Source organism: Miniopterus natalensis, chromosome 3, assembly GCF_054644295.1.
Source record: "Miniopterus natalensis isolate mMinNat1 chromosome 3, mMinNat1.hap1, whole genome shotgun sequence".
Classification (NCBI taxonomy): Eukaryota; Metazoa; Chordata; class Mammalia; order Chiroptera; family Miniopteridae; genus Miniopterus; species Miniopterus natalensis.
In genome coordinates this window covers 32,846,138-32,959,642 of record NC_142083.1, presented here as the reverse complement: position 1 = coordinate 32,959,642, position 113,505 = coordinate 32,846,138, and the positions used below count along the sequence as shown (strand labels likewise).

The window sequence follows — 113,505 nt, the reverse complement described above, 5'->3', positions numbered from 1 at the left end:
TGGGAAGAGGTGAGAAAGAGATAAAAACTTTTATGGATTTTTCCAGAGACACAGAAGCAACAGATTGAGGAGTCTCAGGGAAGGAGGGGGTGGGGGAGGGGGGAGGGGAGAGATTAACCTAACAATTTATATGCATAACCCATGGGCACAGACAATAGTGTGTGTGTGTGGGGGGGGGATCAATGGGGGAGGGGGAGACACCTGTAATGCTTTCAACTATAAAGATAAATTTTAAAAAAACAAACACACACAACTTTATGGATTGTGAACCAAGAGGTGACTTTGAGTAGAGACAGGAAGGGAAGGCTTCAGGTGTGAAGGTATGCAGAGGGGTGTGGGCTATATTTACAAGGAAAGGTATCGGTGCCTCTGTTTAGTTTTGTTTTGCTTTCCAAACACATGAGATCTGCAAAGAATTAACTCTATATTTTACAGTAAATTTTGACAGTACAGAATAATTCAAAAGTAATTTCAGCCCGGCCAAGTGTCACTCAGCGGTTGAGCATTGCCCTAGGATGCAGGAGATCATGGTTCAGTTCCCGGTCAGGGCACATGCCCGGGCTGTGGACTCGATCCCCGTCAGGGGCATGCAGGAGGCAGCTGATCAATGACTCTCATCATTGATGTTTCTCTCTCTCTCCCTCTCCCTTCCTCTCTCTGAAATCAATAAAGATATATATATATTTAAAAGTAATTTCGGGTAAGGAAGGATCTGTAAGAGGCCCCATGTGATTATATTCTGAAGACAGCAAGAGAGCACTGGAATGCAGATCTGCAGGGAGAAACCGGTGCTTCTGATGTTGGGTGCATGTATAGTTATGATTTTGTCTCCTTGATGAATTGGCCCATTTGTCATTATATAAGGACCTTCTGTTTCTTGTTACCATTTTCAGGTTACAGTTTATTTTGTCTCATCTAAGTATAGTTACCCCTGATTTCTTTTGGATTCCACTTACATAAAATAGATTTTTCTATCCCTTCACTTTGAGCCTAGGTGTGTTCCTAAAGCTTAAGTGAGCCTCTTCTAGGCAGCATATGGTTGGATCTCCTAACCCTAACCCATTAAGTCCAATTACATTTATGATAATTATTGCTAGGTAAGGACTTACTAATGCCATTTTATTGTTTTCTGGACGTTTTGTGGTTCCCTAGTTCCTTCTTCCTATCTCGCTGCCTTCCCTTCTCTTTATATTTGTTAAAACTACTATAGTTTTTGCTTTGTGATTACCATGGGGCTTACATAAAACATTTTATTTTATATTATTTTATATTATTTTTAAAAATATATCTTTTTTGATTTCAGAAAGAGGGAGAGGGAGAGATAGGGAAACATTAATGATGAGAGAGTCACTGACCGGCTGCCTCCTGCACGCCCCCTACTGGGGATTGAACCTGAAACCCAGGCATGTGCCCTGACCAGGAATTGAACAGTGATCTCCTGGATCATAGTTCGATGCTCAACCGCTGAGCCACACTGGCCAGGCACATAAAACATTTTATAGATATAAGTTTATTTTACACTGACAACAGTTTAACTTCAATTGCATAAAATCTCTACCCTTTTACTCCCCCTTTATGATTTTGAATCACAATTTACCTCTTTTTATATATTGCATAGCCATTAACAAATTGTAGCTATAGCTATTTTTAATACTTTTGTCCTCTGACTAGAATTAAGTAGTTAACATGCCATCATATTACAGTATTAGAGTATTCTCAACCCAACTATATATTTACCTTTACCACTGTGCTGTATATTTTCATGTTACTAATTAGCATAATTTCATTTCAATTTGAAAAACTACTTAAGTATTTCTTGTAAGGCAGATTTAGTGGTGATGAATTCCCTCAGCTTTGGTGTGTGTTGGAAATTTTTTCTCTCTTCATTTCTGAGGGACAGTGTTGCTGGGTAAAGTATTCTTGGATGGCAGTTTCTTTCTTTCAGCATTTTGAATACATCATCAAACACTCTCCTGACCTATAAGGGCTCTGCTGAGAAATCTGTTGATTGCCATATGGGGGTTCCCTTATAGGAAAGGTTGATTTTTTCTCTTGCTTTCAAATTTTTTTTTGTCTTTGATTTTAGACAGTTTTATTATAATGTGTCTTGGAAAAAATTATTGTATTGGAAATGTGGAGTGACCTCTGAGCTTCATAAACTTGGATGTCCAAATCGCTCCCAAGGTTTGGGCAGCTCTCAGCTATTATTTTTGCAAATAAGCTTTCTACCCTTTTTTTCCTCTCTTCTTCTGGGACTCTAATGATATGTACATCATTTCTTGTGTTGGTACCCCGTAAGTCCATTGGCTTTCTTCATTCCTTTACATTTGTTCTGTTTGCTGCTCTGATTGGGTAATTTCAACTGATCTGTCTTCTAGCTCATTCATTCTGTCTTCTGATTGGCCAAGACTGTTGTGGAAACTCTCTACTGAATTCTTTAGTTTAGTCATTTACTCATCTCCATAATTTGGTTGGTTCTATTATATTCTTTTTTTGAACTTCCCATTTTGTTCTCGTGTTGTTTTCTTCATACTAAATTTTTCTTTTCTGTGTTTTCTTGTAGCTCTCTGAGCATCTTGAGAACAATTATTTTGAATTCTGTCAGGCAATTCCTGTATCTCCATTTCTTTGGGGCCAGTTACTGGAGGTGTACTTTGGTGGCATAATATTTTCCTGATTCTTCATAATCCTTGTGGCCTTGCACAGTTGCCTTTGCACTTGAAGCAGCAGTGACCTCTTCTAGACTTTGTGGACTGACTTGGGTAAGAGAAGGCGTTCACCTGTGGGTGGGGGCATGGTGGAGCATGCTGTCACCAAAGGCCTAGCTGTGCAGGGCACCAAGTGCAGGGGTGTGTGACAGGATTTGGGTCAGGGAGACTCAGGTACATAGCTAGAGGGGCTAGCCTCAGGTGAACACAGTGGTGTAGGGCAGTGAATGCAGACAGGCCACAAGCAGCTGGTGTCTCTCGTGTCTGTAGTCTTCCCCTGGGCATGCACACTGTAGTGGAGGCTGCTGTTGGATGTTGGGTCAGTGGCATGGAAGTGCAAAGCTGGAGAGGCTAGCTCCAAGCAAGCACACGGTAGTGGGGGTCAGCCACAGGGATCTATGCTTGTGTCCTGCACTTAAACAGCATAGAATCCTGAGCTGACTGCCAGGGTAGTTCCCAGGCTCTGCCAGGGGCTGGGTGGGGGCAGGGGAGGTAGGGATATGAAGAGGAGAGTGTCTCAGGTGGCAATGTCAGTGAATGCAAATACCTGTGAGGAGAAACCTAACAAAATCTGCAGGTGTGCCCAGGAAATGTACTGGCTGCTAGTTACTTCAGTGGCAAAATATGCTGAGCTTTTCTGCAGAGCAGGTCACTGTGAACCACAATTGCTCCTACTGTGTGGCGGCTAGGAGCTCCTGCTTTTCTTCCTTGTTCCTAGCCGTCTCAGCTCTGCCCTTTTAGGTGGAGAAAAACCAAAGGGGGACCTTCACACTGTGCCCCATTAAGTTGGGGAAGCTTGTCCCTCTTCCTTTTCTGACAAGACAAACTCTTTCTAGCTGGGAAATACCAGAAGGTGCAGAGAGACCTTCTGGCTTGGGGGATGGGACAATGCAGACGAAATGAAGCAGTCTTACTTCTCCTCTTACGCCATTATTCTCAGGTCTTTTATTCCACTGCATTGCCAAAATTTCATTTAGTGGACTTCAGAGCTCTCTCAGAGCTGTTTTTGTTCACGGATAGCTAATTGCTGATCTTTAGGGGTGGGGTGGGGGTAGGGGTTTGGGATCTCCTACATCACCACTTTGGCCTACAATACCTGCTTTCAAATTTCTCTACCAGTTGCTGGTGGCCAAACATTTGCTATCATACTTGATAATGACTAATCCAAGATCACTTTTTTCCTCTTGAAATGTAGGACAACATAATTACAAAAGTTTAAGTAACAGGACAAGAACTTTCCATTAGCTATCACTTCAGTCTTTACATTTACGTACCTTTCCTTATATACATATATATGTGTGTGTGTGTGTGTGTGTGTATATATATATATATACATGTTTTTATTGATTTTTGAGAGGGAGAGGAATAGAGAGAAACATCAATGATGAGAGAGTCATTAATCGGCTGCCTCCTGCACGCTCCCTACTGGGGATCAAGCGCACAACCTGGGCATGTGCCCTGACTGGGAATCGAACCAGTGATCTCCTGGTTCATGGGTTGATGCTCAACTGCTGAGCCATGCCAGCTGGGCTATATACACTTCTACAGTAATAATGGGTACATATAATTTTATAAATTGCCTCTTCCACTTGACGTTATGTATATCTATGTTGTCTTCCTGTTTTCCTATGTTCTCTTATCTTCCTAATTATCATTTAAATAATTTATACAACAGGCATTTATGCAGCAGTAATTTAATTATTCTCATAGTGTTACATATTTGGGTTGCCACCATTTTTTTGCTTTTACATACAAAAGCAAATGACCACCAAAATAACTTTGTAAGGATCAGTGACATCAGGAATCCCATTTTTGTCTGGTTACAACAAATTCTAAAGTCAATATTCTAATTTGTTTCCTCTTTTGTAGTTAGCAGTTTAGAGCAAACTAGACAATACAAGCTTTTAAAAATTATCTATAATTAAATAACATTCAGATTATTTTCTAGATTTTCAGTGTGATGAAAAAATTAAAATTTTTTTTGTTACTGACCAAAATAAAAGATGTCCAGGAATTTTTTAAAAAATATGTTTTTATTGATTTCAGAGAGAGGAAGGGAGAGGGAGGGAGGAAGAAACATCAATGATGAGTCATTGACCAGCTGCCTCCTGCACACCCCCTGCTGGGGAGCAAGCCCCAAACGCCCGGCATGTGCCCTGACGGAATCGCTCTGAGATCTCCTGGATGTTAGGTCAATGCTCAATTACTGAGCCACGCCAGCTGGGCAAGGCCCAGGAATTATTTAAGTTCAAATAAATGAACATTTGCTTTTTCCTAATGTAGTAATCTAGTGGAATCCTTCCCTTTTAAAAAATATTTCAGTACAAACTGGCTTTTGTCAATATATAATGAATGCTCAATAAATGAAATTCTTTGCTTATTAGTAGTATCTCTAAAGCTGTATCACAAATAATGATATTTTAAAATGGAAGATCATGTATAGCTATATACCATTTTCTTAACACAGTAGCAAGAAAGTTTTCAAAAATACTGAGGTAGAAGAGCTGACTTTCTATACCCTGACATCTGTACAGTTGCCTGAAGTATCAACAAATAATACTTGAAAAACTCAACCAGTTAAGTCCAATTTATTTTTAAACTATGAATACAGTGATTATAGTAGTGATGCTTTTGCTTTTGTTCCTAAAGATAACAAACATGCTGTTGGGTTGTGAAGAAACTGAAGATATAGAGCAGATGGGGTTTTGGGCAAAGAACAGGCAAGTCTGACTGTCGGCAGCAGGAGCTGGCTAATGCGCTAGCATACGGTGCTGATAATACCTCAATCAGTTAAAGAAGTGCTACCAGGATTTGCCAGTCAGAAGACAACTTAACTACTTTTTCTTAATCCAAGAGTAGGCTCATTATAACCTCATGTGGGCCCAAGCAGCCAATTTAGGATTCACTTCTGACAGTTGGCTGATTCCAGTTTTTCAATGAATGTATGTTCATGCCTGGGAATATTGCTAATGTGAAATGTTACTATTTATATGATACTATGTCACCATCTGAACAGCACATGCATAATTTATTCATCATTCACAAATATTTATTGAACTCAAATGTTGAGTGCTTTTAATTTGTACATAACAAATCTTTTGTTTTCAAAGCTGGTTATGCTGCAAGTCAGCAAGGGGCTTCTCACTTTCATTTTACACTCTCTCCCTCAGAGTAAAAACCAAAACAATCTTTACAATGGCCTAACAGACCCTGTACAAACTTCCTTTGTATGTCTGACCTCTTGGCTTGTTTTTTCTGACTCTCCTCTTGTGTGGATGAAATGTAAAAGTCCAAGGGAAACAAATGGTCCTTTCTACTGTGTTGAGACTCTCCTGCAAGCCCAGTACATCAGAGTGCATATAAAAGATTCTTCCGTCAAGGAGTTCCCAATACTTTTGGAAATGAGACTAAATAACACACATATCAATATGAGAATCAGTAAATTGTTACTAAATTATGTGATATAAATTTTAAATATCAAAGAATTGGAACATTCAGCCTTCAAAACAGGCATAATGAAGACTAGCTAGCTCCTGGCATCATCACCATCATAACCATGATAAACCGAAGGCCCTCAAATCTCTCTCACCAGTTTCTCCTGAGTACCATGTCAGCATTTCTAAATGCCTCAAATTAAGCAAGGGCAAGACATTTATTATTCCTGACTTCAATTAGTGGCATGGCCACCTATCCTCTAAAACCAGCCAGTATTTGGAAGTCTCCCGCGAGTCCTCCTGACTGCCTCCTCACCCATCTGTATCTTATTAACCTGGCATTCCCAGTACCGTGGCTGCTGCCAATGTTAGCTCTATTCTGGATTTTACAAAAACCTTCTAAACATGTCACTAACTCTAAGTTGTACATTGTTGTTGTTGTTTTATCCCAGCCACACAGAGTGATCTTTCTAAAGTTCAAGTTAAATCACTTGCATCACTCTTGTCCTCAGAATAAAATCCTTTGCATGACACCAACAGTCTTGTTACACATCTTTTCCAGAGACTCTGGATGCTCTCAGTCTGACAGAGGGAGTGGGGTGCTCTTCCTATCACCAAATCTAGCAAGTCCCACTAGGACCAATATTAACCGCGGGGTCTGAACAAAGGGAGTGGAGTGGGGCCTGGGGAAGGGACTTTAGAAATGTGGTTCTAGACACAAAGCCACGGCTGGGGTTTTAGGCTCTCAGATAGGGTCCACTCCAGCTCTGAGTTAGAGGGGACATGAGGAGTAGAGGTAAAAACTGAGCTATGGCTAGTTGTTTTAGTTTTCTATTCCTGTGACTAGAAACTTAGCAGTTAAAAACAACACATTATCTCACAGTTTCTGTCGGTCAGAAGTCCATCCATGGCTTGGCCGGAAACTCTACTCAGGGTCCTTCCTACATGTTGCAGTCAATACAGCTGGGCTGGGTGCTCATCTGGAGCTTGGAGCCCTCCTCCAAGCTCATTCAGGTTAGCAGAATTCAGTTCCTTGCAGTTGTAGAACCAAGGCCCTCGGCTCCTAGAGGTGGCCCGTCTCTGCTGGCAGTTCACGACGTGGCTGCTTCAAGGTCAACAGAAGAGCATCTCTCTTAAGTCCTTCTCTTAGAGGTGTGGTATCTGCCTGTCTCAGTCTCTTCTCTAAACATATCCCTTTGATCCTGTAGATCTTTCATTTTATTCTCTCTCTCTCTCTGATATTAGCTATAAAAATACATTATAAAAGGAGAATTTTTATTTTTTGATAACTTATTGGTTAACTGTCATCCATTAATTATTTACTACATACTCTTACTATCCTTATTTCACAAATTGGGAAATGAGGCCTAGAAATGTTAAAGACCTTCCCTAAATTCATTCAAACAGTATTAGCTAAATGGTAGATCTGCAATTCAAGACAGCTGGGGAGGGGACAATTAGGTAGCCTATGTCCTGCTCACAGGGACCCTGCATGAAGAGCAGCAGCAGGAGTTGGATCTTCTTTGTAGAAGTGGGTATGTGGGTGATGTCAACCTGGGGTTTCCTCTGAAATATGACCAAATCTCACTGGTGCCTGCCATTCAAAAAGGTCTACAGGACAGAGACAATGAGATCACATCTAGTGTGAGGCTCTTGTTAAAATGGAGAGCCTATGAATGCCACACTTTGGAAAGAGGGATTATGAAGGACAAACTGAATGTGTTTTTCCTATGACCTAGATGGAGGAAAAGGGCATGTATCAAATATCACATCTGTGGAGTGCAGGAGTTAGAAGGAATAGCAACTTGATTAGGCTCCAGATGATTCAGAAAGATCCTAGTAAGTATAAATGGTAAACCCCAGCTTACAGTGTGAAATTCAATAGTAATAAATATAAGGTTCTGCCTTTGGACTTGACTTTTTTTTTAATTGTGGTAAAAACACATAAGTTTAGTTTATTTTTCTTTAGTTTGTTTTCTGGACAAGGAAATTCATTGGGAAGAAAAGCACATTTAAAAAAAGATCCTTCTAGCCCTGGCCAATGTGGCTCAGTGGGTTGGAGTGTCGTCGTGTACACCTAAAGGCTAAAGGCTGAGGGTTTGATTCCCAGTCAGAGCACATACCTGGGCTGCACTTCACTCCCGGTCGGGGCATGTTTGGGAGGCAACCGATCGATGTTTCTCTCCCACATCAATGTTTCTCTCTCTTCCTTCCCCAATCTTAAAAAAGAAAAAAAAATCCTTCTAAAGCCTTTCTTTGGAGGAACAAAATTGTTTTGATTAGATTTAAAGGAAGGTCAGGTCAGGAAAAATATTTCTAGACTTAAAATTTTTCATGCAAAATAAAACTAGCTTTATTGAGTCCCAAGGGTGGGGCTGGGGAGGGGAGCATAATTTTAAGGCTTGGCTTTCTTCCTTTATCATCCTTCATGAGCTTCTCATACTTGATCCTAAAATTAAATTGAGGACCAAATGCAAGGCTTAGGTGGGCCACATGAAATCCAATGGGAGATCAAAACTTTCCCTAGGTGCCCAGCTGGCATGGCTCTTTGGTTAGCATCAACCTAGGATCCAGGAGATAGCGATTCAATTCCCGGTCAGGGTGCAGGCCCAGGTTTCGGGCTTGATCCCCAGTCGGGGGCGTGCGGGAGGCAGCCGATCAAGGACTCTCTCATCATCGATGTTTCTCTTTCTCTGAAATCAACAGATATATTTTAAAAAAACAAAAACTTTCCCTAGGTATTTGAAAAGGTACTTATAACAGTAAGATCATTTTTTTCAGCCTCTTTCCTAACAACCCTATGGAAAGGTTCAGGAGCAGCTTAAGTGTTCTCGAACATAAAACCTGAGGAGATTCTACTAAGCTGTTTTCCCTAAGTAAGCTCTCAGTTTAGAATAGTTTTCTCAGATGCTTGGATGTTATTAGGACTGTACATTTTTAGAGACTGTAAATTTTATTTTGTAAATTCATAAACAGACTGCGTAATTCTAATAAAGAAACCTGCCAACCTTTTTTGAACTTGCTCATTAGAAACAAGGAAAATACCTAAGGTTTGAACAGACTGCTTATATAATCTAGATTACCTTTTAAAAGAAAAGTGGTATTTTTTTCCTTTGTACGTCATCAATTAGGTGTTGATGAAACATAATTTTAATTCTGATTTCAATGTCTCTTTCATAAGAGATCTATTTACATTAAACCAAAATGATAGGTAATAAGAATTTCAAGAGAATGAAAAAAAACACCTCTTCTTAATTTAAGGTTTTCCCTCCAAGCCCAGAAACAGGTTTTCTCAGGGGTCAAAGAAAATTGTATATCTTTCTCTTTATGACATTTCTTCTCATCCTGAATTTCATAAAATCACACAACTTTAAATGGTATTAGTTAATTACCTAGTCACTGTTACTTAAAACAATCTAGTTATAGAAAAAAATTTGGAATGTTTTATAAAGGCTGATAAAAATATTACATAGCCGCTAGTGGGATTTTTTTTAACAGCAAATTAATGCTTAAAACTTTAGTTCTATTTATGGCAATGTTTGTGTTCAAAAATTTAAGTATATAAACATTTCAATCCAAAGATATCAGAAAAAAATTACAAAATAAATATGTAAGAAATTTTAGAATTGCATGGGTTCAGATAAACTAATGACTCTTTAATGAATGAGAAAAAAACTTTACTTTATGGAGACAATTCTGTACTAAGTTACCCTTAACATAGAATTTTTAATGGTTTAAAATTTTACGGTGGTCTATTTTAAACACTAAATATAAGAGTTTTGATAGTTTGCTACATGATACTTATTAAAATAAAGTCTGTTAAGGGTATTGGCCTTGACTGCAAATTACTCAACTTTTATAAAAACTAAAAATATCCTTTCTATACCCTGAAAAAAAGTATATTTTTAAATCTACCTTTATGGATTTCAGAGAGGAAGGAAGAGGGAGAGAGAGACACAGCATCAATCAGCTGCCTCCTGCACACCCCATACTGGGGATCGAGCCCAAACCCGGCATGTGCCCTGACCAGGAATCGAACTGAGACCTCCCGGATCCCAGGTTGATGCTCAACCACTGAGCCACGCCCGGCCAGGCTCAAAAGATTTGAATTATTACTCGTTTATTTATTTAAAGTTTGAAACTTTATCATTACCACAATAAAAATTCTAATGAAGAGTTCTTGTTATTTAATTTTAATTTTCCAGTATTTTAGAAGAAAACTGTGGCTTAAGTGCAAAATGTTTTTGCTATTAGTTTCTTTACATTATATCATGTATCATGGTAATAAACATTTCTTACTCAACTTTGTGTTACAAGAACATTAAACAATGTTTAAAAATTAGAGTAGAAAAAAATACTACTGCATATAATATCTATTGCACTTGTAATATTTCAATATAAAAGCAGACAATTAAGTTTAGATCACTGATGAATCAATTGTTCTTTGTGGCTTATTTCCTTTTCCAAAATTATGGCCTGTGCATCTAATTTGAGGTAAAGTAGTTGAAAATGTAATAATTATATTTTATGTATTCCTATTAAAAGCAGAATATGACTGTGAAAAATCGAAACCAATAAAAACAATGTGAATTATGTCAAAATATTTTAAAATAAACTATGAATAAAGGGAACACTGAGGCTTGTCTTAAAGAAGCTGTCATTCTTTTTAAGATTACAACACACATACAATAAATGAATTTTATCAAAATACAGCACATTTCTTCTACCATATCCATAAAAATCAATTCCTATGTAAATAGTACTGAAAATCAACTAAAATGAGTTAAAATTTACAAAGAGTTGTTAAAGGGTTTCAATCAATATTATTAAAACTATACAGTACAATAATCAATTGATAATATCTTGAGAGAAGTGCAATATTTGAGTTCACATCTTTTTAAAAGTACTACCTATTTACTCTATGAAGAAAGGAATGAGTCTAACTCACTTTTGCAAAAATGTTGACTGCTGTTTTTGCTAGTCCTATAAAAGTCTTAACTAAAACAAGATTGAAGAACAAAGGATAACAGATTAAAAATTCCAAAATTATATTTCTTAGTGATTAAAAATGAATTGCAGTAAGTGAGTATTGCTCTAATGAAAGGCTCTAGACCAGCCTCAACTAGAAACAGTTATTGGTCTTCTATGGCACTTTTTTATGGTCCAAATAACCATGCATTTATTCTTACCATTGCATGTTACTCAAATTTTATTTGATTACATAGACAGAATAAAAACAAAATTTTGTTTGGATAAACAAAATTAATAAACCTCTACCCAATATTTCTTAACACTAATGAGAACAAAGGCAGTTGGTGGTAAAACACTATTACACTGATACACTTAGAAACCCTTTAAAGACTCTGAAGTGTCAAGTTCACATTTAATGTTACCTGTAGGAACAGCCCTTTATTTGAACACCTTTACACACTGGTAGGCCCAAGGACCCATCCTTTTGCTCTACAACTCCCCACAGCAATTCTCTATCACTGTGCCAGTTTCACAAACTTGCTTTGGTTTCCTAGCTCCATGCGTACTGTTTCCTTTTACTTTACCAAGGCAATGTGAGGCCAAACAAAATCCAGAGGCTTTCCCAAACCTTCCTACGTTTTGTGTCATAGCAACACAATCTTAAAACTGGCCATTTCAGTTTCATTTGCTTCTTACAATAAAAATTATAAATTAAGATTAAAATGGAGAAGTAATTATAAAACAAATAGCAAGTATCACCATTTGCAAAAAAAAAAATCAAGGGATTTCCATATCACAGAAAAAGCATGGACATACATCTACAGTAGAGTTAAAAACTTCCTGTGACTAAAAAATTAGAAATCGAATCACCAATAGCAAATTTACAGTTAATGGCTATGACAAAAACAAATCCTGTAGAGCTCATAAAATGCAATTATCGTCTTTTTTATTTTTTAAAAAGACATTACATTTTTATTGCATTATTCTATTAATAAAAACACAGGAACAGATAACTGCTTTTTCATTCTTTGCTTCGATTTTTATGGGAACTAACTCAATCAGGCCTTGGAAAGCGAACCCACCAGCACCACCTTCGCCTGCTCACTCTTCGACTCAATATGCACATAGCAAAAGCCAACACTTCAAATCTCTTGCCCACGTTAAAAAAAAAAAATAGTAGTTTCAGCAGAAAAACATTAATATCAGTTGAATAAAAATAAGGGCATAAAAGCTGAGACAGACAGCTCTGCCATCCGTCTCGGGGCTACAATCAAGGCTAACAAGAGCCTTGCACAGAGTTCAGTCGTGTGTATGAAATCCAAAAATAAACCTACAATCTATACAAAAACAACATGTTTGTTTTTGTAACCTTTGATTGCTGTTTTTAAAAAACCTAACAAGAATTTTTATATGGTTTGAATTCAACGTTCTTCCCTACATACTGTACAGTGGTTCTTTCCCTCGAGCCACAAGTTCCATCATTTCATTAATGTACAAATCTGAACATAACTTTCTGAGTTCTTCTTTATATAGAAAAATAGTCAAAATATTAATTTCCCCTGCAAGTATCTTCCAATAAATCTTGCTGTCTTCCCCCCTTTTTGTTGTCCACAGTTCTTATGAGGAAACCTCTCGTAAGATGATGAGTTCTACTGTGTTCTGGAAAGTTTTTAGCAAGGACACTGCTTGTCCATGTTCAATATTGATAAAACTGTAGCCATTAGCCTAGAAGAAAGAAGAAAAATATTTTAAGAAAAAACATTTCGTAGTAATTTATTTGCATTGGTGCATTTAAATTTCTGCCAAGTGGTAAAACCTCACAGAAAACAAGAATGATTTTGGCAATTGAAAACAACATCTAGACTCCTGGGCCCTAAAAGAGAATCTCTGAAGCTGGGACCCAGGAACCTATATTTTCAGATGATTCCTCTGTAGCAGCCAACGCCAGGAAGTACTTGTCAAAGACACAGTGCTGTCAGACATGGTGCTGTGTGTATGCACTACCGTGTAACTGAAGTCATCAAGGTGCAGGGGTAACAGATCAGGAACAGTACACCTCTTATAATTTAGGCTAAAATATTTGAAGTCTTACTACATCAGACACACAGTTCTAAGTGCTTCTGTAAATTAACTGCTTCAAAACTCTCGTAACACAAAGAAGACTCTTTCATCACCGTATTTTAGAGAAGTTAACATTCCTAAACTTAAAAAAAAAATGCTAAAATATATCAAACATGTATTAAAAAATATCAGTATGATTTTCCAGAGTACAAGGTAGAAATTATTTAAATTATGAAAACACTAGAGAGTAGCCTATAAGAAATACCACTTTTTTCATCCACAAATATTTAAAGATAAACTTCATAAAATGCTTATTTTCAAATATGGCATTTAATACTTTCTTGATGAGGAGGCAGATTAATCACAAAATGAAAAATAAAGAAAATAATAAAAAGATGTATTTTAGTTACCTGAATAATTTTATCCCCTGGTTGCAATAATTTTGATGCTGGTCCTTCAGGCTGTACCCTTGTTACAAATATGCCCTTTAGTAATAACAACAAAAAATTACTTAATGGGAAACAGTATACATAAATAACAGAGTACCAAGAAGCACGCTTTCCTTCTCAACATGCAAATATTTTAATCGTCATACAGGTTTTCTCCTTGTCTTCTCTGAAAACATTGTGACAACTAACCCTATCATTTTTGCCTCTGGTAATTCTGACGTTAGCAAACTGATTTGTGTTAAAGTAATTAAGTTACTTGTATACATGTACAGAAAAATAATAACAAAGTTAAAAATCACTTCACAATATGAGGCACATTTGAAATTTTTGGTGTAAATTTTATTCCTCCAACGATTAAACTGATCACATTTCAAAACAAAAAGCTGAACACAGAAAAAAAATCAAAAGGTGATGTCTATCTAGATTTATATAAATATCTGTTAGATTTTTAACTTAGGTATAAGAGGTATTAAATTAGTGAGTAAAACTTTATGGTTATTTCAAAGGATATATAAACATAACTCACATCATCGTCAGGTCTGAATGGGTTTCCTCTTCCACCAACACCTCCTGATATGCTAAATCCAAGTTCTGGATCCTTTTCAATTCTCACTCGAATCTGAGATTTGAAAATAAATCTTTATTACTATCACAGAACAAGTTGCAACACAATAACATCCATAGTTAAATATTGGTAAATTAAGTTCAAACAAACATAACTATGTAAGGATTCATCTAAAACAAATACTTGGGAAGATGAAATGAAACTAGGACATGGAATATTATGTTAATGAGTTAGTGAGTTAACAGCACAGCTAGGATTTAAAGCAAAGCTCATAACTTAATCTATCGCTGTTTTATAATAGGCAACCAACTAATGTTGACCCTATTGTATTTTTTTAGACATTGTGGATTTTAAAGACATACAGCATAAACATAAAACATGTACTTCATTATTAGTTTCTATTTGTGAAACATCTACATTCCATGGTATCTCTGTCTACTGGGGGTTTCATAGATCCAAAATGAATAAAGCATTTGTTCTCTACCTAAGTTTCTAATAATATCATTTTATCAATAAACTATCAAAATATATGACTAGCAACTTTTTAAAAAAGTACTTTGTAAGATTTAATTCTCAAAGTAGCTTAGAGAGTATAGTCAAGTTTCAAAAGCTGAGTGTCAAATAACAATAGCAAACCACACATGCCAATTCAAGTTTAATGGTCTGCTATTCATATTCCTGAAGAAGGTCTGATTACCAGAGTATCATCAACGAGTTTGGGAAAAAGAACCACCTTAGGAAAAAAAAATCATGTCTAAAATACTACATCCTTTGTCAATTAATGAGAAGGGGGTGTCATAAAGTAAAAATAAACCACAAAGTTTAACACCTTCTAACACCTTCTTAACAGAAAATCAAACCTTGAAACGCAAAATGGAAAAAAAAACACCTATGTTAAAATTCTATATGCGTTTATTGCTAATAATAAATAGCCTATAAAATACATTAAGACTTTGTCTCACATTTCAAACATTCTTGAATCTTCTTACCTCTCGCCTTGCCAGCTCATGGCCTTGTCTAGGAGAACAATGGGGCTGTGTATGTGGAGGCTGGTGGGCCACTTTCAGCATCAAGTAATCAATTAGCTGTTCTCTAGAGGGATGCCTTGCCACAGGTGCCTGAGGAAGGGGGTGATGGATTTGACTATAATTTGCCTGAGGCCTGAGAGGCTGGCCCATCTGTCCATTACTCAAAGGCATCTAAGAAAAACATGAAGTGTCTTAAAATGACCAATAATGATGTCTTATTACAAATACTTGGATTTTCTTCTTGGAGCATTTCAAAAGCACTAGAGTTTAACATTCTAAATCACACAGAGTCATGCCACTTACACTATCTTTTCTAATTTTACACTTTTAAAAGATAAAAGCCATTAATATTTTAATTCTAAACTTGGCTGAGGGCTTGATGATAGACTGACCCTTCAAAGGTTTCCAATGAAAGTAAATAATATCTACATCTAAAATTATTTGCTTTTCTGTCTGATACAAATGCACCTATTCTCATATAACCAAATGTTAAAATGGTAAACAGTATGCTGAAAAATTTAATGAGAAGCCCATTAAAAGGGTATCTTTTCTTAACTATATTTAACCTCTCACATTCACACAAAAGATGCATTTGCTGTTTTTCTTTAAAACAAAAGTAATTTTTGGTAGAATATTTTCCTAATCCAACAATATCTTCTCTACCTTTATTCCTTTCTTTCCAGGATTAACAAGCCAGTTCAGCTAGAACGCTGGTTTACTGCTTATGTGTGTATCAGCAATTTTTACATTCTCTAAATATTAATTCCATTGAATATTAACCACAAAAATTAAGTTTGACTTTCTATTTTACTTTTTACAAGCCAAACAAAAAACTTGAAATTATTTTGTTGTTTTTAAAGAATTATCCTTATACTAATGCCTCTCATTTTGGGGGGATTGAATCTGAACTTCAGACTTAAAATCACCTTTGTAGAAATGTGGCCAATAGCTTATTTTGTTATTGAGGAATATATCTGGTAAATAAGGTTACTTTTGTATTCTAAATATTCGCATATGAAGAGATTTTTGATTGGAAGAGGAAATAAATATGTTTAAGCTACTCAATCATTTAAAACATCACTGTTGATTATTAATAAAAGGTGACTTCATCTACAAGGAAATCATGGAAAAATTGTAAGGGAAATATTTGAACGCCACTTCCGTAAAATTCTCCAAAAGTAGAAAATTTGGAGATGCTTTGTGAACCTTGCTGAAGGATACAAATAAGTTTGTCTTTGGTGAAGAAAATTTCTACTTTTTAAAATAGTCCTCTTTTTTCACTGTGTTATACTTGAGAGCTAGTTAATTCTGAAGCATGGAAACATATGTGGGTGTTTTATGACATGACATTTGCACACAGATGTTATTACTCCCTGAAAAATCTTTTACTGGGTATTCACCACTCGATCACTATATATTTGAAGCAATTAATCTGCCCAGGAGTACACAAGTGCTTGTGTTGTTATTTTATGACTTACACACAACTCTGCAGACAGAACTTGCTTTTCTCCATGTTTACATCATTTTTTTCCTATGTGCAGATTCAATACTTTTCTCATGGGGAGAATTCTCCAGACAATAATTACTTCTGACCCATTCTTAAGACTCCCTGACACCTACATACTTGTTAGTACCTGACATTCAGTGTTAAACATACCCATGTAATATATTAAGCTATGATACACAGATGGCTCAGACAATAAAAAGCATAAAACAAACTCAGTAATGTACACCATAAAGTGGATGTTAAAAAAAAGAAATTGGATAACAGGGCTCAACTAAAAGTAAAACAAAAAAATGATGAATACATACATATGAGTTTACATGTTACGTGGCTGGGTTCCTCCTCTCAAGAACAATGTAAAAGTTTATATGACATATAACTATGTTTCATAGTTATATCTGGTTATACTAAGATATGGAATTAGTTAAGAGAAAGAACAACAGAAGAGAGTACTAAAGAAAAGAATTATCTGTCATTGGTGACAGAAAAGTAAACTCTCTAAATGAGTGACCCCTTTAGCTACAAAAGTAGTAAGAATACAACCATTATATATTTTACCATATACAAAAAAGTCTTTCTAATTATATTTTTACTCTTAAATGCCTTTAGTAACAGTAAAACATCCTCAAATGAAGAATTTAAGATAGTTTCATGTTTAGCTCTCCAAGTAGGTTTACTGAGAATGCCAAAATCCTTTTGACTCAAATGATCCCTCAAATCAAATTCTTCTGATAAAATAAGTAGGTGGCACTATACGAATGCAAAAAAAAAAAGATTCTCCAGTGTGGAAAAAAACAGTGGAATAAACTGAAAAATAGCAGAATGTAATTCTATTTCTCAATTAATTTAAAAATAAATCCCTACTAAGCAAAGGGGGAAAGTTCTCAAACAAGTATTTTCAGTGTTAAAGCATCTATGATATTTCTAGTTCAAAAGCCACAAAACATAATAAGCTCACAGATAGCACTTCACTTATTTCCTGAGCACCTACTTTCAGGCTGTCTGGAGGAACATCTTTGTGACTAAGTGTAGCTGACGAGTAGCTGTGCTGTCCTGAAATGAACATACCATCTTGACAAGGATCTCCTGGACATGATGTCTGGGGATGCTTCAAATTAGGGGGAAATAAAAAGTAAACAATGATCTTTCAGATGTGCAACCAAAATGATGATGACATTTGAGAGATGAGGAAAAAAAGGCTATACAAAGATGAAGAACCAAATAAAACATTACCTTCACAACCGCCATAATCTTAGTAGCTTCATGACTGGTATTAACTAACTTATCATAGTAATCATTTCTCAATACATACACATATCAAATCATCATGATGGACACCTTGGACTAATACAGTGTTATGTCAATTTATATATGAATAAAACTGGGGGGAAATAGCACTTTTAGCAGTCTTCTAAAGTTAATGACAAAACGTTTGTTCTTGTAATGTGTGAAAAGTATGTACAGATACATACTGTTAAGCTGTTTCTTTATAATGCTTTTAGTTTTATTTACAATAATACCTAGCTTTGAATACCTTGAGCTAACATTCTTAATCCAATTTAAGAGTCCCAAATTTTAAGAGCAATTAAAATTGTTGAGAGCGATAAAACGTTTCTTAGTAAAAAAATTAACTGACGTTCTTTTAACAGCACGTATCACAGAGGATTTTCTTTTAAATGATGAGCAGTACCAATAAACACACAGTCATAGAAGACTTACTTTAGCTTAACTCTATCATACTAATATTAGCTCCATATTTTCAAAAGCACTGGTCTGGTGAAATGCTTTTAAAATGAACTAACCAGAATTCCTATTTTTGTATGTTAAATAATATGCTTATACTATATTTTCAAAAGCACTGGTTTGGTGAAATACTTTTAAAATGAACTAACCAGAATTTCTATTTTGTTATGTTAAATAATATGCTTATATTATAGGTGATCTCACTGATAGTTTTAGATTAAAAAAAGACTCAATTTCATTATCTCTGAACATTTCTTATGAATATGCTGGGATGCAAGATAGCTAAAAATTTCATTTTAATTTAGTTCTAAACACACTTAGCTACATTTTAGAAAACTACAAAGATTGTGTTTAATCGCACCATTGTTACTTTCAAAACAGTACATGGCTAGCAACGTAAGTAAATTACATCAGCATGTTGAAAAATAATCCGAAATCTACTTCATTATGATATGTCACAGGGTACATATAAACCTAAGGGCTTATAATGTAATCTTAGAAACTGTGTCTGCAACAGATCTATTACATACAGTTAGTTGCTAGTTCAAACCATGGCTTAGCATTTTTAGATGTGGTTTGGTCAAATTTTGTGTATATTCAACGAAAACTTTATTTTCCTTCTCTGTTTTTCAGATGTGCTTTCAGAATGCAAAAAAATCAACTTAGTTCATAGCCTGAAGTTTAAACTCATGCCCAAATGTGCAACTACGTTTATCTAATCTTTAAAAGAACAAGTATATTATGAATGAGAAAGTAAAATGCAACAGATTCAAAGGCTCTGAATTTAAGAAGAACAAGCGAAAAGTATTACTGTGTAAGAATTTACAGAACAATTGTTCCAGATGGCTCTACGATTACCCCCGAAGTAATAAAAGCCCCTGGTCTTCACTCTGTGGCTTCAGTTGGAATCGTGCCAAAAATGCAGAGATAATAGCCACCACCCTTCTCTCTCTCCGTTTCAATCTGATCAGTTACAAAATGATAGCTGCCACCACAACACAACAATAGAAACCAAGTGGTGGCAGGTGACAGAAGGCAGAGCAAGATGGGTGATAAACAGCCAGAGCAAAGCAAACCCCGGAGACTGCTCCTAACCTAGGAAACAACAGAGCAAAGCAAGGAGAGTGTATTAAGAGGGTAGGGGGTAGGGGTGGGGAGAGCGGGTGCTCAGGAAAAAGCAAAGGACCCAGAAGTAAGCAGAGTCAATATGCAAATAAAATAGGAGGGAATAAAGTAAGGTTATAAGGGGAAAGAGGTATTTTCAGGAAGGAAGGGCAGCGGCTATGCTACTACATCATCAAGTTGTTATGAGGAGAAAACCTTACAGCAGAGACATGCCAGAGCTGCTCTGTTCTTTCTCCCTCTCTGCCGTTACACTCTATCCTGAACTTTCACTGAAAGAATAAATCTTTCGTCCTCACCACTAATGACTTTGGCCAAAATGTGGGTCAATAAAGAATTTGGGTTTTCCTTTTTCATTGTTATTACAATTTCTCCAGCCTCACATTTAATCATATTTAGTGAATTATGATTAAACTTAGTTCCACTTAGTTCTTAGTGCTTTTTATTGGCCAATACTCAATCACTAAGGTGAAAATTACTTTTCGCCACAACTCCTCTGTGGATTACACATGGCACAGCTTAAAACCTTGAGTTTAGGGAGAGCAAGCTAATTTTAAGTGAAAGAGAGAAAGTACTGCAAAAAATAATTTTTATAAACCTCTCAGTTATTTCTGTTGCTTACCCCTTTTTACATAAAAAAGAGTTGACTATATCCTCAGTTATGACCACAAAAACTTAAGAGATAAAGACTAAATCAGCTTTGCAGAGTTTTAGCACTAAGCCATGGTGGAACTGGGAGATAACAAGATACCTAACCCACAGTAAATTTTATTTTCTAGAAACATTAAAATGTGGGGTTTATTTCTCGTCTATGCACTAAAAGCACTGGTCTACTACAGGTACTCACTCGAAATATGTGCCCACCAGAACCTCTTCCGTCTGCAATACTCAAGGCAAGACTGCCTTGGCTGCCATGCAGATCCCTAGAGCTGCCATAGTGAAAGTTGCTTACAGCAGTAAAATTGGAATTAAAGGACCTTGACAGCAAGCTCTGAATAAAGAGGGGATAGATTTGACAGATTAATGGAGCATGCAAAATTCAAAAGACATGTTACGTACACAGATGCACTTATAAGTAAGCCCAATACCACACAGAAATTTCATGCAACATGAAATTTTCAGTACCACTGAAACTGGCACTTATATTTACCATATAGTTACATGAAAACATACATATACACACAAATTACATATAATCCAACCATTCAAGTTTAAATACCAAAGAAAGTACATACAGATGTTTTTGTGCTATTATTTTCTTTACTTCTAACATATCTTATTAGAAGTTCATCAGAAAATAGGAATTGATGTCATACCCAGATGTATCTGTACATATACAGTTAAACATGGGACACAAACTAATTCCTCTATAAAGACAAATTTTACCAACAACCAGCTATTTCTAAGTCAAAATGGATTTCTAGAGAGTCTGCTTCATTTTATAGAAATTGTCTTATTATTGAATAAATGCAGAGTTTAAATACATAATATAACACAAAATATATATGGCAAAACAAACCAGGCTCTTGGCCATTGCAATTTCTAAAAATTATCTTCCACATTTAGAAAAATGTCTTACATTAGGGAAAAGTTTAACATAAACATAGAGTTTTAGGACATAATACTTAAAAGGCTCCCACTACTCTATAATTAGGATAAACACAAAAACTAAAAAGAGCACATATAAAAACTTTCTCCCATTCAAATAAACAGATATGAAAGATTATTATATTTTAGGAGTTAGTGCTTTTTGCTGCTTAAACCTGAAGAACCACTGATAGAATTCGTCCAAACACTGAGTTTATATAAATGTTGGATCACTAATCCTAGAGCTGCTGAAAAATGTAGCTCAGTAAATGCACTGCCTAATTACCCCTGCTGCTTTACTCCCAGAGTTGCTAACTGCTGTTCTCTCACGTACATGCTTTCAGTCATGTCCCTGAATATCCAGGGGGTGATGGTCAAATGGAGAGAAACCACATTTTGAGCATGGTTTGTAATTAAGAAATATGGAAATGCCATAACAAGTATTTCTATGTTACTGTTAGGGAATATATAGCTTCTCCAGATTATGAAGTTGATGTCTACTATTAAGAAACAATATGACATTCCAGAATGAAATGGATCTATAAAATTGCAAAGTATACTTTTAGTTATTTTGTGCATTTTAAGGTAACGACTAAAGAAAAAGCTAAACTTAATAGCTAGGCCTGCACTTTTCCAAACCATTTACAGATAAATAAGGATTTGGCAGAGGCAATTTAGAGGTTCCATAAATATGATTAGAATGTAAAAATAAAGAAATTATACACAATTACATACACACATTTTGTTTTAAACTGTTGACTTGAGTGGACTGACTGACCCTGTTTAAGGATATGCAGATCTGAAACAAAGCCTATTCTGTCATCTTTGAACATATATGACATTTTGTAAATATTTCACTGAATAAGAAGGCTTGTGCGCAGAACAGGTCTGGTTTTAATCCAGGCTTGTGCTCAGGCATCCATATAAAACTGCACTCCATCACATCAAAATACTGAGCAAAGCTCAATTAAGTGCTGAGCAAATGTCCTGCTGATTACCTGCAAACAGCTGCATAATAGCAAGTGAACATGAAAATGATCATGTTGTGTTAATCTTTAATCATATCTAGTTGAATGCTACTTATTTGAGTTTTTTAAATATAATAATATTAGCAAATGCTGACATTAGTAATAATTCAACTTTGAAATAAAGAATTTTATTCATTTTCAATGTTGTTAAGCTTTATTTGTAATAAGTCTTGAGATTTTTGAGGTGAAATCTATTTTATATGTTTGGATTCCAGGTACTTTGTTGGGGTGGGAGGGGTGTTACTACCACAAGGTTACAAAACCAAGTAAGGGTAAATAACTTATCTATTTCTGTATTATTAATAAACTCCTAGCAGGGCAAAGTAGCAACTTTTGATTTGGGGACCTATCCCTAGGGGTAGGAAAGGCACTGTGAAATCCCCTGAAGAAACTTCTCAAATGTCCACTATGCCATCAGAATTATGTTTGGGGGAGGAAGGGGGGATTACAGAGGAGCAAACAGAGATGTTTCATTGCCCTCCACCCTTGTCAATCAATGCTTTCAGGTTTGGAGTCTAAATCACGTTACCCTGTGCATTTCCTAGTTTCAATGGACAAATTCTCATTTCTTTCCTTTTTTTTTTTTTAAATATATCTTTATTGATTTCAGAGAGAGGAAGGGAGAGGGAGAGAGAGAAATAGAAACATCAGTGATGAGAGAGTCATTGATCAGCTGCAGCCCACAACCTGGGCATGTGTCCTGACTGGGAATCGAACCCCGATCGCCTGGATCCTAGGTCGACGCTTAATCACTGAGCCACACCCGGCCGGGCCAAATTCTCATTTCTAAATTACCAGTGGGCACAACTGAGACACTACTCTCATGTACTCTCCAAGCAACTGTATTGCAAATTTCCATAAAAAGCAGAGAGGCCCAATGAACAATGAGGTGGCTGCTACTTGCTTCCATCTACTAAAGTCCAGGCACATCTCTGTCAGACCGGAAAATAATGGAAGAATAGCCACCTGAGATATCAACTAATATTAACAATAATATAATATAGTATAGTATAATAAACTTGTCTCTTCCTCCAAATCTGATGTTCCTCCTCTATGTCCAGTAGTAGTTAAGGGCATTCCCAACAACCTGGTATTCAAGGCACCAAACTCAAGCTTCATCTCCTGATTCAACGACTGATCACAGGAATATTCCAATCAGAAGTAAATTCTTATACAGTCTATTTCAGAACTGCCTCTTAAATTCATTCCTTTGTCTCAATTCCACTGATACATTCTCATTTATTTTCTGGACCACCAGATAGCCTCATAACTCAATCAATTTAACTATATAGCCTCATCCACCTCAAATCCAGTTCCATACTATCACCAGAAGTTTATTTATAAAACAGCTATATTATTCCTCTGCTTAAGAAATTTCCAAATTCCTTAGAAAAAGCACACAAGTTCAAAAAGCCTCAATAGTATGTACAAAGTTATAGCTGAAACCAAATAACTAGATGAGAATGAATTTGCCTAACATTTATAGATGGCTCAGTTACTTAAAGTTGGGAACATAGCATTGCATAGAGCTAACAATTACAGGCAGAGGTTCAATGTGCACTGATATAAGGTACTAACTATATTTTAGGAATTTATTTCTGAAAAATTCAACTTAAGGAATTTTTTAAAATGACTAATTGAGGTTGTATATTTTTAGAAGCTTTATCCTGTATTTAGTAAACAGAGGTAAGATCATTCTTGGGTAAAATCCACTGAGAGGTATAAAGCAAAATCTTAAAAAAAGAATATGCCTTGTACACCTGGGCCACAGAACTATGGCACTAATATATCAGTTTTGCAGGATATTCTGAAAATTTTAATTCCTTTCAAAAAAACAAATATCTACATACTATAGTTGAGCCAGACAAGTGAGTTTAAATAGGTCAGAAATATAGTTTGGAAAAGAGTAAATGCCATGCTGGAAGCTATCTGTGTCAGTGACAGTGTTAGTCATATAACTGGGAAAAAATCTTAGATGAAATAGTTACATTTACAGTACATTTGTTTTCTGTTAACTATTATAAACTGCTTACTTGTATTCATATTTACATAATCAACATTAATAGATGATAAGAGGTAAGAAAATGCTAAACAGAGGTACAGATGTATATATATGTATTATTCATAGCATGTGCAGCCCAATCTAAAAGAAACACACATAAATATATAAAATTAAGGTGAGCCCATTAGAAAATACTGGGGAGCAAGAGAAGGGAATGAAGCCTATACTACCATCTCAACTGTTTTGAATCTGACCAAGTCTGAACTTGGAACTCTACTGTCAGTACCAAGGAAAAACTAGAAGTATACAGAATATCCCCCCAAAATTTATACACACTTTAACAGCTGATAGCTCAATTTTGAAAATGAAATGTATTTTTAATAAACACTGCCTTTATAATTATTCAAAGTGTGTGTATACATTTTTTGGGGACACCCTATATATTCAATAATTCAGTGTATCTTGTTTCACCTTGTTCAAAAAAGAATGCCAAAATTTTTAAGGAAAATCAGTAAATTCATAAGGAGAATGAAAAATTCAAGCTTAATTACCTTTTCTAACTTTTTGGCCTCGATGTGTCGTAGTACTTGTTCTCGCCAATCATGAGGAACTTTACTTTTCCCTGGAGGATCTAGTAAAGAATGCTCAGAGCCAACCCTTGCATTAGGTCTTTTTGAAGGACTAGTCCGTGAATAACTGAAATCACTAACTGACATAGTTCTCTCTGGTATTTCACTAACAGAGGGCCGGGCGCTCTGAGGCCTAGATGTGTTTGGACCATCAATGCTGTATGTTCGCGCAGAAAGAGGTCTCTGTGACCCTGACATCACTGGGGCAGTTCTTCCCACTGAATGTAAGTCCCTGTATGATAAATAATCTCCTTCAGGGATTTGGGCCCGCCTTGTGGGACCTGGCTCACCAAGATTTACAGAGGCTGTGGAGGACACGCTACTTTGTCGTTGAATTGTATTTCGAGTTGCTCCAGGAATGAGCCGGTCATTTGGTGAGATGGCCCACATTTCCCCATGTCTTCCTGGGCCAAGTCTTGGATGTAAATGGTATCCAGTATTAGCACGAACATTGTTATGGTTAGAGAAATTCATATTGCCAGAATGTTTCGCATAACTGTGATTTTCTGTGCTCTCTGATCGAGAAAGGCGCTGAGAAGGAAAACTGATGTGATCCACTTGGGGATTTTGTTTGGAGTGCCACAAAGTGTCCTTGACTGCAGCGCCGCTGCTGTACTGGATATTATATTGTGGAGGACCATATATTTGAGGTGTAGATTGTGGGCCACTTGTTGTGGGACCTCTTATATTTGGCTCTTCAGGATTATGATTTGAATCAAACTTAAAAATTGTCTTTGTACCTGATATTAAATCGGAAGATGAAGAACAACCAGTAAACACCTGCAATGGTTGATCATACAAAAGTGTAGCAGACTTGCTCCTGACTATATTTTTTCCATCAATAGAAGATGTGACTTTAACTGTTGCACCTGGCTGCTGAAGTCCATTATCACTAAGAATGTCATAGATTTTTAGCTCTCCAGTCTCCATATTAGTTATGCTATGAGATTTCACAACAGGCCCAACTGGCCCACTTCTCTGAGGGGAGAGATCTTCAGTGCTCTTGGAAATACCCATATCAACGGAAGAATCAGTGTGATGTGGTTCAGTGCCCCTAGGAGATGGTGGAGTTTCCTCAGAATGTCCATTTACCTTACTTGTGCATTCCAGATTAGGATACTTGTTTCCATTTTCCAAGTGCTCAGCTTGTCCTTTAGCATTAACGCTTATAAAGTCTGTTCCAAGTACTATATCCTGTGTCTTTGATCTTTCCATTCTCTCTGGTTGAAATGTCTCATTAGTTATAAGTTTATTAAGATTCATATTGATACGGTCTAATTTGTGAGATTCATCAGATGTGGCTGTTGAGTCAATACCTTTCTCAATAAAAACTAATCGTTCTTCAATATTCAGATCATATTCAGGTAAGTTGAAATCTTTTTTATCATGAACCTTGAATTTCTCCTCTGTTGAATGGTTTAAAATATCTCCATTTTGTAAAAGGCTGTTAAAATTTTCATCTTCTTGCCTAAAACAAAAATAATTTTATCAAAAACATCATGAAGCTGTTTTCTTACTAAGGGGAGATTTATATTAACTGGAGACAAGTAAAACTGTATTCAAATTTATAATCGATTAATTTTCATCAATACTATAAATCAGTCACAATATGAGCTAAATAAAGAAAAAATGGACTTATTATGTATCCTCTTCTGCTGCGTCTTTTCACACATATGCTAAATATGAAATGCTTGAAAGATGGGATGATACATGGAGAAAGAGCCAATAACTTGAATAGTTGAGTACAGTGCACAGAACATTCTTATAAATAATTCTGAAACCCTATATTATTAGCCAGTTATATTAACCAAATTATTAGATCAAATATATAGATAAGGAAATTATATAAAGAACAACAGCTCTACAAAATATGATTAAAGATCAAAACTGAAATTAAATTTAATCACATTAAGTGTCTATATTGGATGTAGGAAATATTTATAAATGTGATATTCCAAAATTACAGAAAATTTTTTATTTCTGCTTGGTGATATGAAAACATATTTGTGTCCTCAAGTTGTATTTCAAAAAACAGTCATGTTATATTTCAACAAATATTCCTTAATATTAATCTTCCCGTTAGGTGACACATACTATTCATAATTAGAAATACAACACAAAGAGGTATAGCTATATCCCTTTCTCGGCCTTCATTTCATTACATAAAAAACATGACTTAGAAAATTCTAAACTACTTCCCAATATCAGTAAAATTTTATTATTCAACAAATTAATCCTTATCTTAACATCTAAAAGGTTTTAAAGATTAATATATTACCATACTGGGTGGGTCTTAGCCTCAAATTCAGAAAAACAGATGTAAATGATTAATCATTACAACTACATTAACAGCTATAAAATTTTTTGAGATACAGAAGTAATTTTCCTTTTCCAACAATATAAATCAATACATACAAAAATTTGACTTAACTATGCTGCCTGAAGCTTAAGAACAATTTAACTCTAAAAAATATTTAGCAATATCCATACAATAAGCTTTGGGCTCAGTAGTAACCAATTTTTTCTATCAAGCACTCTACATGACAGATTAACATGAAAGTAAAATAGTATAGTCTTACTTTGATAACCAAACTTCTTGAGAGCCCAAATAATAAATTTGTTTTAAACTTCAGCTAAATTCCAACATGTAGGCATTAAGTCTTCTTTCAGAGAGTTTGACCTACAAATTTAAGTCTAAGCCAAAGATACGAGACTAATTAAAAGTATTTAAATAAAACCTTTAATGGCATTGCCCCAAAATAATCTTGCATTTCTAATCCTAAAAATACCAGTTTCAACTTGAATTACTCCAATAGGCTGTTTATGTTGTAATATTTAGAATGATTGCAAAACCGTTCAACGTTTTGATGAAGAGAATTAGAATACATTTAAAGTATTTTCAACCCCCCTTAAAAAACTAATTTAAAATGAAAATGCATGAAAGCTAAATAATTAGTAATAAAGTGGGGGGGAACACCATATACTGCCTGAGCCACTTCTATAGTATTAATTTGTGAAATCCTTTATGTTTTAGTCATATATGTTTATTTGCATTTCTACTCTATTCATTGTACAAATAAATTACTCTGTTAAGATATTCACGAACCTTCTTTTGGAGTTAATACCAATGTGAGTTTGTTTCACTGGAGAGCAGAGTGAGGTATCTTGACTACTCTCAGTATTAAGAGAGACTGAATCAGACATCCGAGAGGGAGAAGAGCAGTTGCTGTTATTCTGATTGCTATTGTGTGTAACTTCATCTGATAAAGAATCTATATCCTTTGTATCATCTGGAACAAACAAACAAACAAACAAACTCAAGCCACTGACAGTCACCAAGAATTTTCGTGAAATACTTCCCAGTGATGACAAAGAGCAATTATATTGCCCTGGTTCAATGTATTAGGTAAAGAATTATATAAATAAGAAGATAACCAGAGGCACCTATAAAAATTCAGTCTTAATACACACAAACATTTAAGAATTTAAAAATAGCGATACCTTTACTTTTTAAAAAATATAACCAAAGTTAGGGTTACCTAAAATTTTATTTAGTTTGAACTACTGACAAGATTATATTATACAATGCTTTCTAAGGCCATCAGTTAGTTTTAGTAAATATGTTTTTCCAGTCATTTATAATTTTAAAGTCATAACAATAAAAAATACAGACTACAATTTATAGCCTTAGTAAACTTATCTGGGGAAAAAATTATATCATACATGTATGGAATTGTTATCTATTCTGACAATAAAAATGAGCAATGCAGTCATTCAAAAAACAAATGGGAACCCTGGTACACTGCTGGTGGGAATGCAGGCCAGTGCAGCCACTATGGAAAACAGAATGGTGGTTCCTTAAAAAACTAAAAATGGAACTGCCTTTTGATCCAGTGATCCCACTTCTAGGAATATATCCTAAAAATCCTGAAACACTAATCAGAAAGAATAGATGCACCCCTATTCATAGCAGCGCTATTTACAATAGCCAAGATCTGGAAACAGCCCAAGTGCCCATCAGTAGATGAGTGGATAGAAAGGCTGTGGTGCATTTATACCATGGAATACTAGGCAGCTGTAAAGAAGAATCTCGTACTCTTTGGGACAGTATGGATGGACCTGGAGAATATTATGCTAAGCAAAATAAGCCAGGCAGAGAAAGACAAACATCACATGATCTCACTTATATATGTGGAATCTAAAGAACTTAATAAATTGATGAACAGAATAGATTCACAGACATGGAAGCATGGATCAGACTGACGAATCTCAGAGGGAGGAGGGGGGTGGGTGGCTGGCCTTCGGAGGGAGAGATTAACATAAGAATATATATGCATAGCCCAAGGACACAGACAATGATGTGGTGAGGGTCTGAGGAGGGGGGTGGGGCAGGATGGAAGGGGTCAATGGAGAGAAAAAGAGATATCTGTAATATTTTGAATAAAAAAACCCAAAACCACCAAACAAATCAAGGAATTTCACAAGGTCAGCTCTCTCTTCACATTTATAAATCATTTCAAAAAATTGTATATGAAGCCCTAGCCAGTTTGCCTCAGTGATTAGAGCGTTGGCCCACAGACTGAAGGGCCTTAGGCTCAATTTTGGCCAAGGGCATGTACCTCGGTTGCAGGCTCAATCCCCGGCCCTGGGTGGGGGTGCGTGCAGGAGGAAACCAATTGATGTGTCTCTCTCACATCGATGTTTCTCTCTCTCTCCTTCTCTTCCACTCTCTCTGAAAAAGCAATGGGAAAAATATCCTAGGGTGAGGATTAAAAAATTAAAAAAACTGTATATGAATGATGAACTCTTAATATGTGAGATGGTTTTGTAACAATAATATAAACAGAAATAGACAATACTCATATTCCATTATAGGTAGGCAGTATAAAAAGTATTTTTAAAAGTAGTGATAAAAAAGCTAACATAAGATCTTTAGAACCCTTAAAGGATGTCTTTAACTAACTCAATCTAACCAAATCACAGAAATAGTGTATGTAGACATAGTCATAGCAGATTACATGACTCTGAATTAAGGATATTTTTGCTGTTTCAAATATTTCAGTTAAAGTAGTCTGGCTTGTGTTTACAGTTAAAAACAGTAGCACATGGGGCTCTCTAATTCAACTTTAAGGTACTAGGGTTTCAGATTATAAATTTTAAAACTAATGTTAAACTATATATCACTTAAATTCTTTCCTAGATATATCTCTCTTCTTCCAACTCTGTTTCGTGGGACAATTGTGTTAATTATATGATGTAAAATATTTAGCATATAGCAAGTACTCAACAAATACCACCATTAGTATTATGAAACCCAAGCTATTTGACAACCACCTTGATAGCAAGTTTCATTAATGCCATAAAGGCAAAAGTTGGATAACTATTTGGTGGAGGTAATACAGAGGTGTTCAGGCACTGGTGGGGAGGAGTGAGGAAAGGACAGGGAAGAGACCAACATCCTCCAAGTTCCCTTTTATGGTAAATGGCTGGGAGGAAGGATGGTTTAAAAATAAGCTCTAGGGTAGACAAAATAACAACAAGCATCTACTTTGCATCAGGTATTGGACTAGATCTCAGTACATTGAATAATCTAGTACATTTAATATTTACAGAATCCTTCATTAGCCTCTTTTTATTCAAATTAGGTATGTACTCATGGATGAAATTAGGTAGCTCAAGGACCTCATAGTCTAGGCTTGTCTGCCTATGAAGTCCATGTCCTTGGAAGCAGGCCTGCATGAGGGAAGAAAAATTGTATATCAAGATTTTCCTTTAAAAACAGGACAGAGAAGAAACAGACCTTTCAAAAAGGGATGTTTTAAAAACTGTTACTATAAAGTGTTTTAAAATAACATAATGACATATAATAAAACTTATTCCAAAAAAATTATATATTTTATTCTGCCCAGTTCTAATCTGAATGCTTTCCTTAAAGCTAACCTGCTTTGTTATTACTAAGAGCTACCACTTTTGGCTGGTTAATAGAGGTTTCAATTAACGGTGGTCGCATCTCTGCCATTTTCATCTCTTCGTCAGAAGAAAGCTCTTCAGATTCCTAATTTAAAGAGAAAAGAGTGAAAATATTTATGAAAATAGATTTTGGCTTCCTTAGATGAATAAATATTAAGACATAAGAACTTTAAAGAGAAAAGGATATTTAGAACATGTATGACATCTTTATATAGTAACATGTAGTGACTAAAACTAGTATATGATTTTAAAATGTTAAAGATACAGCAGTAAAACTATGGTGGTTATTAACAATATGGCAAAGTATCTATGGGATAAGTTTGTTGGGGAGGCCTTAATTCAAGTGTATTAATGAGTACTATGTGCCTAGTACTATGTCAGATGCTAGACAAATAAAAATAAATAAAACATACTGTTCAAACATAAAAAATGGATGAAGTACTGATACATGCTACAATACAGATAATCTTGAAGACATTATGCTAAGTGAAAGAAAACAATTACAAAAGACCACAGATTGTATGGTCACATTTACTCGAAACGCCAAAACTAGCCAAATCTATAGAGGCAAATAAAGTAGATTACTAGCTGCCTAGAGCTCAGGAAGATGGAAAGGATGTGGGGTGATGACTAAGAAGTAACTTTATTTTTGGGGTAATGAAAATGCTCTCAATGTGATTGTAGTAAAGGTTGCACAACTTTTAGAATACTAAAGGCCGCTGAATTGTAACTTTTACTTAAATGGCTGAGTTGTATATGTGAGTTATATACCTCAATAAAGCTCTTTTTTAAAGAAAGCTACTGCTAAAAAAAATCCCATTTACTGTTGCAACAAAAAAAAAGATACCTAGGAATAAACTTAATCAAGGAGGTACAGTGAAGGCTTGGGGTAGGGCAGGAGCCGGGGACAGAGGGGCAAAGTGGGAAAAAATGAGGGACATTTGTAATAGTCTCAACAATAAAAATAAATTTAAAAAAAAAATACTCCATAATCAATGGAGTATTTCACACCCACATCATTATTTACAACTTGCTGATCTTATATACGCCAAATAATTCAAGTATACCTATGGAAACCTTTTCATTTTTAAGTTATAGAAATAAAGCAACCGCTATTTTATAGAGCTTGAGTAGACTTGCCAATCTAATTTACACTGTAAATATTTGAGTACAATGGGTAAAAAATTTAAGTTTAAAGTGGTAAATGAGTGGTATCTCTCAATGGTACATGCATTAGCATATTTTCTGCTATCAATATCAAGTCTCTCCTATCTTCAGTTAGCAACGATGAAATATTAAATTCTTATCAGCTGCTATAATCATTCCAGAATAATCATAAAGCCATACCTCAAAAACATCATCATGATTAACATGCTTCAAGTTCCCAGAGGCTTTCGTATTTGTAGTCACTGGTAGATTCCCAGGACTGGTCTCAGCTTCAGGTTCATTTGCCTTCTGCACAGAGTTTCCTATTATATACTTTTCTCTTTCATCAGCTTTGTTTCTTACTGGAGCAGTACTTTCTGAAGTCTAAGTAAAAGAGAAGATAAAAAATTCATATTCCTTATGCTTTGTATCCATTCTTGTGTTAAAATTCAGATGAAAATTTAAAAGGAACTTAACATACTTTCCTATTCTGCATAAATCAAGGAAACTTTAAACATGGAAATGAGAACTCAAATAAAATGCTCATTTTGGGGACAGGAGGTTCCCAAAGGTCCATCAGTCACATCAAACTTTGCAATTTAGCTGAGGATACATTTCATCTTAAACGTTGCAAAGCCGATGTTCATGAATGAGGCACTCAGCTCACCATGCTCAAATTCAGAATGGTTAGACTGTTTTCTGTTCATTGTGAAATGTATAATAACTCTAGTGACATAAAACTTGTTTCTGTGATACAATGTGAGAAAAAAAGTCCATTAAAGGAACACAATTTAGGGATTTGTTTAGGTTTCTGAAAGATCCCAAGGATATGTCTGCCAGTGGTCTGTCAAAGTAACTAAATTTACAATTAGTACTGGGTAGAATGAATCAATATTAATCAATATTACCAGGGAGAAAACAAGTATTTCCATTACAATGAATTTTCTGACATTCCTTATCTTATTCTTTGCTCAGGCAGTAATTTTTTTAAAGATTATGCTGACTCTCCCATGCCCATCTGAACAGTCTGCAACCACACTGAAGTGGTAATAAAAGCAATTAGGGAGTTCACTGATTGTCAGAGCTTTTAGTTCAAGTAGCTGAGATACCACCCTAAATGTGGGAGTACCTTTTAGTGTATACAAAAAGGATTATATCAATTATCATTTAAAAATTTTCAAGAACTTGAAGTAGGTTTTGTTCAGTTCTTTTGAATTGAGTTTTCTAACCTTCACACCCACATCATTATTTACAACTTGCTGATCTTCTTGTGGTTTCAAAACTTTTCCCGAGTCTTCATTAGTCTCTTCGTCTTTTAATCTATGTACGATGGTCTGAACAGTTCTGACCATATTCTTAAGCTCATCGGGGTATGGTGTTGGATACCTCTTTAAATTTCCCTCCTAGAGAAATAAAGCAAGCAACATTTAAAATATGGATAAATATTTCTAATGACACCTCAAAATTTAATCTATAATCCACCTTAATTACACTGGATATCTGGCTCATAGGGACAACTGTGAAAACAGATGACAGGCCTTTGAAAGCATTTTAGATCAATACAAGTATGATTTTATCACTAGTTAAAGATGTCCCAGTTACAGATTTCACTGTTTTAAAAACTTTTTTAAAAAATATATCTTTATTGATTTGAGAGAGAGGGAGAGAGAGAGAGAGTTGAAACATCAATGATGAGAAAGTCATCACTGATAGGCCGCCTCCTGCATGCCCCTGACTGGGGATCAAGCCCGCAACCCTGGCATGTGCCCCATCTGGGAATCGAACCTCGATCTCCTGGATCCTAGGTCGAAGCTCAACCTCTGAGCCACACCCAGCCAGGCTAAAAACTTTTTTAACAGGCATAAATATAGTCCACTTGAAGATATATGGTGTAGATATTACCAACACTGTCACTTGTCTTTGAAACAGATATATGTTTTCCAGCTAGATATTAATCCAGCCATATATAAAATTCCTATATTTATATATTATGTCTTATGTGCAGGGAACTAAACACTTCAAAGGTCAACCTGTCATTTTCTGAATTCAGCTAGTTTATATAAGGGGCAAACAATTACATCCTTAAGAAACTTAGAAATGGGTACTTGCTCCTTCTATCACTGTGACACATTCTCAATCCCATAAAGAAGTAAGAGGTTCACAACAGAGTTCTTTATCCCTAAAATATATGTAAATAAATCATTAAAGAAAGGGAAGGGGGAAAACTAATCTTTTTTTCTCTTATAATTATATACACTATGAAATCTGGTTTTTAATCACATAATTTTATATTGTTCTCAAATTATTTCACATACACCTCATCAGTAAAACTTCAAGTGCCTTGAGAGCAAGGAATGACCACACATTTCTTTGAATCTCCCAAAACAGCACCGTATGGGTAACTCGTGCCCAGTAAGTAACAGCAGACCTGTTTCCAACGCGGAGGGAGCACACACAGACTCACCCTGGGAGGGGCCTCCCTTTCATCCTTGTCTTCATCACATTCAAACGCCACCTGAGCCCGCTGCTTCCTCTGTTCCTCCCACAGTGAAGGATTAAAACTTTCATTATCCGATATGAACATAACTAGGAAAAAAAACCACAGAAACTCAAAAAATCCACTATATTTTGCAGTAATAATGAAAAACTATCACTTGCTCATAATTTTTTTTGAGATACGTTGTTTAGGAAAGAGACTGGTCCACGCCAGCAGTTACAAGTCAACACTAACTGCCACGCTATGACCCTAACACTTCTTCACAGTACTGATTGTACCGGTCACCTCTCTTCTTCCAGGAAGCTTATTCCGCTTGTTTTGTTACTAGATGGCTCCTGAAGAGAAGCTAACAATTAAAACACTATAGACATGTGATTTTGTGCTGTTCCCTATAAAAAGTAATATGGTGATACATAAATTATTTCACCCAAGTTTTTGCATTTAGAAATAATCTTTCTAATTTCAATATTGTTCATTACGTATTAGGGGAGAGGGTATTAAAACAGAAAGAGTGAGATATATTACATGATAGCATGTAATTACATCTTTGTATTAAACATTATATACAGTATAGTTTTACTAAGTAAATAGTGCTTATGAGATATTTTCTATATCAAAATTAAGGAAAATTAATTTAACAAATTCAACATTTACATATTCTGATAATATTAAAGGTAAAGATTTAACAACTGTTACAGTTTTTTGCTTATTAGGCAACTAAAAAAATTTAAGGCTAAAAAAATGAATCCATTTGACTATTACGTATCACTCTACAGAAGTCTGTGCAATACAAAATGAAGTCACAACTTTTCTGCCCATTAAAAGAAAATAACTATACGTAGTCAAAACATAAGGGATTAAAAGTACCTATAATATGCTAATAGAAAAATTGAAATTCCTAGATACCCAAATATGGTCAGTTTGAACACTGACACAAAATAGTATTAGTTCTTACTCTGGGCTTCTTCCCTTCTTTAATCTCACACCCAAACCAAAAATGTCATAAAACCAAATATTAACAATGGTTAATGGCATTTTTGGATTTGGCTTTTTGTTTTCATTCTCCAGTTCAAGGGTTTTTTTCCTTTATTGCTTTGTGTAGTTGCTTAATAGTTAGTGAAGTATTTGCTTTTGTCTGTGGAATATGGTTGAAATTGCTAGGAGTCCCCCTTGGCATGCTTTTCTAGTGTACTTGGAAAGGTGAGCAAAGCTAAGCAGTTTCCAACAAAGCCTATTTCCAGGATTCAAAAGATTCTCCTCCCATCTCAGTCAATAATTTCAATCACCATCCTAGCCCAGAAATCTCTAAGAATTTTAGGTTATGTCAAAACTATTTTACACCACAATTATTTCAGAACCCTAAGGGAAGTAAGTTTTACCATGCCTTTCATTCTTGTCCACTTCTGGTCACCTACACTTCCTACCCCTTGGGGTAAATCTCACATCGTTTGAGATTCAGGGCATCGGGTAACAGCACCACTGTCTCTGCATTTTAGATGCCAGGAGACCTGATCGCCCTGGCTGTACTCACTGAGGATGCTAGTCTTGTCCAGCCCTCCTCTCCACCGAATACCTGCCAATATTCTGAATGAGGACAATGTATGATGACCCCACCTCAACACAACTACTTCATAGTCCTTGATGCCCTCAATTCCAATGTCCATCTGCACTTCAACCCATGTGATTCACAACCACCATGGTACATACTTCAGATCTTGGCTTCTGTGACATTTTCCACCTCTTGACCAATACTTGACAAATCACTCACTCCCATATTACTGCTGGTCAACTCCGAGTTCCTTAACCTCATTTCTTTTTCATCCTGTGAAAACCACTCTAGGTTTTAGTTCCTTCTCTTTTCAGCTTAGATTTCATGATGTTATTTTAACCTTTTGTTGTCACCTTTCTTGCCCTTTTCCTTAAGTCATACCTACCCAACAAAACCCACAGCATGGTATTTCAATCACCCACCTTCTTTGCTGTGCATTGCTGAATTCTACCAGAAAAAAAATGACATAACCTTGTTTAGAACCACTACAAATGTATGGTATTCTCTCCTTTGTTTCCTCTTCAGTGCTACTTAGAAATCTTTGTTTATTCCTAGTCAGTCTTTTCTCCCCCTCCAAATCACTACCATGTCCCTCAAATGCCCTTCCTCCAACCTATACAGGCAATTTTCTCTTTGAGTTCTCAGAGAAGAAAAATTAAATAAACACCCTGAGACTGATGCCCACCCATCAACATCCTGTTTTCCTTGGTTACAAATTTATTTGATACAGACAAATACTTCTCCTTCTTCCTGTTTGAGACTGGCTCCTATAACTAGGCCCCAAGAAAATTATGCCTTCTCTTTCAAATTTATATGTCATTATTACCCTTAGATTGTGAGCTTCTTGAAAGCAAGGATTTTTACCTTTAAATACTTAGATCTAACACACTGCCTGGCACATATGTGGTCGATAAAAACAAAATGAATCAAATGTGAACCAAGTGTCTACTTCTCTCAAAGTGTTATAAAACTCCAACACAAAAACATTCTATTTTCTGACTTACCTATTTCTTAGAGACACTGTGATAAAAAAAACTTTTCTTGGTTGAAAAGAAACTGACCTGCTTGACCATACCAATTTGGTATGTGAATGCAATGTTATAGTGCTGCCCTTACAACACCCACTGTGAAGTATTTTAAGAAACACACAGACTCCAAGAGGACTCAGAACCTTATACAGTATGCCAATCTCAGACTTCCCACTGCGGACTCTCCTGCTCTAACACAGATCTCCAAAACCAAAGTTAGAGGTGGCAAGATCTTATTTTGCTACTTCTATTCATGTCAGAAATAAACTGCTCACCTGAACTATATCTTTTAAGAAGAAACAGTTAAGAAAAGAAAAGAGAAGAGGTGAATGAATCATGAAAATGGAAAACAGTAAGAAGAGCATACCAAGGCATGAGTATACATACCCATGACCAGAACAGCTTAGGGAAGGGGTCAGCAAATCTTTTCTCTAAATGGCCAGATAATAAATTACTAAGCCTTGCAAGCCAAGAGAAAATCTAGGATATTATTCAGGTACTTAAATAATGAGAGACCGAATTTCCACAAGATTTTTGACAAATTTAAAATACACTAATAATTAACACATTTCTACTAATAATAAGACTGAAATTCTTATTGTTGGGATAACATTTTGCATACCTGGAGTTCAATGTTAGTGTTTACTATCATCAAACTGATGCAAATATTCACCTTAAAAACTATTCTTACCTATGAGCTACATAAAAACAGGCATCAGGTCAGATTTGGCCCACTCGGCCATAACCTGTAAACCACTTTTATTGGAACAAAAGGTATTCTGACTTAGGATATTCCAGGTGCATTTAGTATACTGAACTGTGCATTTAATAATTTAATTGATCACCTAAACAAAATACATATTCTGAGTAGTTTTATTCACTGTTTGAATCATGCTTGGTTATTTTAGTGTAAGTAAAAATGAATAAAAAATATTCTGAAGTCTCTATATGATAAAACAAAAGCAGGCAGGCTAAGTACTAACAACATTAATATAATAAAACATCAAAGATTAAACATGTTTTTTGAAGAATCTGGTCCAATGACAAGGGGAAAAATAATTTTGTTTGAGAACCTTCCCTTGGAATAGTATCTATATTGACTGCTTTCTAGTATTTTCAGCTTTATTTTTCTGAAACAATAAAAGCAAAATAAAGATGAATTTTCCAAGTTTGCCTTTTCTATCCTTTAAGGCAGGGCATAGAAAACTACTAAGTCTGCCCCATCCCTCCAAAAAAAGAATGGTTCTAAAATTTTTAAATCGTTGGGGGAGAAACAAACAATAATATTTCATAACACAAAAATTTCATACAATCTAAATTTGCCCATAAATAAAATTTTCTTAGAACACACCTGACTGAGCTCATTTGTTTATAAGCTGTTTGTGACTACTTTTACACTCATATGGCAGCATCCAGTAGCTGCAACAGAAACCTTATGGTCTAACAAGGCCTAAAATATTTATTAAATGGCCCTTTACTAAAGCAGTTTGCCAACATACGCAATAAGACATTGAAGTCTTTACACTAAGAATTCATGCCTTCTCATTCCTCACAAATATTGTAAGTATTAGCATTCTGCCTTCCCACATAAAAGAACAATTATTTGAGTACAGTCTTTAGTTGATAGTAACATTATTTACAGGGTGCCCACTATTTCCTATTATCCAGAAATCATCTTCAGAAGAAAAGTGGAAAATTGAGAGATGTGTTGCAGCAACTAAGGCAAACACACACACAGAACACCTATTGATGTATCCAAACATTTACTATAATTCCTCACACTGCACAAGGAGGGGCATAAGCCAGAGCTGGAATATCTATTTTGAACTTAATTTCTAATGCACATTTGGGTACTTGCATAAAACACAACACTGACCATCTAAAATTAAGTATATTGTATTTTGTTTAGATATATATTTCCAAATTACATTGCTAAATATGGGTTGGGGGCAGATTTAAATACACGGATAAAAAATCTTGCTTATAAACTTATTCTCTAAGCCTTAATAATTACAGACCCTCCAGTGAATGAAGCAATTCACATCTGACATCTCATAAGTCTTACCTGCTAATTCAATTCAAAAGCTAAACAGTTTTTGCTTCGCCAAAATAAATCTCATCAAATATATCTATGAAATAATAACTTATCAAAGCATATCTTTTATTTCTTTTTGCAAAGAGTAAGAAATAATTAGCATAGAGAAGTAATGAGTTTTCTAATTATTTATCACTAGTTATGGAACAAAAGTAAAATGATTTTAACTTTTAATCTATTTATATTTCAAAACTGTGCTAAACCTGCCAAAACAATGTAAGAATAATATAGGCAATCTGATTTTGTCACAGCGCTAATAAGGACTTTATAACCACTGTTTCTCATTTTTTACAAAAACCCTGCAAAACAGATTCTAGATAAGAAAACTGAAGCTCAAGAATTTATTTAACTTGCCTATGGTATATTTTTACAATTAAAACTAATGATTAGGGTTTTTTTTCCAGTTCTCTATGTATTAAGTGTTAATTTATAAATAACCTGGAACCACAGTTTTTCACTGGTTTCAGAAAAATACATAAAAATTATATTTTTAAGTGCCACATATAATAAACATCACACACAGAGTACAACATACATTAGAAACCATTTGCTTCCTAATTTAAAAGGTTTCAATATCATTAATTGTTGAAAAACATTTGTGGCTAACAGTAAAGGACATACTCCCCTTTCTTGGCAAAATGTAATTAAGAACTTAGAAGTAACATTTACACTCAGAATTTTACAGATTAACTTTACCTAGTGTACAGATCCAAATCCAAGGGTAGTAATTCTACAACCAACAACAAAAGTGAACAAAAATTTCCTGGTTTAATAATCCTAATCACATAATACTTAACATGCATTCCCAACATTTATCTAAATGTGATTTAGAATAGAGAGATCCATAACAGATGTACGCTGTTTAATAGCAAGGAGTCATTTAAGGAAGTACATTATATGCATATAACTCTAAATGCCACTATCTATAACCCTGAGATATTGCCTTATTATCCCATATTATCCCATGTTCAGAGAACTTTACTGACCAATCCCCCAAATTCCCTTCAAATCAGTAAAAGTCTTTGAGACTTAAAATTCACTTCATAACTTTGCTGTGATTTATCAGTATTACTATTATTTTTTTAAAAAGAGATTCTTAAATTCCTACCATCCTCAGTCCTTGGCTGCTGAGGGAACATGTAGTTAGTAAGCACCATTTTCTGGGTCTCTGAATCAGTCTCTTTTTGAAGAGGTATCAGGGGTTTGGACTAGGGAAAGAAAAGAAATGTTTAATTTTCAGTAATCCTAAAGCAAATACATATCATCCAGCAATTCCTCTGAATAAGCACTCACCATTTTTTCTATAAAGTATCAATGTGTAGATTACAAAAACAAATTTAAATATATATAATAAAACTTTAAGCACTGATTTAAAACCTCATAAAAATCTAATAAAATTTAGTTTGTACTATAAAGCAAACTCACACTGTATTGCAATTTCCACTGATTATCAATAAAATTTTTAAAGATCTCATATACTAAGTATATCCTCAGTCCAATAATTACTTATCACAGTGATTTAATAAAGCTATAAAATAAGCCTTTCCATTCAATGTATTTTCCTCCTCTACTACTGCTGCTTGAAAAGATGCTTTTGTAGAAATGATTTAGCAGTTTAGTTATCCAGGTTTATTACAGCTGAAAGACAGTACTTAAAAGAAACAAGTTGTAACCTGCTTCTCTCTTCTTCCGTGTCTTCTGTCTCTATTAATGACACAACAAGTTACTCAGTGGTGGAACTGGAAGCCCATTATTTTGGACCTCATTTTTTTTCTTAAAATTATTTCCCTAACTGGTTATCAAGTGTTTTTGATTTACTTAATACTAATATTTATGCCAGCCTACTGACTTAAATCTAAGCCTTGGCCAACTCCAGACAGGCAGGGAATTGCCAGTCCTTCTTGCTCCTGCCACCTTATCAATTTTTTCTTTGGATTTACTCTGTGCAAACCTTGCAGCTAGTGATAATATTACTCACATTCAACCATTTCCTCTATGGACCCTCCTTGTTCCACAGTAAACAAACCGCCCTGCATCTCAAATGTCTTTTTCACTGAAAACTTCCCTTAACCGCCTCAGATAATGGAAATGGTAGCTCTACTCCTTCTCAAAGGCAGGGCTCCTTGAAGCCTTCTCAAATACAGGTTGCTCACTCTCCCACATCTCATAACCCCCAGGTCAGGAGGTGAGCTAGTGCTTACAAATGCTCTGAGATCATTACTCATCTCTCCTCAAGTATGAACACCTGTTCTTTTGAGGAACCTAAACTCTGCCTCCACCATTTTAGCCCCTTTCCTCACATCCAGTGACCTCTAGTAGTATGAACCTATTCCTGACTCTTTTAAGCCAATTTTTTCCACCGTCATTGGTAATTCAACAGACATAAAATATAGATGACACAGCCATACTTTTAGTCCAGTAAACAAATATTTCCTAGAGGAAAGCATGGGGAAAGAAACTAAAACAAAGTCTAGAGCACCATGAGGGGCACCAACATAAAAGGGGCTGGCAGAAGAAAAATTCCTGAAAAGGAAGCTGAGGAGTGGCCAGTCAAAAGGACACCCAGCAGGGTATGGCAACATAGCCACTATGCAGCTCTCGCACTTAACAGCTCCCATACAATTTGCTAATCTGCTCACCAAGGCTGTCACTCCCTTGACGGTTCAACTCTATCACCACCCTTCTTTCCAGTCTTTGCTTCTCTTTTTGTACCTCACCATATTTCATTATAACCGCTTTCCCGACAATTATCAACATCTACTTCCTACAGTGTCTTTCTCTTGCACCTGGCTTGACAAAGCTGCAATCCAGGATCGTTGCAATTACGTGCTTTTTCTACATCACACAACTGAGCGAATAAGTATAACTACAAGTTTGTGGTACTCAACTTCAACACGGCTCTCAAAGTTGCCTTAAAGTCCTTCCTTATTTCCTACATTGCACTCTGAAAAAGGTATTACCTTCTAAAATATTGTTAAAGATAAAAACAGGATTAAAGAATTAAGAGTTCAGAAATGGTTACATTCCAAGAGTTTTACCACGTACATTACTGTGAAAGGACAAACCTAAGACCCAAGTTCCCTTCAAGAAGGTAAGAATCCCTGCCAGAGCTTTTGGTTCTACTAGCTTCCACTTCAGCTATCCAAGCCCTCTCAGAGCCTTAGTCTCATTCTCCGCACAGCCTCTTCCCAACAACCTATGAACATGCTCTCTAATATTGAAGGATCCCTTCTTACCCTAACCCTAGCTACCAATTACTTTGTTTCACTTCTTTTCTTTTTCATCCAACCCTCTTAAAGGTCTAATCAACAATCATATAGCTCTATTCCTTCATTTATTTACTTCTTAAACTAATTCAATCGGGTTATTGATATATATATCTAAATTTATATTAGTTATAACTAATTAGCTATAACTTGCCAAAATATAATGTAGATTTTTTCAGACTTCATTTCCCCCCCTTTTTATTGAATTTATTTGGGGTGTCACAGATTAACAAAATTATACAAGTTTCAGTGCACAATTCTACAACACATCATCTCTACACTGTATTTTGTGTTTACCACCCCAAGTCAGACTTCATGTGAACTGACCTCTCAACAGCATTTATCTTGTTATACAGAGCTCCTTTTAAGCCAGTCGCTTCACCCTTAACTTGAAACCACAATCAGGGAGATTAAAGATGGTTGTAGACTGAGTGGAAGCTACACTGACACACTCCCAGGACCAAACTGGAATTACAACTAAAATATAGAAAAACCATCCTGAATAATCAACTGCAACTGAAGACGAGCTGGAGAGCACCCTCATAACCAAGGAGGAAAAAGTGGAGAACACACAGAGACTGGAAGTACAGAACAAGAGGGCTCCCACAGGCAGCAGCTGTAGGTCCACAGGGATATCTCAGTTGTGGGGGGTTCCCACTGAGGACTCTGGGGCCTAAACCCCAGGCTGGGCTTCCCAGCCAAGAGCACCAGAACTGAGAAAGGTGCCAGTTCATAACATCTGGCTGTGAAAAGCAGCTGGGTTTCTGTCTGTCAGGGAGAGAGGGCTGGAACTGCAGGCACCCTCTTAAAGAGCCAACGCACAAAGTTTCATGTGCAGCCACTCACCTTGGGCTCCAGTAGAGGGAGGGTAGAGTGGACTGGGGTTTTGTGAGGAGAACCTAGGGTTGTGGGCTCTGGAGAGTGAGATGAGAGGGCACCCATCTGGATTCCTGTGCTGAGTCATACCCCCCAGACTGTGGAGAACATCTTTTTCAGGCAGAAAATTTGCTGCTTTTGCCTAGTGTGGGAAGCAATTGCCCCACCCTGTTGGAAAACCTCTAGCCCTACCTAGAGGAGTTTCTGCAGCTGAGACTCATTAAGAGAATCAGATTAATCAGCCTGCAGGAAGAGGCAGACCTCAGAGTGCTTTGAGTGTGCCTATCTTCTTCTGAGCCCGGGCCTTGAAAAGCAGACTTTGGTGTGCATCTTGGTCCTGTCCAATTGGACCCAGCCCCAGCAGAGGAGACCTCAAGCAGAGGGTTGTTGATAGCTAGAAAGTGTACTCAGGGCCAGTCATAAACTGTGTCTGACACCAGCCTGCACCAGAGACCCTCCAAAAAGACTAGGAGTCCTAGCAGATCTACCTAATACATAAAAACAAACCCAGTCAGCCAAAATGGGGAGACAAAAAAACAAGTCCCAAATGAAAGAAGAAGAGAAGTCTCCAGAAAAAGAGCTAAATGAAATGGAGATAAGCAATCTATCAGATATAGAGTTCAGAATACTGATTATAAGGATGCTCAACAGCATGAAAAAAGATATAGAAACTATGAAAAAAAAATTAAGAATGACATAGCAGAAATAAAGAATACATTGGAAGGAATAAACAGCAGATTAGAGGAAGCTGAGGATAGGATCAGCGAATTCGAAGACAGGGAATGAAAAAATCACTCAACCAGAGATCCAGAAAGAAAAAACAATTAAAAAACAGAAGGACAGTTTAAGGGAGCTGTGGGACAACATGAATATAACAATATTCGCATTATAGGAATACCAGAAGAGGTAGAAATTAAGCAAGGGTTAGAGAACCTGTTTGAAGAAATAATGGCAGAAAAACTTCCCTAACCTGGTAAAGAAATAAGACACAATTTAAGGACGCACAGAGAGCCCCAAGCAAGAAGAATCCGAAGAGGCCCATGCCCAGACACATCATAATTAAAATGCCAAGAATTCAAGACAAAGAGAGAATAATAAAGGCAGCAAGAGAAAAGCAATCTGTTACCTACAAAGGAGCTCCCATAAGCCTGTCAGCTGACTTCTCATCAGAAACTACAGCCAAAGGGGAATGGCATGAAGTATTGAAGGTAATGCAAAACAAGGATCTGAAACCAAGACTACTCTATCAAGCAAGACTATCATTCAAGATAGGTGGTGAAATAAAGAGATTCCCAGACACAAAAAGGCTCAAGGAGTTTATCACCACCAAACCAGCATTGCAGGAAACGTTAAAGGAACTGCTGTAATTAGAAGTAGAAATAGAGAGAGAGAAACATAGGCATAAATAATTAAAATGGCAACAGATAAGTACCTATCAATAATAACCTTAAATGTAAATGAATTAAATGCTCCAATAAAAAGACTTAGGGTGGCTGAATGGATAAGAAAACATGACCCAAATATATGAAGGGGTGGAAAAAAATGTTTCCATGCAAATGGAAATGAAAAAAAAAAAAGCTGGGGTAGCAATACTCACATCGGACAAAATAGACTTCACAATGGAGACCATAAAGAGAGACAAGAAAGGTCATTACATAATATTAAAGGGACTGATCCAACAAGAGGATATAACCCTGATAAACATATATGCACCCAATACAGGAGCACCTAAATTTATAAAAAAAACTTCTAGAGAATTTTAAGGGAGAGATTGACAGCAAGACCGTCATACTAGGGGATTTTAACTTCCCACTGATTTTACTGGATAGGTCTTCCACACAAAAAATCAACAAGGAAACAGTGACCCTAAATGACACAATAGATCAGATGGATTTAATTGAATATTAACAGAACATTCCACCTCAAAGCTGCAGAATATACATTCTTCTCAAGTGCACATCAGTAGCTGAGTGGATCAAAAAGCTGTGGTACATTTACACTGTGGAATACTATGTAGCTGTAAAAAAGAAGGATCTCTTATCCTTTGGGGCAGCATGGAGGGAACTGGAGAGTATTATGCTAAGTGAAATAAGCTGTCAGAGAAAGACAAGTATCACATGATCTCACTCATATGTGGAATGTAATAAACAAAATAAACTGATGAATGAAATAGATCCAAAGACATAGAAGCATGAAACAGACTGAGGGATCTCAGAGGGAAGGTGGGGGCAGGGGAGTGGGTGGGGAGAGACTAATCAAAGAACTTGTATGTCTACAAGCACAACCCATGGACACAGACATTGTTATGGGGAAGGTCTGGGGGTGGGGTGGATGGGGGAAAAAAGGGAACATCTGTAATACTTTCAACAATAAAGATAAAAAAAAAAAAAAAGAAACCACTATCACATAGTTTTCCTTCTACCTCTATGGCCACTCTTTCTAAGACTATCTACCTTCCACTTAAATGGTAGTATTCCTCAGGATTCATCCATCCCTAACATTTACAAACATTTTAAATAAAAGTTATGAAACTGCCCACTAGAAAAAAAAGCGGTTAAAATGATGGGATCAATCTTACATCTCCTCTTGTGACACAAATCTTTTTAATAAAGAAATTTTACAAATTAAAAGGAATAAATACATTATGGTACTGGAAAACAGGAAATTACGCCTTTTAAAGCAATTCTGAGAAATCCCTGGAAGTTAGAAATTAAAAGAATGGAGAAACCAACAGCACAAAAATCACAGACTAAAACAAAGTTGCAGGGGTCTTGTGGCCACTAGAACTGTTCTGTACATGCCTAAGGTACTTCAAATTCAGCATACCTAACTGAATCTTAACATTCTCCCATAAACACATTTTTTCCTCTGTGGTTTCCTATCTTGGTTTTATAGTATCAAAATCCACCTAGTCGCTCAAGCAAAACTTTTGAGGATCATTTTTGCTTTTACTCCCCTTCTTCTCACATACATGCACTGTTCAAATGTTGTACTGATATGACTTTTTAAGTTGTGCCTTAAATATACTGGTTCTTCCCTGACGCTGTTATCATTACTTTATTGCAAGCCAGGATTTTCTGTTGCCTTGAGTATGGCAATGCCCTCCAGTCAGTCTCCCCTGCCTTCATGCTTGGCACCATCCCCTGCTAAATCCACCTTCCATAATGCAGCCCAAAAAGACTTTCTAAAATATCACAGCATTTACCTGATCACAGGATTTGCCTGCTCATATGTGACACTGGTTCCCTATCTCCTATAGGAGGGTTTACATGTACCACAGGATCACTTCTTCTTCTTAAACTGAAGAAATATGTGAGTTACTGATCAATGACTATATGCCTCCCTTTCACTATCAAAAGTGTCCTAGCCTAGTATGAAGAATAAATTACATAGCCACCCTAATCACAATAATTTTCAACCGAATCTGAAATTAGCTTCAGAATCTTTAAAACAATCTTTCAGAAGCCACTCAATTTAATCAGAGTTGACACGTAAGAAAAAAAGTCTATTTACCATTCTTGAAATACAATGCAAGTTCCTTTGCATGGCATACGAAATCCTCTATGATCTAGTCAATGCCTACCTCTTTGGCCTCATTTCCTATTCTTCCATCTAATACGTTCTGCTCTAGTCATAAAGAACCACGTGTAAAGTTACTGAATGTACTAGACTGATTCATCAGTAAGTACTCAGGCTCATGATATTCCCTCTAACCAGAACACTCTTCCCCTTTCTTTGTTTAAATCCTGTAACTCTTGACAAGTAATTAGGCACTGCAGGCATCTTTTCCTCTGGGAAACCTGTCTTTACATCCCCAAGTTATGCTCCCTTTCTTTGATCCTGAAATCTAGTCCTACCAAGTCTTTTACCACACTGTATTAAAATGACTTTAGTTTGCCTGGCACAAAGCAGTTGTTCAATAAACGGTTCTTGAATGAGAATGGCCAAATGAATGAGGGAACAAATAACCAATTGTTCTGTTCAAGCCATCAGAGAGACTTGTAAAAAATTACGTTATTGTATGTACTGCTTATAGGTATAATCCCTACACTGTCAATGAAATTTTCAGGAGCACTTTAGTTTTGTAATTCATAATCAAACCACTGTCACATACCTTCTCCCCTACACTTTGTTCTCTTATAGCAAAATGTCTGCATTATACTGTTGGGGAGGTTTTATAGCTATGTCAGATATGTTTTACTATTTATTACTTTACTATTTTGTCAAACTCAGGAAAACACAAGAACCCCATCACCCCATTTAATAATTTGCATTAAAGTAATTAGCAAATGGGGAGCAAGAAGAGAACAATGTAAATATGAAGAAACTGTAATAGATACTAGATAATTTCACTAAAATGAGTCACCTGGCATAATTTGCTGGCATTGATTTATCCACCATAGTGTTATTTTACTAACAGTCTAAGAGTTCCCAAGATTGGGAGCTATGTCTCATTCACACTGTAATAACTGGCATTCTCCAGGGACCAGCAAATGTTTTGTGAATCCAGCTGCAAAATTTCATATTAGTTTCAAATGTAAATATTCAATTAAGAAAGATTAGATGGTTAAGAGTTCCAAATACATAAACTGACACACTTGTGTTCAAGCTCTAATAAAAGCAAAAGTATCATCATTTTAGTATTTCCTTGCCTAATTTGCAGAACAAGTAAATACTACAGTTTGATTCATATATGTGGATTGACATCAACTTAAGGCTTTTAGGGTATTAATAAGAGTTAGGTGGAAAGGGGTCTTCAGTTAAGAAGTTTGGAGAATCCTGAAATGCAGACAAGTTTATTTCTTTACTGTAGTACACAACAGGGTTGGTAATATAATCCAAAAGAGAGACATAATACAGTCCCTAAAGCAAATGTCACTACTAAACCTATAAATACCTCATGAAGCTATTGTATCCAAACCTTGGGAAAATTTAGCTTTACATAAATCATTATAAGGCACTGCTGAAAGTCAAATACTAATGAGAAAGATTGGCAAATAGTATATTCAATCCTGCTACTCTAATGCCCATCAAACTTTATTTTTCTTTAGCTCTGGAACATTACATAGATACTTCCTTGTTGGTCTCTGTCTCCCATGAGAATGTAAACTCAGTAAGAATGTAAGAAGAGTATTTGCTTCACCAATATATCTCCAGTTCCCAGAGCAGTTCATGGCCTACTGTAAGCTTTCAATAAATGTTTGCCAAACAAAGAAAAGCCCAAGGTATAACTCTTAATTCCTTAGAAAAGCTTCCTTATGATATGTAGAAGTGCTTAATTAGAGGTATAATTTAAATTAATTACCAAATTTCTACAGTTATATGCCATAAAGAATCACCAAAAAACCAAAAAGTTAAGGAGTATTGTGTCTGACTTCCTACTCTATGTTTTTTTACAGATTTAGCAGAAATTAAACAAGTCCCACAGCATTTACTGTTTATAAATCTACACATATTTCACAAAAATTATGTCTGTAAATATTGTTTTTATATATAATACATTTTTACATGTGTTCACCAGCATAACTGCTCTCAAATAATCCTATGTAAATCAGAATGCATGACTGTAGAGCACAACTGGAACTTTAGCAATTTACAAAATCAGAATGCCCACCTGATTATCCGAGAGCCACACTGCAGTCAACTGCTGCAGCTTCGTAAAGCTAAAGGGCAAATTCTTTAACCTGTTGGAAAATATACAAACAAAAATTAAACTTTAAAATGAGAAGTGTTAAAATGAGAGTAAATCTAATGGTCTTCTAAACAGTGTTATGTTATTACATATGAAAATAGAATAAAAATAGTCAATTCAGGGAAAAACCCAATACAGGTCCTTAAATAAGATGTAAAACAACACACAGTTCTGTAATCATTAGTTTTTAAGACAGAATTCTTCAACTGAATCAGTGTGGTCGGGGGAACGGATAATCCAATAATCTCAAAAAAGTTATCTAATAAGAAAAAATATTAACTATCCCTACCTCATCAAAAAGACAAGAACACATTTAGTAATGTCTCATAAAAGTGCTTTGGATATTTTATTTGTATTTAGAGACAACGAACCATTGTAGGCAGCACTCATAGTGACAGTTTGTTATAAAAACTGCACTGATCTGTATTTCATCATGAGCCAGCACTTTCATACTCAAAACTATTTTAACATTATAATAAGTAAAAGCAAAGTAATATAAACACTCATTAGAATGCTAAATCTGAATAGAATCCTATTTAAAACAGAATGTCTACTTAAGCCTTCTGTCTTACACTTATCTACTCTTTTATACCCATCGTCCAAGGCAATTTGTTGGAACCTAGGGCTCTAGTTTTAGGGTACAATGTATGGGCCAAAACAAGGATTTAATTATTTTTTTAAGGCAGTGGTTCTTCTTAAATAAAATGGAACAATCAGAATATCCCATCTAGTCAGAAAACTGGGTTTTCATTAAAGCTCTAACTTCTAAGCTATTCTCCTCTACAAAATGGGAATACCTGTTAAACTATTTCATGGGACTGCTTTGAATATTCTGTAAGATACTATGAAAGCAAAATGTAAAAATGCTCTAGAAACACTGTTTAATCATTACAGTAGTTCCCTTTTTTCCACAGAGTGTAAGTTCCATCCCCTCCCCACCTAGTGAATATCTGAAACCAAGGATAGTACCAAACCCTATACGTATGTATGCCCCACCCCAATACATACATAGCTTTCCCTTTAAAGGAAGCACTTATGGCTTCTTTTTGGCATATCTAAATTGCCAGCATCACTATGCTGGTGCTTTGGGGTCATTACTAAATAAAATAAGAGTTACATGAACACAAGCACTGTGATACGGTGAAAGTTGATCTGATAACAACAGGGTTAACTAAGGGATAAACAGGGCATCTAGCGTATATCATGTGGATATGAAGGACAAACAGATGATTCATGCTCAGAGTGAAAGAGCGTGAGATTTCATCAGTACAGCACACAATTTAAAACTTATGAATTGTTTACTTCTGGAATTTTTCCATTAAATATTTCAAACCACAATTGACAGCAGGTAACTGAAACTACAAAAAGCAAAACATAGATAAGGCGGGACTACCTCTGGAAAAAGTTATTGACAATATGTTCTTACCTTAAACATTGTTACTATGTAGTAACCCTAGTGAACTATCTGCTCTACACATTGGCTATGTTGTCCAAGCTATATGATGGGTGTATAATAACACCTTTGCTCAGGAAAGTACAAAGATCAGATTACATTAAAAGCTGCTTTGCTGAATAGCAGTATTAAGGTGAAGATCTGACTTTAGAAATAAAAAAGGTTGCTATAATAGAGAGAATAAAGGCTGCATAGCTAAAGTCAACACAAAATGAATCATGACAAATAACGACATTATGACAATTAATATCGGGTAAAATTAGATTTCAGATAAAAATTCTATTTAAAAATAAATATATATGAAAAGAACATGTATTAGATTTTCTATCATATATAATAAAATTTTAATTTTACCCAATGTTTCTATAAACCAACTAATGAATAATTACAAACCTATTATCGCTTAAATTGATGACTTTTAATTTTTGCATATCACCCATTTCCTCTGGAAGTGTCTCAAGTTTGTTGGAATGGAGAAACAGCACAGTTATATTTTTCCAGCTTCCAATCTGAAAGAGAAACAAAAATATGGGGATCAGAAATTTGGCCTACTGCTAAACAGACATAAATAAAATATTTTCAAAAGCTATAAAAAAGCCCAGCCGGCGTGACTCAACAGTTGAGCATCAACCTATGAACCAGGAGATCGCAGTTTGATTCCTGGTCAGGGCATGTGCCCGGGCTGCAGGCTCGATCCCCAGCAGGAGTTGTGCTGGAGGCAGCCGATCGATGACTCTCTCATCATTGATGTTTCTATCTCTCTCTCCCCCTCTCCCCTCGTCTCTCTGAAATCAATAAACACATATTTAAAAAAAAAAAAAAAAAAAAAAAGCTATGAAAAATACCCCTCTCATTTATAAAAGAAAATTATATTTTCCCTTTTCAATTATTAATTTTCATGTATGAAGAAAAGTATCTAGGGTATCTCTTGTAAACCAATACAGTGGTACCTCGGTTTTCGAATGTAATTCGTTCTGGAAGACCATTCGAGTTCTGAAACGTTCGAAAACCAAGGGATCAACAGCCAACAGCTAGGCCTCAGGATCTTGCCCTCAGTGGGAGCCATGTGGCATGTTCGACTTCCAAGGTGTGTTCGAAAACCAAAGCATTTACTTCTGGGTTTATGGCGTTGGTAAACCGAAATGTTCAACAGAGATGTCTGAAAACCGAGGTACCACTGTATAGCTAATTATTCTTCAAAAGATAACTTAGTTATGCCTGGCCAGTCAATGACTCTCTCATCATTGATGTTTCTCTCTCTCTCTCTCCCCCTCCTTCCTCTCTCTGAAATCAATAGACATTAAAAACACCAAAACTTAGTTACAGAATTATTTCTGAATAAAACCACACTAGGTATCTATAGTAAATAATTAGAAAAATAAGAAAATTCAAAAGAAATTTAAAATACAATACCTCCGGGGGTAACTGTTGTAAGTAATTATGATCTGCAGCAAAGGTTCTTATATTAGTAAGCTGCCCAATAGATGAAGGCAAAGCTTCAATTTCATTGAAGCTACAATCCAGTTCTTCTATTGATACTAACCTTTAATTAAGAAAGAAAACGTTCATTAAAAAAATATTCTTTTAAGAATACAAAACTTAAAAACATAGGAACTTTTGAACTTGACTTTAACCAAACTAGCAAAACACTTATCTCCACTAAGATAAACTTCACCAATAGAAAAATTGATTTTTATTATAAACATATCTAACCTATAACCAATTGCTTATTTAAATGTTTATAAAATCTCCTTTAGATGCTATTTATGCAATTATCTGAAACTATATATGGCACGCTGAACGGAAAGTAAAGTCTTCTAGTTCTATTAATTGACAAAAATCTTACCCTCCAATAGAGTCTGGTAGATACATTAATTGATTTTCATCTATTTTAAGAGTTGTTACATTCTTCAATGAACCTATTGAGGGAAGAAATAATACACAATTTTCTAGCTTGAACTAGAAGCAAGCCAACCAACAGTCAATGTGAGCACAAATATTTGACATTAATCATAATTTTCTTAACCTGGAGACACTGCACAAACCCCCTCACTCTCTATTTCCTTACCCTGTATTTTCATTTTTACCTATATATCACCTCTTAACATTAGTATATATTCATCTATTTAACCTCCACTGAAATGTAAGCGTTATAAGAGTCCATAAACTTCTGTTTACTTTGTTCACCACTGTAGTTCTCCTCCTTAAAACAATGCCATCGCACAGTAGAAACATAATACAAACGTGTGGTATTAATAGATTAAAGAAATGGTAGTAGGAAGGTAGCTTTCACAGGTGTGTAACAAACTATTCTGAGTATTCTATTTATACTAAATACTAAAACAATAAAATGGAGCTTAATTTAAAATTAAACATGCTGAATTATGGAATCTGCAAAATGTAACCTGAGCTAAAACTATATAGTTCAATTGAAAAATATGTAAAAATATTTTTTGGTTTTTACATTTAAACATCACAAAGAAGCCAAGATTCAACTTTTTGGTTCTATAATCAAAATAATTCAATTCCCTTGATGCATCATCAGACAAGCAAATACAGACTCTCATAGAATTTGCTAAACTGGTCTTTTTCATCTGTGAGTTTAAAATGAAGTAAGACTCAAAAAGTTATCAAATTAAGGGCTATAATAAAGAATTAAACCAAGTTTGCATCAATTAACCTTTTTTTAATTAAATTTTATTACAGTAATAAAAATGACATTTCTTTGAACATTCCTGTCAACAAAGGAGTAAACTGTATAACTGATCAAATCAGGAAAAAATTCAAGTAAGATCTGTGACTTCAGCAGTACAGGAAAACTATCTCAACAAGTCAAGTAATGGCAAAAACTTAATTTCTCAGATTTTACATTACTAAAAATTAATTACATGAATTAGAAAGCGATACAAACCAATAGTCTCGGGCAGTTGTTGAAGTGAATTACTTGATAATAGGAGGTCTTGAAGGTTTTCACATGCTGAAACTCCTTCTTCAACCATTTCAATATTATTTTTAGAAACATCCAAATATGTGAGCTGTTTCAAACTACCCATAAACTGTAAGTAAAAAAAGAAAATCCAATGGCTCTATCAATAGTAAGTAACCTGTAAAATGTTTAGGTAATGAACCTAATACCAAGTTATAACTTATAATTAGATGTTTTTATCTGAGAAAAACTCATAAATTTTTAAAAAATATCATTAGTAATGTATTCAGTAATAAAGCTAAGAGCTCCTATTAATTTTAGCCCAGCAGTAACAATGGACATACACTTTTCTTTGGGAACTCAGCTGTTCATCATTGGCTAGGGGTACAGAACCTACAGGGTTCTTATGCTTCAGGTGTGGGAACAAAGAGAATGTCAGTTGTAAGACAGAAACCACAGGGAAAATATCCTACTTGAACAACTCCATGGGCAAACTGAATTAGGTTACAAAGTCAACTGCAACCACTGGGAAGGACGCACCCCATGGTATTAAAAAGAGACTATTTTACCAAAGTTTATTCTGGAAATTTTCTGATTTTAATCAAGCTTGTGTTAAAAGTAAAAAAAATACAATTTTTTATAACTATTTAATACTATTAAGAATTAAATAACCATCCATTTTTTCACTAAGTAAAAGTAATTTGAAAATGTACAATTCATAAAACTGCAAAGGATACAGAGCAGTAAGGAAAGCTGTTTAAAATCTGATATACATACCCCTGGAATAAAAGTCAGTCTATTACCGTCCATCCAAAATTCTTTCAATCCACTTAGTTGCTCAAGTACTTCAGGCTGTTTGGATTGGAAAGAAGGGGTGGTGGTGGGGAATCCAATTATTTACTTGAGTGACTTTATTTGGCAAAAAAAACCCTAGAAATTTCTAGTGATAATTTTTAGTTTAAAACAAAAAAATGAGGAGGAAATAAAGCAGAGCCAAGAGTCAAACCTTTCTACTATATGACAACTACAGGAGCACACAAAGATAGAGAAGCCCTAACAGTAGATTGCATAAAATTCATTTAAAGCTTTTGATTACACAATAGATGTATTTATACAATAAATAAATAAAAATAAGGGCCACTGCTTTCAAGAGTACAATAAAAAGATACTCTCAATCATTACCTATAAAGGCATGAAGGCTGTTAAGAAAAGGAGGGAAGAAAAGAAGAAATAGGGCAACACACATCTTCAATGTCCAATAATAAGGAAAGGTAAGTGAACCAAGGCATAATCACATGATAAAGATATTGTTATTTTATTTTATTATTACTTTTAATCCTCACCCAAGGATATGTTTTTACTGATTTTTAGAGAAAGGGAGACAGAGAAAAACATCAATGTGAGAGCGAAACATCAATCAATTGCCTCCTTTATGCGCCCCGACGGGGGGATCAAACACACAACCTGGGTAATATGCCCTGACAGGGATCAAAGCTGCAACCTTTTAGTGTACAGACAACGTTCCAATCAACAGAGCCACCCAGCCAGGGCTGTATTCTGCTATTTTATACTCCTGGCAATCACATGGTGGAATATTGTTTATAATATGATGCTGAGGACCCAAAAAATCAAGAGTTGCAGTGCACCTTGGTATTAAGGCAAAACTTGACCTTGGACATTCACCCTTGGAGGCTCTTTTGAATTCATCCTTCAAAGACATTTGTCACCCCACAAACCTGTGTCTTATCAATGGCATTGTGATGGCATGGAGTACTAACACCCTAATAACATTAGTAATACGTAAAAGGCATGTCATTCAGATTTACTTTTAAAATATAAGTATCAGTAAGAACTCTAGGTACAATGTGGATTTAAAAAAATTTCCTTTTGTGCCCAGCCGGGAGTGGCTCAGCAGTTGAGCATTGACCTAGGATCCAGGAGATCGGGGTTCGATTCCCGGTCAGGGCACATGCCCGGGTTGCGGGCTGCAGCCGATCAATGATTCTCTCATCATTGATGTTTCTATTTCTCTCTCTCCCTCTCCCTTCCTCTCTCTGAAATCAATAAAGATATATTTTTAAAAAAAAATTTCCTTTTGTGCTCTACCTATTGTAATTCTAATAGTACGTTTTTTATAATGTATATTGTATGTATACCACTGGAAGACCAAAATAAAATAAAAATTAATGATTTTTTAATACTGCTGATTCATAAAATAAACAGTAATTAAAAGTTTTCAAACAGTTAATATGGAGATAGATTAATACATATAAAACAAATATTGAGAGTACAATAAATTTAGGAAGCATAGAATATGTATTTTTTCACAAGCAGTAAAGTCTTCCATAACACACAAAACCAATCATAAGTCACCTTCAATTAAAATTAAAAAATGAGGTCCCAAAACCACCATGCTCCTCCACTGATTTCAGCTGAGAAGCTTACTATAATTAGTGAGCAAATGTTCAATAAAATATCCACAGGGTAATCATGCAGCTCACAGTGCTGAAAAATTCTTGTTCTCAACAAGATCTCATTTGAAATCTATCACAATTAAAATAATTATGCCCTAGCTGGTTTGGCTCAATGGTTAGAACATTGGCCCGCACACTGACGGGTCTAGGGTTCGAGTCAACTCCAGTAGGAGCACATGTGGGAGGCAACCAATTGATGTGTCTCTCTCACATAGATGCTTCTCACCCCCCCCTCCACTCTCTCTGAAAAAGCAATGAATATCCTCAGGTGAGGATTAAAATTAAAATAAAAAAACAAATCTAGCTTATTTTCTGAGTTCTCTTGGAGAAATGACTAAAGCCAAAAAACTGCTTATATACTCCTTTCCTTTTTCACTCAACATCATAGTACACTTTGCATACAAAGCAAAAGCATAATCCAGAGATCTCACTACGAACTCAACAATAACAATTGTTTCACTCAATATTTTCCCTTCGGCTATTAAGTAAAATTATTATAGAGGAATGTTTCAGCATTACTGAATAAATTCCTAAGCAATATCCCTCCCCTGGGAATTATTTTTGACCAGAATTAATACTTCTCCTGATGCATTCTAGTCTGATGAAACTTTGTTTTTCCTTTATAATCTCTCAAACTTTCTACTCCTAATACCTAAAAACTTTTGGTTACCTTTTTCTATGGGTTTCTCATTAATTTTACATTTTATCATCACTCCTGTCGGATGTTTCTATCTGGTTCATTTTTCCTGTTAAGAACTTTTATATCTTGTCTCTCAATAATGTGTGTATATCTTTACTCAATTTCATACTTAAAAATGCAAAGAATATATTAATTTTTACATTTTGTTCTTGATGAAATATAAGACTATGGATAGTGAGATTGGTGAGAACTTACCACTTCTGTGAATTCATTACTTCCCAAATCCAGTCTTTCCAGCTGGGTCAGTCTATTCATGGTTCTGTGCAACAGTGGATTAATAAAGAATTAAGTGTACAAAAATATCAATTACAGGGAAGTTTTCAAGTTAATAGTGTAAAACATTCTTATGTAATGTCTACTGATATATAGGTTTTCACATGTTGACAACATAAAAATAATTTTCTAAGAAGTCATCATTCAGTTATGCCTCACTTAACAACAGGGATACATTCTGAGAAATGTATTGTTGGGTGATTTTGTTGTTGTTTGAACATCATAAGAGTATTCCTAAACAAATCTAGATGGTTCAGCCTACTACATGCGTAGGCTATATAGTATAGCCTATAGCTCCTAGGAAACAGCCTGTACAGTATGCTACTATACTGAACACTGTAGGTGGCTGTAGCACAATGGTACTTGTGTATCTAAACATAGAAAAGTTACAGCAAAAATATAGTATAAAAGATAATGTGTTTATGTGCATGTGCAGTTCCATCACCTGTGGAAATTTAACATATTAGAAATAGTAAGTAAAATAAAACTAACTTAAATATTTCTCTGGCTTTTTAGTGAAAAAATATAAAACACATTATAATAGTAATGTTACTGTGTTACAGACCTAACATTAGAGAAAGCTAATTTTCCCCAACCTTTCTATTTTAAATATGCCATTCTATCAATTCTAATTTAATTCATCTCACAAAACCAATTTTCCTCAAAACTGCTTTAACTTAAGATTTACTGAATGTCTGTTCTCAGGTACTATGAGATACTAGTGTTCTACTTCACTTATTCTTATCTTTGTCCAGAAAACGTATAAGCCAATTCTGGTTTGCTTCATAACAAAGCAAAAGTTGTTTCCAGGATCTTTCTCAGGAAAGATTAGATGCTATGATATTTAACTCCTTTGTACATAATGCTGTTACTGGGTGGACATTTCAGAAAAGTAGAGAACTGTGACAAGATAACAGAAAATTCACATGCAGCAATTAAACACTGTATCAACAAGGGAAAGTTACAAAAGAGGGAACAAAAAGAGAAGCAGTGCATCAGAAAAATTCAGTTACAAATGATATGCTTTTAGGAAGTTGTTTTAAAACTGATTTAGGAAAACATGAATGCCACATATATGCAATAAAAAAGAAGAAATACAGTGTAAAGTCCTAAAGTATCTCCATCTTAACTTGTTGTAGCCAGCTAATACTGGCAACTTTGGTCCTACTCCTACAACTCAAAAATATACCTAAGACACACAATTTCATTTTCAAGTCTTTTCATTTAAGATCCAGCTTCCCACTTCAAGGAGAAAGTAGAAACAATATCCCTCAAATTTCCTCCTGTTTACCTCTAAAATTCTTTTGTGTATTTAACTCATTTTTATCTTCTCTTCTCCTGTCTCAAAGGAAAAATACAGTCTGTTTTTCTGGCACTGTGCCCTCCTCTATTAAGATGGTATTAAGTTTCATTTAACTACATGTCTAAACAGCTTTCCCACTACTCTGTCTTTGATCATGGAAAGGTTCACTCACACAGCCTGAATGCGCATGGCTTTAGAGTTTGTGAAGCCTCAAAGGTTTTAGTTATAAGTCTTAAAAAGAAAGCAGAAAAGGACTACATTTGCAAATTTGAAGTTAAGGAGTTAAAATAAGTGAATTCCTTATGATCAGATAGATCATATTAACTGTAGGCTATTTCAGTAAACAATTTACATTTTGATTATTCAAACCTCTTAGAAAACAGTAAAGTTTTTTCTTGTTTTTTTTTTTTAAACATATCTTTATTGATTTCAGAGAGAGGAAAGGAGGGAGAGAGAGAGAGACAGAAACATCAATGATGAGAGAGTCACTGATCAGCTACCTAGCCCGCAACCCGGGCATGTGCCCTGACTGGGAATCGAACCCCGATCTCCTGGATCCCAGGTCGATGCTCAACAGCTGAGCCACGCCCGGCCGGGTGAAAACAGTAAAGTTTTTAAGTTAAGGAGTCATCAATGCCAAAACCAAATGTAAAATATTTAAACTTTTTTGAATTTTAATATGGATAATAATTCCTACTTTAATTTATGCTCACAACTATCACTATAAACTCCAACCATTCCTGCACTGAACAATTACTAAGCTAATACATAATGTCTTTTGGGAATCAAAACTAGATATGCTCTTTGCCTTCAAAGATTCGTTATTGGGGGGGTTAGAAGTACATGTGCACGTTACATATGCTGGTCAGGTAGGAAGGGAGTGAAATGTATAAAAAAATTGGACTAGTGTGGTAAATGTCATAACAGATATAAACATGATGCCTGAAGTAGAGTACACAGAACAACTAACTCCTAGGGAACTAAAGATACTGCCCTGAAGAGGTGACAATTAACTCTTGACAAATTGTAACAGGAGTCAGCAAAATTTTCTATAAAGGGCCAGATAGTAAATATTTTAGTCTTTGCATGTAATTTGTTACAACTATTCCACTCTACCACTGTAGAGCAAAAGCAGCCATAAACAATATGTAAATGAATGAATGTGGTTCCAGTGAACTTTATTCACAAAAACAGGCAGTGGGCCAGATGTAACCACAGACTATAGTTTGCTAATGCCTAAACTATAAAAAATGAGCAATGCATTCAGGGCGTTTTAAGACATCTCTGCAATAAATGAACACAGACTACACAGTGTATTTTGAGTTTGTAGACTCGTTTTAGTTTTATTTGCTCTTGGACTGCCATCTCTTTTTGATGTTAGTTTACCAGTAGGGGGCCCTCTACCCCACTTTTAATTTACAACAGACTAAAAAACCAGACAAGGTCTCAGAACTATAGTTATCATGAACTTCACATGAAGACCCTTTGGATCTCTCTAGTGAGTACTATGTAAGAGTTGAACTGGGGCCTTTATTTGGGATTCAAGTGGGTTTTACATACTTGTTATTTTGACTTTTGTCACATAAGACTGTGTTCCAGAGACTGTGAAATCACTATTAAATGCCAAATACAGATGCATAGATTTTCATGTTGACCACAACTAATTTAAATATGATGACCAAAAATATCAGTCTTTTAAAATAATTTGCACTTTTGTTTCAGATATTAAAAAGTTAACATTTTTCTAAGGACCTACAAATTAAAAATTCTAAACTAAATTTTAGAAAGCACAGCACCTTTACTTACTTTGGCAACATTTTCAACTGGTTTTCTCTAAGTTCTAATATCTGGAGTTTAGTTAATCTGCAAAACAGAAAAAACAAATCAAGCATATATGACAAAAAGAATTAACAAGTTAATGTCATAGTCTAAAGTTTTGAAGCAATCAGTATTGTGTAATTACAATGCACAGAATACAGTATCAAAAATTATACAGGAATATTCAAAGCACAAAATGAATATCCCTAAATATCAAACCTAGAGTACTTCATGTCTATGAAAATACCTCCCAAAATTATTAGATATTTCTGAATAGTAATTCAACTCTAGAGTTGGGCTTTGAGAGGAAACCATAAGGGAACAACACAAAGAGACACGGAAAAGGAAAAATCCTCTAGCACTGTAACGATGCACTTTCCAATAAATTTATAGAAAAAAATGAGCAGATAAAGTGGTATAGAGTTGCTAACTAATGCTACAAGAGCAATGATATTACAGTATATAAATGGATCACATCATCACTTATACCTTAAACTGCCACAATATTATGTGTGATGTATATTTCAAAAAAATAAAAATAAAAAATAAAAAGTGGTCCAAATGCCAGATACAGAACAGGAATCCAACAAGTATACAAACTTTATACGTGTATGCATGCAGATATACACATATACAAGTATGTATGTATATAAATATATGAAGCATGATAATGCAGCTACCACAAGACAGTCATTGGACTGCAACAATGCCCAGAATTTTTTTCCTTATTGAAATATAATTGACATTATACTAGTTTTAGGTGTACAATATAATGATTTCAACTTTGAATATATTGCAAAATGGTCACCACCTAAGTTTAGTTAATATTTACCACCATACATAGTCACAAATTTTTTCTTGTGATGAGAAATTTTAAGATCTACTCTCTTCGCAATTTTCAGATATACAATACAGTAATTATTAAATATAGAAATCATACTGTATATTACATACCCTGATTTATTTATTTATAACTGAAAGTTTGTACCTTTTTATCACCTTCACCCATTTAACCCCCCATCCCCCACACCTACCCACAATAACCACCAATCGATCTGTTATCTGTATCTGTGAGCTTGGAGGTTTGGGTTTTGTTCTTTTTTTAAGTTTCCACATATAAGTGAAATCATATGATATTTGTCTTTAATTTTAGACAAAAAGATGACTATAATATTAACACGTAGTTGGATAGCAGCTTCTCTAGCAATTAATTTAAAAATTATAATAATCTGATACCTAGTAGTGATGCATCTTTTCATTTAAAAAAATTACTCAGGGACTATAACAAGACCAGAAACGTTCAGATATTGGGGGGAGCGAGGGAGCAAGGTGCTGGAACCCAGAAACACATTCTCTTTTCTCCAGAATTTTGATTCTAGTGGAGAAGACAGATAAATCAATAGATCGTTTTCAAATGTGATAAATGCTAAGAATAAAGCATTACTTATTTCAAATATACAGAAATTACCCACATTTACACTCTATTTTTGCATACTTTAAAAACCAATTCAAGTCTTACATTACTTTTCCTTTAAATTTTCATTGCTTATTCTTTACTTGGAAAAATAAATTCAAAGTCAAAATAATTTCTGAAGAAACTATAAAAATCACAATGCTTGGAAATAATTACAAAAGGAAAGCCTATGAAACTGTAATTAACAGTATTACTAAAGCAACTTATAGTTTTATAAACTTTACAGGAGCTAACAAGAGGTTTTAGAAGAAACTATAACTTACCTGCCAAAATTAGCGGGCAAGAACTCAAGGAAAGCATCATTCAGATATAACTGGGTTAGGTTTAACAGCTGAGAAAATCCATCAGGAAGCCTATATAAAATATACCAGAATTTAAATTAAATTCACATACACAATTTCAGTCTCTTATTAAAATCTCACTAAGAATCTGTCTAATCAACACGTTCTCAACAGATAACAGTCACCTCTCTACTTTTACGAGTGATCTTCAAATTGAAATATGCCTTTTGTAATAACTTACCTGTTTCAATGCTTGTATCTTTATCTCTTTGTTAAAAGATAGTGAGGCAATATTTGTCCCAAAGATAAAATCTACACAAAATTGCCAACTATTAATGAGCCACAACACACAGAATTTAGGACATAATTATGACACCTGCAGGCACTCTTTAAATTCTCCTTAGGTAACATCGATCCAAAGGACTAGATAAGGAATTCTAAACCTTGACAGTGTTGACTATCGGGGCTGGATAATTCTTTGCTGTGAAGAGGCTGTCTTCTGCACTGTTGGATATCTGGCCTCTACCCACTAGCATCCAGTAGAGTGGCACTGCCTACCACCACAAGCTGTGGGAACCAAAAGTGTCTCCAGAATTTACCAAATAAACCTTTAAGGCAAAATCATCCTCGGTTTAGATTATTTTCAGTTTCAACATCCAACCCCAAAATAATCAAATAAAGATTGTAGAATTTTATAAGCATGAAAGAGAAATAATATAAAAAGCTAAGTGACATTTTAAGGCCATATAAGAACCGTAAGTACTGGCCTGTCTTCCCTCTGGCTTACAACAGAAGTCACAGGTCTAGAATCTGAGGCTAGAGCGACACTTTCAGGTGAGGATAAGACATCGCCTTTGCATGTCTGTCCTGGGCTTTATCAAGTACAAAGCTTTCAGTCTCTGACTTTTCTTTCTCCCCTAGGCCACATTCCTCCACCTTCCACAGCAAGTGAACAAATGTTATGTTTAGAGAAACTCATTAAAGCCGTTACCATCATAAAAGAATATATATGACCTCTGGTATTTGGTACAATCAATACCTGGCTTTTCCCTTCTTGACGGTTCAGCTAACTATTTTCCAAAGTCTGAGTGTGCCACACATTTGATTTACAGGCGAAGACGTTCTTACATTGTGCCAGTAACAGTGAGCAAGGAAACCTGGATTCTAGTCTCATTTCTGACAATAACTACCTGTGGAACCTGGAGCAAAACACTTGCATTATCTGACTGGATGTCAAATTTACCTTTTCAAAATAGGAGGTTATAAAGATTTGAGAGATTCCATTTTAATCTAAAACAAATTTTATATACACTTAAGATTAATACTAAATATTCATTAAAATATAGAAAGTAATATTCTATTACTATTTCATAGTAGTAATATTCTACTACTATTCATAGTTTGATAGTAATTCACAAAAGTAACGTAATTCAACAGAGAAGAACTTACTTGGAAATGGGGTTTACACTGGCCTCCACAATTGTTAAAACTTTACAATTTTTTATATTCTCTGGAAATTCCTGTATTCCTAAAAAATGAACAATTAATGATCAAATTAAAAGAACCTATTTCACAAGACAAAATAATGAAATTGGAATAATTAATGTACGCCTTGTAGATTGGAAATTTACCAACTAAGCAAGATCTAGATAAGTTGGTAATGCCCAGGTTAACCAAACAGAACTATGCCACAATAACCTCTTTTCTCCTGCATCTTTTGTTCATTTGCCTCTTTATCACTGCTAATTATCCTGGTTAGTTTTATGTTCCTTTCCTTCTCTTAGCTCTTCTGAAAATTAGTGCCTTCTCTGTGTGATGAAGGGCACAAAATGTAGAACACAGCATTCCGTTTTTCTCACATAAAAAGAGGCATTACTTTTTTATGCTGGGCTGTGGAATGAGCTGGCCCTTTATATATAAAATAACAAAGCTGAAAGCAAAGCTGAAGATAGAGATAGAAAATCTACATCAGATATACCAGTAAATATGCCTAAAGGCAGTTGTAGACCTATACTTTTGTTGAATACCAAAAAAAGTTGTGACAAGTCAAATTACAGTAAAAGTTTTGAAGCAGTTATTTTTATTTCTACAACCTGTCTCAGCAAAAATATAGTAAGAATAATTTGTGAATGAGCAACAATCGGCAGACCAACTTTAAGTAGCACTGTTGTAATCTAGACTAAAGGAATGATAATAACCTTTTAAATATTCTAAAAACTCTGAGTTAGTTAAACTCATTCCTCCAATAACATGATATGATTAGTCAACAAGGTTGATACCAGATCATTTAAAAGCCTCTTTCAATTTCATCACTATATGAGTGTAAGTAAGCAAGTTCAGGGTGATAAAAAATAAATGCAAAATCACCAACTGACAAATATACCAACAACTGTTCAGTAAAAACTCATCCATGGATGCTAAAACTAGCTGGAAAAAGTATACTGAGAAACAGAATATTAGTATAGTATCTAAGTTTCTCCCCAAAAGATACTTATTATAAAAGGAAAAGAGTAACTCTACAGTAAAGAAATCTCACAGGCACCACCTTAAATTGCTTCAAAGTTAGCATCACCAGTTAACATCAACATGTGGCACCTAATCTGAGATGTGTTAAAAAGGGATGCAATATCACTAGAGTCATATTCTTGCCGAAAACACACAACCTGGATTTAATCATAAGCAAACATCAAACAAATCCAAATAAGGAAAATTCTTATTGGCCAGTAATCTTCAAAACTGTCAAGGTCAAAAGACAAAGGAAGACTGAAGAACTACCCAGATAAAAGGAGACCCAAGAGACCTGGCTGTGATGAATATCCAAACCTACTACACACACACACACACACACACACACGCATGCACATGCACACACGCGCGTGCACATGCAGGGGAAATCTGAATAGGACTGACAGACTGTATCAATGTCAATATCCTATACTGTTCTATAATATTGCAAAATGTTACCAGTGGGAGAAACTAGGTAACAAGTATACAGGATCACTCTGTAATGTTTCTTATAACTGCATGTGAATCTATAATTATCTCAATAAAAATTTCAATTAAAAAAATCTGGGCTCAATGATGCCTTAAGGCAAGGTTTTACTATTGTTGTTATTACAAATTCAATTTTCTCTAAGAGTTTTAAGACAATTCATTTTTCTAATTTCAGTTTTAGGAAGATTTACTTTTGTTGGAACTTGTGAAGTTCATCTAAATCTAAAAATCAGAAAATATAAATATTGATGATATCTTATGATATTAACTAATTTTTGTTGGCTGTTACGTTTTCTTAAGTGTGATAACAGTAGTGTTTTCATTCTGAAATACTTACGTATGAAAGGCTGTCTGTGATTGGCTTTAAAATAATCAGAGGTGGCAAAGTAGGAGATACAGATGAAACCACAACATACTGATAAATGTTGAAGCTGGTTGATATGTATACATCAGGTTTATTATATTATCTCTACTTTTGTAAATGTTTGAAATATTCCACTACAAAGGGTCACCAATGTTCAGTCACTAAAATCAGACTCCCAGATAACAGCATTAACAGAAAAGGACTTTATGCACCTATGGTCATCGCAGCATTATTCCAGTGGCCTAGACATGGGAACAAACCTCACTGTAATCTGTTCTCCATACAGATATGACTTGTTAAGATTCCCAATTATAGAATTACCCCTACTTCTTAACAGCATCCCATCGACAGCAAACCCTCATAGTCAAACCCTTTCAAAATCACCAAACAAAAGCCCAAATCCTACAATAAGTTTTTTAACACCCTCTGAGACTCTTGTTCAAACCCCTTGGGTATGGGTTTTTGCCCAATGCATCAAGTAATAAACCAAAATTGTTCAACCACATGTAAATTCCTGGTAATCTCTACTTGGAGGGCATCAATATTGCAATACTCTGTCTGTAGAATGCATGTTAATAGTGGCTACTTACTGTTTCTTCCCTTTAAAGGCTATGCTAATAAACAGTACAGAATTTAATACTGATTCTAGTCAAAACAGTGTAAACCAGAAATGCACACTTAAGTGACTGCATTGGCCAGGGGATGATATGATGTATGATTTGGAGCAGGTATAACACAAGGAGTGGTAGGGGTTATGGTAAGGCACAGTGAGTGCACACCCTGTTAGTCTACATTAACAACACACTTGGTAGTGACCAGTGATCACCAGTCCACATAATTTTTAAGGTCCAGGTCAATTCCCGCGCCAGAAAGATCTAAGGGTGATTTTCAACCTCTTTCAACTCGCGGCATACATAAACTAATTACTAAAATTCTGCAGCACACACAAAAATATATTTTTTTCTGATCTGACAAAAATATGTATAATTTTGATTCATTCACACTGCATGGCTATAGTTGTGTTGGCTGCTGTCATTTTTTATTTGAGGGAAAAGAGGTCAGTACCCAACTAAATAGTCAGCTATTGCACGTTTTAAAAATTCTTGTGGCACACTGAGTGAAAATCACTGATCTAAGCTATTCTTTCTAGTTTCTCTGCCTTATAAGTCCTGTCTTTTTATTCAGTGTGCTCATACAGGAGAATTAATAACTACATAGTCTTCATTTCTTTTAACTCTCCTCCCCACCAGCATTCCCTGTCTACCACTTTGACAGATGTTTCAATCATCACCATTAGTCTTCTCAAGAAGATAGGCCATTTGACAGATAATTTCTTTAACACCAGTTGCTATTTGCAATGGCTTGGAATAACAGCTTGGTAAACTATAGCTTTAAAAAGATAACAATAAACCAAAAAGTTAGAGACAAAAGGGAAGATCAAATTAAGACTCATAATCTAACATTACAGTTTTATCACAGAATGCAAATGATAACACAATGAATTCCTTAAGAAATAATAACAAATATTAATACCTTAACTTTATATACTTCCTATACACAGACTGGTCCAAAATGGGGTTAGCAGTCTCATGAGGCAGGCAGGAAAATGGTAATATTGATAATACAATATATAAACTGAGAATTAGATTACTTCCCCAATATAATGGAAACTATAAACAGAGAAGCAATGATTAGAGTCTAATTCTTATTCCTAAAAAAGTGATTTCATTACTAAACCATACTACCTGGCCAGTTGAAAAGCACTGGAAGAACTATGCAAAAGATTAGAAACTAAGAAAATCTAAAAGCAAACACCTTAAAACAATTGCTTTTAAATAAATTGGGCTTACAGGAATACAAATCCAGTAGGCCACAATGTTTCCCGCCTCCTCCTAGGCAGGGCATACAGCTAGTGAATATGGAAACACTATCTAGCATTATTAAGATATATGAGAATATTATTAGACTGAACTGATATGAACATAAAACGAGAAAACAAAAGAGCTTAGATACAAGATTACATCATCTTATTCAAGATTTAACATCATTAGATGTTATAATAGAGAAAAAATTTAGGGGTAATTCAATTTCCTCACTCAGAACATAAGGTGAAACTCTCATCCATCTCTAAATTAGTAGTCATCTGAATACTAAAAATTTAAATCATCTCAAAATCTGATAAAATAATACTTTCATTTACTTTTTTTCTTTTTCTTTTTTTTTACTATGATAATACTTAGCATACAGTAACATTTGTTATGTGGTGGTTTATTTATATTGGGCTATTCTATTCCATCCCTCACTAATTTTGCATTTTTTCATTTTGCAATTATTTCTTGAACACCTACTATGTGCAAGTATTCTAGAAGCTGGGAAAACATTGATGCACCAGAAAGATATTCTGAGGTAGTAATTCCTTCCTCATGCTTCTAGACCTTTCTTGACATTGCTAGTTCTAGAATGCTCTGTGCTACCACTTCCTGTTGCATATTACTTTTTTTAAAGTTTAAATCTTTTCTCTTTATTTTTTTATTCTTTATTTTTTAAAATTGTAATTGAATTTATTGGAGTGACACTGGTTAATAAAATGATACAGGTTTTAGGGACTTTTTATTAATTAGTGTACATGAATGCTAGTACATGAACTAATAATCACTCACTTAAATATATGGAGTAAACACACAGAAGTATCTGGTGAATGTTGCTTGGACGAAAATAAAAATGAGTCCATAAAATAGTTCTTCCCCATTGTTTACTACAAATACACAGTATTTCAGCTCCCTTTGGTTTTTAAGACTACCCTAGGAACATTTCTCCTAATTCAGTTTTACAAGGAATAAAGGCAATTTCATTACAAATAACTTTATGTATATATATAATGTATATATATTATATATATGTATTTATTTTTATTTTTTTTCCTGCTAATCTCTCCAGAATCATCTATACTGCCACTCTGCCCCAGATAACTGGTGACAAGAAAGACTCTCTCCTTGACCAGTTTTAGTCAGGCTCCTCTGACCACTCTTTTTTTATTCTCATCCTGCCACCCCCTCCTATTTGACAACCACTAGCTTTTTCTCTATATCTATTGGTCTGTTTCTGTTTTTTTTTATGCATTTGTTTTTGGGGTGTTTTTTTTTAGAGTCCACATATATGTGAGATCATATGTTATTTGTCTTTCTGTGTGTGACTTATTTCACTTAGCGTAATACCCTTTAGGTTCATCCATATTGTTGCAAATGGCAAGATGTCATTCTTTTTTATTGCTAAACAACATTCCTCTGTGTGTGTGTGTGTGTGTGTGTGTGTGTGTGTGTGTGTGTGTGTTGGAGAAAAAGTAGGATATCATAAAGTAACTCAATCAAATTTTTAATTTAAAATGCAATATATAATAGGGGGGAAATTTTAATCTGTTTTTATTGATTTCAGAGAGGAAAGGAGAGGGAGAGATAGAAACATCAATTATGAGAGCGAATTATCAATCGGCTGCCTCCTGCACGACCCCACTAGGGATTGAGCCTGCAATTTGGGCATGTGCCAGGAATCAAACCATGGCCTCCAGGTTCATGGGTCAACATTCAACCACTGAGCCACACCACTCGGGCTATAATAGAAATTTTTTAACTGCAAAATTAAATGACTCATTTTAAAAAGATTAAAAATAATTACTTTAATTGTAAATTGACTAAGTGCTCCATTGAAAAAACACAGGGTGACTGAATGGATAAAAAAACAAGGCCCTTACATATGCAACTCCAGATCGAAAGACACACAGGGACTGAAAGTAAAGGGACAGAAAAAGATACTTCATGAAAATGGAAACGCACACACATCCATACAAAAGAAGCTGGACAGCAATATTTGCATCAGACAAATAGACTTAAAAACAAAGGCTTTAACAAGGGACAAAGAAGGACCCAACAATTCCACTTTTGGGTGCTTATCTGAAGAAAACAAAATACTAATTTGAAAAAATACATGCACCCCTATATTCACTGCAGCATTATTTACAACAGCCAAGACATGGAAGAAACCTAGGTGTTCATCGACAGAGGAATAATACTCAACCATGAAAAACAATGAATTCTTGCCATTTCCGACAACATGGATAGACCTAAAGTGTATTATGCTACATGAAGTAACTCAGAGAAAGACAAATACTGCATTATTTCACTTATGTGTAGAATCTAAAAGACTAAACAAAGGAACAAACAAAACTAATGGACTCAATAGATAAGAGAAAAACTGATAGTTGCCAGAGGACTGCATGGTGGGAGTATAAGCAAAAAGGTATTAAGAGGTACAAACTTAAGAGTTATAACTATGTCACGGGGATATAAAGTACAGCACTGGGAATACAGTCAATAATATCACAATAACTATGTACAGGGACAGATAGATAGTGGACTTTTTGTGGTGATCACTTTTTGTAAGGTGTATAAATGTTGTATACCTGACACTAATAAAATATTGTATATGTCAACTACACTTTAATTAAAAACAGCTTTACATTCCAGAATAAAAATTAGACATGAAAACCAAATAAACAAATAAATCATAAGGTTAAAAAAAAATTTTTAATCTGTGGCTTGGAATCCATATATGCAGAGGGCCAACTGCATAATTAACTGTTAATTATGAAAGCAGGTTAATCTGTCCTAATGTGGTTTTCGTAAGTCCTGAAATTTAGGAAAACTGACATGATAGGATTACTGCTGGATACTCACATCATCAAAACAAAAAATAACTTTGGAACCAAGGGCTATGGAATGATTGCTAGGTATTTACTGGTGCTACTGCACTAACTTTTTGAGGCTTGTTTGTAAAGATTTACTCCAATCATTATAAAGAATTGTTTAAATATGACTGAGTATTAAGTGTTTATTGAAGTCTTATCTTTGAGCAGAGCATTTAAAATTTATTCTCATTGTTTTTCTCCTTTTTTTGTAATTATAAAAATATATGCTCATTCTCAAATTTTCAAGTGTCTACTGCTCTCTCACTCCAAGGTAAGCACTTAACATTTTGGAATCTATCTTCCACTTTCTTCAATGTATACCAAACCAAACCAAACCATACACCCCATGAGACAGTGACAGTGTCTTTTTTACGTCTCATCACTAATTATATTTCTAGCTCTCAATAAAGTACTTAGTACAGAGCAGTCTCTCAATGAATTAAATAATTTGTTTATGCTCAATTCATATGTAATGTTGCACAATTTTTTTCTTTAAGTACACTGCAAATATTTCATGTCAGTATTGATGGAACCACATTACTTCCACTCTTATGGATATATGAAACTGTGTAATCAACAATCAGCATTACAGTTGTTACTAGTTTCTCATCATTACAAACAGGGCAACGAATATATATAAATACATAAATTTAAGGATATATGAATATGTACATGTATCACAGCATTTTAATTAAAAGGTCACTGATTTTTTTACACTTATTATCTACCTTGCTTTAGGCTCTCATAGATCACTTATATACATAAATTTTACATATGTGAAAGCTAATACAATAATACATTATAATCTGACTTTTTAATTTTTTATTTGTTAAAATACAATATAAATCTTAATAACATAACATGTTCCCAAGTACAAAATCTTGTGTGGGGGGGAGCTTACCATTCTTGCTGACATCCAGTTCCCTGAGATTAATGAGATTTGCAATAGATGCTGGTAACGTTGTTAAATCATTGTCTGGCAAACTCAGTTTGTGTAGAGATTGACAGTTAAAAAGTTGCTATTAAAACAAGGGAAGAAAGACTTTGATTATTTCTTAAGTTTCCTTAAATATTCCATTTATTAATCTTTATACAAATAAATTGTGTTATTAAAAGTGAATGAGTTATACCTACACAAATACCAGGAAAGACTTCTGTTTTATGCTCTTATGAATCTGAACACAATCACTCTACTCAGAATGATTTACATCCTCACACTTCTACCTTGAACAAAATGCACTTAGTGAGAATAAGTATATGGTAGTATTCTCTGCTGAGGTAGTAAACAATAAGTGGCTGTAAAATACTGTACATTTTGGAGCTCGTATTTCAAGCACCCTTATTCCAAAATGAAAGTTTACATAAATTAAATTCAAATAAGTACAACTGACTTAAAATTATTCAAAATATAGAATTATGGTCGTCTTATTATCTACCTTAAAATGAATATAACAAAACTGGAATTAAACACAAAATTTTAAGTTATTTACACAATTATTCAAGCAGTTAACATGAAGAGACAGAGGTTAAAAATTCTATTTTAAAAATATTTAAATTGTGTTGCATACCCTAAGATAAAATTAAACCAAAAAAAAAAAAAAACGGAAACAGTACACACAAATATACTGGCAGCATTATGGCAACATTGGGAATATCACATTTCTAGGCATAAAAATAACCAAAGGCAATTCTTGACAGTACTAACATACCTTTGGAAGCTCTTCAATCTGATTAGCATCTAAATAGAGCTCCTCCAAAGTTTTTTCAAAAGTGAAAATCTCTTTGGGAACCTGTTCCAAACTGCAATGAGAATAATCGAGAGTAGTGACAGTCTCCTCTTCCCCTCGTAGGCATCGACAGGGTACCAACCGCACAAACAAACTTCGTTTTGTAGTCATTTTTAGACACTGCAATATTCAAATAACAATAAATTCAGTTAAAACACACACAATATAACAATTTTTCAAAACGAATTATTCATTTATCACAATTTATATATTACAGATAAATACCTCCTCCCCTATACCCAATAAAATGCATTTAGCATTGCTGTACTATAAAATTTATATATACTAAATTTCAAATTAAACTCAAGCACTTCTGGCCCTGGCCAGGTAGCTCAATTGGTTAGTGTTGTCCCAATACTGTAAGGTTGGAGTTCGATCCCCTTTCAGAGCACATACAAGAAGCAACCAATGAATGCACAAATAAGTGGAACAACAAATCAATGTGTGCCCCCCCTCGTTCTTCTCTCTAAAAAACAACACAAAAATATTCAGTTTTAACAGTTTCTTTGGGTCTTCATTTCCATATGAAGGCTCACATGTCACTTAAAACTTATATTAAATAAACTTGTATGTTTTTCTCCTGTTAATCTGTCTTTGTTAGTTTAATTTTCAAACCCAGCCAGGGACCCAGAGAGGGTTGAGAAAACTTTTTTCTTCCCCTACACTATGTCAAACATCATATGTTTCTATCTAAAATCTTTGTCTCATGGGAAGGTAATGTACAGGACAGTGACTACAGTTAATAATATGTGTTGCATATTTGAAAGTTGCTAAGAGAATAGATCTTAAAAGTTCTCATTGCAGGAAAAACAGTTTGTAACTGTGTAGTGATAGGTGTTAACTCTCTTGTGATCACTTTGCAATACATACAAATATCAAATCATTATGCTGTACACCTGAAATGAATATAATGTCAATTATACCTGAATAAAAATAATAAAAATCTTGTTAACAAATAAATATCCAGAAAAGTTTACTGAATTCTTATTAACAATCTATGTTTATATGAAGGGGGTTACAGATAAGAATAAGCAGTTTTATTGATCTAACAAAAAGTTAATTGCCAAAGGGGAATTTAGCTTGTCCTTGTATGTTTCTGAGATAAAAAAAGGTTTCAAAAAATAAAGACAATGTTTTGTTCAAGAGATGCTAAGACCGTAATTGATAATGAATTAGGGGGACACCTAAGAATAATGGGAAAGAGTTCTCATCTGTTCTGTTCAATGTCGTTACCACTAGACCATATGGCATTTTAACCTTAAATTCAAGTTAAATCAAATAAAATTTAAAATCTAGTTTCTTGGTTGCACTAACCACACTAAAAATTTAAAAAAAAATTCTCATAGTGCTTTTTTTTTTTTGGAGAGAGTGGAAGGGAAGGGGAGAAACAAAGAAACATGGATGTGAGAGACACATTGACTGGTTGCCTCCTACACATGCCCTGAACGGGGCCCAGGAATCAAGCCTGCAACCGAGACCCTTGATCGGGAATCAAATCTGAGATCCTTTAGTCCATGGGCTGATGCTCTAACCACTGAGAAAACCAGCTAGGGCCACTCACCACATTTTAAATGCTGAATAGCCACATGTGGCCATGGCTACTATACTGAATAAGAGAAAATGCACAACATTTCTATCACTGAAGTTCTATGGAACAACAATGGTGAGATGTCTCAAACTATTATTTTGGTTCATCATATTATAACTACCGTGTTTATATTTATATGATAGTATCCAAGAACTTGAAAGATATGGCTTAAAAATCCATTTTCCAGAAGTCATAATGGGTTAGGGGATATAATTTCTGAGAATAAAGGACATGAAATGCTACTATTAAATATATGTGATTTTTTTAAAAGAGTCTATTTTAGGTATTATCATCTGTGCAGGGCACTAGAGGTATAAGGCAATTCACAGGGCAGAGTAACTGGGTTTTTTATTGCATTTATTGGGGTGACACTGCCTAATAAAATTACACAGGTTTCAGGTACACAAGTCTTCAACACATCATCTGTACACTGTACTGTGTGCTCACCACCCCAGTCAGGTCTCCGTCCACCATTTGTCCTTTCTCAGAGTAATTGCTAATGAAGGTGAAACAACTGCCAAGATTTTTCTGTACTATAAATCATGAATAGATAGAACACGTTGCAGACAGATGTTCAGAAACTGCAGAATGCAGAAGAGACAATGAATTCAGAAAAGGAATTAGATGCCTATCTCTAGGAAGCTACAACAAGAGTTTACAACTCAAATGATAACTTCCTGTGGACACAGGCTATGAAGAGAGCAGTTCAGACCTCAGATTAAACGGTGGGCCTTGAGCAAATACAAAAATGGACCCCAATTTAGCAGGCTAAAAACTGCTGATTGAAAACAAGGGAAACATTACTGAGGGGAGAGGAGGGAACTAACATATGAAAGAGAAATATATGAGTAACAACATCCAAAGAGTTCCTCCCTTACACAATACTATAAGAAAGTAAACCAAAGGAAGAAAGCCTAGCCTGGTCTGAACAGGAAGTGATCAACATGGAGACTACTAATTAGAATTTTCGTGTTTTGATAAGCAAGAGCGACGTTATAAATCAGGCTTAAAACAGTAGATGTAAAAATTTTCTAATCAAGTGAAGAAAGAGGAGCTAGCCAAGAAGAAGCAAAATAAGAAGCCAAAACACTTTCTTTTTTAATTTCTCCCCCCAAAACACTTTCTAACAAAAAAAATTAAAGCCACTTACCACTTGGCTGAATTTATCTCCCTGCTGTTTCTTAATTGAGCCAACATTCTATGGAAACAAACAAACAAACAAAAAACCCGAAAAACAAAATTAACAAAAAATTAGATCTTTATGACTCTAAGAAACATCTCTTCTAATTTCCTATTTATCTCAAAATGTAAATTTAACTTCTCAAAAACTCACCAGTATAAACTAACACACACAAACTTACTAACTTCTAAAGAAATGGATTATTCTTAATTCATTTGTAAACTATTGATGCCCTGTTCTATATCAAATAACAAATATCCTTCTATCTACCATTAAAATCCCATTTATGTGATCTTACTGAGAAATGATCAAGTTTTTCCAAGCAAATAAACTTTAATCACCAATTATATTTAAATTTAGTAGTTTCTGATGGTTTTATGTGGCAGAAACTGTTAATAGCTTATCAGATTCTATTCCTCCTTCCAGAATTTTTCTTCTCTTAGGTTGGCAATAGACCCCACTAAATACCCACTTTTGAACTTTCCAAGAAGACTGCACAGGTGATGGATGGATGACACAGTTAAAATCAGTGACATATACTCAGAAGTCTGCTTTGGGGGTGGAATGAGGGTTGGTTCTACCAAAAAAATGTGCTTTCTGTATCCAGAACTAGGTGTGAATGTGGTATCTACTGCGCAACAATCATCCTAGAACCCTAACTCAACAAGAATGAGGGTTAAAACCCAATCAGTAAGGCTGACAGAGGGGAAACACAGCCAGCTGTGCAGTCTCTAATAGCACTGCTGTTAGAATTACCTGAAGCAATGCTAACTACTACCTAATTCTGGATGTCTTAGTTTGTAAGAAAACGACATCTTCTATTTGCTTAAAGCATTGCTAAATTTTCTATACTTTTAGCCAACATATTCCAAAGTGAGATAACCTGAAACCCAAAACAACAGCATTACTAAAAAGCATATACATCAGAAGAAATATTTCTTAAAAATTCAGTGATATTAATATGTGTTTCAAAGTTTTACAAAGTGACCCTAAATATAACAGGCTATTTGTCTCTATGCTAAATGGTTTAGGACTACTGAGTTTAATCTTCTTCACAAATTCTACATATAGGACATGCCACAAACAAGCAAAGGATAGCCACTAAATACTGTCATTCAACAAACTCCCACATATGCGGTAGTCTGGCAGAATGGAACTGCCAATGCAACTGAAATGGATAAGACTACGGAAGGAGCACGTTGGAGAGAGAGATGAGAAGTTTGTGCTTAGAAACTTCAGTGTGAAACACTGACAGATGTCTCAGTGGGGTCCCGAGTAGGCAGCTGGATATGGGTATTCAGAATGTAGGAAAGAGATGCAAACTGAGGATATACATTTTGAAGTCATCTGCTTAGAGATGACATTTAAAGCAATAAAATTAGATGAAAGCATCAAGGGCATAAAAGTAGATAGAAAAAAGGACAGGTTCAATGATTGAGCCCAGAGACGACATAAAAATGGATAAAAAAGAAGAGATGGAACCATTAAGGACACTGAAAAGCAGCAGTGAGTCAAGTGAAACACTAAAAAGGGTGATATCTTAAGAGCTAACTGAAAAAAAAAGTTTCAAGGAGGAAGACGTCATCAGCTGTGTTAGTAAGAACTTAGAATTACCACTGTATAGCAATGCAAAGGTTATTATCTTGACATCACTTTCTGTGGAGTGCTGGAGACAAAACAGTGCTCGGAGGGGATTCAAGAAATAAGACAGCACAGCACCCCTGACATCACAAACACGACAGCTGAGGCACCTGGCCGTGGAGGGCATTAGGGAGACAGAGCAGCGGTGAGGACAGAATATGAACCGAGTCACAACAGTGGGGCTGTAGGCAGGTGGAAATAATCCAGTTAAAGAAAGAGCCCAATGGTGAAGTTTTATAAAGAGATTCAGGCAACAATTCACTGCCCGTCCTAACAAAATCTCTCACCAGTGAAAAAGCTGCTCGAGGAGGAAAACAGAAGAAACCTGGGGTGTGATGGAAGAACTAGCTGAATAAAATTCATGCCGGGTATTTTTAAAAAGTGCAGATTACCACGCCTTTTAGACGTTCTGATTTAAGATATTAGATATAAAACTCAAGATTCTTTCCCCACCTCATACCCTCTTCTACTTCCCCCACCCCCAAAACTCAAGACTCTTACTTTTTTGCTGTTACTCCTCATCTGAGGATATTTCTGCACTGATTTTTAGAGGGAGGGAGGAACACCGATGTGAGCCACACACATCGACTGGCTGCCTCCCGTGTGCTCCCAGCCAGTTGAAGCTGCAACCCAGGCACATGCCCTTGATGGGGATCTAACCCGAGACTCTTCAGGGTAAGCAGGCCAAGGCTCTAATGACTGAGCAACACCGGCCAGGGCAGCTCAAGATTCTTTATCTAAAACATCGTGAAGGAAAACTGCTCAAGGTAGAAGAAAACTTCAGAATTCTCCATCTCAGTTTAGGAGGAATGACACAATTTGTGGAACAAGAGGGCCTAATTGTTTTTACAGAAAAAAACTCATTCCACAATTGGAAATATGCCTACAAATGCCAACACCTCACATAGAATTGGTTTACTTACCTCTGAAGTCCTAACATTAGGTCATTCTTCAACCAGAGGGAGGAGTCAGAGGGAGAATGAGGAAAGAAGCAGCTCAATATGGCTCATAATCAAACTCAGGGAAGGTGAAAGGATGCAGGGAAGGAGAACCAGAGGTCTGTGTGTAAATTTCTAACATATAATTGGTTCTGTTCAACAACAGGTCAATAAAAGCTGTGCCAGGCAACATTCGTGGCAGTATGTATCACAAACATATTGTACATTCGCAATGATGTTGCTTAATGTGGTAGGAAAATTAAATCTTGGCATTATTTCAAACCAAGAAACATCTTAACTCTTTCCCATAACACACAATCCTGTGGTAGGAATAACTTTCTCATGTGTATTCCCATATTTTTCTTTATTTCCTCATATTCATCTCCATGCCAGAGTAATTCCCAATCTTCAAAGTTTCTGCTAATGACCTTTAATAATTTCTTTTCCTCCTTGAACTCTCTCTTTTTTTTAAAATATATCTTTACTGATTTCAGAGACAGGAAGGGAGGGGGGAGAGAGATAGAAACATCAATGATGTGAGAGTCATTGATCAGCTGCCTCCTGCACACCCCCGACTGGGGACTGAGCCAGCAACCCAGGCATGTCCTGACAGGGAATTGAACCATGATCTCCTTGATCACAGGTCAATGCTCAACTGCTGAGCCACCTCTGGCCAGGCACCTCCTTGAACTCTTTAAACATGATCTGGGTAGCCTTGATGGAACAGAACAGGATGGTGAAATAAACCAAGGAGAATCCTAGTTCTCTAACATACTCTAAGGAACAACTGATTTTGAACACATGCAGCAATATGATATACCAAGTAGGTGTATTTTTCCTCCCGTCTTAAAAAGGACCTCTCCTGAAGACATCTCTCCAGCTACCAAACCATTTCTCTGCTCCTTTTAACAGCAAAATTCCAAACAAGCTGTCTATACAATATACACTGCCTTCAATTATTCCATCAACTGTTCCTAACCCCACTCCAATCACACTTTTACTCCCAATACCTCAACGGAAACTGTTTTTCCTAGGTGATCAAAGACCTACATATTGCCAAATCCAACAGAGAATTCTAAGTTCACATCTCACTTGATCAGCAGCATCATTCCCCACTACTTTACACATTTTCTTAACTTAGCTTCCAAAGCAACACATCCTCCTAATTTTGTTCCTACACCACTGGTCACACCTCAGTCTCTTTTGCTAGTTGCTCCACTTTATGCCAACCCCTTAACACATTATAGTGACAGAGAACACAGATATTGGCCCTCTTCTCTATCTATACTCATCCCTAGATGATATCCAGTTTCAAGTTCTGAATGTGATCAACTCTTTAAATACTAAGTACTCTAATGACACCTGTCTCAGTCTGGGTTCTCTCAAAAGCAAAGGCTGAAATAAGAACTTGAGTGCAGGTATTCTGTCTAGGAGATTATCTGAGGGAGCAGGAAGAGTATGACAGAGACGGAGCGAAAGTCAATATAAGGAATGGTACATTATCAGAATCACCCATAAGAGCAACTGGGGCTCATTTTACTTAAACCTCCTGACAAGTGCACAGATCTCTCAGAATTGTCTGTCTATAGGATGAGAGGTGAGCTGTTGTTACCCATTTGTGCCTGTCTCCCACTGCTTAGGAATTGCCTCTAGGGACATTAACTTTCCTTCGCTACTAGCCCATGGTATTTCCCAGGTCTAGTTAGCCTCCCATAGCAGAGAAATCACTGGGGCTCACTTTCTCTAGGAATATCAGCCTGAAGTGACTGAGCTCTCATGGTACGGCTTCTGCACCTAGAGTTAAAATCAGAGGTGAGCCAACAGGATGTGATGCTAGACACCAGAATGGCTTTCTAGACACCAGAATGACTCTATTTAGTGGAGGAATTTAAAGAAGACAGGAAGTAATGATTAGAAAAGAGGGAGAGTAAAAATGATGAATGAATCCAAAGAGCTGGTTCTGTTTTTGGTGGGAGTAGCCAAATATAAACATTAAGAATAAACAATTTCCCAGCAAGTCTAAAGATACGGAACACACCAGTAGAAATCAGAATGGGAATTTAATAGCACAAATAAAAAGTATTTTTGCATTTAGGACTAGATAGACCTTTATCTATCATACACTGCAAAACAAGAAGATTTTTTTTAAATTACTAAGTTAACATATTTTAAATTTTGATAACTTTCTATAAAAATATAAATTATAAAACTGTCTCAAGAAATAGAAAATCATGAATGAAATTTAAAAGTTTGTCAATAAATTACTTCTCTGAAAGACTAAGCACTTGCAAACTTTCAAGGAATGGAATTTAATCACAAGATTCAGGACTCGTTATGTTCCCAATTCATGTACAAATTCAGCATAACTCATACCAACACCTATCAAAGTTAACATAAATATCTACATACCATTTGTATTCAAGAAAACTTCAAAAAACCCTAAATTATAAAGAAGAAACTCGAATGCAGTAATACTACACATGACTGAGGAAAATAAACTCTAGAAATGCCAAGATGAATGAACATGAGAAAAACCTATTAACAGTACATCACACAAACAATGAAGGGGTGGGGAGGAAGGAATCTTCCTGACACTGCCAAAAGGGAATCTAACATTCTTTTTTTTTTAAATTTTACTTTTGTTTAAATTACACATGTCCCTTTCCCCTCCCCAATGACCCATTCCACCCGTCCCTTTCCCCTCCCCAGTCCCTTTCCCCACCGCTGTCCGTGTCCTTGGGTTGTGCATATATGCATATAAATTCTTTGGTTACTCTCTCCCCTTCCACTCGCCCACCCTCCTCCATCCCTCTGACATTCGTCAGTCTGATTTATGCTTCCATGTCACTGAATCTATTCTGTTCATCAGTTTATTAAGTTCTGGAATTTAATATTCTTGACAAAAATCTCAGTAAACTAGAAACAAGATATTTCCTCAGTTAAAAAAAAAATCAACTGTTAGCATCACGTTCAAGAAAATGAATACTAGAGACATTCCCATTAAAATTAAAGAGTATCAACCCTATCTAGCAAATGAAAAAAAACACACAAACAAAAACCAATCCACAAAATGAGAAAATATTTTTAAATCATGTGTCTGATAAGAGACTTGTATCCAGAATAGATAAAAAACTCTTACAACTCAATAAAAAGACAAATAATAAAACTAATGGGCAAAAGATGTATCTATATTCAAAGATATAATAATGGCTAATAAGCACATGACAAGATGCTTAACATCACTAGTCATTAGGGAAATGTGAATCAAAACCCCAATGAGATAAAATTTTACACCAACTAGCAATGACTATAATGAAAAAGGCAAATAACAAGTGTCAGGGAGGGTGTGGAGAAACTGGAACCCTCATACATTACAGACGGAAACATAAATTGGTAGTCACTTTTGGAAAATAGTTTGGCAGTTCCTCCAAAAAGTTAAACATAATTACCACATGACCCATCAAATTCCACTCCAAGGTATCTAACCAAGAGGACGGAAAACACACGCTTTCAGAAAAACTTGCAACTACTGTTCACAGAAGGATGAGCCAAGGCGAACAAAAAGTAGAAACAATCTGGTATCCATCAGCTAATGATCAGATAAATAAGATACTGTGTATCCGTACAATGCAACGTTAGTCAGCTGTAAAAAGAGAGAAACTACAGCCCTGGCTGAAGTGCGAAGTCATTAGAGCGTCAGCCTGCGTACCAGAGGATTAGGGGTTTGATTCCCAGGCAAGGGCACACAGGTTGCGGGTTCCATTTGCCTCCCCCCAAGCCCCCAGGTAGCAGCAAGTGTTGGAGGCAACAAATCGATGTGTCTCCTCCACACTGATGTTTCCGTCTCTCTCTCCTCTCCCCTCCCGGCTCCTCTCCCCCTACACCCGCACCTTTCCACTCCAACAATCAATGGAAAAAATATCCTCAGTCCTTAGGTGAGGACTTAAAAAAAATTTTTTTAAAGAGATAAACTACAAAGATACACGATATGACACGGATGAACTTTGGAAACATTATACTGTGGTAAAGAAGCCAGACACAAAAGGCCAAATATCATAAAATTCTATTTTTATGAAATGGTCCAAATAGGCAAATTAATGGAAACAGAAAGTAGATTAGTGGTGTCCAGGGTCTAGGGGCAGGGGGAAAAAGGAGTGGCTGCTAATCGGTATGGATTTTTTGGGGAGTGATGTTTTTGGAATTAGACAGTGATTATTGGCTGCAAAGCCTTGTAAATGTACCAAAAATTAACGAACTGTACACCTTAAACTGGTGAATTCTGTTGTATACGAATTATAAGCTCAACTGAAAAATAACTTAAAAAAAAAAAAAAAATACCAGACACCAGTTAATGCCACTATTGTTTTTTATGCAGTGTGTATGCTACCCTAGAAACTGAACCAAAGCTGTTGAAAAGCATGACCTGATTCGAGAATCCTGGACACTGTGCCACAGTGCTTCAAATTCCACCATTACTTATTTATTTTGGATCTTCTCCAAACATCTCTATTAAAATGCAAATTCACCTGGTGAAGACAAGGCTCTAATTTCTTAAGATAAATTTCTTATATGCATGTTTTTTCCTAAGTTTAACAGAAGAGACACTATAGAGAAGGAACCATGAGCAAAGAACAAAAAATAAGGAGAAATTGCAAATCAAAACAGAACAAACAAAAAAATATCACAAGAGAGAATAGTTTGAAATCCTCATTTTTCTATAAAGCTAATGTTTTTGCTTTGGGGTTACCTTAGCCTGGTTCTGATTATAAACATTACAAGCCTTCCAAAGAAAACCAGATCACTCTCAACACTGTTACAGGAAGATTTTAAAAGCTTAATTATTAACACTTTAAGTAAAGCTTAAAAATACGACATGATGAAAGCCTTATCTTAAAAGATTCATGTTTAGTAGGGTTCAGATTAATATTTTAGGTATAATATCTGTAATTCTATTAAACCATCCTAAACATCCCTTGGGCTAAAGACCCATTTACTTTTTAAGTAAAATAGCATCATATATGTAGAGAAAACTAGAAGAAAAAAATTTAATTTTCTTCTAATCAAACATTGCTTTTTCTTCTATCTTTTAACTACATCATTTAGTCATCTATTTATTGACTGCCTCACTACTAAGGGTGCTTTGGGAACATAAAGTATATGTGATTGTCTGACCTCAAAGAGCTTATAAAATATAATACAAGACAGAAATCCATTTTACAAAGTCATATTAAAAGGCAATAGTTAAAATGGCACATGGTTAAAAATCTGCTAGAAAGCAAGAAATAAACATTCTAGAAAGATGCCTGAACACCAGAAAGAAAACTATTACCATCGTTGTTATTAGTAGGACAAAAAAATGTTTGGGCTTTGAAGAAATACCAATTCTTAGTAAGAAATCACTATAGTAGAGAATATACAGTTTAAAATAGGGGTGGGGAACATCCGGCCCGCGGGCCTTTGCAGAATCATTTGGTCTGGCCCTGCTGAGGCAACCAAAAAGGGGACTCGAAATTCAATAAATCTAGTTTTTTCCACAGCTAATTTTTAAGCTGATAATTCTGTATGGCCCGAGAATGATGTAATAAATATCCAAATGGCCCTTGGCAGCAAAAAGGTTCCCCACCCCTGGCTTAAAGCATTAATTATCTTGCTATCATGCATCAATTTTCAACCAGTGTGCCACGAGAATTTTTAAAATATGCAATACCTGACTATTTAGTCCGGAGCAATGGCCTCTTTTCCCTTAGATTGTCAAATAAAAACAAAAAACAGCCAACACAAAAATAGCAGTCTGGTGTAAATGAATCAAAATTATACCTATTTCTTTGGCAGATTGGGGAAAAAACTTATCTTTTGGTGTGCCGCAGAATTTCAGTAAAAGCTCTGTGTGTGCCATGAGATAAAAAAGGTTGAAAATGCTGCTGTAGTGCGAACTTCTATAAACTATTCCATTTAACCAAAGTGGAATTAGAAACTCCTGTTTCATTTGTAGTTATAAGAAGTCACTGTCCTAAAGTCAGAATTTAAATTGAGGTTTAGCAATTGTCTCACTAGTTGATAATACAAAGTAAAAACAAAAATGGACATTTATTGATTGCTACTCTGTCTAGGTACTCTGCTAAACACATGAATAACCTCATTTATTATTCAGAATAACCCTGTAAAGTAGTTCTAGTTTTGTACCCACTCCACAGATGAGGGAAGTGTGTTGCTTAATTAGCTTATACAGATCTCCCTCCACCCATCAAAAAGTTCCCTTTACACCACTTTGCTTTTATACTTGTAGGAAAGCAAAATGGATTTCTGATATGCTCTTCTTTCATTAGAAAACAAAATCCTGAAACTGTCTTCTACCCAGCCAGAAAAAGTTCAAATGAGAACAATGATGGTCAAGGGTACTGAAAATACTATATCCATCCATGTCCATTTTACTCTTAGATCAAGTTAGAGTACCCACCCAAAAATCTATTCTTTGGAAGCATAGTAGCTAGCCTACTTTCATCTATAATCCATCTTCACTGAGTTTCTGTATATTGTTACCCTTCTCTATTACAAAAACAAAAATTATGAAAAAGACCCTGAGCGCCATAGAATACGCGCTGTTAAACTGTTGTCAACAACACTGTCCCTTCATTTACTCAGCAGCTCTTTCATAAGGGAATTCACATTTTGAAATCACTTATAATTTAAATGCTAAAAGATCTTTCATCTCCTCTAAAGAACTTGTGATGTTTATTTAGGGAAATGAGAATCGTGGCTCACAGGGAGCTTCGCCATATCTGATGTTCTATCACAGCAATGACGCTAAATTACTTAAAAGTTACATAGTTCCTCCTTTCTTTGGATCCAATTTTCTAATCCTATTAACGATAGTATTCCCATCCTATTAAAAGTCACCTCAAACCTTAATTTTAAAAAGAAATATCAAAATAATAGTCAAAATGGTCAAATTGAACACACAGGGATCTTATTTAAATAATTCTATCATATGGCAAAAGAATACAAAAACAAGTCAAAAAAAGTTTGCAGTTCAAGATCTAAAAACAAACAAACAAACAAACAAAGCTAGAAAGTTATACAGCGAACTAAGGACATGAGTAAAAAAGCTGAATGGAACACTGGATCCTGACAAAAGAATGTTTCTTCCTTCACCAGATTAAAGGCAGTGCTACTTAGAGACTCCAACGGAACTGAGCAGGACTTCATCTGGTATGTGTTCCTCGCCCTCTCCCCTGAGCCAGAACAGTTCTTAGCACAAGGCAGATGCATAAATGCTGTCTTTATATATAACTTCTAAAGCTAGGAGAACAGAATCTAGGCTCTGTTTCTCCTCCAGAAATCTGCCTCAAATCCTTGCTCCTACATAGGAAAAGTAGACTAGCTAGAAAGATGAGATACCCGTAGTGCAGGAAGAAACTGCTCCGTAAACTGATACACTGAAATCTCTTCACCCCCCACAAGTCAAAGCACTCTACTCTGAAGTGCCCAATACTAGGATATACTGCAATGCTTGGCAGAGACGGTAGGTTAAAAAGTAGATAAAAAGTAAAACAGAATTTTGTCATTTTTAAGGTAAATGAGTAGATCTAAATTAATTTAACAAGTAAAAACTGAGAATCTATGTGTTGAATACTATGCTATGAAAAAATGAATGGAAACACTATAAAATCCCATCAATAATAAATTACAGCAGAGCTACATAAAAGAAAATTATGTAATCACTGAAATGGTGACTTTTTATGCATAAATGGAAATCTGCTCATAATAAAAGGAGAACAAAGCTAGGAACAGTGTTTCTCAAAACAAAAAATATATATCTTATGCACATACACACAAGCTTAAGAAAAGACTGGAAAGAAACACAACAAAATGCCTATACAAATATTCCCAACTGATTTTCAACAAAGATGCAAGCAATTTAACAGAAGAAGAACGCAGCCTTTTCAATAGTGCTGAAGCAACCGGACATCCATAGGCCTTATTTAAAAATTCACTCAATATGGACCACAGATTTAAATGTAAAATCTGGTGGGACTTTCCAGACGCTCAGTGGGAGCACGGCTGCCCAAGCTGCACACAGCAATGGGCTCTTTCCCGCTCCCCCACACCGGCCATGGCCCACTCACTGGTTGTCAAAACTGGTGAAAGAAATCACTTACTATGATGTTTTGGGAGTCAAACCCAAAGAAGAACCGAAAAGGCTTATAAGAACCTGGCCTTGAAGTATCACCCTAATAAGAACGCAAAGGAAGGAGAGAAGTTTAAACAGATTTCTCAAGCTTATGAAGTGTTCTCTGATGCAAAGAAAGGGGGATTATATGACAAAGGAGGAAAACAGGCAATTAAAGAAGGTGGAGCAGGTGGCAGTCTGGGCTCTCCCATGGATATTTCGACATGTTCTTTGGAGGAAGAGGAAGGATGAAGAGAGAACGCAGCATCAGCTCTCAGTAACCTTAGAAGATCTACATAATGGTGCAGTTGAGTACTGTCCCAACTGCCAAGGTACTGGGATGCAAATGAGAATTCATCCAACAGGACCTGGGATGGTTCAGCAATTTCAATCTGTGTGCGTGGAGTGCCAGGGCCATGCAGAACAGATCAGTCCTAAAGACACATGCAAAAGCTACAATGGAAGGAAGATAGTTTGAGAGAAGAAGCTTCTAGAAATTCATATTGATAAAGGCATTAAAGGTGGCCATAAGGTAACACCCCATGATGAAGAAGACCAGGAACCAGGACTGGAGCCAGGAGATATCCTTGTTTTAGATCAGAAGGGCCATGCTGTTTTTATTCTACAAGACCTTTTCCTGTGTATGGACATACAGCTGGTTAAAGCATTGTGTGGCTTCCAAAAGCCAACAGCTACTCTTGACAACCAAACCACAGTCATCACCTCTCATCAGGTCTGATTGTCAAGCATGGCGATATCAAGTGTGTGCTAAATGAAGGCATGCCAGTTTATAAGAGACCAGATGAAAAGAGGCGCCTAATCATTGAATTTCAGGTAAACTTTCCTGAGAATGGCTTTCTCTCTCTTAATAAACTTTCTTTGCTGGAAAAACTCCTACCTTGGCCCAGCCGAGTGTGGCTCAGCAGTTGAGCATCAACCTAGGATCCAGGAGATCGTGGTTCGATTCCTGGTCAGGGCACATGCCTGGGTTGCAGGCTCGATCCCCAGTCGGGAGCATGAAGGAAGCAGCTGATCAATGACAACTCTCTCATCATTGATGTTTCTCTCTCCATCTCCGTTCCTCTCTCTCTTAAATCAATAAAAACATATTTAAAAAACAAACAACACCTGTAATACTCTCAACAATAAAGATAAAATTTAAATAATAATAATAAAATAAAAATAAAAAAATAAAAAAAAAACTCCCACCTGAAAGTAAGTAGAAGAGACTGATGAAATGGCCAGGTAGAACTGGTGGACTTCGATCAAAATCAAGAAAGATGGTGCCCAGCTGGCATGGCTCAGTGGTTGAGCATCATTCTAGGAACCAAGAGGTCAGGGTTCGATTCCCGGTCAGGGCACATGCCCAGGTTGCAGGCTCGATCCTAGGTCGGGGACAACTCTCTCATCACTGATACTTCTATCTCTCTCCCCCCTCCCTTCCTCTCTCTGAAGATATATTGATTTATCTCTGAAAATAAATCAATGTATATTAAAAAAAAAAAAAAAAAGATAGTGCCATTACCATGGAGAAGCATCTGAGGATGATGACCACCATCCTAAAGGTGGTATTCAGTGTCAGACCTCTTTAAGGGGCCAGTGAGTAAAACTCACTGCTGGAACTTTTTAAAATAGGTTTAATCTTTATTGTTGAAAGTTTACAGATGTCCCCTTTTATTCCCCCACTGGGCCCCTCCACCCTGCTCCCGCCCCTTTCCCAAGCCTTCCCCACACTATCATTTGTCCATGGGCTATGCATATAAGCATATAAGTTCTTTGATTAATCTCTTCCAGGCCTCAACCACCCCCCCACCCCCCCCCCCGCAAAAAACTACGTCAGTCTGTTGCATGTTATATGCAGTAGTGAATGAGTGGACTATAATCATAATATGCTCACTACTTTCTATTGTTTTTTGTTTTAATATTCAACTATAGTAGTGTTTTAACAGTTAAATGAAGGATAAACTCAAATATAAAAGCTCTGACTTTGCCCTGCATGTATGATGACTTCAGTGTACAAGGTAAGTTTAATAACTACTTTTAACACCCCCTGCCTTGCCCTGACCAGTGCTGATCAGTGGTTAGAGCGTCAGCCCGCACACCAAAGGTCGCAGGTTCGGTTACTGGTCAAGGACATGTACATGGGTTATAGGTTCCATCCCCGGGCTCAGTCAATTTGTAGAGAGGTGTTAGCCTGTATAGTTGTATTAAGTGGGATTCATTATGATACCTCTGCATTTATTCTATTGCCTCAACTGTTATTTGAAGATAGCATGCCATAAAATTTAGCCTGCAGTATCAGTGACAGAAATGATACTTTTCAAAAGAAGGGGTTTATCATAATAAGCTGCTTCTAGAGGGACTGCACTTATAGAATTGCATTCCCTTCTTCATGCCATCTTTTTTTAAATATATATAATGGTATCAGTCCTTAGTTGTATTTTTTTCCTTCTCTTTGGATCATGGTAAGCCTCAGAGTAGTGACTTCTGGAGCAGGCTAACTTGGAAGTTAGGGACAAGCAAAACATCTTATATTTAAAAACAGCATAATTCATAAAGGAGTGTTAAATTAGACCTCATAAAATGAAAAATTTTGCTCTGTAAGACTTGTTAAAAGAATGAAGGGGGGCTTCCAGTCAAGATGGCAGCATAGGTAAACATAGTACTTGAATCCTCCCACAACCACATCAGAATTACAACTACAGAACCACCATCATTTAGAACCACCTGAAATCTAACTGAACCGAAGTTCTACAACTAAGGATACAGGCAGACACATGGAGACTGGTAGGAGGGGAGGAGACCGGAACAGCCTGGTCCCACATCCACGTGTGGCCGTAAAAATCAGGAGGGATATCTGGGCTCTGGAGAAGCCCCCTGAGAAGCAAGGGGTCTCAACCCCACACCAGCTCTTCCAGTCCACAGTTCCAGTGCCAGGAAGAAAAGACCCCATAATTTCTGGCTGTAAAAACCAGCAGGGATTGTGGCTGAGTGGGACAGAGAGCTGCTGGAGTCCCAGATGCTCCTCTTCAAGGGCCCGTGCGCACATGGACTAACTCAGACTCACTCCCTCTGAGCTCCAGCACTGGGGAGAGGGAGGAGAAGGGGGGGAGAGGAGAAAATGATTAAAAATATGAATAAAATGGCAATAAATACATATCTATCAACAAGTAAATCTAAAAAACAATAAATGAACAAAGAATAGAAACAGACTCATAGATAAAGAGAACGTTTTGACAGTTGCCATATGGGAGGGGGTTGGCAGAATAAGTGAAAAAGGTGAAGGGATTAAGAAGTACAAATTGGTAGTTACAGAACAGTCATGGGGATGTAAAGTGCAGCATAGGGAATAGAGTCAACAATATTGTAATAACTATGCATCATGTTAGATGGGTATGAGATTTATTGGGAAGATCACTTGGTAAGTTATATAAATGTCTAATCACTGGGTTGTACACCTGAAACTAAAATAATATTGTATGTCAACTATAATTGAGAAATAGAAAGTTATTTAAAGTAAAAAATGAATTAAAAGGCAAGCTATAGAATAGGAGAAAATATTTACAAGCTACATATCTGAGAAAAAAAATCAATTAGAAAATGGACAACCAGCCAGGCGTGGCTCAGCAGTTGAGCACTGACCTAGGATCCAGGAGATCGCAGTTCGATTCCCAGTCAGGGCACATGCCTGGGTTTAGGGGCTCAATCTTCAGTCAGGGGTGTGCAGGAGGCAGTCGATTAATGACGACTCTCTCATCACTGATGTTTCTGTCCCTCTCTCTCTCTCTCCCTTCCTCTCTCTGAAATCAATAAATATATTTTTTTAAGAAAAAAAGAAAATGGACAGCAGACATAAAGAGAATACACATATGGTGAACAAGCAGATGGAAGATGTTCAGCATCACTGGCCATTAGGGACATGTAAAGTAAAAATATAAGCTACCACTACGTACCTTAATAATGGCTAAAATAAAGAAATTGTAACAATAACAAATGCTGACAAGGATGTGGAAAAACTGGATCTCTCATCACTGCTTATGAGAATACAAACTGGGATGGCCATTCTGGAAAACACTCTGACAGTTTCCAAAACTAAACTATACAACACAGCAATTATGCTTAGACATTAATCCCAGAAATAAAGAACATATCTTCACACAAAAACCTGTCTATGAATGTTCATAGCAGCTTTATTCATAATACCAAACACTGGAAACTACCTAGATGTCCTTCAAATATGAAATAGTTATATGCATACTGTGGAATACCACTCAGCAAAAAAATGAATGAACTATTACTATAAGCAACAATTTCGAGGAAATCTCCAGAAAAGTAGGCTAACTGAAAAAGCCAATCCCAAAAGTTACTTATATATGATTCCATCTATATAGTTTTAAAAATAAAAAAATGAGGGCGTGGGGAAATATGGGAGGGAGATGGGTATAGTAGTAATAAAAGGGCAACAGGGATTCCCGTAATGATGGAGCTACCCTGTATCCTGACCATCAACTTCACTATCCTGGTTGTGGTAGTACATGTACTATTACAATTCTGCAAGGTGCTGCTTCGAGGGGAAAATGGATAAAAAGTACATGAGATTTCGCTATAGTATTTCTTAAAACTGCATATGAATCTACAATTATCAGAAAATAAAAGGCTTAATTCCAAAGAGAAGTCTATAATGAAACATAAAGTGGGGGAGGAGAGCAGGGTGGGAGCACTTTTACTTTTTTTTCTTTTTAACCCTCACCCAAGGATACTTTTTCCATTGCTTTTCAGAGAGAGTGGAAGGGAGAGACAGAGAGAGTTAGGTTAACCAAAATACCTAAGACAAATTAGAAAACAATGCAAAACAGTTTATATATTTATGTTGTCAATTAAACAGCTAAGCACTTTTTAAAACTTATAAATCCAAACTAAAACTCTTAGAAGAAAACAGAACAAAAAGTCCCTGGCAATTAGTTCCTGGCTATGACACCAAAGGCAGAGGCAACAAAAGAAAAATTAGACAAACTAGATTTCATAAAAATTAAAAAATTTTGTGCATCAAGCCAAAATAGAGTAAAAAGAAAACCCACAGAATGGAAGAAATATTTGCAAACCATCTTTCTGATACGAGATAAATATCTAGAATATAGAAAACTCCTAAACATCAACAACAACAGAGCAACCTGATTCAAACATGGGCAAGGAGTCTGAATAGACGTTTCTCCAAAGATGACATACAAACAAGCACATGAAAGGTGTTTATGGCCAATAAACACATGAAAAGATGTTCAATATCATGCATCATTAAAGTAATGCAAATCAAAATTATGAGATACCACCTCATACCCATTAAGATGGCTACTATCCAAAACAAAACAAAACAGAAAAAGAAAGAACTGCTGGCAAGGATGTGTTGAAATTAGGCCCTTTGTGCACTGTTGGTGGGAACGTAAAATAGCACACACTTTGGAAAACAATATGGCTGGTCCTCAAAAAATTAAATTATCATATGATCCAGCAATTCCATTTCTGGATACATACCCCCCCCCAAACTGAAAGCGGGGTCACAAAGAAATACCTGCACACCCGTGTTTATGGCAGTTTTATTTGCAATACCTAAAACGTGAAAACCACCCAGCTGAGCATGACGGATGAATAATTATGCAAATCATGGTGTGTACAATGGAACATTCCACCTTAAAAAGGAAATTCTGACATGTGCTCCAACACTGGCCGCTAAGGACATTAAGTTTAATATGCCAGAACCTAAAAGACAAGTATTTTATGGTTCCATTTATATGAGCCACTTAAAGTAGTCAAAATCACATGGACAGAAAGGAGAATAGTGGTTGCCAGTGGCTGGGAATAAGAGAGAAGGAATGGGGAGCTACTGTTCAATGTGTAAAAAACTGCAATTGTACAAGATGAAGAGAGTTCTAAAGGTGAATGGTATTGACTGGAACAACAATGTGTACTTAATACCACTGAAGTGTACACTTAAAATTGTTAGGAAAGTAAATTTTATGTTATGTGTATTTTACCACAATTAAAGCAGAAAAATAAAATACCAAAAACTCATAGACAAAGAAAACAGTATGGTGATTATGAGGGAAAACAGGGTGGGGGAGGTACAAAAAGGTATAGGGGGTGTAAATGGTGATGGAAGGAGAATTGATTTGGGTGGTGAACACACAGTACAATATATAAATGATGTGTTATAGAATTGTACACCTGAAACCTATAGAATTTTATTAACTAATGTCACCCAAAAACATTAAAAAAGAAAAAAGGGGGAATATTTTTTAAGTTATAAATCCAAAGAAGGTGAAACTTCTTAAATATCTGGAAAAGCTTCAGTGAAAAAATAGGACTTCAATTGGGCTTGATGGATGAATAGAATGTGTGGAAAAAGGCCAAGTAGGACTTGAAGAACAATAACTAAAAAATTAGTAAAGAGAATGCTTTCACTTCGATCTGTAATCATTTGCCTGTTTCTCAGAAGTGAAACAGGACATTTAAATTTTAATTTTCCAGAAACTGTGAACATGAATTACCAAAAGTTTATCATTTCTTTAAAACTGAATTTCCAGTCCTAGCCTGTGTGGCTCAGTGGTTAGACTGTCAGCCCTCAAACTGAAGGATCCCTAGTTTGATTCTGGCATGAACCTTGCTTGCAGGCTCAATCCCAGGCCCAGACTGCGAGCCAACCAATCAGTATGTCTCTCTCACATTAATGTTTCCCCCTCCCTCCCATTCTCTCTGGAAAGCAATGGAAAAAATACCCTCTGGTGAGGATTAAAAAAAAATTTTTTTAGTGAGTTTTCAAACATTTAATATAGGTAACTTGAACATCAATATTATATTATTCCTACATATGTGTCAGTAAAAAGCAATTTGATCTTCTCAAATAGTACAAGTGCCTTATAATAGTATTTCCAATTTCTCCCTCTCCTCCTTTATAACATTATTGTCATTAATTTCACTCATCCATAATCACCACTGAATACACTGTTGTTATTTCTAGCAATAACTGTGGATACATGTCATTATACATTTGTCAAAACCCACAGAATGTACATCACAAAGAGTAAACCCTAAGGTAAATGTAATATGAGTTAATAATGAACCAATACTGGTTCACCAATTGTAACAAATTCACAACAGTCAACAGTAGAAAAAAGAGAGGAGGGGGAAGTGAAGCTTATGGGAACTCTATACTTTCTCAATTTTTCTGTAAAGCTGAAAACTACTCAAAAATTAAAGCATACATTTTAAAATCTGAAATTATAAATTACATTCTGCTTCAGAATAAATCGTACCATGGAACTTTTTAAAAAACTTATTGATTTTAGAGAGAGGAAAGGGGGGAGGGAGCAAGGGGTGGAAAGAGAGATGGATGGATTTGTTGTTCCACTTATTTATGCATTCAAATGTTGATTCTTGTATGTGTCCTGGCTGGGTTTGAACCCACAACCCTGGCATACTGGGACAATGCTCTTACCAACTGAGCTACCCAGTCAGGGCTCCATGTAACTTCTTGGCTCAAATACTGATGTTAACATTTTTTTAATAAATTGAGCTGTATTCTAGTTATTTCTGAAATCTAAAACAGTCATCTGTGATAAACTGGCATGTGCCAAAGAAGGGGGGAAAAAAGTATATTAACCCAAGGTTTCCTCATTTATGTTAACCCAGAACTTTTTTTATAACATCTATTGAAAATATTTGAAAAATAGGGCTATTCTAGCTTCCAGTTAGAAGTATAGTTGTGAAGGAAAAAAACAAGACAAAACTATAGTTCTGGGGATCTAATGCATAACACTGTGATTGATTATAGTTAACAATACTGTACTATATACTTACAGCGGCTAACAGAATAGATCTTACTCTCACCACAAAAAAAGAAAAGGTAATTACATAACATAATGGAATAATAGAAGTATTACTTAATGGCGGTGATCATACTGCAAAATAAGTATACCAAAAATCAATATGTTGTACAAAATGTTATATGTCAATTATAGCTCAATAAAGCTGGGGGGCAGGAGGAGATTCGAATTGAAAGGAAGTACAAAATAAAATAAACATTTGGCACATAAAAATCAGTACTATTCTAAAGAAACTGTATGCTTTATAACATATCTAGGAAAATGCTGGCACAAGGGAAAAACCAATAGTCAAGAAACCTGAATTTATTTTTCTAATCTCATTTTTGTCACTAACAAACTAAATGACCTCTAGGATTACCACTTTCCCTTCTGGGCCAATAGTTTCCTCTTCGGATAATTAAAAAGAAAAGAAAGGATGGTTATGTGGACAGACTATTTCTAAGTTACTTTCAGTGATAAAATTCACTGAATATGAAGAAAATATCAACATTCTGGAGACTGTATCTTTCATTTACACCAGAATAAATATATTACAAGAAAGGATAATACCAAGGTCAGTGAAACATGTAAATTGACAAAAATAAACTCTAGGGTGTAAGTAGTGGCAAAGATCTCTTGGGAAACATTTATTAGGTACATAAACTTACATAACTAGAGAGTTTACTATTATAATCAAATAAAGGACCAAAATAACTTAATGATATACATAATTATTATTGTGCATCACACTAAATACTAAGCAGTTCAAGGAAAATGTTTACAACTAGTATTGGTTTTTTTCCAGAGATAAACTAAAAAGCAGTTAAGGAACAAGACTGAAGAAGCCATTCTCATGTCACTGAAGAGGGGCGCAGTGGCAGCGACCAACTTGTGCTTCAATCAACCCAAGGATTTCTGCTTCTCTAACAAACGATACTCAGTTAAGCAAATTTTATTTTTCTCCTTCCCATTCCCACAGCCAGACAATATGCTAAAGAAAGCAAGTACAGTATGATTAAATGGAAGCTCTGGGTAGCAATAAAAATCCCTTATCCCCTTAACAAAGATTAATCAGGCTGCCATTCTAAGAATGTTGGAGGGTGATCACAAGCAATGAAAGAATATTGAAGGAATAATTTAATAGCTAAAAAGATGTGTAATTATGTACTTGTTAGTATGCATATTATAAAATATCAGAACATACAATATTTGATTCAATTAAAAAACAAAAGGTATACCATTTACTAGGGCATCTAAACTTGTATACCTAGAATATATGCCAAGCATATCATCAAAAAATCTATTAGCAATTTTTTTTAAGTCTTCAGGTAAACTGTAGTAGGTAATATTTCAAAAAAAAAAAAAAAAATCACCCTCCTCCCTCTTTTTACATATCCAGATGAGAATACAATTAATGAAATATAGCCATTCATAACAGCAGCAGCTCTCACCCTTCTTTCATTACATGTTTGGAAATAAACATATACATATTTCTTAATAAGAACAAGTGCATATTAAGAAGAAACAAGGATATGGCAAGAAGAAAACCATAAACTCCATTAAAGGGCATAAACAATAAATAAATGCAAAATTTACCTTCCTAGAAAGAGATATACTATTATAAAGGTATCAATTATCCCCTATATTAATCTATAAATTCAAAGCACTCTCATTAACACACCAACAAGAATTCTTTTCAGAACTTAATAAGAATGACTGAAGTCCAATACACCAACGCTTCCAGATATGAAGCATATAATGGGGGGAAGGGTGTGAAGACAGCATATTATTATTATAACAAAAAACACAATAAAAATGAAATCACGACATAAGTATATCTGGAAGTTTACTACTGATAAAGATAGAATTTTAGAGGTAAAAAGATGATTTATTCAACAAATGGTGTTACCACTCATTAGAAATTTGGAATTACTCTAGATGATTATTTTACTCCTCAAGCCAAAATAAGAAAACTTCGGTTATTATTTTTTAAATTGATTTTAGACGAAAGGGGAGGAGAGAGAGAGAAACATCGATGTGAGAGAGAAACATTGATTGGCTGCCTCCTACACAAGCCTGAACCAGGAATCAAACCCCCAACTTGGGTGTGTGCCCTGACCAGGGACAGAAACCACAACCTCGGTGTACTGAGATGACATCTAACCAGCTGTGCCACCCAGCCAGGGCAGCACTAACAGATTTAAATCCAGGCAACCTGACTCCAAGTCTATATTCTTACATACTACATTACAGGGTGGGGCAAGAGGAGGTTTCCAATTGTGAGTACGTGAAACAGTTTATTTTTATATTATTATTAATTATTCTGTTATTTTTCCATAAAGACAACTGTAAACCTACTTTTGCCCCACCCTATATATTGTCTGTCTCAGATTTACACAAGTATTTGAAAACAGCTAATACCCAATCTGCTGAAGAATACACAGACAGGTAACTCATATACTATTGGTAGAAGTATAAATTGATACAAACTCTTCAGAGGGAATTTGATTCTATCTATCAATTTTAACTACATAAATAGCAAATGCACTCTGGGTATTTACACCAGGAAAAATTTATGAGTTAAAATATTTATGTGGAAAGAATACAAGAATAAACCTATATTTTAAACGTATAACCACCTAGAAACAATCCTAATGCTAAGTAACACACACACACATACACCTAAGTCCCCTTGAAATATATCTCCCACTTTTATTTACAGATACTTATTCATGAATATACATGCACATTGATATGCTATAATACGCATAAATATTCAAAAAAATACACAACACACTAACAAGAGTATCTCTGGGGGATGGGATTATGGTGACTTTTCATCTTCTGTAAGTTTCTGTATTTGAATTTTTATAACCAGAAAAAAAAAATTAAGGTATAATTGTTTTAGCACTTTGCCTATCAAAGGCCTTGTCCCATATCCAGCCTTCCTAGCCTACCTTAAAGTATCTCCCTCTATAAATACTGAAAAGACAGACTTGCTGGAAATAGTATTGATTTTAATAACGAAGGTTAGGAAGACGAGGAAGATGACTCCAAGCTTCTGGTTTTGGGAATTGTTTTCAAAAGAAAGACCAGAAAGGACACGCTGTTGATATCAGGTATCTAACAAACCAAACTGTGTCTGCTATACACAGTCCTGCTATTCTGCAGTTAGTCCCAGAACAATTAACTAAATCTTTTGAAGTCCCCAGAGATTAACAGGGCACCCAAAGAATCCATTTGCTGCTGCCAGGATCCTTATCTTTTCCTAGAAAACTGAGAGTAAATCTATTCTAGGCACAAAAAGATATCCCAATATGCCCCTTAAACCAGTTCCAAAATCTCTAGGGATGGCAAAGTCAAACCAACTTTTTCTAGGCTGGATGATAGCCTTGTTGAGGAGATTCATTTTTAGATTACAGGTTTCTTGCACTGGCCCCAATACAAACAAAATGACCTCCTCCCCACCCCACCACCCAAGGTTCTAAAATTACTCTCAGGTTTGAAATTCCAAGGACATCATTATCAGGAAGATAGATACATGCACAGAAAAACACAGTTGCACCAAAATCACTGTACTCACACTAAAATGGAACTTCAACATTATCTCCACAATGTCCATTATCTCCACAACATTATCTCCAATTGTACAGATTCTTGAACAATTTCATCAAAATAAAGGAAAATGGAGCCCTCGCCAGGGTGGCTTAGTTGGTTCAAGCATCATCCCATGCACCAAAGGGTTATGGGTTCAATTCCCAGTCAGGGCACATACAAGAGACAACTGATTGATGTTTCTCTCTCACATTGATGTTTTTCTCTTTCTCTAAAAAATCAATAAAAACATATCCCCGGGTGAAGATATATATATATAAAAAAAAAAGATAACAGAGTATATAACCAAGTGAATATAATAAATGTAAATTAATAAATTAAAAATCTGATGAGGAACAAAATATTTGCAGTTTTCACAAACCTACGCTAAAAATATTTAATTACAAATGAGGAAAGATTACCTTCACCTAGGAGATGTCTAGCAGTTACAAACCTTAATCACATAATCAATGACTACCAGCGATGGGACAACTGAAACTACCTGCAACCTAGTAAGATGCAAAGAGAAGAATGCAGTATCATTTCCAGGATAACCCTGCCAAACACCTAATACAAATCTAATCATAGAAATCTAATCAAAGATCTAACCATAAGACTATCAGAGAAATGCAAATTAAGGGATATTTTACAAGATAACTTGATCTGTAATCTTCAAAAGTGTCACGACCCTGAAAGTAAAGACAGAAATTGTTCCAGATTAAAGAAGACTAAAGATACATGACAACTAAATGTAATGCATTTAGATTTAAACTGTTGCTCTAAAAGACTGGGACAACTGGTGAAATTTAGATGTTAGCAATGTGTCCAGCCTGTGTGGCTCAGTAGTCGAACACTGATCCATGCATCAAGAGATCACTGGTTTGATTCCCAGTTGGGCCACATGCTCGGGGGGTGGGGGTGGGTGGGGGGGGTGGGAGTGTAGGACACAGGCAGCTGATCAATGTTTCTCTCTCAAAAAAAAAAAAAAAATTCAATAGATGTTAGCAATGTATTCTTGGTAACTTCCTAATTTTGATGGTTACGAGGTCATTATGTAGGAGAATATTCTTGTTTGCAGGAAATAAACATTAAGAATTTGGGGGTAATGATGCATCATATGGGCAACTTACTATCAAATGGTTCAGGAACAAAAACGTTCTTTGTACTATGCTCCCAACTTTTCTGTACATTTGTTATTGTTCCAAACTTTAAAATATATTTTAAAAAAAAGAATTGCAAAAAAATGTATAGCAGTACTAAAAACCTGGGAGTGGTATGTGTGCAGATGAGAACAGAAAGGAATTTGTAGAGAATACAAAATGGACTGGGGGAATGACAAAACCCAACATATCTGAGGAACCAGATACACAACACAAGCATAAAGTGGGATCTCCAAAAGAAGGGTAAGTTTTCTTAACAAAAATTGGGAAAAGTGTGTCCTGGGCAGTCAGCCAGGTATAAAACCACAGAATACCTGCCATGGTTAAGGCCTCCAGCACAGCTCTTTATACTAGAGGAGATCTGACACTTGGGCAGTGTAACTGTGTAAACAGGAGAATACTATGTCCTGGGGGCAGGAAACATGTAAGAGGACAAGCAACCCACATACCCTAAAAGAGAAACCCATTAGTTAAATATAACAAAGCCAGAAGAAAAGGGATTCACTTGGGTTGGGGAAATACACTTAAATAACCGATATGGTATAGTCTGGACTATAACATAAAACTTTAACCACAACACTGTGTAAACATTTGGGGAAAAATGTGTAATTCAATGAACCAGTATTTCTCAAACAACCAATATATGGTTGTTACAAAAACCATGAACAGGTGCAAGATTCAAAGTGCAAGCAAAACAATGAATTTTCAGGTTATAAGAAATAAAGAATTCATTGATATGGTTTCAGATTTGACACTGTAGCTACCCTTTAAAATACTACTTATCAATTTTTGGTGTGGTATCAAAGAATCACACCATAATCATCTTAAAAAGCTATGAAAATACACCTCCCCTTTTCAACCAGTATCTGTATAATGTATTTTTCTTCATATATTTCAACCAAAACAACATACTGCAAGATTGAATGTAGAAATAGACATGACAACCAAGCTGTTTACTATTCAACCACACATAAGGGACTTGCATAAATATATAACAATGCCACACTTTCTGCTAAAGATTTGTTTTGGAAAATAGTTATTCTTTATTAAAACAGTGCTATGCAATAGTTTGTTAGTTTAAATTACTTTTTAAAATTTTCTAATATGAGAAATATAATAAATATAACCTACATAAACCAAAGCCTTGGGATTCTCAATAATTTGCAAAAGTATAGAAATCCTATGACCAAAAAGTTTGAGAACAGCTGCCTTAGGGCTATTTACTTCTAATTATACTATACATGCTATAATAAGAGTGTCTCCTTCTAAAGACAAATGAAATATATAAGGCCCTCTGTCCCAAAGCAAGTTGTCCAAGACTACCCTGTTTTCTAAGGTTTCAGTCTTCTTTCCTTTTTCCTATTCCCTCACTGTAACACCACAGGCCATAACATTATGATGCTGCCAAAGTGCCTCTCTCATCCCTTCTTGTACACCAAAAAGGCAAGAAACAGCTTACTGTGTACAAAATTAAATGGACTCTGAATAAGGACGGCCCTATGAATGAAGCCCACAGATTTTATTATGCCTGTTTTGATTAGGTGTTTTTTTATTTTCTAGTTTTTCTACTACAGTCTATATACCTAAAGTCACAGATAAATAATCTCCAGATAAGTAGGTTCTTCTTTTATTAATCTTTAGATATTCTTTTTTATTGCTTACATACTATCATTTATAAAGCCTGGCAAGGCCTTCTTCATCCAATGGTACCTGGAACAAAATTTGAAGTGACAAGATACAGTGAGTGATAGAATTCCATTGTGCTTATTTCATGAAAACAGAGGTAATTTCAAAATTTTAGGAACACTGACAGAGAAGACATCTAACTCTGAGAGGTAGGACAGAAAGAAAAGGAACAAAATATAAAAGGTAGACACAGAGATAAAAAGCTTGTGTGTTTTAAGAGGCCAAATTGCTTAAAACAAGAAGGTATAGGTGGCTGTAGAGAGTCTTGATACAATTATACATAACCTGATCTTAACAAAGGTAATTCAAGGGATATTAAAGAAAAAAAAAAGAATTGAGGCAACAAAGTACAATAAAAACAAAACATTTAATAAATACCAGATTGAAATACTGCCATGTAAACTGAGTTGGAATGCAAAAGGGATATTCAGAATTACACAGGGGTGATCAAATAAATTTTATCTACTGGTGTCCTGAACAAGTTTTTTTAGGTGATAAACATGAACTAATAAAGTTTAGAAAAGAGGGGAAGGGAAAAACATAATTAAGAAACATCAGCAGAACATAGAGAAAATAGGGGAAGTAAATGAAGCTAAAATAGGAAGCTAAAGGAATTAGAAAAGAAAGCTGAATAATAGCTAGATTTCTTTTTTACAAATAGGAAACATAAGACGGAGGAGAGAGCTAAAAGGCAAACAAACGGGTGCAGTATGGTTAAAAATTAGTGATGACAGGCACCAAGAAAAAAAAATAATGTGGAATAAATAGAAAGATAAGTGAAAAGCCGAAGTGCTGAGTTTATTTCCTTAGAAAATCCAAAAGCAGATATTATACAGTATAATTCATGGGCACATTTTCTATGCAAGAGCAAATAGTATACATTCAAAAATGGAATAGCCTATTGTGAACTAAACACAGGTACAATATATGTTGTCAGAAAAGGAAAAGAAAAAGACATCTTTAAGACTTTTCTACAGTGTTCCCAGAAAAAACAAAGCATGTAACAGAAATCGATGGGAAAGCGTCAAAATAAAATTCAAGCAACAGTGTGTTTTTAAAAAAAATCTAGATAAGTAGCAATTACAAAAAAAAAGTACTCTGCCATCCAACACCACCAAAATTCTGCATTATCCCAAATACTGTGTAAATACTGCCATAATCTATTTCTAAACCAAAAATAGCTTAAATCTAAATCATATTATTTAAAATAAATGCCTAAATATGCACCTAATTTTCTGAACAGTTAAAGTGTGTTTATTAAAGTATGGTATTGTTACTACCAAGAGCTCAGCACCAACATATCTAAAGCAACTGAATTTTAGAGATTCACCAATGATACATGCAGAATGTCTAGTTATTATTTCATTAAGAAAACAGCATGCAATAAAAAGTGGGTTTCCATTTCTGAATCTCTAGATTGTAAGCTAGAAATACATGAAAAGTTTGCAACAGCTTGGTCTCAAACAGCAGGCTGACTTTGTAACGTAATATCTGAATTAATTAGTTGAGGGATTAAGTTTATCACTATTGAAAACTCCTAAGTACCCTTAACAAACAATACCATTAAATGTGCATTTTATACAATATAAGCAAACACTAGAAATACTCTAGATTTGCCTATTTAATCTAAGAAAACCCACACAATTCTAAGAATATCCAAAAAAGTACAGGCATTTAAAAATATTTCAAGTGATTATCACCTTTTTAAAATTTATTTTCAAACCATTGTCACATTTAAACAAGGTTTTGAAAATATTTACAGTGTGACAATAACATAAGGCCTAATATTCATTAAGTTAATTCAGTGCTAAACTAACAAAAGTCTAAGTAATCCACAAACTAAAATGTGCCCTTGGGGGGAGAGGAGGGGCATTAAGGGCAACCACAAAGGTGACTACCATGCTTCTAAAAAACGTGTTTCTGCTCCAAACATATTGCCCCCTCAAAAAAAAAAATCAAGAACAAAATCTTTAAAAAAAAGGATTTAAGTAGTTATTTTTTAGTGCTACAATACTTTTTATATGTAAAATTTACTAATGCAGAGACACATCTTCATAAAGTGATAATTCTCTATAAAAGACTTGCTCTATTAAGATTTTGTTGCTCTAAGGCCAAGCATAAGCCATATTAGGAAACTGAGGTTTAATACAATTTATTTTGTTCTGCTCTTTCTGATGCCCAAGAATAACCTCTTTCGTTGCCTAATGATATGTTCCAAAATCATAAGGTAGATCAGCTATGCACTTACATTCCTTGATAAAGCTATTTTGACTTAACAGGAATTTCTGGATGGTTCACAAATCTTACCAAGTTAAAAAAAAAAAAAAAAAAAAGAGCTCCAGAAACTAAGCTCAGGGGGAAAAAAATCAAAACAATATTTGCTAATAAAGTTAAAAGAACCTTATTTTAAAATGTACTTAATAAAATAACAAAGAACAGGTTGTGAAATAACTTGACCCTCCTCTTTAAAACCTACCTTTTCTTTTCTTTGAACTTAAGCCAGCAATTTTGGGGGGGAGCAGCATGAACCAGCCAAACAATGTATGCTTAAGATACACCTACCAACAGAATGCCACATGTATTTAATAATTATTCAAAAGCACAGTATTATCTTTCACCTCCCTTTACCACAAAAGTACTTGGGGGGGGGGGGCGGCAAACTTTAAAAGACACCATTGAAGAAACGTTCTGTGTTTGCTGAGACCAAAACTAGTTTGATCTATAAAGACTGCCGATTGGCTCAGAAGTGTTTATAACTCTGACTGGCGGAATGTCTCCCACGCTTCACTAATTCCTGCCCCCACAGTCGGGACCTATCACTTAGGCTGCGCGGGCCACAACACGAGGACCAACACAAAGATGTAAATACTGTACTAATTCAGAACGCACAGCTGTTTACCAGTCAGTGCGATTCCCATGAAAACAGTTTCAAGCGTTTTACTTCCCTTCCTCTAAGTTCTGTTCTCCACTGCAGAGAAGTCCTAACAAATCAAACCGCTTACAGATGTTCGTTTTCAATCAAAACTCGCTTTAACCATAACACGTACAGGATCCTTCCTTTTTCTTCCTACTAAGTCAGTTACAAGAAAAACCGAGCAGACGCTGCTTTCAATTAATTAACCGAACGAGCATCACAAGGTTCATAAATGTCTGAAAGGAACCAGTGACTGAAGAAACACATTACCTACCTAGAAAAACGACTAAGAATGGCAACGCATTTTTGTTTATAAAATCCAAAGAAACATATTTAAAAGAGTTGGAACTAAGAAAAAAAATCTCTATGTACGATGAAACGCAAAAGCCAAATGATCGGTCACAGTATAAACAAACGCGGCAGCCATCTCGACAGCAGCTAATCACTCGCTGCAGCCACCTAACTTTCTTCCAAAACCAAAGCTGCCAGGTTCAGCAGCTTAATAAATTAAAAAATATATACACGGCGTATGTTCCGGGAAACTAAAACTTCTGGACCTAGTGCTGAACAAAGGCACCCTTTCTTCCGACTGCTTAAAAGTTTCGTCCCGCCGCATTCTTAGGACCTCCTCTCACCGAACTAGGATCCAGATGGTGGTGGTCGGGGGAGAGGCGGGTCCATCCTACTACAGCGTTTAGCACCTGAAACACAATCCAGCTCGACGACCGCAAAGGAGAATTTAGGACAACTTGGGGAAAAGGGAGGAACAGCAGGGTCTCTTCTCTCTTTCCTGCCCACGGGCTGTGTGACTTCCACTTTTCCTAACAATTACCTTTCGGTCGGACGGTGTCTCAGAGCAGCTTTTTCAAGGCTTCGCCAGACATGATTTCCTTCCCTTCATTAGTCACCGCGGCTCCAGCCGAATCTCCCCGGGGCGGGCGGATGTGGAGCGGCCTCCCGCGGCGGCGAGGGCCGGCGGCCGGGGGGGGGGGGGGGGGCTGGGGAGCGCGCTGCTCTTCGGGCCCCGAGTTTTGCAGGAGTTTCCCAGCCCCAGCTAGGATCTCCGCCGAGAAAAAAAACTTTTCACTCGTGACACCGCCCGGAATTACCGAACGAAACTCACTTCCGGCCTCGGCGAGCAGCAGGATCCAGCTCCGTCCCGGGGAACCCGGAAAACCAGCTCCGCGCGGGGAGGGGGCGGGGAGGGGGCGTCGGCGGGCAGCTACGGCCCCGGCCACCCGCGCGCCCCGCGCTCCCGACGGCCGCGGGGACACAGCCGCGGCCGGGGCGCTGGGCGGACCTCGGCCGCGCTAGGCCGCCGCCTCCTTCTCCACGCCGTGCCCAGAGCCGGGCGGCGGGGTTATTGTCTCCACAGCGCCTGCCGCGCCCTGCGCCCGCGCCAACGCGCCGGGCCGGGGCCGAGGGGCTGAGGGGGCTGATGGCGGCCCCCTCCCCGGGCCGTCCGTCGGGCCGTCCGTCCTTCGGTCCGTCCCTCCCCGCCTTCTCCACCGGCCCTCGAACCCTCTGCTCCCGCTCCTCGTTTCCCGCCGCCGGCCCTCCGCTCCCCTCCTCGCTCTTCTTCCCCGGCTGCAGTGGCTCCCCCGGGAAGCGCGGGGTGGGGGCGGGCGGCGGCTGCGTCTCCTCAGGAGCTCGCGGGGCCGCGACAGGGGCCGAGGCTGCGTCCCGCGCCGCCGCGCCACATTCACTCGAGCGCGAGACTGCGAGGGGAGGGGAGGAGGAGGAGGGGAGGGGAGGGGAAGGAGGAGAGGGAGGGAGGGAGAGCAGGGAGGAGGAAGGGGGCTGGGGCGGAGGGGAGTCACAGCCTCACAGGCTCCGCCGAGGCAGCGCCACAGCCCCGGAGCCAGGGGGCGGGGGGAAGAGCTGCGCGCGGCGGCTCTGCGGCGGGGGCGGGGCGGCCTCCCGCTGGCTGCGCCCCGACCGCCCACAGCCCGGCTGGAGGCCGGCGCGAGCCCGTCACGGTGCGCGGGGGCGGTGTCGGCCTGGTCCGCAGCCGCTTGGGGGCTGGGGGCTGGGGGCTGGGGGCTGGGGACGGGGGGCCAGGGGCGGCTGAGGCTTCACGTGAGAGGCGCGGCCTGAGGCCCCCCCCTTACCCGGGCCGGGGGAGCCCTTTGCCACTCCCCAGGGGCCCAAGGTGGGGGATGCTTAGGACCCCCGCAGGCCTCCGCCGGCCGGGCCACTCGAGTTTCTTTGTACGTCTGTCGTCGGGGCTCAGGGTTCAAGTGCGCCCGGCCTGCGGGCTGCAGGTATCTCAGCTGCTGCCCGCCAGCTTCCCCTCCTGGCGCGCTCCGCGAGCAGGAAACCGCAGCGGCGGCCGCGGGCCGCTTCCCACGCCGCCCGGCCCCGAGCTCGTTCGCACGACGGCGGCGCCGGAGTCCTCCGAGTCGCAGCCTCGCCGGGGCGGGGAGACAAAGCTGCCGGTGGGCGGGGGAACGGCCCGCGGCCCGGCCCGGAGGTCGCGCCTTTGTTCGAGGAAGCCGGGCTGCGCTCGCCCTGCGACGCAGGCTTCCGCCGCCAGCGGTTTCGGCGGAGCAGCCGAGGGGCGCGCCGGCCCCCGTCCTGCAGCCTGGCAGCGTCTGCGTGCATTGCGGAGAGAGGCTCTTAAGCTTTCCGTCAACACATATGGCAGAAAACGCCTCAGCCATAACATTGCACAGTTTTTGCAATTACTGCTTTAAATATGCTAACAGACAAGACGGCCTCGTTTCACCCGGAGGAACGTACTAGATACGGAACACACCATTTCCCCGCCCCCAGTCTCCTGTACTTAACCGTGCACGGGGATGGTAATTACTCTCTGTGTCCCTGAAGTCACTGTTTCAGTTCTTGCGCCTGTGTTCCAGAGATAATTATTTATTACCAAGTTTGAATAAAGAGCCGTATGCCCTGCAGACGATTTTTGGCTTGCATCCAAAGAAAGGAATTCATCTAGTCCATCAGAATTATGTACCAAAGTGAGTTGTACGCTGCTGACTAACACTTGAAATAACTCCAGTTCTTCAAGACATTGGTGGGGGTGGGTGGGAGCATTGTAACTACTAGAACTGCCGGAATGAACACAGGTAGTTCCTTCTCATAGAGCAGAAGTTGAAGGTTCTCAGGAAGCAACAAAGTGTTCAGGCTCCTTTACTGCTAACTGGAGAGGTAAGAGCATTAAAGCAGAAGCTAGGAAATGAAATGGCAGACAGGTTTGCTAGTAATGCCAACCTAGTTACCCATTTTATGTGAATATGAATCTTAGGCATTGTACAAATGCTAAAGTTAGCATATTGTATTTTTAATCTGCACAAGAAAGATTTCCTGCTCCACTTTCAACAACTGGTTTGTCTGACAGGACTGGGTGGTAGAGCTCTGAACCGAAAGGTCACTGCCCTAAACCATCCCCTACCAGCTCCCTCTGGATTTTGGAATCCCAATGTATTTAGCCTCAGGTTGATTCAAGACCCCTTTAAATGTGGCATCATAGACTGAAGCAAGCGTAACTCCCCCTATTCCCCCACCCCCAACCTAAACAAACAGGACCAGACCCGTCCTAGGCTAGGCCGGGCCCTGGCCCTAGCCTGTTGCTGAAGTTAAACTCATATGGGGGACCAATCTGGCTGATTATCATTTCCCGTAGAAAAGTCCTATAACCAAAAGCCCCTCTTCCAATTCACTTGATATTTTGTCATTAGAGTTTAATCCCTTTCAGTCTGATTCTCTAGCACAAAACCATAATCCAGGGAAAGGTAATATTTTAAGCCTTATTAGTTATTTATACCTAATTCATCAGATTGTTTCCCTAAAGCAGCTTTTGATGGGAGGGAATATAAAGGGAACATATGCTGATGCTGAATAGGTAGGAGAGGAAAATGTGGTTTAACTTCAGAGGCAATGTACTGACAGTACAGATGTATAGACAATAAACTGCCCCCCATTTGATACTTACACTGTAAGGAAGAGCCCCAAAACACTGGCCTTGAAAGGATGGGCGATAGGATACACTTCCAATTAACCTATTTGACAAATATTTCTTTTCAAATCCCTTTGTAAAGTATCTTCAGCAGGCATTCTGCATCTGTAGTCATACAAAATGGTGACCTAACCACTGTACGATCAGGGCACCCAGTAATCAGAAGTAATGATTCATCTTCATTATTCATTACTGACTCCTTAGTTCTAACTCACTTGAGCAGCACACACAGATACGGCCACGTCGTCCACTTGTTCTTTTTTTTTAACAAGGCATTTCTGTTCCATGCCTTATAGATTAGTTTTCTTTGAAAGTCCTCCACAGTTGGTCTAAGAGGGACTTACGAGTTCCAATTATGATTAAAAGAACTAAAACCCCACCTTAAGCCAGGCTAGCTAACCGTGATTCTGTATGAGTAAACTGAACTCCAGGACCCACTTAGAGAGTACGCTAATAAATACTTGGTGGTGGTATAGCTTGATCTTCCCAATTGTGATTCTCTAAATAATTGTCTGTGAACTGCAGGGAATTCTTTCTCTGGGGTTCCCCCTTCCCAATGGCTGGATTCAGAAGAGGAATTACTGTCTACTAGAGATAAGCCACATATCTGAAGGAAAGTCTCAAGGCCTTACCCATTGCAGGGAATGCACACAGCATTCATGGGGGGGCCCGCGTTTCTCAGCGAGAGCCTATCCACTGTTTCTAAAAGTCCTCCCGTCATTTCCCCATGCCAGCCGAGCAGCTGTGCGGAAGCAACGTGGAGACCAAGTTAGCAGAGGAAAAGTTTAGAATGATCATTCTTCCTTTCTCCCTTTCTCAACACCTAGTAAAGAACTGGTTACCTAAAACCAGTTTTCGTTACAGTAGTGTTTGGAAAAAGTTAATATTCTGACTAGATTAGAGTTAGGTCTAAAAAGAAAAGTCTAGAAGCATTAGATCAGATCAAAACACATTATAGCACATATTTTCATAGGGATTGACTTCCTTATTTTCACTTCCATCTTAGCCCCTTGATAGACAGGGCAGGAGGTAAGGGTGGCGAGTGTGTGGGAAAGGGATGCTTGGGTTCAAAAGAGGCAGTAGATGCAGGAATCAAAATTAAGGATTTTATAATACTTTGGGGATGGAATCATCTCCCCCATATCATGTTTCTGCTATTCAGACATATTTTCAATAATATTTTATAAATCACTATTTGTGAAAAGTTTTATGAAAAGTGTCGTAGTTTTTCCCCTAGTATATGCTTGATAATCATTTTTTCCATCATAGACATTTTGTAGCCTAGTATAGTGAAAAATTTTTCAGATCTTACACTTTTTTTAAGTATGGAGAAAATAAATAATGCATGATGATTATTTGTGTGACCTCTAAAATAAGACTGCTTGACTTCGAAACGTGGCTGCTAAGTGACCTTGGGCAAGTTCTTGAGCATCTATAAACATAAAATTGAGTTTCCTCCTCTCCAGAATGGGGGTTACAGTATTAACAGCTTCACAGATTATTGGGAGGACTACATGGGACAGTGCTCATAAAGTGCTTAGCACAGTGCTTGGCAGACTCCAAAGTGTTAGCTATTATTAATAGTGCACTTTAAAATGCACTGACAGCCCTGGCCTGTTTGGCTCAGTAGTTAGAGCATTGGCCGAAAGACTGTAGAGTCCTGGGTTCAATTCTGGCTAAGGCACATACCTCGGTTGTAGGCTCATCCCCTGCCCTGGTCGGGGTACGTGTGTGAAGCAATAAATGCATGTGTCTCACATTGACGTTCCTCTCTCTCCCTCTCTCTCTCTCCCTCCCTCCCTCCCTCCCTCCCTCCCTCCCTCCCTCCCTTCCTCCCTCCCTTCTACTCTCTCTGAAAAGCAATGGAAAAAATATCCTCAGGTAAGGATTAAAAAACAATAGAATGCACTGACAATATGTACCGTGCTTCCATTATATAGTGTATCATCCAAACTAGAACACTTTTGAGAGTTAATTAATAGACATTAATAATAATTACACAAGGACAACAAATGTAAAACTAGGATGTCCCCAGCCAACTATGGCAAAGGGTCACCCTAGTAATTTCCAACTTTATTACCTTCTTCTGATCTACCTCCCATCTCATTTTCCCTGGTATGAATCATAATCCATTTCAATCATATTTCAATATGTACACTTTTGCTAAATAATAATAGTATTAAATAAGCAAAAGAAAAGGTTAAATATTGCTGCTTACTTCCCTTCACTTAAGAATGTTACCATCTTTCTTTGAGTAACAAAATTGCTTTTTTCTACTTCTTAAGCTGACACAATAACTTCACTTTTTTTCTATAGTATTTTGTCTTAAAAAGCTGTTTAGCATAAAATCTGCCATGAAAATAGCCAATACATAGGCATCAAGCATAATCAGAAGTATAGTAAGAGGCTAAATGCTCTGCTCTAAAATGCTATGTTATATAAAAACTGTTTTTTAGTTAAGCAGCATGTCATTTCTTTTTCAAAGTAAGAGTAAATCATTGTTGATGATGACCATATCATAATCAGAATACTGGATAAGTCTCACCCAAATCTGGTTTCATCAGTATTTGGAAAATGATATTTCTCAGTTGGATTTTCTAAAATAATTCTGGATATACTTTCACACTCATACTTTCCTCCATTATTTTCTGGGAATTGGCTGCAAATTTCCTTCAAAACTGCTGATCTAAATAATAACATATTTTTAATGTTTTCTCTCTCTTCTGTTTTCCCTAGTCTAATTCCTTTGTTTATGTATCATTAAATTAATGTCAATCATCATATCAATCATACAATATTTTAGTTTTCTTCATTTTTAATTTTCTTCTTCTTCCAGTTTTTCTCTAAAATGGACACTAAATTTCTCTTCCTTCTACCTCTGAAGCTCCCTCTGAGGGTTATTTTTTCTTATACAAAACTTTATATAGTATTTTTTCATATCTCCTGCCATACAGCCTATCAAACTATTAATAGAAATGTCACTTTCCTTCCAAAGGGTATGTACTTTTTTATGTAGAAATAAATATGTAGAGAAGAAACAGTTTTCAAATATTTATTTTACAACTTTCAACACAATTTTTCTTTTTCAGTCTTGATATTTTATTTCACTTACCTGATTTCCGGCCACCCTACCTCATAGATAACTGATATTTCTCTTTTGTCTTCTGAAGTGATGAGACATAGCCAATAAATTTTTTCTCATCAATATTATCATCTCATCAATATTATCTTCTTTCAGAAAAGTTGTGGCACTGACATTACAATTTACTGACTCATGACCTTGGACAAATTATTTATTTTCTATGTGCAATAGTTCATGATCTATAAAATGGAATAATAAGCCCTATCTTATCTATTTCATTGGGTTATTGGGGGCACCAAATGTACATGAAAGCACACTATGAACACCAAACAAATAATAGATACCTTTTTTCTCTTTTATGTAATACTTTTCATTATCATTAATAAAATATCATAAGCCATATTCAATGTATGCATACTTGGCTCTATAGTATGCATACTTTAGGTTACATATTGAATGCAGAGTCTATTCTCTATACAGCCTATAACCTATAAGAGGAAATAGATATAAACTCATCACATTTTATATCAAGTCATTAATTCAGATGCCAAAACTTCAGAAATTTGATAACTGAGACACTGGCTACATTTTACACTATGAGAAAGCATTGCTAGGCAAACCAGAAGTGTTAATTTCAGGGCAAATGTTTGGCTTATTTAAAGAAAATAAGCTTTTAAAACTGTAGAATCTGAGAATTTCGTAGTGGCTAAATAAGCAGGAATGGGCCTTGGAGGTCATCTAGTTTCTAATTTTACAGGTGAGGGAACTCAGGTTTGAAGACTTGCCCAAACTCATACTACTGGTTAGTGGCAGAAGCATAATTACAACCCAGTTTCCCCCCAGTTCAGTTCAGTATGTGTTCAACTATACCACATTGCTGCCACATAGTAATCCAAGCAATGAACAACCAGAAACCACCAAAGAAATGTTTGACAGATAGAACTACTTAAAATTTTAAAACTTCTATTTGCAAAAGACACCACAAACAAAGTTAAAAGACGTGAAAGTTTGAGAGAAATATAACATATATAAGAAATAATAGCTGATATCCATAATATAAAAAGAGCTCTTTAAAATCCAGAAGCAAATAATCCATAGAAGTATTTTTTTGACATTCAGTATTATTTTATATTAGTTTCAGGTATACAGTGAAGTGTTTAGATAATCATATCATTTACAAAGTATCAAGTAACTCACCTGGCACCATAGTTATTAGAATATTATTGACTATATTGCCTATGCAGTACTTTACATCCCCATGACTGTTTTGTAACTACCAATTTGTACTTCTTAATTCTGTCACCTCTTTTTTCACCCAACCCCTCTATTTCCCTTCCCTCTGGCAACCATCAATTTGTTTTCCAATAGAAGTATTTACAAAAGACACAAACCAGCATTTCACAAAAAAGAAATATGAAGAGGAAATAAAAATCAGGTGGGGAGCAACCCTATTTAAAAACCAGAGGAGCCCTAGCCAGTCGGGCTCAGTGGTTAGAGTGTCGGTGTGTGGACTAAAGGGTCCTGGGTTTGATGCCAGCCAAGGGCACTTACCTCGGTTGCAGGCTTGATCCCTGTTGGGGCAGGTGCGGGAGGCAACCAATTGATGACACATTGATGTCTCTCTCTCTCTTTCTCTCCTTTCCACTCTCTCTGAAAAGCAATGGAAAAGGTATCCTCAGGTGAGGATTGAAAAACATACACAAAAACACAGGATAACTGAAACTCTCGCTAGCTTTTGCTGTTTTATTGTAGTTGGGGTGGTACCTTTTCAGCTCTCTCAAGGAGCGAAAGAACTAAAGGTGCTCCTATGACCTTGACAGAAAGGGAAGTGAACCAACTTGATGACAAATAAATTGTAATTAAATTGGCTTAATCATGGTCCCAGGAACTAGACACAGAGTCTCTCTGATGCCAGTGTCCATCAGTGTCTGCAGGGAAGCTCAACAACAACACCTCGAAAGGGCCAGGCCTGGGCACACACTAGTGGACTCCTCTTTGGGCATATTCCCCTAGGCTAGGCCCCAGCCTTCTGGATATGTATTTGCTACAGTGTGCCCAAATTCCACTGATTACATACTTCGGAAATCATGGATTTTAAGATTTTAGTTTCCTCAAATAAGGGCAAGATGGCAACAAACTGTCCTAGCAAATCAAAAGTGCTATAATGAGTTTAAGGCCCTGAAAGGAATTAACTTCCAGACTCCCCCAGACTCATGGACTAGGGTTCTGTTGGGGCTGGAGAATCCTGGGAAGGACCCAAGGAGGTAAGTGCAGGAGGAGCCATAGGAAAGAGGAAACAGAAGAACGCCTCTCCTGCCTCTTTGTAAGGTGAAGTCTCTCCACTTTTCACATCTCCCTGGACTTGCTTCCTGGAGACTATTATAAAGACAAATGGAGAAAAAATATGGGATCAGGCAGAAGAAGTGGAGAAAGATAAAAAAGTAGGCTTAAAATTTATTTTAAAAGACTAACACAAGACTTAAAACTAGGATCTGAAGTAAAAAAAATTATGTTCAATGACCTGTGAACTATCTCTTGGCCTCCTGCATCCTAAAGGGTGTCTCACTTCTGCTGCCTTAATGTCTCAGAAGTTTGGTGTCTTCACCTCAGATGCCGCTTCGCCGTCCACAATCCTACAGGCAGTGGTCTTTCAGGTGGATTGCATGGAGTGGCTGTTGTCCAGGGCATCACCAAGATGGAAGTCCTCCCCTTCTTCTGGCAGGTGGTGGTAGGTGGTGATCTTAGCCTCCAGCTCGACCCTGATGTTCAGCAGGCCTCATACTCTTGGGCCTGGTGCTGCCCCTCTTGCCCAGGCCTGGGCCAGTTCTAACTCCAGGTGCAGCAGGATCCTGTTGAGCTGCTCTATCTGCATGGCATAGTGTGTTTCCACCTCGCTCAAGCTGTTCCCCAAGCTGGCCTTCAGATTCCTCATCCTGTCCAGGTCAGTCTCCAAGGACTAGACAATAAGTCTCAGCTCCATGAATATCATCTCAGCAGCTCCTACCTCAGTGGTCTGCAAGGTGACCACTGTGGTGCTCTCCTCAATCTGCTGGGCCCAGTACTTGTCTCAATTCTTCTGAGCCAGCTTATCCTACCGGGCCCATGATCTTACTGAAGTCCTAAGATTTGGGGGCATCCAACTCCACAGTCAACCCTGAGTTGGCAATCAGGTTGTGTGGACCATTTACTTCCTCCTGTGCTGCTTCTTCATGAAGATCAACTCCTCCTTGAGAGCCTCCATCTTGTCTCCAGCTGCAGAAGAGTGATATTGGTGTCATCAGTGACCTTTTAGAGCCCACTGATGTCACTCTCCACAGACTGGCGCATGGCCAGCTTCATCTCATACTTGACTCTGAAGTCATCAGCAGCAAGACAGGCACTGCCAATCTCTAGAACAATGCAGGCATTGTCCATAGAACTTGCAAACATCTGAGCCCTCAGGTCCTGGGTGGTTTTGAAGTAATGCCCCATCTCTGACCTGGGGTCCCTTCTTCTCCAGGTGTTCCCGGATTTTGCTCGCCAGTCTCTGATTAGCAGCCTCCAGGCTCCTCATCCTCTCCAGGTAGGAGGCTAGGCGGTCATTCAGGCGTTGCATAGTCTCTTTCTCACTCTGGATGCCCCTATGCCTGCCACACCCCAGGCCATCCCTGCAGCCAGGCCCCAGACCCTCTGTGGAGCCCAGAGAGCTGGCAGCACTGCCAGCAGCGCAACCTGAGAAGAAAGCTCACTATGTTGGACTGCTTCTTCCTCCATAGCCACTGGATGTGCTTGTAAGGGCCACCTTGGCTTGCCTTTGAGCTGATGGCTGCGGCCAGACCAGTAAAATATTTCTAAGAGATTAAAATAATTTTGTGGGAAACACGACAGATGAAGGGAGAGAGATAATGGGAGTTAAAAAAAAATCACTGAAAAGAGCAAGTAGAAAAAAATTTAAGGCTCTCCTAAAAGCCAAGAATGAAATTGATTTCAATATACTATATATAAGGGGAAAAGTTTAAATAAATAAAAGATGAATAACATTGACATTGAGTAAAGATAAACTAAAAAAAAAATAAATCTATAATATAAAATAAAATAGTTATGAATTAGTTAAAAAGAAAGAAAACTGCTAAAGACCATTCTGTTTCTGAGTGAGTCTGGTATCCCAGGGCACAGGGTCCTGCTTCACCAAGAGCCTCTGAGGTAGAG

The 113,505-nt window shown here is 36.5% G+C and overlaps 1 protein-coding gene and 2 pseudogenes across 9 annotated transcripts; 1 reads left to right on the top strand and 2 right to left on the bottom strand.

Moving 5' to 3' along the window:
* Positions 1 to 10,241: 10,241 nt before the first annotated feature.
* Positions 10,242 to 103,232, bottom strand: ERBIN (erbb2 interacting protein). 9 transcript variants are annotated; one of them, XM_016202654.2, is made up of 26 exons: positions 103,098 to 103,232; positions 74,277 to 74,324; positions 71,461 to 71,658; positions 70,653 to 70,770; positions 63,102 to 63,180; positions 61,635 to 61,724; positions 59,886 to 59,942; positions 56,699 to 56,762; positions 54,107 to 54,181; positions 53,315 to 53,459; positions 52,250 to 52,322; positions 51,817 to 51,946; positions 50,797 to 50,912; positions 48,873 to 48,942; positions 40,225 to 40,324; positions 34,412 to 34,533; positions 33,177 to 33,350; positions 32,149 to 32,331; positions 30,772 to 30,886; positions 27,938 to 28,121; positions 24,754 to 26,299; positions 17,712 to 17,828; positions 15,178 to 15,387; positions 14,150 to 14,242; positions 13,585 to 13,659; positions 10,242 to 12,838 (listed from the first exon to the last, which is right to left on the bottom strand). In XM_016202654.2, the coding sequence occupies exons 3-26, from the start codon at positions 71,647 to 71,649 to the stop codon at positions 12,731 to 12,733; spliced, it is 4,233 nt and encodes a 1,410-aa protein (XP_016058140.2). In that variant the 5' UTR covers positions 71,650 to 71,658; positions 74,277 to 74,324; positions 103,098 to 103,232; the 3' UTR covers positions 10,242 to 12,730. The 9 variants fall into 9 exon arrangements, with proteins under 9 accessions (XP_016058140.2, XP_087671521.1, XP_016058139.2 ...); XM_087815395.1 differs by lacking the exon at positions 103,098 to 103,232 and adding an exon at positions 20,433 to 20,576 and having other exon boundaries at positions 33,189 to 33,350; positions 74,277 to 74,320; XM_016202653.2 differs by lacking the exon at positions 74,277 to 74,324.
* On the top strand, positions 84,392 to 86,658 carry LOC107529301 (dnaJ homolog subfamily A member 1 pseudogene; annotated as a pseudogene).
* An 8,661-nt stretch (positions 103,233 to 111,893) lies between the features above and the next one.
* On the bottom strand, positions 111,894 to 113,070 carry LOC107529300 (keratin, type I cytoskeletal 18 pseudogene; annotated as a pseudogene).
* Between the last annotated feature and the right edge of the window lie 435 nt (positions 113,071 to 113,505).

Bases quoted from the DNA above. Each gene is read 5' to 3' on its own strand.
- ERBIN (XM_087815395.1), bottom strand. From the start codon at position 71,649: ATGACTACAAAACGAAGTTTGTTTGTGCGGTTGGTACCCTGTCGATGC. The intron at 56,763-59,885 runs GTAAGTAAAGGT...ACTGTTGCACAG, and splicing joins CAGTTGAAAATGTTGCCAAA to AACCATGAATAGACTGACCC. The intron at 13,660-14,149 runs GTGAGTTATGTT...TTATTACTAAAG, and splicing joins CATTCAGACCTGACGATGAT to GGCATATTTGTAACAAGGGT.